The sequence below is a fragment of the Camarhynchus parvulus genome, chromosome 24, assembly GCF_901933205.1.
Source record: "Camarhynchus parvulus chromosome 24, STF_HiC, whole genome shotgun sequence".
Lineage (NCBI taxonomy): Eukaryota > Metazoa > Chordata > Aves > Passeriformes > Thraupidae > Camarhynchus > Camarhynchus parvulus.
In genome coordinates this window covers 3,213,085-3,355,772 of record NC_044594.1, presented here as the reverse complement: position 1 = coordinate 3,355,772, position 142,688 = coordinate 3,213,085, and the positions used below count along the sequence as shown (strand labels likewise).

At 44.1% G+C, this 142,688-nt stretch overlaps 4 protein-coding genes across 5 annotated transcripts; 1 reads left to right on the top strand and 3 right to left on the bottom strand.

The window, feature by feature from the left end:
* Positions 1-7,369: 7,369 nt before the first annotated feature.
* On the top strand, positions 7,370-9,561 carry BSX (brain specific homeobox). Its single transcript, XM_030965009.1, has 3 exons — positions 7,370-7,706; positions 8,508-8,704; positions 9,315-9,561. The coding sequence occupies exons 1-3, from the start codon at positions 7,436-7,438 to the stop codon at positions 9,552-9,554; spliced, it is 708 nt and encodes a 235-aa protein (XP_030820869.1). The 5' UTR covers positions 7,370-7,435; the 3' UTR covers positions 9,555-9,561.
* A 10,205-nt stretch (positions 9,562-19,766) lies between these two features.
* JHY (junctional cadherin complex regulator) lies at positions 19,767-33,800 on the bottom strand. Its single transcript, XM_030965008.1, is given in 11 exon segments — positions 19,767-19,964; positions 20,692-20,757; positions 20,760-20,795; positions 20,843-20,863; positions 21,462-21,542; positions 23,331-23,565; positions 24,280-24,845; positions 25,867-25,977; positions 29,636-30,113; positions 32,782-33,173; positions 33,760-33,800. Coding segments are annotated over 10 exon segments (2,157 nt in total). The 5' UTR covers positions 33,147-33,173; positions 33,760-33,800.
* Positions 33,801-39,915: 6,115 nt separating this feature from the next.
* CRTAM (cytotoxic and regulatory T cell molecule) lies at positions 39,916-57,407 on the bottom strand. Its single transcript, XM_030964789.1, has 10 exons — positions 57,359-57,407; positions 53,688-53,840; positions 51,874-52,026; positions 49,721-49,852; positions 45,337-45,507; positions 44,668-44,732; positions 44,197-44,622; positions 43,121-43,361; positions 40,674-40,757; positions 39,916-40,088 (listed from the first exon to the last, which is right to left on the bottom strand). Exons 1-10 carry the CDS (start codon positions 57,405-57,407, stop codon positions 39,916-39,918), a joined length of 1,647 nt encoding a protein of 548 aa, XP_030820649.1.
* A 3,215-nt stretch (positions 57,408-60,622) lies between these two features.
* UBASH3B (ubiquitin associated and SH3 domain containing B) lies at positions 60,623-136,221 on the bottom strand. Of its 2 annotated transcripts, none has more exons than XM_030964875.1 (14): positions 135,967-136,221; positions 84,749-84,802; positions 83,162-83,348; positions 82,532-82,730; positions 78,237-78,406; positions 76,917-77,125; positions 74,059-74,194; positions 72,247-72,367; positions 70,518-70,640; positions 69,774-69,866; positions 67,470-67,614; positions 66,007-66,113; positions 64,506-64,615; positions 60,623-64,184 (listed from the first exon to the last, which is right to left on the bottom strand). In XM_030964875.1, the coding sequence occupies exons 1-14, from the start codon at positions 136,107-136,109 to the stop codon at positions 64,047-64,049; spliced, it is 1,935 nt and encodes a 644-aa protein (XP_030820735.1). In that variant the 5' UTR covers positions 136,110-136,221; the 3' UTR covers positions 60,623-64,046. The 2 variants fall into 2 exon arrangements, with proteins under 2 accessions (XP_030820735.1, XP_030820736.1); XM_030964876.1 differs by having other exon boundaries at positions 84,745-84,802; positions 135,967-136,163.
* Between the last annotated feature and the right edge of the window lie 6,467 nt (positions 136,222-142,688).

The following is a 142,688-nucleotide window of genomic DNA, read 5'->3' as shown; positions in this document are numbered from 1 at the left end:
GCTTCCAACAGCTCCCTCTGACCTTGGAGTGCAGATTTTTATTTTTGAGGCTTCAGAATGAGACATTTTAAAGCTGGAAAGCCAAAAAAGTGGAACCCAAAAGGGCTCAAAGTATTGGTGGTTTCATTTTCACAAAAGCCATTCAGGTTTTTGTGCTCTGGTGGCTGAGGTTTGTCCTTATGGGATGACAGGAATTCCTTTCCCAGCCTTTTATCCCACTTTAATGGCAAAGCAGATATGAGGAGAAAAATCTGATTTACAAACAGATCCAGACCCATTCAATACTTCAGGCTCAAATTGTTATCTGCATTAATTAACTGGGGGGTTTTGGGGTTTTTTTTTAGGGATTTTTTGGGGTTTTTTTTTCTGGTGGGTTTTATAGAAGTGAACTCCTCACTTACTCCAGATTGGGATTATTTATTTATTCCAGGGATTTCTCTGAGTGGGAAAGGCACGAGAGGTTTTCCATGGAGCAGCAGAGTAAAAATGAGGAGAAAAATCTGATTTTCAAACAGACCCAGACCCACTCATTACTTCAGGCTCAAATTGTTATCTGCATTAATTAACTGGGGGATTTTTTTGTTGTTGTTTTTTTAGGGATTTTTTGGGGTTTTTTTCTGGTGGGTTTTGTAGAAGTGAATTCCTCACTTACTCCAGATTGGGATTATTTATTTATTCCAGGGGTTTCTCTGAGTGGGAAAGGTTTTCCATGGAGCAGCAGAGTGTGGCAAATAATCAGAGGGAAGCCACAGAGAACAGGAGGAAAACAATGGGAATAAAATCAAGGTTGGATGGAGAAGAAAGGGAAAAGCAGGATTATCCCACCCCAGAGGTTCAAGGCAAGGACAAAATTCGGGAAACAAGGGAGGTGCTGAGCCATTGGTGCCAAAAATGGGAATCAAAAGGTGCAGTTGTGCAGCTGATTGCTCCACAGCTGGAATGAAAGCGAAGCACGCAGCACTAATGGGCTGAAGGCGACCACGGCAGCGGGAATGGATTTTTTCCAGAGCAGAGGATTAGCCCAGATCCCAAAGTACAGATGGGTGAAATAATCGCCTCTGCCCCGAGGGAGCCAGCGGAGCCCAAGGGCTGGGCAAGGAGGAGCTGAGAGGGAACCAAAGGAAGAGGAGAATAACTGAAAACAGGTGCCAGGGAAAGTTCTGAGCCTCCCTCCTGGTTTCTGATTGTTTCTGAAGAGAAAGAAAGAAAGAAAGAAACAGAGAGAGAGAGAGAGAGAAAGAAAGAAAGCGAGAAAGAAAGAGAGAAAGAGAGAAAAGAGAAGAGAAAGAGAGAAAGAGAGAAAGGGAGAAAGAAAGAAAGAAAGAAAAGAAAGAAAAGAAAGAAAGAAAGAAAGAAAGAAAGAAAAGAAAGAAAAGAAAGAAAGAAAGAAAGAAAGAAAGAAAGAAAGAAAGAAAGAAAGAAAGAAAGAAAGAAAGAAAGAAAGAAAAGAAAGAAAGAAAGAAAGAAAGAAAGAAAGGAAGAAAGAAAAGAAGAAGAAAGAAGAAAGAAAGGAAGGAAGGAAGAAAGAAAGAAAGAAAAGGAAGGAAAGAAAGAAAGAAGGAAAAAGAAAAAAAAGAAAGAGAGAGAGGGAAAAGAAAGAAAAGAAAAGAAAAGAAGAAAAGAGAAGAGAAGAGAAGAAAGAAAGAGAAGAGAAGAGAAAGAAGAAAAGAGAAGAAAAGAAAAGAAGAGAAAAGAAAAGAAGAGAAGAGAAGAGAAGAGAAAAGAAAAGAAAAGAAAAGAAAAGAAAAGAAAAGAAAAGAAAAGAAAAGAAAAGAAAAGAAAAGAAAAGAAAAGAAAAGAAAAGAAAAGAAAAGAAAAGAAAAGAAAAGAAAAGAAAAGAAAAGAAAAGAAAAGAAAAGAAAAGAAAAGAATCTGTCTCGCAGGGTTTTGACAATGTCCAGATCACCCTGCTGAAGCTGAAAACAGCTATTAGGGAATGAAGAAGGTCTCAATTAATAAGTGTCACTTTTAAGGGAAGTGTTTGGATCAGACCTGTCAATGTTTCTGCTTTTATTCTCTGCCTTGAAGGGTTGTCAGATAATGAGGCAGAATTTCAGTTCAGAGATAAAATTCTGGATGTGAGAATGAAACTGCAGAGCCCACCCACGGATAGCTGGGTTGGGAGCTGTGTAAGGAAGCTGTAGTCCTTTTACACTTCCAGTTTTTATCCCTTTTTATCGCCAAGATTCCTGCAGTTCTTGGTGGGATAGAGGCCTCAAAAAAGCCTTTCTGTCTCAGAACCTCCTCCCAGCAGCAGCACTTCCATGCCCCTGTGCTTCCCCCTGGCACTTTGGCCTGGAATTATTGTGCTTTTCTGGGGAGGTTCAGTGATTTTCTCAGAATGGCGCAGAGCTGGCTTTTAACCTGAGTGTTTATTGTCTGGGGATAAATCACCAGGCTGATTTCCCCTCTAGTTCCCATTGTGGCTTTTCTTCTCCTCAGCACAGATGAGGGGCAGTGCCAGGCTGGGCAGGGACAGGTCTGAGGCAGCAGGGGCCAAGGGATGAATTCTGAGCCTTGGAAAACTTGGATGGAGTTTTTCACCAACCCTGATTAGGAGGCAAACTCCTCTCTGAAGCTTCATTTCCCCTCTCTCAGCCCTGGGATATCAAACCCATCCTCTGAGCTCTCCTGGAGGGCACAGCAGAGCCTTTCCAGCAGAAATATTCCCAATATCCCAAGCTGGAAGGAATTCAGCTCCTGTTCCTCTGTGGCAATGCTGAAGTGGCAGAAAATTCCCAGTGCAGCCCCAACCTGGTGCTCCAGGATCTCCCATTTTATCTCAGCTGAGCTGGATTGATAAAATCCCTCATCACCAACGTCCACCCCACTCCTGGATTTCCCACAGGGCACCAGCTGAGCCTGAGCCTGTGCAGAAAAGGCAGATTTGGGGATGGGGAGAGGGGCTGGGGCAAACCAGGAGTGGTTTTGTGTCTCCCCAGTGACAGAGGCGCTCGGGAATGGGAAGTGGTTGAACCTGAAGCATCGAGCAAGGAACATTCTCCATTAAGCCAAGCTTTGTGTTCAAAGCCCTGTCTTGCTCAAAATTTGCAGTGCATCCCCAACCTGGTGCTCCAGGATGTCCCACTTTATCTCAGCTGAGCTGGACTGATGAAATCCCTCATCACCAGCGTCCACCCGACATTAAAATCCCTCAGCACCAACGTCCACCCCACTCCTGGATTCCCACAGGGTGCCAGCTGAGCCTGAGCCTGTGCAGAAAAGGCAGATTTGGGGATGGGGAGAGGGGCTCGGGGCAAGCCAGGAGCGTTTTTGTGTCTCCCCAGCGGCAGAGGCACTCGGGAATGGGAAGTGGCTGAGCCTGAAGCATCGGGCAAGGAACATTCTCCATTAAGCCAAGCTTTGTGTTCAAAGCCCTCTCTCGGTGTTACATGTGTGGCTACTCAGCCCCGGGCTCTTCAGCCCTCTCTGCTGCAGCCAGGCTCCCATTTGGAGCCTATCAAGGCTGTCTGTTTTTAATTTAACCCTTCCTTTTGGAGTGGATTGGTCTTGAAAGGCATGAAAAGGCCGGGCTCCCGAGCTGCCTTGCCTCCTCAAGAGGCACGCCAAGGTAAGTGCCTGTAGTTTTAAACCACACCAAATTTATCCCTAATGCAGCACGCTGAAATAAAGCTGGCGGCATCAATGCAGCCAGGCTGACCTTTGAAATGACCCCCGAGGTTTTAAGTCAAATACATTTCTGTTTTCCTGGGTAAAATTCTGCCTGTGATGTCTTCAAATGATCTTAAGTGTGCGAGTGATGATGGTTGGTGTTTATCTAAGCAAAGCACATGTGTTATTAAATCAGAACTGGGGGTGCATCACTTCCAGCAAGTTCATAAACCTCTTTAGCCTGTAAAAATCACTTTTGTTTCATTGAAGGAGCAAGAGACAAGCCCCACAGCAGTGTGGCTGTGATTAGAGAAAAGTCAGGAGGTATGAGCTGTTTGGGGTGCCAGGCTGGGATTTACAGAGTCCCTCAAGGGGTTTAGGGGGGGATGGGAAAAGGGATAATTCTCGTCCTCCCCTCTGGTTCCTGCCAGATGGGGAGGGAAACAGCCAGTGAGTGAAACAGCCCAAGCTGCAGCTTCTGCCTGCCTTATCCTGATCCTGGTCCTGATCCTGGTCCTGAGTCCCAATCCTGATCCCAATCCTGGTTCTGATCGTGATCCTGATCCTGGTCCTGGTCCCAGTCCCAATCCTGATCCTGATCCTGCTCCTGTTCTTGGTCCAGATCCCGATCCTGGTCCTGATCTTGTCCCTGATCCCAATCCTTCTCCTTCTCCTTCTCCTTCTCCTTCTCCTTCTCCTTCTCCTTCTCCTTCTCCTTCTCCTTCTCCTTCTCCTTCTCCTTCTCCTTCTCCTTCTCCTTCTCCTTCTCCTTTCTCCTTCTCCTGCCCCTGCCCCTTCCCCTGCCCCTGCTCCCTCTGTTTTCCCTCCCGATGTGCCTCAGCCCCGCAGGTTTGGGGCAGTTCCTGCTTGGGGACACCCCCACGGGTTCTGTTCTCCCAGAGTTTGGCAGCAGATGGGATGGGGTGTGTAGGGAAAGCCTCTGTTTGTGTCCGTCTGTCTGTCCAGCCTGGCAAAGGGCCAATCCAGGGTCCAGGGGCTGCTCCTGGGCATGTTTGGGGGTCCCACTCTGCTGGGTCCCATCACTCCAGAACTGGGACAAATGGGGAAAAATAGGGACAAACTTCTGGGGCAAAGAGGACCAGGCCTACCTGGCACCCCATTTCTGTCACAAAGAGCTGTGAAATGTTACATTTTAAAAAATCCCTGGATGTGAGCGCTGCAGGGGAGATCTCCCTTCCTGGGGCTGCCATCCTGTCCCTTCCCCACAGATGGGGTCTGTCCCCTCTGCTTCTTGCCCCAAAACAGCAGCAGGGAGAAGCTGTCATGCCTGGAATGTCACTGCCCAATTTGGGGACGAGTTTTGCTGCAAATGAACACCAAGACTCAGCCCCTTGCCTGCTCTGCCTCATTCACCTGCGCCCTAAATCAAGAGCAACTCCAAAAATCAGCCCTGCCACTCCTGGGGCTGTGACCCAGCCTGGCTGCGGTGACACAGCTCCAATCTCTCAGCTCTGCTTTAAATACCCAAATTTGGCCCCCCAGAGGTGGGTGAAGCCCCGGGCCCCCCCCGGGCAGAGCAATCCCAGCTGATGAAATGGCCCCTCAAGCAGCTTAGGCACTCCTCATTAGCAGGGGGGCATTAGCCCCGTTTCATCTCCCTGAATTCATCCACTCAATTGCTCCAGCGCAGAAAGTTGGATTTAAAAATCCTTCAGCCAAAAAGTCCTAATGGTCACTTCAGGAGGGGCCACAGCAACAGGGTTATTGTGTTTATTTATTTAGTTTTTTATCTAGTAATGTGGTTATTTATCTATTTATTTATTTGTCTATTTATTTATTGGAGAGGAGAGGAGAGGAGAGGAGAGGAGAGGAGAGGAGAGGAGAGGAGAGGAGAGGAGAGGAGAGGAGAGGAGAGGAGAGGAGAGGAGGAGAGGAGAGGAGAGGAGAGGAGAGGAGAGGAGAGGAGAGGAGAGGAGAGGAGAGGAGAGGAGAGGAGAGGAGAGGAGAGGAGAGGAGAGGAGAGGAGAGAGGAGAGGAGAGGAGAGGAGAGGAGAGGAGAGGAGAGGAGAGGAGAGGAGAGGAGAGGAGAGGAGAGCTTTTTGGTTTTGGATTTTTTTAAAATTATTTTTCCTGGGGAAAAAGAGGGAGAGGAGTTGAGTTTTTCCCCAGTCCTGGGGGACTCCTCCTGCTTTCCTGCATCAGGGTAGCTGATCCATATTCTGCAGGAAAAGATCTGTGTATAAATATATATATATTAAAATATAAAAAAACCACACATAAGACAATAACACGCGATATAAATACAAATATAACGCATAAAAGAAAGGCAGGACAGCATATCAATTTAATACACATAAACCCACGCGGCTGGGGTGTGTGAGCTGTGCCCGTGCGCGGGCGCTCAGCACCGCACACAGTGCGGGTGCGGCTCCAGCGGGCACAACCCGCTCCCGGGGGGTTCCCTGCTGGCACGGGGGGCTCTCCGGCCGCCCCCTCCCCAATTTTGGCAGCTGCTGAAGGAGCCCCCGCTGTCCCCGGCCCGGGGCCGTGCCCGGCGCTGGCGCCGCTGCACAACTCGCGAGCCGCGCGCTCATTAAAGCCCCGCGCTCGCCGTTTCTATTCTTTCCCGGCTTTTTTTCCTCATCTATTTACCATTTACCAGCTCATCCATATGGAAGGCATGGCTTGCACTTGCCGGAGAACTGTACTTTTAGGACTAATTGATTCGGGTAATTAATTTGTTCTACCTGCTGGATCAGATGGAAACGCTGTCCGTGCGCCCAAGGATTAGCACTTGTCTTTCTAACATCTTTCTTAATTATCTAATAGCATGGGTTGTGCGAATTCTGCCTCTATTAGAACACTTTTACTATTAACGGGAGTGATTGGAATTGTGATGACAACTCGATTTCAACAAATTAGAGCTTAAAATCAGGAGATGAAGGAGAAGCGCCTTCTTTTAATTTCCCTGAGTTTAACATCAATAATTAGAGCAATTTTCCGAGATGCGAACCGAAATTATCTCGGCTATGATGTGGTGTATCACCCTCATTTGAGCAAATTGACTCCGGGGAAATGAATGGTGCAGATTAGAGGGGTGAGGAAAGGCAAAAACAAAAAAAAAAAAAAAGACAAACAGAGGAAAGACCCAAAAAAAAAAAAAAGTGTTGGCGCAACAGAGAGGGGAGAAGGGATGGGAGCAAGGGATGGGAACAAAACCGTGGTGAGATGAGAGCTGAGAGAGACGGCAGAAGCTGCGTGCGCGGGGACAGCTTGGGAGCGGAGCGTGGGAAAGAAGCGCTGCTTTATTTTCCCCCAAGTTTTGTTCTTTCTTTATTTATTTTTTAAAAAGGGAAAAAAAAGAAAAAAAAAGGAGATTGTTTCCCCCCCGTGTTTGGGGGAACGCTGGGAGCGGGGCTGAGCGCGCTGCCGCGGAGCGCTGCGCGGGGGAGGCTGCGGCTCCCGCCGGCTCCTCGCCCCCTCCTCGCCCCCTCCTGGCCCCCGGGGTGCTCTGGGTGGCCCTGCAGGCCCGTCCCCCCCCCGCTCGCCATTGGCTCAGCGCGCATCCCCCTTCCCAGCGCGCCTCAAAGGCGCGCAGCGCCCCGCGCATCCCCGACGCGCCCGCCTCGCCTCCCCCGGCTCCGCCAGCTTATTTCTGCTCGGGGGATTCTTTTTTTTTTTTTTTTTAATTATTATCGTTGTTTATTTTGACTGCGGATTTTTTTTTTAAATCTTTATTTCTTTATTTCCATCATCATTTTCATTTCTTCCCTGCCGGCCCGGGGGTGCAGCCGGCCGCCCCCTGTCTCTGCTCCCGCAGCTCGGCGCGGCTCCGTCCCTTGCCCGCTGCCCGAGGGGGGCCATGAACCTCAACTTCACCTCGCCCGTGCTCCCGGTGTCGACGGGCCGGCCCACCTCCTTCTTCATCGAGGACATCCTGCTGCACAAGCCCAAACCCCTGCGGGAGGTGCCCCCCGAGCCCTTCCCCGGCTCGCTGGCCTCCCGCGTGCCCCTCTTGGACTATGGGTACCCCCTGATGCCCACCCCGACCCTGCTGGCGCCTCACCCGCACCCCGCCCTGCACAAGCCGGAGCATCACCACCACCACCACCCCTATTTCCTCACCGCCTCGGGTAAGTGCGGCTGCACCTGCCGGGTCGGGGCGTCCAGCTGGGGACGAGGGTGGGGACGAGGGTGAAAGAGCCGCTCTGGTGTGGCCAGGAATCTTTTACATCCCTCGCCACTCCCCGGGGCAGGAGCCGCTCGCCCTGGGGCAGCCGCTTCGTTAGCGGATGCCCAAAACCTCGAGGTTTTCCCTCTCTTTCCCTTTAGTTTTAAATTTTTCCTTTTAAAAAACGCTTTTATTTTATAAAACCTCGCTTTTTCCTCTCGTTGTCCAAACGGGCTTGGTTTTCCAGCCCCAGCGGCCCCGCTGTGGCTGCGCCGCTCCTCTCCCGCTCCCGGCTCTGCCCGTGCCCGGGCCCGTTCCTTGCTCTGCAAGGAGAAAAGCCCCGAAGTTTCCCGAGCCGTGTGCCAGCGGGGCTGTCAAGGGTCGCTTCCCCCTCCCCAGTCTTTTCCAGGGCTCCCCGTGTTTTTTCCGTGCCCATTTCGTTGTGGTGTCCCCGCCGGGAGGGTTCAGGTGCCCGCGCCAGCCTCGAGTCCCCTGCGAGGGCAGCGCTGCCCGGGCTCCCTTCACCTTCCCGGGGTGCGCTCTTGGAAAATCCCCCCGTTTTCATCACAACAAAACCCCCAAACCCAAACCGATCAATCGACCTCAAAAACGAAATAAACGAAAAAACCACAAAAAATTTCAAAGAGGCAGAGGGAGAGCCCACCCCGCGCCGCGGCAGGAAAAGTCCGACATTCCTGGGGGTTTTCCCCGGTCCCCTCTCCCTGGCCGACCGCAGCCGGGTCTCTGCCGTGTGTCCCCCCAGGAATGCCGGTGCCGGCGCTTTTCCAGCACCACGCTCACGCCGAGCTGCCCGGGAAGCATTGCCGCCGCCGCAAAGCCCGCACCGTGTTCTCCGACTCGCAGCTCTCCGGCCTGGAGAAGAGGTTTGAGATCCAGCGCTACCTCTCCACGCCCGAGCGGGTGGAGCTGGCCACGGCCCTCAGCCTCTCCGAGACGCAGGTAGGGCAGCGGGGACCGGCTCTGGCACCTGTCCCCAGCCCTCATCCCATGGGTCCAGCATCCCCACATCCCGAAGAGCATCCCCACATCCCGGGGAGCATCCCCACATCCCGGGGAGCATCCCCATATCCCGGGGAGCATCCCCACATCCCGGGGAGCATCCCCACATCCCGGGGAGCATCCCATCCTTTCAGCATTCTCTGAATCACTTCCAGCATCCTGTCCCCAGCCTTCATCCCATGTGTCCAGCATCCCCACATCCCGAGGAGCATCCCCACATCCCATCCTTTCAGCATCCCCGATCACTTCCAGCATCCTGTCCCCGGCACCTGTTCCCAGCCCTCATCCCATGGGTCCAGCGTCCCCACATCCCGAGGAACATCCCCCCATCCAGAGGAGCATCCCCGCATCCCATCCTTTCAGCATCCCCGCATCCCCTCCAGCACCGTCCACATCCCATCCCCTCTGAATCCTCACATCCCACCCACTCAGCACCCCGGGATCACTTCCAGCATCCCCACATCCATCACACCCAGCATCCTTCTCTCTTTAATTTTTCCCCTCTTTTTTCCCCCTCCAATCTTTCCCCCACTTTCCCTCCTCTCCCCAGGTGAAAACCTGGTTCCAGAACCGCCGCATGAAGCACAAAAAGCAGCTGCGGAAGACGCAGGACGACCCCAAGCAGGCGGCCGGGGAGGAGAGCCGGGAGCAGAGCTCCCCCGAGCCCGAGCTGCCCGAACCGGCCGGGACCGAGCCCCGCAAGGGCCCCCCCGGCCCCTTCCTGCTGCAGGACCCCGAGGACGAGGTGGACATCCTGGAGGAGGGGGACATCTGCGCCCACCGCCTCTAGCGGGCTCCCCTGCCTCTCCTTGGCCCCCGAAGGGCTCGGGAAGGGGGGCACGGCTCGGGAAGGGGGTGCGGATGCAGGGGAGCCCCCTCCCCTCCCCAGCGATGTCCCCGAGGGGGCCGGGACCCCGCGGTGCCCCCCAGCATCACCCCCAGGCTGGGCTGTGCTCGGAAATGAAAGGAGCCGAGGTTGTTTTAGGTTCCCCCTTCCCTCCGAAATGTCGGAGTTTTCCTCGTTCCCCGAACTTTTCCTCGGGTGTAAAATAAATGTATACTCGTGGCAGCGTGTTGTGGTTCCTGGGAGCGGCAGGCAGGGCAAATTTCACCCTTTATTCCCCGAATCCCTAAATCCTCGCCGCTCTCCCCACGCTCGCCGCCTCCATCCCCAGCGCGGGAGGTCGGGCAGAGCTTCCAAGACGTGCATAAATAAAAAGAATTGTAAGAAAAAAAACCCTCCGAAGAAACAGGTAAGGCAAAAAATCCGCTTTATTTCATTCCGCTGTGGGGGAGTGAAGGGGGAGCATCACCAAGAACTCGAGCGTGCCTCGGCTGCGCGGAGCAAACGGCGCTCCCAGGCAGAAAAAAAGGGATTTTCTACAGCTTGGAGAAGTGTGGGCAGCGTGATTCCTGCCCGGTTTAAAGGTGTGGATGCCGGATAATTCCATTTTCCTCTGAAACAGCCCCGGAGCGGGTCCCGCGTCCGGCTCCCGTCTCCTCCCGCCTCCCTGCGCTCAGCTGGAGCAGCCCCGCTTTGCCTTTACCTTCCTGCCAGGGAAATGGGGTTCATTTCCAGGTAAATTCTGATTTTTTTATCATTTAGTTTTGGTTTCGGGCTGAGCTGCTGGCTGGGAAATGCTCCGGGAGCGCGGTGGATGTTCAGCATCTCCTGGGAGGAGATGTTGGCATCGGGAATTTTCCTGGGAAAATTTCTGCTGAAAATTCTGGCTCAGCATCCCCTGCTGCAGCAGCACCACGGCGGTGACTCCTTCGCTTATTTAATTTATTCCTTTTTTTGTTTTTTTTGTTTTGTTTTTCTCGGGAATTTCATTTGGTTGTCTGGCGTTCTTAGCACTTTCAGGGCATTTTGGATGATGGGAAATGTCGTTTTGTGAGGGGAAAACGTTTAATTTTCCTGTTTAATATATCAAATATAGATGATTGAAAAGTGTATGTTCGCTTTTTTTTTTTTTTGTGAGTCTGCCTTTCTAGTTTTTTACATGAAAAATAAAGATCACACATTGTGTTTAGAGGAAAACCCCCAATACCCATCCACATATCCAGGAAAAGCTGCATAAATAATTCTTTCAGGATATTTCATAAATTAATCCTTTCAGGACAATTATTTCCATCAGCAAAATGCCACCAATCTCCCTAAAAATTAGGATTTTTAAAGCAACCACGTTTCTCGGCGGGGTTTGAAGCAGAGCTGGGTGGAAATGCCACTCCCGGGTCGGATTTCTCCCTTTCTCCCAAATCCCGTGGGCAGAGAAGCGATGGGAATTTAAAAACCTGGGAATTTCACACTTTTTCTGTGTATTTTGCTCTGGGATTATCGTCAGCCTCCCCCCCGCAGGTTTCATCGGGAATTATTAAAATTGCGATCAGATCCACATGATATTTATGGGATCTATATGATATTTATGGGATCTATATTATATTTATGGGATCCACACGATATTTATGGGATTCAAACGATATTTATGGGATTCACACGATATTTATGGGATCCACATTATATTTATGGGATTCACATGATATTTATGGGATCCACATGATATTTATGGGATCTATATTATATTTATGGGATCCACATGATATTTATGGGATCTATATTATATTTATGGGATCCACATGAAATCTATGGGATCTATATGATATTTATGGGATCTATATTATATTTATGGGATCTATATGATATTTATGGGATCCATATGATATTTATGGGATCCACACGATATTTATGGGATCCACATGATATTTATGGGATCTATATTATATTTATGGGATCCACATGATATTTACAGGATCTATATGATATTTATGGGATCCACACAATATTTATGGGATCCACATGATATTTATGGGATCCACACGATATTTATGGGATCTATATGATATTTACGGGATCCACATGATATTTATGGGATCCACACAATATTTATGGGATCTATATGATATTTACGGGATCCACATGATATTTATGGGATCCACACGATATTTATGAGATCTATATGATATTTATGGGATCTATATGATATTTATGGGATCCACATGATATTTATGGGATTTTTTTTGGACCATGTTTGCTGCTGCAGTTCCAGGCTCGGGGCTGCTCTGGCTCTGCTCTGTGGTGTCAGATCTATGAGAAAAAGGTTAAAACACGACTCAAAAACCCCTCAAATCTCTGCTGTTGCTCCCCTGCCGCTCCAGGAACTCCCATCCCAAAACATTTCTGCCGATCAATAAAACAGACCCAACAACCTCTGGGCGGTTTTGGGCACCTTGGCTAACAATTAAAGCCAAAAATCAGATTAAAAACCGATCCCACACTGGCAGAGTGGGAATATTCCCATTCCCAGGGATCCCAGCTGGACACCAGAGCCTTGCAGGGAACAGGAAGATTTGGGAATTTGCTTATCCCACAAAGTTTGGCACAAAAATTGAGAGAGGTGAAGGAAACACTGGCAGAGAAATCCCCTGTGTCAGCAGGCAGCTCCTGCCAAGCTGGAGATGGAAAAATGTCATTTCCAGAGAGTCTGGGCAACGTTTTGGGAACAAGTTATTGGAGAATGAGATGGTTCTGGGGAAAAGGAAGGGCTGGGCACTCATTTTTCTGTTTCTAGCAAAGATTTTTTCACTTGGAATAAGTGAAATGAGTTTTTATTCAGAGATTTTTTGACTTGGTATAAATGAAATGAGGTTTTATTCAGAGATTTTTCACATGGAATAAATAAAATGAGATTTTACTCAGAGATTTTTTTGACTTGGAATGAATAAAATGAGATTTTACTCAGAGATTTTTTCACTTGGAATAAGGAAATGAGGTTTTATTCAGAGATATTTTTTTTTCACTTGGAATAAGTGAAATGAGGTTTTATTCAGAGATTTTTCACATGGAATAAATAAAATGAGATTTTACTCAGAGATTTTTTCACTTGGAATAAGTGAAATAAGGTTTTATTCAGAGATATTTTTTTTTCACTTGGAATAAGTGAAATGAGATTATTTGACTTGGAATAAATTAAATTAGGTTTTATTTTTTTCACTTGATTTTTTTCACTTGATATAAATAAAATGAGATTTTACTCAGAGATTTTTTCACTTGGTATAAATGAAATGATTTTTTATTCAGAGATTTTTTCACTTGGAATAAATAAAATGAGGTTTTATTTAGAGACTTTTCACTTGGAATAAATGAAATGAGGTTTTATTCTTGGATCCTGACTTATTCCTAGCAGACGATTTTTCCTTGCTCTTCCCAAGAAGTTTGAGGAGTAGGGGAGAGATTTAGAGTTGTCTCTCTTTTTAAAATAAAATAAAATGAACGTGTTCACTTGGGGAATGCTGGAGCGGAAGCGACTCGCAGGAAATCATTGCTGGGAACAGGAAATGTCGGTGGATTTCCTATTTTTCAAGAAGATTGATTTTCATCAAAATTCTTCAGTGAGTCGCTCTGAAATGAAATTGTGTTCTGGTGATTATTTAATTCACAAGTGGTTAATGCTTTTGTTGTTGTTGTTGTTTTGTTACAGAAAATCAAACCCCAATCTATAAAACCCTGCCATGAACCTTTGCTTTCTGTTTTCACTTTGAGCATTTTCCTGCACGCTGCCTTAAACATTTTGAACTTTTTTGGGTTTGGAAAGCAATTCCAACCCCAAATTTTTTCATTTTCTAGCCAGACCTCCATAAAAGCAGCGGAGATATAGATTTTAAGGGCATTTATAGAGTAAATAATTTGAATTTCTTGCTGTTACACACACATGGAGGAAGTGGGGAAGGTGTAAATAACCCATGGCCAAGCCCAGTAGATTTCTTGGTTCTTGGATTTGTTTCTAGATTTCTTGGTTTTTTTAGATTTATCTAGTTTCTAAATGTCTCATTTCTGTGGTTTGTTTCTAGAGTTCATGTTTCTTGTATTTATCTTGTTTCTAGATGTCTTGTTACTTGGGTTTACCTTGTTTTTAGATTTATCTAGTTTCTAAATTTCTTGTTTCTTTGGTTTGTTTCTAGATTTCCTGCTTCTCGTATTTATCTTGTTTCTAGATGTCTTGTTTCTTGGATTTGTTTCTAGATTTCTTGTTTCTTGGATTCATCTTGTTACCAGATTTTTTGTTTCTTGTATTAATCTTGTTCCTAGATTTCTTTTTTCTTGTGTTTATCTCGTTTCTAAATTTCTCGTTTCTTGGATTTATTTCTAGATTTCTTGATTCTTGGGTTGATCTTGTTCCTAAATGTCTTGTTTCTTGGGTTTACCTTGTTTCTAGATTTCTTACTTCTTGGATTTGTTTCTAGGGGTCTTATTTCTTGGATTTTTAAATTTTTTTCCTATATTTCTTGTTTCTTGGACTTTTTTTTTCTAGATTTTTTTATTTCTTGGATTTGTTTCTAGATTTCTTATTTCTTGGTTTTGTTTCTAGATTTCTTGTTTCTTAGACTTATCTTGTTTCTAAATTTCTTGTTTCTTTGGTTTGTTTCCATATTTTTTGTATCTTGTGTTTATCTTGTTACCAGATTTTTTTGTTCCTTGCATTAATCTTGTTTCTAGAATTCTTGTTTCTTGGGTTTTTCTTGTTACTAGAATTCTTGTTGCTTGGATTTATCTTGTCTCTGGATTTCTTGTTTCTTGGGTTGATCTTGTTCCTAAATGTCTTGTTTCTTGGGTTTACCTTGTTTTTGTATTTCTTGTTTCTTGGATTTGTTTCTAGATGTCTTATTTCTTGGTTTTTTTCCTAGATTTCTTGGGTTTGTTTCTAGATTCCTTGTTTCTTGGGTTTATCTTGTTTCTGGAGCTTGGCCGAGCCCCTGGTGCCTCCCTGCAGGGTGGAGCAGCTGCTCCCAGCACGGATCCCTGGGAAGGCAGGAGGGAGCAGACGTGGGATCCTGATCCCACCGGCGGCTTTCCTCCCCGGCAGGGCGCACTTCTTCAAGGAAAAAGTTGGTTTTAAGGGTTTATCACCCGGGTTTGTGGTGGCAGGAGTGAAGGTGAGCTGCTCACATTTCAGCCATTCCTGAAACCACTGCAGGAAACCACTGAAACCACTGAAACCATTCCTGAAACCTCTGAAACCATTCCTGAAACCACTGAAACCATTCCTGGAACCACTGAAACCATTCCTTAAACCACTGAAACCATTCCTGGAACCACTGAAACCATTCCTGGAACCACTGAAACCACTCCTGAAACCTCTGAAACCATTCCTGAAACCATTCCAGAAACCACTGAAACCACTGAAACCATTCCTGAAACCTCTGAAACCATTCCTGAAACCACTGAAACCATTCCTGAAACCACTGAAACCATTCCTGAAACCATCCAGAAACCACTGAAACCACTGAAACCATTCCTGAAACCTCTGAAACCATTCCTGAAACCTCTGAAACCATTCCTGAAACCACTGAAACCATTCCTGGAACCACCGAAATCATTCCTTAAACCACTGAAACCATTCCTGAAACCTCTGAAACCATTCCTGAAACCATTCCAGAAACCACTGAAACCACTGAAACCATTCCTGAAACCACTGAAACCATTCCTGAAACCATTCCAGAAACCACTGAAACCACTGAAACCATTCCTGAAACCACTGAAACCATTCCTGAAACCATTCCAGAAACCACTGAAACCACTGAAACCATTCCAGAAACCACTGAAACCATTCCTGGAACCACTGAAACCATTCCTGGAACCACCGAAATCATTCCTGAAACCACTGAAACCATTGAAATAATTTCTAAAACTACTGACACCATTCCAGGAACCACTGAAACCATTCCTGAATCCACTGAAACCATTCCAGAAACCACTGAAACCATTCCTGAAACCATTCCAGAAACCACTGAAACCATTCCTGAAACCATTCCTAAAACCTCTGAAATCACTCAAGTAATTTCTAAAGCTACTGACACCATTCCAGAAACCACTGAAACCATTCCTGAAACCTCTGAAACCATTGAAATAATTTCTAAAACTACTGACACCATTCCAGGAAGCACTGACACCATTCCTGAATCCACTGAAACCACTCCTTCTCCTCACACCAGAGCTGCTCCTTTCTCCACATTCCTGCTTTTTCTCACATGGAGAATGTTGGTTTTTGTATTAGACATAGGAGCGGTGTGAGAGAAAAAACAAAGCACGGTCTAAATCAGAGGTAAACCTCCCATTTCAATCACCTGGTTGGTTTAATATGAATCAAAATTTAGAAAAAAAAATCGGATTTTTTTTGGCAAACCAGGAAAATACTGACTCCCTGGAAGGAAATAGCAGCGATCAGGTGCTTGGTTTGTGACAGCAGAGCTCCTTGGTGGCTGTTTGAAGCATTCAGGGACTGCAGGACTTGGGCAAAACCTCATCTGGTTTCATTCCTCATTTTATTTTTACAGCTGGAATGATGGCTGTGAAGTTTTGACTTGTTTAATGTATTTAACTGATTAAATTATTAATGTATTTAACTGATTAAATTAATGTTCTTCAGGGTGCCAGCAACCTGCTCATGCCTTTAGTGAGGTGCTGGGAAGCCAACTTTAGTTGTTTTTGGAAGAAACACAATGGGGATTTTATTACAGCAACATTTTTTAGGTAGAACTGAAACCAAGGCTTTGCCCACTGAAGGTGATCTCAGCTGCAACACTTCCAGAACCTCCGATGTTGAGAAATGAAGGCACTGGAAAGGTGCTGCCAAGAAAATGTTGGGAATTTCCATGGGGTGCTGCACACAGACTCCTCCCTCAATAATTAATTCATAATTAATTCAACATTTAAGGCTGATTTTTAATTAAATATTTTGCCTTCCTAATCTGAAATATATTGAATTTTGGCCTTTGACTTTAGGCAGCTGGATGCTCATTGGTCTCTTCTTTTGTGCCACCATATCTGTGAAGTGCAGGGAAAACCTGAATTTTTATTGAGGTAGGTTGAAAGATGTTTTTCCGTGTAAAAATGTCATTTTGTGGGATTTAAAACACCCAAACCACCAGAATTTCTAAATGGTTTGTGAGATGATCATCAGCAGTGTCATAAAAAAATAAGTGGTTGTTAAAATAATAATAAAAAACATTTTTAAAATGTGCTCCTCCAGATGCAACAACATGTCCAACTTTCTCACAGGTTCAATATTTAAATATTTCCTAAAAATTCATTATTTTATTAAAAAAAAAAAAACAACAAATGAATAGATTTCTGCTGTAATTTCTGGGAGGAGGATGCCAGCCGGGGAGGAAGGCGATCAATTAAGACATTAAGCATTTTGCACCACATGGACACATCTGCATGGCAGCCAAATAATGCAGCCATCAGCTCATTTTCAGGGGGCTGTTGCCTACTTCAACTCAGCCCTCAGATCAAAGAGAAAATGTCTGCTTGCATTTGCTCATCAGAAAAGGGATGCTAATTTAGGTTCCTTAATGTGTGCTGATAAGAGACTTCTTCAATTAAATGAATTCTATAGGCCAGAAAAGCAAAAAAAAAAAAAAAAAAAAGAGAAAAAAAAAGAAAAAAAAGGGGATACAAAGGGAGTCAGGCTGGAAAGGCAGAAATTCTCATTAAATCAAAGGTCCAATATTCATTACCTCCAGCATCTGGGGCTAAACACTGAACATGGAGCTCATCAAAGGGGGTTTAATGGGTTAAATTGACAATATAATCTAATTAAAATATTAGATACGAGTAAATAGCTCTTTGATATTCATCTGAAGGTTTCATTAAAACAGGCACTTGAGGTTTGGATTAAGGGGGGATTATCACTTTTAAGCAGGAACAACAAGTTGAGGTGCCCTGAGCAGAAATGCTTCAAAGTGTTACAGTTTGGTTTAAAAATAAAAGTAGGAAAGAAGAGCATGGAACCATTTCCCAGCCTGGCAGTGCCCAAAGGAGAGGGGAAGGAGGCTGAGGAAGAGGAAGATTCTGTTCTGAAGATGGAATTGGATGCTGCAAGTGACAAAAATGCCGTGGAAAACATTTCCCCTGCAGCCTGACCCGTGGTCCCATATTGGATGATGGTTCTTCCACCAAGGCTTCCCAAAATATTCTTAATATTCCTCAATATTCCCCAAAATGTCCTGAACTTCCAGCTGTGAGTCCAAGGGGCTGATTCAACAAGTTCCTGCCCCTCAGGAGGGTTTGAAGCGAGGCCAGGTCAGAATTGGGATTGCTTCGCCGTAAATTAAATGGGAGCCTCCCAAAAAACAGACACCCAAGAAATGGGACAAAGCAATTCCACATCATCACAAGGTGGTTGGGTTTGTCTCAATATTCTCAAAATGTCCTGAAATTCCAGCTGTGAGTCCAAGAGGCTGATTCAACAAGTTCCTGCTCATCAGGAGGGTCTGAAGCAAGGCCATGAGGAAGGGCAGAATTGGAATCACTTTTCTTCATTTTAAATTGGGAGCCCCCATTAAAAAAAGAGATCGGATAAATGGGTTAAAGCAATTCCACATCATCACAAGGTGGTTGTCTCAATATTCCTAAAAATGTCCTCAAATTCCAGCTGTGAGTCCAAGGGGCTGATTCAACAGGAGAGTTTAAAGCAAGGCCAGGTCCCTTCTCCATGAGGAAGGGCAGAATTGGAATCACTTTTCCTCATATTAAATTGGGAGCCCCCATAAAACAGACACCCAAGAAATGGGATAAAGCAATTCTACATCATCATAAGGTGGTTGGGTTTGTCTCAATATTCTCAAAATGTCCTGAAATTCCAGCTGTGAATCCAAGAGGCTGATTCAACAGGTTCCTGCTCATCAGGAGGATTTGAAGCAAGGCCATGAGGAAGGGCAGAATTGGAATCACTTTTCCTCATTTTAAATTGTGAGCCCCCACTAAAAAAAGACAAAATAAAGGGGATAAATCAATTCTACATCATCACAAGGAGGTTGGGTTTGTCTCAATATTCCCCCAAATGTCCTGAACTTCCAGTTGTGAATCCAAGCTCCTGCTCATCAGGAAGGTTTGAAGCAAGGCCATGAGGAACGGCAGAACTGGAATCACTTCTCCCCATATTAAATGGTGAGCCCCCATTAAAAAAAGACCAAATAAATGGGATAAAGCAATTCCACATCATCACAAGGTGGATGGTTTTTTTTTCCTTTATCCAGCCTCTTTTCAGGAGGTTTTAGCCCAAATTCCCTCGCTGTGTGCTCTAATCACATTTCATATGGTGACTTAATTCATAATTTGCTAAGTTAAAGAAACGGCAGCACCCTAAGAAACCCATCTGTTTGTTGTTATTTTTACAGCCTTAATCTGTTAAAAGCTGTTTCCTCTCAAACATGCAGCTCTCAATTATCCTCAGTTACCCAATATATTCTCCAACTGCTCCTGGCTAATCCCAGATTGTCTGCATGCTCAGCCAGGACTTGCTTGGAATTTTCTTGTCCCAAATGAAGCTTCAAAATTTTGTTTTTTTGTAGAAACTCTTCACCAACGGACAACAGAGTAACAATTAAATAATTAGCATCGTGTCATTACCAACTGCTGTGTTTGGAGCTTATTTTTGTTCTCTTTTTTAGCAGCAATGGATTCGTTTTGCTTGTATTTCTGGCTGAAAGTCTCTTCTGCACTTCAGAAAAAGAAATATTTCTGGTGTTAAGATCATCAGATGAAACAGAAGTTTATTTTTAATGTTTTGTAGATATGTCTGTCTGTTTATATATTTAGAAATGATCCAGCTGTGACAAGCCAAGAGCTGATTGGTCTGAAAGATGCAACTGTCAGATCATTTATTTCAAAGAAAAAGAACAGAGGACTAAATTTCTAATAAAACATTTTCTAATAAAAGAACTGAGCACTATATTTAAAATGCTATAAACGCAAATTTGTCAATTTATTAACAAAATAGGTACAAAGTAGTACAATTAAAACCAATTCTAACATTTAAAAATAATTAAACTTAAACCAGTTTAAATCTCAGCAGACTAGGGAATGAAAATGTGATGGTCACAGCTGAAAATAAAAACAATTCACGCATTTTTGCCTTGATCCCCGAGATTCCCCAAATACCTACAAGATGTGAAGGGCTTCAAAAGCAGCCACAACTTCCTTCTCCTTCTCGTGCCTGCTCCACAGAGATTCCAGGGATGGGATTTTGGGTAACCTGGGTCCAGCTGGAGCCTGGGGCAGAACCTCCTTCACCTCCTGCTCCGATTGCTTTGCTACGAAAATCTTTGGTCTCGGAATCTTCTTGGCATATTCCAGAGCCTAAAAGCAGGAAAAACTGGAGGAACTGAGCAAGAGGAAACCTCGCCAAGATTTCCAAAAAAATATTTAGGTGGGTTGAGCAAGATATCTCTGAATTCCTGATCTTGTCTCTGACAGAATTCAATCCCAGATTCTTCAGTGGTGACTGCAACATAACCCAGCCCAAGATTTGCTTCCTGGCACCACTGGAAGCCACCTTAGACACTGAGAAAGTGTTTTTATTTGAAAAAAGAAAGAGCAACATGAAATTATTACATTTATAAACACTTTTTTCCCAGTCTTATTAAGCTCCTGCCCTCAGGCAGGGAGTTTTGCAGGTTAACAGGACAAGCTCAGGTTCTCCTGCACTTAAATATCCAAATTAAAAAGCAAAATGCTGCCTGGAACATGGAATTGGAGAGGGAATGGAAAGAGTTTTACAGGAATGCTGGAGCTGGCAGAGCCCTGGTTTAACCTGGGGTGGTTTTGGTGCCTGTGTGTCGCAGGGATTTGGGAACACCTCACGTCTCCAGTGCACAATCTCATGTTCCTGGTGAAGTCCCCTAAAAGAATCCAAACTCCTTTTGGCCACCCAGACAATAAAGTTTTGTCTCTTAGGGGTTTATTTTTGGGAATAAATGCAAGGAATCAAGGAATTCTGATATTATTGAGTTCACAGCTTTGTCCTGGAGCCTGCAGGTCACCTTGTCACCTTTAGGAACACCCTGGGAAGGGACTCAGCTCTTACCTTCTGCCTGGACACTGAAAACACCTGGGGCTTTGCAGGCAACCTCTGAACCACAGTAAGTTTTCTCTTATGTTTATTCTGTTAAATTGCCTGGAATATTCCTACTGAACACTTCCCCTGAGACCACCAGAAACCGGGCCTGATTACTCACATCCTGCTTTATCTTTTCTTTCTGAGAAAAAGCAGAAAAGGGGCCTGGAATTCAGTGGCTGGGGGGATCCATCAACGAAAGCCTTTTCCCACCAATATTCCATTTCCACCTCTGCTGCTGTTCCACCTGCCTTTGCCATCGATCCCTCCTCAGCACACAACAGGAAGCCCTGATAAATGGCACAGCTTTTTTTTTTTAGTTGCTTTTCCCTTTTAAGAGCTTTTCCCTGGACTGAATGGAGGATGGAGCTCAGCAGAAATGTGCCAGCTCCATCTTTATTCTGTCCTGAACAATCTGTCTCCATTTCACCAGAGTGCAGCCAGATATTTTCTCGTGTTTACACAACTTTGATTTCCACTTGGAACACATCTGGTGGATCTTTACACTGGGAATGACAACTCAGCCACTCGAGTGTGTCATTTCCTGATGTGCAATTAACCCTGATTAATTCCTATTTCTGGATTTTTAAAATGAGAGGGTTAAAACTATCCCCAGGACAGCTTTTATTTGAATTTTCCTGTAGGATCTCCAGCTAGCCAAGGATATAAAGTCCCAGATAACCATAAATTATGATTTCTCTGCCACTCTCCCCGCCTAAATCCCATTTTGGTTTACTCACTTTCTCTTTGATTGTTTCATAGTCAGGTCCAAGGCCTCCAAGCTTCATACTCAGATTCAAGTCGAATTTGGAGCTACCCAGCTGAAAACCAAGCAGCAAACAGATTTTCCTTGACATGATTTCACAGAGAGAATAATTCAAGGAAGTTTTATAGCAGAAACCTCAGGATTTTATTTGCAATCTCAGCCCCACCCCTGGCACGTCTCATTTTAAATAAGTGACCGACAGGACTGAGTTATGGCAAAAGTCAAACGACACAGAATTTCCTTTGGATCCAGGTGGGAAATTGCCAGTTTCCCCAATCACAAAGTGATATTTTCTCAGTCAAAAATGACCTTTTGTGAGCTTTATTTTGGAACAGCTTAAAGCCACTCATTTCACTGTGGTTAGAATGAGACTCCAAAGAAATTTTTGTAAGAGAAGCAGATAAAATTAATTACCTGACTTTGGTGGCAAAAATCAGGCAAATTGTGTTAGTGAGAATAATCTTTCCTTGTTCTGAAAGCTGCCCATGGACAGCTGAAAAATCCATGTTTGCTGCACAGCAAACAATTTACAAGTGCAGGAGAGGAGGGTGATGCCATCCAACACTTCAGGACATCACACAATGACTCCAATGCCCCCATAATATTTTCATTCTCTTTCAAGACCACATTTTTAGAAGGGAATTTTGTTTTAAAAACTTGCGAGTGAAGCTCATTATGATCAGCTCTGTGGTAATTTCAACCACAGAGTAATGCAGGAACAGCAATTTCTACACGCAAATAAAATGGGCATTTCTTCAAAACACAGGTTCAAGTTAAACTCAACTTCAGAGAATTTAATTTTATGCACTAAATTTCCTATTTGAGGTTTCTTTGTGTCAGCTATCCCTGCTCTTACCTGCTGTAACTCACTAATTTTTAATTTGGGCTACAGTGAGGAGTTAATTTCTCCGTGTCCCACAAAATCAGGGGTTCCCCACCTGTTCCAATGAGTGCATTTGTTTATTAGGAAAAGCTGGATTTTGCTGGGAGCACAACCAGTCTGATTCTCTGTGCATTCCTCACATGTGGGGCGTGAGAAAACTGCTGCAAGCACGGGACAAGAAACAAAAGAAAGAGAAGGAGCTCTGCCCTTAAATTCCCATCATAATCCTAATTCTTCTTAGGGGCACTCAGGCAGCAATACCCAAAGTGCACGAAATCATTACTCCAGCTTAGCTTGTCTGCCCTGAGACGTGGAGCAAACTCCTCAAACATTTAATTTGTCATGGGCAGCTTTCTGCTGCGCTAAGTGGTGACACCAGCACAAGTGGGCCTGCAGAGGAGACAGAAATCCGAGTTTTAATAAGGACCATCGGGAGGTTTGGGGTGAGGTTTGTGCTGTTAGCTTTACAAATCCTCCAGATTTGGGCTTGGAATGCCTTGGAAAGCAGGAGATTTGGGCTGCACAAGAAAGCAGCGTGAGCAGGATAATGGATGGCTCAGATCTGAGGCCGCCTGCTGCTCCTCACAAACAGCCCGACCCCGGTAAATTGAAATAATTTTATCTGTGGATAAACGACAGGACAAACCCTGCTCTGTGTGTCCCTGCAGCTAAACCAGACTGATCCCTTTGCTCTAAAATTATTTCAGTGAACCAAACGAACTAAAATGATCTCAGTGAACTCTCTGAACCAGGTGGATCCCTTTGCTCCAAAATGATTTCAGTGTCTATTTCTACCTTTGTTCCCTGATCTTTAATGCTCTGCTCTGTGTCCATGTGCTTTTACAACATTTCTCAGTCCCTATTTATAGGTTTGGTTTTTTTAAACTTTGGATTATTAAGAAGAAACGTTAGAGGGGGAATAGAAATGTTAAACCACCTAACCCACATTTATTTTCTCACCTTCTTGCTGGTTTTGGGTTGGTTTTGTTTTTCCCTTTGTAGGAGAGACCCTTCTGAGCTGCTTCTTCTCATTTTCTTTGGATTTCCTTCAGTTTTTCCTGAATCCCCCTGGGGCAGGGCAGGTGGGAACAAACCCCACAGCCACGTGCCAGCAAAATCATCCTCAAAATCAGAAAATCTTGGCTGCTCCTTCTTTTCTATGAAATGGGAGATTCTACAAGCAGATGTTGGCGAGCTGTGAGCAAAACATGGAAAAGGCCTTAAAAAATGAGGGGGAAAGAGTAAAAACCTGAATTTACACACAGCAAAACAACCTGAACATGGAGTAAGGGAGCAGGGAGATGGGAAGGTGAGGATTTCACAATAAATGACTTTGCTTGCATGGAAGTGTATGGAAATAAAAGGAAAAAAACCACAAATAGGGAAATTTCAGCCTGATGCAAAGGTAATTAAAACAAATGAAAGGCTTTGGATCAGGCCTGCTGAATACTGATATGATTATTTGTTTATGTGAAATAAAACCTTCATTTTTTTTTAAATCAACACTGGTGAAACTCTTCACAATTGAGGATTTTCCTGCTCTCTCCTTTAGGGACAGAACTGACCCTGAATATCCACCCTGCAAAGCCAATTTTGCCACAAACCCTTAATTTATGCACAATGCCCTTTCCTATCGATATTTTAAACTTTTCCACTCAGCCTCCTAAAAGGAAACCTTCAGTTGTGGGAATTTCCATCCCTGGAGGACAGAGCTGTCCTTTTCTGATTCCATATTTAAAAATCAATACCTATAATGAATCTTCAATTAGAAATGAATTATAATGGTAGGTTTGTGGCAAAATAAATTTAGAGTTTAAAGCATTTTTTTTGGTTTTTTTTTTCTGGGCATCACAGGGTTATGATAATATTATTTTATCACTTAAATCCTCACCACAAACTATTCTGATACCTGTGATCCTCATGAATATGATTTTTGAAATCTGGAAGAGGTGCTTGATCCTTCACTCTTTCTTGAAAGATGGCATTAAAATCAGCTGAAATATTCTCCAATTCTGGATGTGCCTGGTCACTGCTGCTGTTATTCTTGGAAAAATCCTGCCCAGGGTTGGCATTGGCTGGGAATTGATGTGGAATTCCAGCTGGAGAGTCCTGCTGGCATTTCTTGTCCTCCTGACTGGGGTATTCAGGATTTAAAACCTCTGCTGGGTAAAAATTCTGAAATACTGGGAGAAAATAGCCAGGCGTGGTAAGGATTGAATTTGGGAAATTATTTAAGCCACTCTGGGGTTTTTCTGCTGGGCCAAGAGAAGAATTTGGGTTGAGGGCTGAGCTGGGATCCTGCCCCAGCGCAGGGGGGGCAGCCTGGAATCCTGGGGTGTGCTGCTGCCTCTGGATCCAGGGATTTGCTTCTCCTGCTGCTCCTGGCGGCTCTTGGCCATCACTCCTGGGGAAACTTCTTCCACTCAGAGGCTGCTGGGGTTCTGCTTTTTGTCTCTGCAAGAACCTGTGCTGCTCCTGAAACGAGTCACCAACAGCTGGGCTGGAGATATTCGGGTAGAGATTCCATCACTCACATCGAAATCCCTCTGCGCTGCTTGGATCTATCCCTGCTCATGGGGGCTCAACCCAAAACTCAGATTTAAAGGAACCCTCTTTATAGTCCTGAAATTCAAATTTAAAGGAACCCAACAATTCAAATTGAAAGGAACCCTCTTTAAGGTACTGAAATTCAAATTTAAAGGAACCCAACAATTCAAATTGAAAGGAACCCTCTTTATAGCCCAGAAATTCAAATTTAAAGGAACTCTCTCGTCCAGAAATTCAAATTTAAAGGAACCCAAAAATTCAAATTTAAAGGAACTCTCTTTATGGTCCTGAATTAACCAACATCGACAAACCAAAAACAAATTGAAGAACTCTCTCGTCCAACAAATTTAAAGGAACCCAAAAATTCAAATTGAAAGGAACTCTCTCGTCCAGAAATTCAAATTTGAAGGAACCCAAAAGTTCAAATTTAAAGGAACCCAAAAATTCAAATTGAAAGGAACCCTCTTTATGGTAGAAATTCAAATTTAAAGGAACCCAAAAATTCAAATTGAAAGGAACCCTCTTTATGGTCCTGAAATTCAAATTTAAAGGAACCCAAAAATTCAAATTGAAAGGAACTCTCTTTATAGTCCAGAAATTCAAATTTAAAGGAACCCAAAAATTCAAATTGAAAGGAACCCTCTTTATAGTCCAGAAATTCAAATTTAAAGGAACTCTCTTTATGGTCCAGAAATTCAAATTTGAAGGAACCCAAAAGTTCAAACTTAAAGGAACCCTCTTTATAGTCCTGAAATTCAAATTTAAAGGAACTCTCTTTATGGTCCAGAAATTCAAATTTAAAGGAACCCTCTTTATAGCCCTGAAATTCAAATTTAAAGGAACCCAAACCATCAAATTTAAAGGAACCCTCAGTCCAGAACAGAGCAGAGATGTTATTCAGGCGCTGCTCAGTGAATAATTCAGTTATTAAATTCTCTAAAAAAGGAACCTTGAGCTGCTGTCCTTTTGGGTACCATCTGTCTTCAGGCTTCATTTTCCCATTTTGGGATGCTGGGACATTCTGGAGTGGTTCTCCATCAGCTGGTGGAGGATCTGCGACCTAAAACCCAGGAATGTTCATGGTCACAGCAATCAGGGGAGCAGATCTTAAAATCTTGGGGAAATAATGAGAAATAATTTGTGGCCTATTAAAATTAAAATGTTAAATTTTCCATGATGGAATGGACGATGAGGAAATGGTTAAAGGAAAAAAAAAAGAAGCAAAACCCAATTAAAGGGAGGGATGATTCCTTCTACTTTTAAGAGGAATAAAAGAAAGGAAAATTGTGCAGCACAGAAACTCTCAAATGTCTGAGCTCCTCCATTTCCATGGGGGAAATGCACCTAATAACAGAAAAGCAGCAAAAACCATCCCTGGCCAGGCAATCACATCCCAGCCTCTGCAAGAGAGGCTTGCAGGAAAAGCTGGAAAAACACAATAATGGGGCTGAAAAGCACAGGAGGAGCTGCAGGAATAAATCTGGAATTCACAGAGCTGGCAAAACAAGGATAGCTCCAATAACCACGGCTGCAAATTTACTTGGAGCAAGTTTTTTTTGAGTTTGTGCAGTTATCACTGCACAAAGATGAGTGATCCCCTCGTAAATATAGCAATAATTAAGTTTTTTTTCTTGAAATAAACTTTTTAAAATCTATAAAACTGCAGGAAATCCAATTTTTAGTCTCTATTATTTGTCCCAAACCATCCTGCTGAGTATTTTAGTGGAAGTGTCACTGTGAGAGGAATCTCTGCTCTACCCCCAGAGTGATCCCACAGGAGAAGTGGCAGTGGGAAGATATTTATGACCAAAAGATAAAAGAGATTTATGAATTATCAACTTGAAAATCATCAGTGGGGAAAAAAAATGTGGGAAGCTGAGCTTCTCACTTTGGGGGTAAGAGATTAGGGCAGAAAGAAAAGGTGGGCAGGGTTTATTGCTGAATTTATGGGTGATCTCATGGCTCCAAATTCAACGTAAATCCCTGGAAAAAAATCACAAGAACAATAAAAAAATACCGCAGAGGTTTTCCTGAGCTGTGGACAGACAGAGCTTTGCAGTGAATAAGATGTTTTTGGTGGAACCAACTGACTCAGTGCACTGATGGAGTGCTGGGCAGGTAAAACATACTTCTACATTATCTCTTTGAAAGAGGAGCAGGACACAACCTCTGCCAGCATTTTTTTTCTTCTTTTTTTCCTTTTTTTTTTTTCTTTTTTTTTGTTGCGAACCATTCTATTAATACCAATCAAATTGAGAAAATGATCAAATGAAATTGCATTTTGAGAATCATAAGCTGTGTAATGCCTATTCTGTTAAATTGAGGCCCATAATTGCTTCTCCACTGAAAAGATACAACAAAGGCAGCAATCATGGCATGTCATTATCCCAGACTGGCAAACCAGCCTTTGCAGGGAGGACTTCAAAGCCTTGTGGTTCTCGAATTGCATTTGGCTGCTATTGTTGAAGCACAGGCAATCTTGATTAGGTGTTTACACCGAGGGAAGGCTCAGTGCACAGAGAGTCTGAGTGCCTTGCTCTAGAGCCATTAAAAAATTGTACATTATGTTCCTGGCTTTGAAGTGAGGGGCTCGGAGGTAGGAAAGCAACCGGGACTGAGCACAGCTGAGCTAGATTGGGCCACTGCTTCTCCTCCTGCCTCGCTCGCTCTCTCTCAAAGAAACTCATCATGGAGTTCTTTAGGAATCAGGCCGTGCTGTAAAAAAACTTGATGCTGTATAAAATGCTGTATGAATGAGTAAATGTACAGATCAGCACGGGTTTGTGCTGTGTTTTGGGAAATCTGTAAATGTAAATCTTGCACGACGAGGCTGGAAGTGTTTTAACTCGGTTGTGCCCTCAAAGCAAACACCATTTCATTGCCACAACCCCAGCAGTGAGCAGATCAATTCAGCTTCAACCCTCTGCAAAGCTCAGAATAATCAGTTTAGGAAGCACAGCTGGATTGCTGACATGTGTTTCTTCACCCACTTGGTGGTTTTGCACTTTTGGACAGAGTTTTCCAGGCGGGGTGACCAAAGTTGGTTCCTGCACTCCAGCAAGATAATCTTATCTCATAACCCTGATTTTAACTGATTCCTTTGCCTATCCCATAATTTTAAACAGTGTCTGCACAATGAAGTCCTGATCTCTGGCTCCAGCACTTAGACAGAAAAGATTTCCAGAATTCCCTGAATAGCAAACATAATCATATCAACATAGCTCTAATCAGCATCCATCCACACTCATTATTTTTACCATCATCCAAATTAGAAGTGAAAAAAAACAAGTGCTCTTAATAGCTCTACTAAAAAAAAAAATCCTGTCCGTCATTCCTGCCACTGGAATGAAGTCAGAAAATTCCCTCTGATGTTGTGTCAACTCTTCATTAGCCTCGGCAGAGGTGTCACTTGGAGCACAACGTCCCTGGAGCTTCCCAAGGCAAGAATTTTCTGTGTGGAGTGATTCAGTGACCCCCTCCTTCCCATTACGCATAATAAGTAGCAAGGAAAAGCAATGAACTCGTTGCTAATGGTTCATTAGGAACTGTAATTACATTTCCTCTCGAACCTCGCCACAAGTTGGCTGAGACTGTGCAAAGTCAGAACTTCCAGACTGTGCATAATCAGAACTTCTTGTCAGTAATAATTACTTTAAAGGCCACAAGATGCCAGCTTTAAACATCCAAATTCAGTGCTTTTATAGACATATTTCATCTGAAAAATTCTAAATGTATAAAATTTAAAATTCTAAAATTCTAAATTCAGTTATTCAATCCTCTAAAAAAGGAAGTCAGAACTTCCAGACTGTGCATAGTCAGAAGTTCTTGTCCGTAATAATTACTTTAAAAGCCACAAGATGCCAACTTTAAACATCCAAATTCAGTGCTTTTATAGATATATTTCATCTGAAAACGTCTAAATGTAAAAATTCTACATTAATAAAATTTAAAATTCTAAAATTCTAAATTCAATTATTAAATTCTCTAAAACAGGAAGTCAGAACTTCCAGATTGTGAACCAGTCAGAATTTCCAGAATGGGCATCAGTCCGAACTTCTTGTCAGTAATAATTACTTTAAAAGCCACAAGATGCCAACTTTAAACATCCAAATTCAGTGCTTTTATAGATATATTTAATCTAAAAACGTCTAAATGTAAAAATTCTACATTAATAAAATTTAAAATTCTAAAATTCTAAATTCAATTATTAAATTCTCTAAAAAAGGAAGTCAGAACTTCCAGAATGCGCATGGTCAGAACGTCTCCTCAGTAATAATTACTTTAAATGCCAAAGATGACAGCTTTAAACATCCAAATTATGTGCTTTTATAGACATATTTCATCTGAAAAATTCTAAATGTATAAAATTTAAAATTCTAAAATTCTAAATTCAATTATTCAATCCTCTAAAAAAGGAAGTCAGAACTTCCAGACTGTGCATCAGTCAGAAGTTCTTGTCCGTAATAATTACTTTAAATGCCAAAGATGACAGCTTTAAACATCCAAATTCAGTGCTTTTATAGATATATTTACTCTGAAAATTTGTGATTATCCCACAAAGGCTGAACAAGAAAAGATTTCTCCCTGGAAATCCAAAGCTGTCACTCACTCCCTTGCATGATGGATTTCAAATCTGCTTCTCCCCTCTGCTAAGCTGAGAGTTCAACACCACACAGACCTAATCTATTAAAAATTAGGGAATTTATACATTTACCCACCTGCCCTTGAAGAACTTGCTGCTTTTTATTGTGCAGCTCAAGATAGGAATTAATCCTCTCTGACTGTAACCCCAAAGTCCGTTTATTTTTTTTCACAAAGTCTTTTTTTGCTCTTTGGGGTGGATCCTGTTGATTCTGAGGAGGAAAAGCGTGGCCAGGATTATTTTTGGAATGAAATCCATCTGCGGGTTCCTCCCTTTTGGCTTGTGGCCCATCAGGTTTGCTGCTGGCCACATTTGCTCCATAAAAGCTGAATAATTCAAACTCGGGGAGTGAATCCTGGCTCTTTGCCTCCTGTTGATTATCTTCTGAGGAGCCACCAGAATGGAGGTAAAATGAATCCACTGAAAAGTCCCCACTGCTCCCTCCAAAAATTTGGGGTGCCTTCTCTGCCTCAAGAAAATCTGCTCCCTTTTTTGCAGTCTTCCAATGAGGATTGTACCTCAGGCTGGAATATTTGTCCACAGGCAGTTTTTTCCTGATTAAAAAAAATAAAACCCAAATTATTTCTGCATGAATTGTACAAAATCTGTATTATTTCAGTGTGCAAACAGATGTCCTGCTGTGGCCAAATGAATTATTTCAGTGAGTTCAGTATGGGATCAGCATCAGAACAGTTTTATCAAAGTTTTTTAGGAGAAAATTTAGGCAGGACTTCCTCTTCCTTTTTAATTTCCATTATCAGTGAATGATAAATTGGTCTAACACTCAGATCACAGTGGAATACAATCATTATCCTAAATTTGGCATAGAAATTTTTAAATCCTAGACGAATCAGCTAAAAGGTGAAATGATCAATTGCATTATTCTGTTGTCTCCTTAAAAATGATACAGTCTACAAAAGGCAATTTGTGTTGTTCCTTCTTCAAAAGCTCTGCTGAGTGAAATAAAAATGAAATTCCTGGTAAAATCAGTTTTCAAGAGTCCTTTTGAGACTGTCCAAACAAGATCAGCCTCCAGCTCTGTGTTCTTATTTTCTCTCCTCATTCCTGTGAAACATCCTGATGCTTTGATTAAAAAACTCCTTCTAGAAAAGATTTTAAATCACTTTTTATTAAAAAACAGGCAGTGATTAGATAAGAGTAGAAAAACATAAATGGAAAGTCTGTGTGTTTGACAATTTTTTGACAAGTGGCCAAATTATTGCCCTGAGTTACATTTGTCATAAAGCAAAGCCAGATGCACTGCCTTAAAAAATCCCAATTGATCCAATTTCTGCTTTAAGATCTGATCCAATGGGAGGAAAAGCAACTGCAGGAGTCAAATCCATCCAAACAGGCTTCCAGGAGATGTGCAGGTGGAAGGAATGGGGGAGGAAAAAAGCTTTTAGCACAACTTTTTCTTCCCTGGACCTGCAGTACAGCCCTGGGGACATTCACAGCCATTGAAACCTGGCTGATTCTTCAGCTCCTGTTCCAGAAATCTGCTGGGTTCCCCAACCTGTCAGCTTATTAATGATATTGAAAAAAATTATGTCATTTATTCATCCTTTCTCAATGAGTTACATGCCTCTGCCTATATTTCTATTTATTTTTAATAACAATTTTTGTTTCCCCTGGACCTGCAGTACAGCCCTGGGGACATTTAGAGCCACTGAAACCTGGCTGATTCTTCAGCTCCTGTTCCAGAAATCTGCTGGGTTCCCCAACCTGTGGCCTTGTTAATGATATTAAAAAAAAATAAATCATTTATTTATCCTTTCTCAACGAGCTACATGCCTCTGCCTATATTTCTATTTATTTTTAATACAATTTTTTTTTCCCTGGATCTGAAGTACAGCCCTGGGGATGCCCCTGAAACCTGGCTGATTCTTCAGCTCCTGTTCCAGAAATCTGCTGGGTTCCCCAACCTATGGCCTTGTTAATGATATTAAAAAAAAATAATAATTTATTCATCCTTTCTCAATGAGCTACATGCCTCTGCCTATATTTCTATTTATTTTTAATACAAATTTTTGTTTCCCCTGGACCTGCAGTACAGCCCTGGGGACATTTAGAGCCATGGAAACCTGGCTGATTCTTCAGCTCCTGTTCCAGAAATCTGCTGGGTTCCCCAACCTATGGCCTTGTTAATGATATTAAAAAAAATTAATAATTTATTCATCCTTTCTCAACGAGCTACATGCCTCTGCCTATATTTCAAGTGGTTCCAAATAACAAGATAATCTGGTTTTCTTTGCTTTCCAGGTGAGCATGGCTGCCATGGTCTCCTGGAGCTGATTTCCACCAGGGAAAACATCATTATTGCCAGCTGGCAAGGGGCTGCAGGTAAACAGCACGAGGTGAGGCTGCCCTGAAGTGAGTACAGAAATATGTGAGCTAATTGCAAGGATTGAAATGGCAGAGGATAATGCTAAAGAGTCCCTTTGTGCTGAAATGTGTGCACAGAACCCAATTGTGGGGCTCAGCCCAGGTCACTGCGCGGGGACAAAATGAGTGTGAAGAGCTCCTTCATCCCTAATCATCCCCAGACAAAAAGGGCACCTTTTATTCCTGCCCCCAGCTCCGTGGGGAGGTTGGATGGACTCTGTGCTCCTCAACAAAAGTGTGGTGAGCAGGCAACAGCTGCAGCATTTCCTCTTCAAATTCCGGGGTTGGTAATGGATGTAGAGAGGGGGTTTCATATGGATGTGCTGTGATATTTGCTCTGCTTAATGGACTGCACTGGAGTACTTACTGGGCTGAGTTCAAACAAAATAAAATCAAATTTCCATTTAATGAAGAGCCTCACATTCAGCACAGTATTCAGTCCAAAAAAATTACTAAAAATTAGAGCATGTTTCTAGTACAATTAACATCATTTGCACTCACAATAAAATATTCAATAACTGGCCATTTTGCTTGTTGAGGAGGTGAATAAAAGCATGCTATTAATCATTTAGCCTTCATTTGTTTGTCATTTTATTTTAAGTAGACTATTAAATTGAAACTGCACGTTGTCATTACTTGGGGTTTAATGTAATCCCTTTAAACTCCAGAATTATTCCCAATTTATCCAGGGTTAAACCTTCCATGCATACGACAGGATATTCAATTTTATTTTATGCACCCAGTTAATGCTTCCTGAAGGATGTTTAAATGTGGCCTTGAGGAACATCAGGTTAAAAGTGTCAGAACTATTCTACTCCACTCAAGTTTTTGCCTTACCTCCCACTGCCATAAATCTTTGGTTTTCTCCTCTTTTTTGTGTCGCACTCAGCTCCTTCCTCTTCAGAACTCATCTCCTCCAAGCTGTCCCCATCCAAGCTGTCCTCCTCCAGGGTGTCCCCAGCCTCCTGCCCTGCCAGCTCCTGATTTTGCAGGATGCTCTGCTGGCGCTGCCTCTGCTTCTCCAGGCTCTCCGAGCCAGAATCCTGGGAATCCTCAGCACTGGAGGCAGAGCTCCTCTCCCTTTCCCAGCTGGCAGCTTGGAAAACGGGTGGCACGAGGGTTTTTGGAGGGACGTGGATGTTGTTGGTGGTGTGAGTGTGTGGGGAAGAGACTGAAATGAATTTCATGTTGGAAGGGTTCATCCCCTGCTTCGCACCGATGGATCAGCCCTGCATTTGGAGAACACAGAAAACATTGTAATAAGATTTAAAAACTGCATTTTGTTTGGAAAACATAGAAAACATTCAATAATATTTAAATACTATTTAAATAATACTTAGACATATTTAATAATATTTAAAAACTGCATTTTGTTTCGAGAACACATAAAACACTTTAATAATACCTAAAAACTGCATTTGGTTTGGAGAACACATAAAACATTCTAATAATATTTAAATAATATTTAGACATATTTAATAATATTTAAAAACTGCATTTTGTTTGGAGAACACATAAAACATTTAATAATATTTAAATAATATTTAGACATATTTAATAATATTTAAAAACTGCATTTTGTTTGGAGAACACATAAAACGATAATATTTAAAAACTGCATTTTGTTTGTAGAACACATAAAACATTTAATAATATTTAAATAATATTTAAATAATATTTAAACATTGTAATAATACTTAAAAGCTGCATTTGGCTGCTACCATTGGCTTAGGATCAGAATTTGACCTTCTCTTGTTCACACCATTCTCTATTCTTATCTGATTTTCCTTTAAGCAATAATGTCAAGATCCCTACATGTCAAACACAGAATTTACTGCTATGAAATCTCCACTATTGGCGGTAACAAATAATGCAAAACCAGCTCGTGGCAAAGAAAATTAAACTGAGGCAAAGCATCTGTTATCTGTTAATTGTGAGAGTTAAAATGAATTTTGTTTGTCCTCTTCATGCAACTTCAGGCCCCCTGGCCATGTAAAATCAGCAGAAGGCGGGACAGGGAGAAGTGGAGCTCTGTCTAAATTAGGGTGAGAATTTCTTTACACTCAGCTGAAGTGTCCAGAAGTCGTTTGCACTTCCAGATATTCCCAAGGTGAGGTGGGAGGAAGGAACAGGAGTGCTCTGTGCTGAGATTTCTGCGCTGAGATTTCTACACTGAGATTTCTGCGCTGAGATTTCTGTGCTGAGATTTCTGCGCTCAGATTTCTGTGCTGAGATTTCTGCGCTGAGATTTCTGCGCTCAGATTTCTGCGCTCAGATTTCTGCGCTGAGATTTCTGCGCTGAGATTTCTGCGCTGAGATTTCTGTGCTGAGATTTCTGCGCTGAGATTTCTGCGCTCAGATTTCTGTGCTGAGATTTCTGCGCTGAGATTTCTGTGCTCAGATTTCTGCGCTGAGATTTCTGTGCTCAGATTTCTGCGCTGAGATTTCTCGCGCTGAGATTTCTGCGCTGAGATTTCTGCGCTGAGATTTCTGCGCTGAGATTTCTGCGCTGAGATTCCTGCGCTCAGATTTCTGCGCTGAGATTTCTGCGCTCAGATTTCTGCGCTGAGATTTCTGTGCTCAGATTTCTGTGCTCAGATTTCTGCGCTCAGATTTCTGCGCTCAGATTTCTGTGCTGAGATTTCTGCGCTGAGATTTCTGTGCTCAGATTTCTGCGCTCAGATTTCTGCGCTCAGATTTCTGCGCTGAGATTTCTGTGCTGAGATTTCTGCGCTGAGATTTCTGTGCTCAGATTTCTGCGCTCAGATTTCTGCGCTCAGATTTCTGCGCTCAGATTTCTGTGCTGAGATTTCTGCGCTGAGATTTCTGCGCTCAGATTTCTGCGCTCAGATTTCTGCACTGAGATTTCTGTGCTCAGATTTCTGCGCTCAGATTTCTGTGCTGAACTGTTCTGCGCTGAGATTTCTGCGCTCAGATTTCTGCGCTCAGATTTCTGCGCTGAGATTTCTGAGCTGAGATTTCTGCGCTGAGATTTCTGCGCTGAGATTTCTGCGCTCAGATTTCTGCGCTCAGATTTCTGTGCTGAGATTTCTGTGCTGAGATTTCTGCGCTGAGATTTCTGCGCTCAGATTTCTGCGCTCAGATTTCTGCGCTCAGATTTCTGTGCTGAACTGTTCTGCACTGAGATTTCTGCGCTGAGATTTCTGCGCTCAGATTTCTGCGCTGAGATTTCTGCACTGAGATTTCTGCGCTCAGATTTCTGCGCTGAGATTTCTGCGCTCAGATTTCTGCGCTGAGATTTCTGCGCTCGGGCAGTGCCAGCACACCCTGGCACCAGACGTGCACAGGCAGTGTCACCTCAGCACCTGGGGATAAAGAATTTGGGATATTTTACCCCGCTGCTCACACCTGAGATCACCCTGCAGCAGCCCTGACACCTGGACTGTCCCCTGTGTCCCCTGCTCCCAGCAGTGACCAGGGCAGCCCTGGGATGGGGAATCTGCTGGCCTGGAGCAGAACCTCAGTCCCCAGAGGAAAGCCACTGTGTCCCCAAGGCCTCCCCTGTCCCCAGCTCCCTGTCCCTGCCCCCCCTCAGCCCCAGTCCCCTCTCCTGTGTCCCTTTTGCCATGTCCCTCACCCAGCCCTGTCCCCTGTCCCCACCCATGCTCAATCCCACGTTCCCTGTCCTTCCACCCGGTCCCCTGTCCCCACTCCCTGTCCCTGTCCCTGATCTCCTGTCCTGGTCCCCCATCCTCATCTCCTCTCTCATGTCCCCTGTCCACTGTCCCAGTTGCCTGTCCCCTTTCCCTCACCCCCTGTCCTTGTCCCCTGTTCCTGTTCCCTCTCCCACGTCCTCTGTCCCAGTGCCCTGGTCCTGTCATCCCCTGTCCCCTCTTCCATGTCCCGTACCTGGTCTGCTGTCCCTGATCCTGTCTCCCTGTCCCCTTATCACTGTCCTCTCTCCCAGTCCCCCATCCCCCGGTGCCCTGTCCTGTGTCCCTGTCCTCCGTCCCCTCTCCTGTGTCCCATATCCCTGTCCCTCTCACCCTCTCTGCTCCCGTGTCTCTCTCCTACTCCGTGTTCCTGTCCCTGTCCCATGTCCCTGTCCCTCTCACCCCCTCCCATGTCCTTGTCCCTGTCCCTGTCCCGGTCCCTGTCCCGTGTCCCTGTCCCTGTCCCTCTCACCGCCGTTCCCGTGTCCCTGTCCCGGTCCCTGTCCCTGTCCCTGTCCCTGTCCCTGTCCCTCTCACCGCCGTTCCCGTGTCCCTGTCCCTGTCCCGGTCCCTGTCCCTGTCCCTGTCCCTGTCCCTGTCCCTCTCACCGCCGTTCCCGTGTCCCTGTCCCTGTCCCTGTCCCTGTCCCTGTCCCTGTCCCTGTCCCTCTCACCGCCGTTCCCGTGTCCCTGTCCCTGTCCCGTGTCCCTGTCCCTGTCCCTGTCCCTCTCACCGCTGTTCCCGTGTCCCTGTCCCGTGTCCCTGTCCCTGTCCCTGTCCCTGTCCCTGTCCCTCTCACCGCCGTTCCCGTGTCCCTGTCCCGGTCCCTGTCCCTGTCCCTGTCCCTGTCCCTGTCCCTGTCCCTCTCACCGCCGTTCCCGTGTCCCTGTCCCGTGTCCCTGTCCCTGTCCCTGTCCCTGTCCCTGTCCCTCTCACCGCCGTTCCCGTGTCCCTGTCCCTGTCCCGGTCCCTGTCCCGTGTCCCTGTCCCTCTCACCGCCGTTCCCGTGTCCCTGTCCCTGTCCCGGTCCCGGTCCCTGTCCCGTGTCCCTGTCCCTCTCACCGCTGTTCCCGTGTCCCTGTCCCTGTCCCCGTCCCTGTCCCGGTCCCTGTCCCTGTCCCTGTCCCTGTCCCGGTCCCTGTCCCGTGTCCCTGTCCCTCTCACCGCCGTTCCCGTGTCCCTGTCCCTGTCCCCGTCCCCGCCGTTCCGGGCCGGGCCCGTTCCGGGCCGTGCCGCGCTGTCCCCGTTGCCACGGCAACCCCGCGGACGCCGGCCGCACCCACCGGGCGCGGGGGGAGCGCGGTTCCCCCCCTCCCGCGGACGCTGTGGTAGCGCCCGGGAGCAGCCGCGTTCCGCTGAAACGTGGAATTATTATTTCCATTGGAAAACGGAATTATTTCCATTGGAAAACGGAATTATTTCCGCTGAAACATGGAATTATTTCCATTGAAAATTTGAATGATTTCCATTGAAACGTGGAATTATTATTTCCACTGAAAAATGGAATTATTTCCGCTGAAAAATGGGATTGTCTCCATTGAAACATGGAATTGTTTCCATTGGAAAACGGATTTTTCTCCATTGGAAAACGGAATTGTTTCTATTGGAAAATGGAATTATTTCCACTGAAAAATGGAATTATTTCCATTGGAAAATGGAATTATTTCCATTGAAACATGGAATTATTTCCATTGGAAAGCGGAATTATTACCATTGGAAAATGGAATTGTTTCTATTGGAAAATGGAATTATTTCCACTGAAAAATGGAATTATTTCCATTGGAAAATGGAATTATTTTCATTGGAAAATGGAATTATTTTCATTGAAACATGGAAATATTTCCATTGAAACATGGAATTATTTCCATTGAAACATGGCCAGGGGGGTGGGCTGGGGACCCTCCAGAGCTCCCTTCCCACCCCAACTATTGTGTGATTCTGTAAATGACAAAAATCATTGTAATTCACATTTAAATAAATAAATAAATCACTATTCCGTGATTCTGCAAATGGCAAAAATTATTGTAATACACATTTCAATGCAAATCGCTATTCTGTGATTGTGCAAATGGCAAAAATCGCTGTAACTCGCATTTAAATAAATAAATCACTGTTCTGTGATTCTGCAAATGGCAAAAATCATTGTAATTCACATTTAAATGTAAATCACTATTCTGTGATTCTGCAAATGAAAAAATCAGCGTAATTCACATTTCAATGTAAATCACTATTCTGTGATTGTGCAAATGGCAAAAATCGCTGTAATTCACATTTAAATAAATAAATAAAATCACTATTCCGTGATTCTGCAAATGGTAAAAATTGTTGTAATACACATTTCAATGTAAATCACTATTCTGTAATTCTGCAAACGACAAAAAATGGTTGTAATTCATATTTTCTTTATTTTAGGGATTGGCTTTTACCCTCCTGGAGCAGGAAGGGCTCCTGTCAAGCCCTGCAGAATTCCCAGCTCTCCTGCTGCCCTCATTCCAGCATTTGGGCAGCCCCATGGGGAACATCCCCTTCACAGCACCATCAAATCATTGAATAATTTGGGTTGGATTTCTGGTTTTATTTATTTTTAACCCTTTAGCCATCAGGCCGCTGCCTGGCTTGGTTAAACCCAGCTGCAAGCCCAGCTTTGGGGTCCCAGGGAGAGAAGAAAAGTCACAGTGGGTTTGTAGCGCCTGTGGTCACAGGGGAGGTGACAAAAATAAATATCTTCATTTGGGTCTGGATGTCCTGTCAGAGCACTGAGCTGCTGAGCTGTTGGTGGCAGAGGTTCCTGACGTGCTCAGAAGGTTCCAGGTGACTCTGGCCGGGTTTCCAGGAGCTCCTGAGGTGCCGAGGTGTTCATGGCAGAGGTTCCTGAAATGCTCTGAAGGTCCCAGGTGACCCAGGCCAGGTTTGCAGGGACACCTGAGGCGCTGAGCTGTTCATGGCAGAGGTTCCTGAAATGCTCTGAAGGTCCCAGGTGACCCAGGCCAGGTTTGCAGGGACACCTGAGGCGCTGAGCTGTTCATGGCAGAGGTTACTGAATTGCTCTGAAGGTTCCAGGTGGCTCAGGCCAGGTTTGCAGGAGCACCTGAGGTGCCGAGGTGTTCATGGCAGAGGTTCCTGAAAGGCTCTGAAGGTCCCAGGTGACTCTGGCCAGGTTTCCTGAGGTGATGAGCTGTTGGTGACAGAGGTTCCTGACGTGTTTTAAAGGTCCCAGGTGACTCTGGCCAGGTTTCCAGGGACACCTGAGGTGCTGAGCTGTTCATGGCAGAGGTTTGTGAAATGCTCTGGAGGTTCCAGGAGACCCAGGCCAGGTTTCAGGGGCACCTGAGGCATTGAGCTGCCCATGGCAGAAGTTCCTGACAATGTTTTGAAGATCCCAGGTGGCTCTGGCCAGGTTTCCTGAGGTGATGAGCTGTTGGTGACAGAGCTTCCTGAAATGCTCAGAAGGTTCCAGGAGACCCAGGCCAGGTCTTCAGGGGCACCTGAGGGGCTGAGCTGTTGGTGGCAGAAGTTTGTGAAATGTTCTGAAGGTTCCAGGTGACTCAGACCAGGTTTCCAGGGACACCTGAGGCATTGAGCTGCTCATGGCAGAAGTTCCTGACATGTTTTGAAGGTCCCAGGTGACCCAGGCCAGGTTTCCAGGGACACCTGAGCTGTTCATGGCAGAAGTTCCTGACGTGCTCTGAAGTTTCCAGGTGACCCAGGTTTGGAGTCCCAGAAGCACCTGAGGTGATGAGCTGCTGGTGGCAGGCATTCCTGATGTGATCGGAAGGTTCCAGGTGGCTCTGGCCAGGTTTCCAGGGACACCTGAGGCATTGAGCTGCTCATGGCAGAAGTTCCTGACATGTTTTGATGGTCCCAGGTGACCCAGGCCAGGTCTCCAGGAGCTCCAGCCCCACGTCCCTGCCCTGCTGGGTGACAGGTTTGGGGTCCCAGGGAGAGAAGAAAAGTCACAGTGGGTTTGTAGCACCTGTGGTCACAGAGGAGGTGACAAAATCAATCATAAAGATCTTAATTTGGGTCTGGATGTCTTGTCGGTTTTTTTTTGTTTTGGGGGTTTTTTGTTTTTTGTTGAGCTTCCTTCAACTGCCAGGGCGCCGCTGAGGGTGATGAGCTGTTGGTGGCAGAGGTTTGTGAAATGCTCTGGAGGTCCCAGGTGACCCAGGCCAGGTTTGCAGGACCAAAGCACCCCCAGGTGGCTTTGGGATGGAGCTCCCCGTCCCTCCTGCTCCTTCAAACCAAGATCCCTGAAAACTTCAATAAAAATGTCAGGAAATTGCAGTTTCCTGCACGGTTACACATCTGTCTCCCTTCCACACGTGAACTTCTCCTCGTTTATTGCCGTGCTTTTGTCACCTGGGTTCTTCTCTGGGCTTTCTGCATTTTTCTCGGGGGTTTCCAGATTCTTCTCTGGGGTTTCCATGTGTCCTTCCGTTACATATTGCATGTTGGGTTTGGGATTTCCAGCTAAAACACAACAGTCATTTATCTTTATTTATTATTTATTAATTATTATTTATTAATTATTATTTATTATTTGTTAATTATTAATAATTTATTATTTATTATTTATATTTAGTATCAAGAAATTATAACATTATTATTATTATTATTATTATTATTATTATTATTATTATTATTATTATTATTATTATTATTATTATTATTTAGTATTTAGTATTTAGTATTATTTAGTATTTATGGTTCCCACCTGCTCTGGCCACAATCAGCAGCAATTAAATAAACCAAGAAATGTTTATTATAATAAAATAAACAAGAATTATTTATTATAATTAAGCATTATAATATTAATTGAATATTATAATTATTATAACATTTATAAAATTGTCATAATTATTTATTATTATAATTAAATAAACTTAAAGACTTACTTATTATAACTAAATATTTTAATATTAATTGAATATTTTAATATTATAACATTTATAATGTTATTAAGATAATTATTTATTATAATTAAATAAACCAAGAATTAGTTGTTATTGAAAACAAGAAGATATTTACAAGAATATGTTAATTAAAGATTTTTACCTTGTCCATTCTTCTCATGGCCTGGACTGTCTTCGTTAGATCTGGATTTATAACTCTCCAGTGTCTGCTCTGAAACATCATTTTCTGCAGGAAAAAACCCACAAAAATGAATTTCAATAACTAAATTATTTCCTTTTAATGAAATAAAATCAGTAAAATGAAATAATTAAAATTACAAATGAATTTAAAATTAATTCATGAAATAAAGAAGATAAGAAAAACCCCACAAAAATGAACGGCGAGGGCGAGATTTTTTTTCCCCTATTATTCCTTCCCACCCTCTGCCTTGAGCAGAAAAATCCTGAGAGAAGAGTTAAAAAATGGGGATTTTATCAGCTTGACAGAGATCATCATCTCATACAGCATCATCTCACAAAAATCCTGAGAGAAGAGTTAAAAAATGGGGATTTATCAGCTTGACAGAGATCACCATCATCTCATAAAAACCCAGAGAGAAGAGTTAGAAATTGGAGATTTCTCAGCCTGACAGAGATCACCATCATCTCACAAAAATCCTGAGAGAAGAGTTAGAAAATCAGGATTTCTCAGACTGACAGAGATCACCATCATCTCACAAAAATCCTGAGAGAAGAGTTAGAAAATCAGGATTTCTCAGCCTGAGAGAGATCACCATCATCTCATACACCATCATCTCAGAAAAATCCTGAGAGGAGAGTCACAAAATGGGGATTTTATCAGCCTGACAGAGATCACCATCATCTCCCAAAAATTGTTAGAGAGGAGTCACAAGATGGGGATTTTATCAGCTTGACGGAGATTACCATCATCTCCCCAAAATCCTGAGAGAAGAGTTAAAAAATGGGGATCTCATCAGCCTGAGAGTGATCACCATCATCTCATAAAAATCCAGAGAGAAGAGTTAGAAAAACAGGATTTCTGAGCCTGACAGAGATCACCATCATCTCATAAAAGTCCTGAAAGAGTCACAAATTGAGGATTTCTCAGCCTGAGAGAGATCACCATCATCTCATATGAACACCATCATCTCAGAAAAATCCTGAGTTACAAATTGTGGATCTCATCAGCCTGAGAGTGATCACCATCATCTCATAAATATCCTGAGAGAAGAGTTAGAAAATGGGGATTTTATCAGCCTGACAGAGATCACCATCATCTCATACACCATCATCTCATACAGCATAATCTCACAAAAATCTAAGAGTTACAAATTGTGGATTTATCAGCCTGAGAGAGCTCACCATCATCTCAAAAAAATCCAGAGAGGAGAGTTAGAAAATGGGGATTTCTCAGCTTGACAGAGATCACCATCATCTCACAAAAATTGTGAGAGGAGTTACAAAATGGGGATTGATCAACCTGACAGAGATCACCATCATCTCACAAAAATCCTGAGAGAAGAGTTAGAAAATCAGGATTTCTCAGCCTGAGAGAGATCACCATCATCTCATACACCATCATCTCAGAAAAATCCTGAGAGAAGAGTTAAAAATGGGGATTTTCTCAGCCTGACAGAGATCACCATCACCTCATACAGCATCATCTCATAAAAATCCTGAGCGAACAGTTAGAAAATGGGGATTTTATCAGCCTGACAGAGATCACCATCATCTCCCAAAAATTGTTAGAGAGGAGTCACAAGATGGGGATTTTATCAGCTTGGTGGAGATCACCATCATCTCACAAAAATCCTGAGAGAAGACTTAAAAAATGGAGATTTTATCAACTTGACAGAGATCACCATCATCTCATACAGCACCATCTCATAAAAATCCTGAGTCACAAATTGTGGATCTCATCAGCCTGACAGAGATCACCATCATCTCATAAAGGTCCTGAAAGAGTCACAAACTGGGGATTTCTCAGCCTGACAGAGATCACCATCATCTCCCAAAAATCCTGAGAGAAGAGTCACAAAATGGGCATTTATCAGCCTGACAGAGATCATCGTCACCTCCCAAAAATCCTGAGAGAAGAGTTAAAAAATGGGGATTTTCTCAGCCTGAGAGAGATCACCATCACCTCATACAGCATCATCTCAGAAAAATCCTAAGAGTTACAAACTGGGGATCTCATCAGCCTGAGAGAGATCACCATCATCTCATAAAAATCCTGAGAGAAGAGTTAGAAAATCGGGATTTCTCAGCCTGAGAGAGATCACCATCATCTCATAAAAATCCTGAGAGAAGAGTCATAATTTGGGGATTTTATCAGTCTGAGAGAGATCACCATCATCTCATACCCCATTACTTCCCAAAAATCATGAGAGAAGAGTTACAAACTGGGAATCTCATCAGCCTGAGATCGCCATCATCACATAAAAATTCTGAGAGTCACATTTTTGGGGATTTCTCAGCTTGACAGAGATCACCATCACCTCCCAAAAATCCCGAAAGAGTCCCAGATTGGGGATTTCTCAGCCTGGGCACCTCAGGGATGGCCTTGAGCCCCCAGTTCCCGTTCCTCACCTCTCTTCCACAGCCCGTGAGCTTTCTTCAGCTTCACCATGAACAGCAGCACAATGATGAGCAGCACCAGGATCAGAGCAGCCACCAGGAAGGGCAGCAGGAGATTCTTCTCCTTCCTCAGGAGTCCTTTGGGTTTGGGATTTTGCTCTGTAACACAGGTTTGTGCTGTTAAATGTGCTGGGAATTCAAACAGGAATGATTTCACCCCAGTGATGCGTTCCTGAAAAATCAAGTTTCTTTCCTGCAGGGGAAATCTGATTGGAGCAGAGACCTTTTTGCAGTTATGTATATTTTTTTCCTTTTATATCTATTATTTATTTATAAATAAAAGGAAATACTTATAGATTTCCTTTTCTATATATTTCCTTTTCCTTTCCTTTAGTTATGTCTACTTTTTCCTTTCAGAAATCTTCCAGTGATCGTTTTCATCAGTTACACTGGTTGCTAGAACAAATTGATTTTTCCACCTGTGCTTCCCAGAATTTCCTCCCTGCTAACCCATTCCATTCTCTGAGATTTTCTAAAATCATCCCCTTTTGCCACTGCTTGAATTTCTCTCTTTCTCCAGGCAGCACTGACAGAACCAGAGCACACAGCCTCGAGCTGCACCGAGGGAAATACGGGTTGGATATTAGGAAAAAGTTTAATAAAGTTTTTTTAGAGAAAGGGTGATTAAGTTTTTCACAGAAAGGGTGATAAAGTTCTGGAATGTTCTGCCCGGGGAGGTGGTGGAGTCCCCATCCCTGCGTGTGTTTAACAAAGCCTGGATGTGGCACTGGTTTGGTTGAGGGGTTTGGCCTGGGCTGGATTTAATGATCTTTAGGGTCTTTTCCAACCTGGTCATTCTGTGATTCTGTAATTCTGTGATTTTGTGAATTCTGTGAACAGTTGTTGCACAGTGCCATCTAGTGCAGCCCATCAGAGCATCCCAGCCTGGCTCCCACCCTGCTCCTGCCCTTTCTCCTCCAAGGAGAGGGATTTTGGCAGGGAAAAGGAGGGAACAAGCAGGAAATGCTGTGCTCTGTGTCCCACACTCCTCTGGGATGTGGCATGGAACGCTGTGCCCGGCAGCATGCCTGGAATTGTGATTTCAGGTTTGATAAACTCAGGTGGCTGAGACCAAACTCACCGTGCAATGTGGCGTCTGTGAGGTTTGGCTGGGCTGGTGCTGAGCTGGGAACAGCTGGATTCCCTGGGGATGCAAGTTTGAAATTTTTTTTTTTTCCTGGGGGGTAAGAGTTTTTTTTGATCTCTGGGGATGCAGAGGAGTTGGAAAATTCTGGATTCCCTGGGGATGCAGAGGGGCTGGAAACTTCTGGATTCCCTGGGGATGCAGAGGGGCTGGAAATTTCTGTTTTCTCTGGGGATGCAGAAGGGTTGGAAAATTCTGGATTCCCTGGGGATGCAGAGGAGTTGGAAAATTCTGGATTCCCTGGGGATGCAGTAGGGCTTGAAACTTCTGGATTCTCTGGGGATGCAGAGGGGCTGGTACCTGCTGGATTCTCTGGAGAACTGGAAACTGCTGGATTCTCTGAAGAACTGGAAACTGCTGGATTCTCTGAAGGGCTGGGAACTTCTGCATCCTCTGAAGGTCTGGTTGCTTGTTTGCAGCCTGAAGAAACCCCTCAAAAAATGACAAAAATCAGAAGAGGCTTTGCCACCGAGCAGATCCTTGATAAACCACCCTGCCCTTCTCCATGCTCTGGATTGTTTGGGTTTTCTGCCCTGCTCCATGTCCTGGATTGTTTTTTGTATTTTCTGCCTTTCTCCATGCTCTGGATTGTTTGGGTTTTCTGCCCTGCTCTATGCTCTGGATTATATGGATTTTCTGCCCTGCTCCATGTCCTGGATTCTTTTTTGGATTTTCTGCCCTGCTCCCTACTCTGGATTTTTTATTGGGTTTTCTGCCCTGCTCCATGCCCAGCATTGTTTTTGGGGTTTTCTGTCAGATCAAGGGTCTCACTTCCAGTCCCACCTCTCAGAATACATTTCCTGCCCTTTCCTGCCCTCGCTGCTCTGAAATGAGGAATCACATGAAACGCTTGGCTGTGGGGAGCTTGGGCAGGAGCTGCTGCTCAGCTCTGCCACCCATGAACAGCCCCAAACCCATTTTTGGCCTCAGATTCCTCATTTTAAAGCAGACCCCACACTTCTGTGTGTATCTATATCATTTTCACCAGCTCGGGCAGTGAAATTGCAGAGCAGAGCTGCAGTACCTGAGCTGGGGAGGTCCTGGAAGGGCAAAGATGCCGCCAGGCTCCGTGCCCCGAGCGCAGGGTGCTGGATGATGCAGCTGGCTGTCACTTTGGGGCTGTAGCTGAGGATCCTCAGGGTGCTCCTGGTGCTCCATTTCTTCCCATCAGCTCCCAGCTGGTGCCTGGTGTCACCTGCAAATCCATTGGGAGAGAAAAAGAATAAAATGGAATGAAATAAAATAGAATGAAATAAAATGGAATGAAATAAAATGGAATGAAATAAAATAGAATGAAATAAAATAGAATGAAATAAAATAAAATAAAATAAAATAGAATAAAATAAAATAAAATAAAATAAAATAAATAAAATAAAATAAAATAAAATAAAATAAAATAAAAATAAAAATAAAATAAAAATAAAATAAAATAAAAATAAAAATAAAAATAAAATAAATAAAATAGAATAAGAATAAGAATAAGAATAAGAATAAGAATAAGAATAAAAATAAAAATAAAAATAAAAATAAATAAAATAGAATAAGAATAAAAATAAAAATAAAAATAAAATAGAATAAAATAAAAAAGAATAAAAATATAAATAAAATAAAATAGAATAAAAAAGAATAAAAAAATTAAAATAGAATAAAATAAAATAGAATAAAATAAAATAAAAAAGAATAAAAAAGAATAAAACAAAAAAGAATAAAATAAAATAAAATAAAATAAAATAAAATAAAATAAAATAAAATAAAAATAAAACAAAAACAGAATAAAATGAAATAAGAATAAAATAAAATAAAATAAAATAAAATAAAATAAAATAAAAATAAAACAAAAACAGAATATAATGAAATAAGAATAAAATAAAAAATAATAAAATAAAATAAAATAAAATAGAATAAAATAAAATAAAACAAAACATTTCTATCCCCCTGAAATCCCATTCTCCTACAGCATTCTTCCCCTTTTCCAGCTGTTGGAATTTACACAGAGGATCCCTTGCTTTGCACAAGGAATCAGGGGGAGTCTGGTGGCTTTCCCAGAATTACTGATTACTCCAGGTAATGCTGATGACATGAAACATAAAGTTGTATTTAAAGTAACCAGAGATGTGTTTGAACAGCCCTGGTGGAGGGGAAGGGGTTTCAGACATTTGCCTGAAGCACACAAATATTTCTGTTTCTCATGCGGAGCTTCTGATGCTCCCCTCGCTCCGTTACCCTGAAATGAAAGAAATTCCCAATTCCCAAATGAACCTTCCCAGATCCGCGTTTCTCAGCCCTCTTTTCCATCCCCGGCAGGGCCAGGTAAGAGCTCCAAAAGGATTTCAGAAATCACCTTTGTCAGCAGCAGCTCAGGAATTACAGCTGCTCTGCCCCTGCTGAGCCCTGGTGTTGTCAGCAATTAAGATTTATTCGCTATTTTCTGATCAGTGTAAATATTTGCAGGAAGCGATTAAAGCTGGGAATGGAAGGGCAAGAAAGGAGAGGCACTCCAAGCCTTCAAAAAATGGAGAAAACCCACAGAAATTGGAGAAATACTGGATTAGAGCAATGATTTCTTATGTTGCACACGATTAAATTTGTGTCTCTCGCATTTTCATGTAAAAGGGGCTGCTCTGAAGGGCAGCCCCAGGCGAACCAAGGCAGCAGCCCCAGCTCTGAGGGGCCGGCTCAGGTGTTCCCCCGGCTCCAAAGGCAAGGGGGAGCTCAAGGCAAGGAGAGGTTTTTGTTAAAAAAATCAGTTAATTTTTGTTAAAATATTTGTTAAATTTTTGTTAAAATACTGGAAAAAAACCAGTTCTGGCTCGCAGGAGGGGTTTGGTGTCTGAAATGCGTGCTGTGATGTCACAAATAATTCGCTTGATCAGGGTGGTTTCAGGCTCGGGGAACCCCCTCAATTTAGAAAAACACTGTGAGAGACAGAGATGAAAAATCAGGGGGATAAAATCCCAGTTTATAAGTATATTGAGGTTCTTATGATTTCCCAGCTGGTATTGGCAGACCCTCACACACAGCCCAGCTCTCCCCAAACTCAGGCAGGATTTAAAAACCTCCTTTTCCACCATGCACTACTCCAGAACACATTTTTTACATTAAAACCCTCCAGATTTTATCTGCCAACCCGATTTATTCTTATGATTAAGATTTATTTTATTTTTTTACTTTATTAAGACCTGATTTATCCCCATTATCAACTCCAATTTCCATCCATATTCAGGCCAGAACGCACAAATTCTCTGCTGTTTTCTAGAGCTCTTATTTAAAAATAAATCTTTTGGGCCAGGAGAGGTTCCAGCTTCAGCTTTAAATCCATTTCTTGATGATGCAAAACACAAGCCAGAGCTTGTTGATGCGTGAAAGAAAAAAAACATTTGCATCCCCTGAGTGTTTTTCTCACATTTTTGTACAGCTGTGCACTGGGGCTGCTAAGGCAGTGATTTGTAGAATAATGTTATTTTTGGCACTGCTAGAATGGCAGTTATTTGTGCAGCAGACAGGTTAAAGGAGAAGAAAAGCTGCTGGGGCTTTGAAAATCAGGGTTCCGGGATTTTGGGTGTCGTTTTATCCCAAATAAAGTGGGAAAAAAGTGGAATTATCCCAAACAAGTGGAGTTCAGCGCTGTTATTCCAGGACTTGGGGTTTATTTTATCTCGGTGGAATATTAATGCTGAAATTGCAAATTTGGTGTTTATTTTATCCCAGTGGAACTTGGTGTTGAAATTACAGAGGTTTGGGTTTATTTTATCCCACTGGAATTTAGAGCTGAGGTTCCAAAATTCTGGGCTCATTTTATCCCTGTGGAATTTAACGCTGAAATTCCAGGGATTTTGGGTTCGATTTATCCCAGTTCCAGGATTCTGGGTTCATTTTATTCCCTGTGGAATTCAGTGCTGAAATTCCAGGGATTTTGGGTTCGATTTATCCCAGTGTAATTTAGTGCTGAGGTTCCAGGGGTTTGGGCTCATTTTATCTCAGTGGAATTCAGAGCTGAGGTTCCAGGATCCTGGGTTTAATTTATCCCAGTGAAATTTAATTTAATATTCAATTTATTCCGGTGGAATTTATTGCTGGAATTCCAGGGGTTTGGGTTTATTTTATCCCACTGGAATTTAGAGCTGAGGTTCCAAAATTCTGGGCTCATTTTATCCCTGTGGAATTTAATGCTGAAATTCTGGGGATTTTGGGTTCGATTTATCCCAGTTCCAGGATTCTGGGTTGATTTTATCCCTGTGGAATTTAATGCTGAAATTCCGGGGATTTTGGCTTTGTTTTATCCCAGTTCCAGAATTCTGGGTTCATTTTATTCCCTGTGGAATTCAGCGCTGAAATTCAGGGGTTTGGTTCATTTTATCCCAGTGCAATTTAGTGCTGAAATTCCAAAGGTTTTGGTTCACTTTATCCCAGTGGAATTCAATGCTAAAATTCCAGGATTTTGGATTTATTTTATCCCACTGGAATTTAGAGCTGAGGTTCCAAAATTCTGGGTTGATTTTATCCCTGTGGAATTTAATGCTGAAATTCCAGGGATTTTGGGTTTGATTTATCCCAGTTCAGGATTCTTGAAATTCGGGGGTTTTGGGTTGATTTTATCCCTGTGGAATTTAATGCTGAAATTCCGGGGGTTTTGGGTTTGATTTATCCCAGTTCCAGGATTCTGGGTTGATTTTATCCCTGTGGAATTTAATGCTGAAATTCCGGGGGTTTTGGGTTGATTTATCCCAGTTCCAGGATTCTGGGTTCATTTTATTCCCTGTGGAATTCAGTGCTGAAATTCAGGGAGTTTGGTTCATTTTATCCCAGTGCAATTTAGTGCTGAAATTCCAAAGGTTTTGGTTCACTTTATCCTAGCGGAATTCAATGCTAAAATTCCAGGATTTTGGATTTATTTTATCCCACTGGAATTTAGAGCTGAGGTTCCAAAATTCTGGGCTCATTTTATCCCTGTGGAATTTAATGCTGAAATTCTGGGGATTTTGGGTTCGATTTATCCCAGTTCCAGGATTCTGGGTTGATTTTATCCCTGTGGAATTTAATGCTGAAATTCCGGGGGTTTTGGGTTTGATTTATCCCAGTTCCAGGATTCTGGGTTAATTTTTATCCCCTGTGGAATTCAGTGCTGAAATTCAGGGGGTTTGGTTCATTTTATCCCAGTGCAATTTAGTGCTGAAATTCCAAAGGTTTTGGTTCACTTTATCCCAGTGGAATTCAATGCTAAAATTCCAGGATTTTGGCTTTATTTTATCCCTGTGGAATTTCATGCTGACTGCTCCCCAGCGCTGCCCCAAGCTGCAGCCATGAATTTCAGACCCAGCTGATATTTCCCCCTCCAGCACCTTCAAACCAGCCCAAAAACGGACATTTTAAACCCAATTTCGGTGCTCCAAGAGAGTTTGAGCTCTTACCTGGCAGCTCAATCCCGTTGTCCAGCAGCCAGGAGATCTGGGGCTGGGGTCTGCCCCCCTGGCTGTGGCAGGACAGTTTGATGCCTCTTTCCTCATCCTGGGAGATTTCCAGCACTGGGTGCGAAGGAGAAGCTGCAGCAGGAAGATTTAGGATCAGTTTAGAGGCATTTTCTACTCCTTTTCCATCAGCATTATTGCATTTTTTCCTTTTTCATCAGCATTATTGGAGGGGCTGGTAGCAGGCGCCCAGCTGGGTAAGAATTAGCATGGACTCCATGATCCAGAAGGCATGAAAGGCACTTTATTATTAGAAATAATTAATATTAAACTATTAATTATGATTGAATTGTTAGAAATCTTTATTATTACAGTTCATTTATTTATTATTATTATTATTTATTTATTATTAGAAATCTACAGTTCTTATAGAAACAATGGAAAATCGAATACTTCATTATTGGAAATTTACAGATCTTATAGAAATGATGGAAAACCTAATACTTTACTATTAGAAATCTACAGCTCTTAGAGAAACAATGGAAAATTGAATACTTTATTATTAGAAATCTACATTTCTTATAGAAAACCTAAGACTTTATTATTGGAAATCTATAGTTCTTCTAGAAACAATGGAAACCTAGGATTTTATTATTAGAAATCTACAGATCTTATAGAAATAATTAAAACCTAAGATTTTATTATTGGAAATTTACAGTTCTTATAGAAACAATGGAAAACCTAAGATTTTATTTTTGGAAATTTACAGTTCTTGTAGAAACAATGGAAAATCTAAAACTTTATTATTAGAAATCTACAGATCTTATAGAAACAATGAAAACCTAATAATTTATTATTGGAAATCTACAGTTCTTACAGAAAACCTAAGACTTTATTATTAGAAATCTATAGTTCTAATGGAAACAATGGAAAACCTAAGATTTTATTATTGGAAATTTACAGTTGTTATAGAAACAATGAAAACCTAAGATTTTATTATTGGAAATTTACAGTTCTTGTAGAAACAATGGAAAATCTAAAACCTTTATTATTAGAAATCTACAGATCTTATAGAAACAATGAAAACCTAATACTTTATTATTGGAAATCTACAGTTCTTACATGAAACCTAAGACTTTATTATTAGAAATTGACAGTTCTTAGAGAAACAATGGAAAACCTAAGACTTTATTATTAGAAATCTACAGTTTTCTCGAAATAATGGAAAATCTAAGACTTTATTATTAGAAAACTACAGGTTCTTATGGAAACAATGGTGGACCTAAGACCTGATTGGTCTTACAGTGAAAATCTCTCCCACACTATTGGTGGCTATCAAAAACACACTCTGGAGAATCATAAATATAAATAATGACTACAGAAAGAGAGATGATAATTGTTTGAATTGTTTGAATTCTTTGAATTCTTTGAATTTTAGAGAACCACATCTATAAGAAATGGTTGCAGAAAGAGAGATAATAATTGTTTGAATTATTTGAATTCTTTGAATTGCCTGAATTCTTTGAATTTTAGAGAACCATATTTATAAATAATGGTTACAGAAAGAGAGATGATAATTGTTTGAATTCTTTGAATTGTTTGAATTCTCTGAATTTTAGAGATCCATATCTATAAGAAATGGTTACAGACAGAGAGATAATAATGGTTTGAATTTTTTGAATTGTTTGAATTTCTTGAATTCTTTGAATTTTAGGGAACCATATCTATAAACAATGGTTACACAAAGAGAGATAATAATTGTTTGAATTGTTTGAATTGTTTGAATTCTTTGAATTTTAGAGAACCATATCTACAAACGATGGTTACAGAGAGATGATAATAGTTTGAATTGTTTGAATTCTTTGAATTTTAGAGAACCATATTTATAAATAATGGTTACAGAAAGAGAGATAATATTTTTTTCCTCAAAGTTTCCCCACAGATTCTACACAGCTTCCCAGGATTTTTCTGGGAAAGTCTGTGCCTCCTCTCTGTTTTAACTCTGAGGGGACTGAGTTAAAAGCAAAATGGAAAAATGGATGGAGAAATGGATGGAGAAATGGATGGAAAAATGGATGGAAAAATTCAGGTTGGATTTGAGGAGCTGGCTCTGTTCTGCTCTAGGTAAAAAACCAAACCCAGGTGAGGGAACTTACCCAAAATCTCAACATTCTGGCTCTTGGTTTTGACGTGCCTGGTGTAGTACAAGCACCTGTAAATTCCTTCGTCCTGCTGGGTCAGGTTGGACAGCTGGATGGATAATTCCTCCTTGGAATAATGGAGCAGTTTGTACCTCTGGTCTTTTAAAACTGCCAGGAACAGAAAACCCAGCACACCACGGGGGTTGGTACAGCTCAGGAAAAAAGCTTGAGGAGAGTTTTTATTTTATGGCATTTTAAAATTTCAGTTTTTTAAATGAAAGCATCTCCTAGGACATCTCTGCTCTCTTTTCTCTCTCTTGACTTTCTAATCTTTAATTCTTTCCTCCTGCTGCACGATTTACAGGAGCCCTCAGGGTCAGCCCAACAAGTCCATGAACTTTTCCCACAATTGCAGCACAGAAAATGCAACTTCTGCCCTTAAATTGAACTGAAACTGGGGCTTTGTACAAACATCAGGGGGAAAGAGACCTCAAAACTTCTCTTTTTATCTCAATTTTTTTTTTAGCTGAGGTTTTGACAGAATACTGAGCTGGAAGGAAATCCCAGCAATTTGGGCGAATCCCGACAATTTTATAATTATAATTAAAATTATTTAATTTTGTAATTAAATTGAATAAATGTAATTTAAATAAATGTATTTTAAAGAAATGTAATTTAACTATTTCTTTAATTTATTTTAATTTTATAATTAAGATTGAATTAATTAATTTAATTCATTTTAATTTTATAATTCATATTTGTCTTCTGCCAGGAAGGGGCTGCAGGTTAACCCCCCAAGGGAAGGAGGTGGTGCCTCAGGATTTCAACTTTTATATTTTTCGTGTATTTGTAACCCTGCAGTTCTTTAGTGTTTAAACTCCACACTCAGTGGGAGCTGCTGCTTCCCCATTCTGGGCAGACACAACAATTCCTCTCCAGGATTTTAGCTTTTCTACTTTCCATCTATTTGACAGAGATGATATTATATTTAATACTAATGCTACTACTACTACTACTACTACCAATAATAAATTATATTTAATAATAGTATATTATTATATTTTTCACGTATTTGTAACCGGCAGTTCTTTAGTCTATACTTTAAACTCCACACACAGTGGGAGCTGCTGCTGTCCCATTTGGGGCAGACACAACAATTCCTCTCCAGGATTTCAGCTTTGCTATTTTCCATCTATTTGAAAGAGATGATATGATATTTAATACTAATGCTACTACTACCACTACTACTACTACCAATAATAAATTATATTTAATAATAGTATATTATTATATTTTCCATCTATTTGTAACCCTGCAGTTCTTTAGTGTAGAACTCCAAACTCCACACCCAGTGGGAGCTGCTGCTTCCCCATTCTGGGCAGACACAACAATTCCTCTCCAGGCCTGGCAATCAAGGACACCTCACTGCCTCAGGCCCCAGAGATGGAAACAAAAGGGAGTTGGGGGCAGCAAACTTGGGGTCAATGACTTCATTAGCTGGAGCTGGAATTGGCAGATTCACCCCCAAAATGCAAATGGACCAAACTTATAAAAGTGTGAATTCCGTGACCATTTTGGGTGGGTTTTGTCTGCCCTAAATGTACCTGGAGGACCTTCAATAAAGAGAAAAAGAGCGTTTTTTTACTCTTTTAATTTTGTCTGGCCTGTGTTTTCAGGTAGCCCCAAAAGGCACCAATTTCTGGTGACCACAAAGGACCCTCTGGACCCACAACCCCCCCGCTGGCACTTTGGGCATCACCCTGGCCAGGGTGGCAGCAGGGCCAGCTCAGTGTCCCCAGTGCCCACCACCACTCTGGGTTCACACTTACCCTGCTGGGCGTTGAGGAAAATGGTGAAATTCCGCGGGTTTAACCACTGCAGGGTGAAGTTGTTGTTGCTGGCGGTGCTGAAGGTGCAGTTAAGGTTCAGATTTTCTCCTTCCTTCAGAGCCACAGAGTCACTGGCAGCCCCTGGAAACGCCCCTGCCACGCACCAGGGGGAAAAACAAGTTGGAAATTGTGACATGAAGCAAAGCAGGGGTATTTTGCACAGAGTAATGTGTTAATTTCCTTTTTTTTTGCAATGGTTTTTTAATATTTCTACATTGCCAGTATGGTTATAGGGATATAAATAAATTATTTTCATTGGACAGCTCGTCTGTGTGGTAAAGGTTTGGGATCTCCACCTGCCAGCACCACCTGATTATTAATTATTAAATAATTATTAAACCAGTTTTAATTTTTAGCCAAGAAAGTATTTCATTATTAGCCAAAACAGAACTGAAGCAGACCCATTTCATGCACTCTCTCCCTGGATTTAAACACAAATATTCAATTTTCACTCATCCCATGATGATAACTAAATAATATTTAAGGTCCCTTCCAACCCAAACCATTCTCTGATTTTGTGTCCCATTTGCTCAGTGTGTGACTGAGCAGCGAATGATTTCCCAGCACCTCTAAAAATGAGGCCTTTAAATTCAGAAATGAAACTTCTTTTGAAAAAAAGCCACCCAAACCTGGCCTGGCAGAGGTTACTAAAATGAAATCTCACTCTCTCTTCTCCCAGCTCGTTTCACAGGCTGGCAGTAAAATGTGCTTTTTCTCTCCAGCCATTCTAAGGCAGATAAAGCACTTTGTGAGAATATTTGGTGACAATTCGAATGAATTGCCTTCTCCAGGCAAAAACTGTGCCCTGGAGAATTCTAACATTGCTGCCTGGCTTGGAGCTGAGTAAATGGGCAGCAGGAGAGTTTTGTTTTCATTCCTGCTTTGTGTGTTTTGATTTGATTTTCCGTGTAACTGTCAGCTGCCAGTTCCCACTGCAGTTTGGGGAAATGAATCTTTCTGGGCTTTGGGGAAGATTTTCATATTCTTAATGCTCAGAAATGAGGTTTTTTGGGGGAATTTTGCTGGAGCTGATTTTTGTACCTCCAGAACCTGCCTTGTGTCCCTGTAGGACAGTTTCCCATGGGGATTGTGGCTGTGAGAGGAGCTGTGGCAGGAGGTGAGAGTTGTTTAGAGGCAGCTGGGGCTCTGTGTGGTTTTTCACAGCCCCCTCGGGTATTTCTGTCCCCGTGATGGTTTCCTGTCACCACCAGCAGCGTGGGGACATCACACCTTTGGGGGTGACAGCAGCGAGGCTGAGCAAGAGGAGCTGGGGGTGTTGTTGCTGTTCCAACCCAGGGCACAAATGGAATTTCCACGGGAGACCACTGGAAAATGAGTTTTATCCACGGCATGACTCACAGGGCAGCTCTTCCCAGCACAGGGGCTCTGCTGCGGTCACCAAATGTGGGAGCTGGCCCCAGGGCAGCTCCAGGGCTGGTGGCTTTTGTCCCACGGGGATCCCACCTGGAAAAAGCCCTCTGCCACCGAGTGACAGATCCTTGGCAAGAAAGGGCAGCAGTCTGGTGCTGGGAATTGCAGGAGGCGCTGAGCAGAGTGGTTCTGCTGTGGCTGCTGCTCTTGGAGCCCCCAGGAAGTGACTGAGAGCTGCTTGCACTGAGAGCATGGGTGCAGAGCTGGCTGCGAGCCTGTAACCCACAGAGCCAGCCCTTTTAATGAGTTTGGTGCAGAGTTATCTGCGAGAGTCTAACCCACAATCACCCCATTTAGCAATTTTGGTGCAGTTATCTGAGAGATTCTAACCCACAATCATTCTATTTAATAATTTTGATGCAGTTATCTGTGAGCTTGTAACACACAATCACCCTATTCAATAATTTTGGTGCGGTTAATTGTGAGATAGTTACAGAGCTACCCCAATTAATGAGTGAGTTTTGGTGCAGTTATCTGTGAGATTCTAACCCACAATCATTCTATTTAATAATTTTGATGCAGTTATCTGTGAGCCTGTAACCCACAGAGCCAACACTTTTAATGAGTTTGGTGCAGAGTTATCTGTGAGATTCTAACCCACAATCACCCCATTTAATAATTTTGGTGCAGTTATTTGTGAGTCTGTAATCTACCATCACCCCAGTTAATGATTTTGGTGCAGTTATCTGTGAGATAGTTACTCACAGAGCCACCCCATCTAATGAGTGAGTTTTGGTGCAGTTATCTGTGAGATTCTAACCCACTATCATCATATTTAATAATTTTGGTGCAGTTATCTGAGATTGTAACCCACAATCACTCCATTTAATAAGTGAGTTTTGGCGCAGATGTCTGTGAGATTCTGACCCACAGCCACCCTGTTTAATGAGTTAATTTTGGCACAGAGTTATCTGTGAGCTTGTAACCCACAGACCCATCCCATTTAATGATTTTGGGGCAGAGTTATCTGTGAGATTGTACCCACAGAGCCACCCCATTTAATGAGTTAGTTTTGGTGCAGTTATCTGCGAGATTCTAACCCACAATCACCCCATTTAATGAGTTTTGGCACAGATATCTGTGAGCCTGTAACCCACAGAGCCACCGCATTTAATGAGTTGGTTTTGTCCTGGCTGCTGACCTGTGGATGGAGCTGAATTAATTCTGGAAGCCAAGGCAGCAGCTGCAAATCCATCCTGCAGGACTCTGGGGCAAAAGGGAGGAGAGGGGGTGGACTGGGAATTAACAGATGATAGGGACAGCCCTGCAGTGGTTTCTGCTCCAGGGTCTGCCAAGGAGGGAGGGGGAACATTGCCCCAGGATCATGGACCCAAAGGTCAGGAGTGAAGCCTGCAGGGATCCTGCCGTGGATTGCTGCCCTGCTCCTTCCCTGGATCCTCTGTTAGACCCTTTCTCCATCCTCTGCCTGGCACAGACATGAACCTGTCACACTCCTGTGTCTGAAAGCCAAAGAAGATCCAAATAAGCTGCCTCCCCTAGCAGGAGTGAGGACATGAGCATCTAAAGAGCTTTTCTTTTCCAAAAGACTTCACAAGTTCTCCCTGAGTTGCTCTGACTTCACACAATGCACCAAAAAGGCCAAATTTGGATTTCTGACCCAGGCAAAGGAAGCATTCATTTTGATCCCCTGCCCAAATTTAAGGCAGAATCTTTGGATACCCCAAAGCTTTGTCACCCAGGAGTAACTCGGTGTCACTGATCCTGGGTTTGGGACTCAGTGAGCTCACTGACCCCTAAATGGGGCGACAGCTCCTAAATGGGGTGACAAAACTGGGAATGGGGTGATGTCCTGGTTCAGGGCAAATTTGGGAGAGACCCCCCAAAAGGGTTCCTCTAGAAAAGCAGATCCGATTGGCCAGGACACTGGAACAGGACAAAATTGGGAAAGGGGTGACAAAATTGGGAATGGGGTGACAAAACTGGGAATGGGGTGATGTCCTGGTTCAGGGCAAATCTGGGAGAGAACCCCCAAAGTGGTTCCTCTGGAAAAGCAGATCCGATTGGCCGGGACACCGGGACAGGACAAAAACTGGGAAAGGGGAGACATTATAATTTTGTCACCCGCACCCAAGAGCCCTGTGCCCTGTGCTGGAGCTCTGGGAAGAGTTTTCCCAGCAGGACAGGGCAGGAGAGCTGGGCTGAGATAAAGCCGGGCTTACCTTGCAGCAGGAGCAGCGGCACGGTGAGCAGCGCCCCGGGCACGCTCATGCTGAGCTGGGCTGGGCTGGGCTGAGCTGAGCTGAGTTTGGCTGGGTTGAGCCGGGCTCGGATGAGCTGAGCTCGGCTGGGCTGAGCTCGGCTGAGCTCGGCTTCCCCCGTGCGCTCCCTTTTCAGCGCATTCCCCGCGCCTTCAGCCGCCCCGGGCTCGCTTGCCCGCTGCCCCCAGCCCGCGTTTCCTCCGCGGTGGCGGCGCTGAGCCCGCGGTGACCTCACGGAACCGGTGGGCGACAGCAGCGGGGACTCGGAATTTCAGCGCTGTCCCCGAGCCCCGGCTCAGCTCGGGCAGAGGGAGAAGGGAAAAGGGCAGGGAAATGGGAAATGTGCGGTGGGGTCACCCTGCAGCCGCTGGGATGCGCCGGGGTTTCACTCCCAAGGCAGCACTTACCTGGTGGATGCGGGAAAACTTTAATGTTTTTAATCCATCCGTTTTAATTTTTTAATCCATCCATTTTAAATGCCTGGGTTATAAAAATGACACTTGTGGATGTGGAAAGGCTGCTTAAAAACCCATTTTAAATGCCCGGATTAAAAAAAAAAAAAAAAGGTCAATCGTGAAAGTGGCAAGGCTGCCTAAAAACCCATTTTAAATCCTTGGATTAAAAAATGTCACTCGTGGATGTGGCAAGGCTGTTTAAAACCCCATTTTAAATGCCTGGATTAAAAAATGTCACTCGTGGATGTGGCAAGGCTGTCTAAACACCCATTTTAAATGCCTGGATTATAAAAATGATGTGGCAAGGCAGCTTAAAACCCATTTTTTAAATCTCTGGATTAAAAAAATTACACTCATGGATGTGGCAAGGCTACTTAAAACACATTTTAAATGCCTGGATTAAAAAAAATGTCACTCGTGGAAGTGTCAAAGCAGCTTAAAACCCATTTTAAATCATTGGATTATAAAAATGACACTTGTGGATGTGGCAAGGCTGCTTAAAACACATTTTAAATCCTTGGATTAAAAAAAAAGTCACTCGTTGAAGGGGCAAAGCAGCTTAAAAACCATCTTAAATCCTTAGATTAAAAAATGTCACTCGTGGAAGTGGCAAGGCTGCTTGAAAACTCATTTTAAATCCTTGGATTATAAAATATCACTCGTGGATGTGGCAAGGCTGCTTAAAACCCATTTTAAATGCCTGGATTAAAAAATGTCACTCGTGGATGTGGCAAGGCTGCCTAAAACCTATTTTAAATGCCTGGATTATAAAAATGACGTTTGTGGAAGTGGCAAGGCAGCTTAAAACGCATTTTAAAAGCCTGGATTATAAAAATAACACTCGTAGATGTAGCGAGGCTGTTTGAAAGCCATTTTAAATCCTTAGATTAAAAAATGTCACTCGTGGATGTAGCAAGGCTGCCTAAAACCCATTCAAAATCTCTGGATTATAAAAATGACACTTCTGGGTGTAGCAAGGCTGCTTAAAACCCATTTTAAATGCTTGGATTAATTAAAAAAAGTCACTTTTGTGCCGCCGCGCTGCTGCCCAGGAGGTTTTTGGCCGGCTGTGCCTGCAGGGATGCTGGAAAAGGGAATTTCTGCCTGTGCTTGTGGCAGGAGGTGCTGGGAGGAGGGATGGGGACACAATTCGGGTTTTTCCTTGCAGGTCTGACGATTCCAGCCTGGTGTCCCCCCCAGGTGTGTGATAACATCGCATTTATCCAAGTTTATCTCGTGGTTTGTGATTTCCCACAAAAGAATTGTTGGCAGATCCTCCTTTGGAACGGCTCGGAATTTGGTGTGAATTATTACAGTCAAAATAAACTGAATTTTATAAGGTAATGATGGTTTAAAAGCTCCGTGTGCTTGAGTGAAGTGGACAAAATTAATTATAAACGCAGGATGTGTTTTAATCCCGGTTTATTAGGATCTGTTTCCATGAAATTTCGGGTGCATCACTCAGTGGGCATTTGGTTGATAAATCTGTGGCTTTTGTGTTCATCATCACGAATCAATTTTACTGGAAAACAGAGCTGCAGGTCACGAATTTAAAACAGAATTGAAAGAAATAAAATTGGGTTGAAAGAAAAAAAAATAAATAAAATTAAAGCCCAGATTAAGATAGATGTGTTGGGAAAACCGAGCTTGGTTTGAAAGTTGTGCTTTCAATTCCACACATCCAGACCCGAGAGTGAAATAATTCCGGGGAAAATCCGAATTCAGAGGGAAAATCCCATCCCCGGGCACGGAGAGGCGGAGTCGGGAGGATTTTGTGCCATCTGCTGTCAAGCGAGGGAATTTCAGCCTCAGGAAAAAAAAGAAAAACGCGGCCCCAAACCCCACCACAGTCCGGAGGGAATCTGAAATGGGAAGGGCGCTTGGCATCTTTATTAAATCACCCACGAGTTGTTGCTGTCTGACTTCGGAGAGTTCCGTTTAATGGGAGAAGCAAATTCAAACGCGGTGGTTGTTTGAGCAGCTGGCAGCGCTCAAAACTGAGATTAAAACCAACCAGCCACCCCCAAAATAAAAACAAAAATACAGATGTCACAGGTAATTACAGCTCTTTTTGGCAATGCAGTTATTGGGTTTTTTTAAACAGCATTTTGTTTTCTCTCAAATAAATACAATCTGCTCACGCGACATAAAATAAAACAAAATCCACGATAAACGGAATGATACAACAAGGTGAAAATGAAACAAAAAAAAAAACACCACAAAAGGAAAAGGAGCTGTTGATAACGTCAAGTCTGAAGAGATGTCATGGAGAGAAAGTTCAGAAAATGCTGAAAGAATGAGAAATAATAAAGGAACTGGCTGAGTATTTTCTGTTGTGGGTCATGAAGAGTCCCTGGGGGATGAATTTGAGGAAGTGGGGAGCAGCAAGAAGTGATTCAGAGCCTTGGCAGCCAAGCTGTTAATTAACAGCCACTGCTAATTGCATTTCTTCTGCTCAGTGACACCATCCCTTCTACCTGCGACTTCAAATCATTTCCTCAGCGTCTCTTTTGAAAGAAATGAACCCAAACCACAAACCAAAGCCAATTTTTGGGGATAAAATTTACCATTCTCTTTAAATTCACCAGAATTTCATAGCAGGAGGCCCCTGGCCCCAGCCAGCTTCTATCTGAAACTGCTCTGTGGCAGCGAAAAGGGAAATACCAAATTTTTACTGAAATTATCACAGTCTGGATCCTCATTTTGCATAAAGAAACAAAGCTCTGCTCATTTGAGTGTAATGTCAATTTAATTCTTGTTTTTTTTTTTCCTAAGCCATACATTGCAAATTATTAAAATTAACTTTATTCCTGGCAGATTTGCAGCTTTTTTTTCCCCCTTAATTGTGGAGAGAAGGAAAAACCTGGGAAGTGCTGTTAGAATAAAAGTTGGGATCTGATGCAGCTCACAGTGAAGGAAAAGATTTTGGAAGGCTCAAGTTTAATGTTCTGGGACAAAGCACTGGAGTGACATTAAATCCACATTAATGAGCATTAAATCCACATTAATGGGGTGAAAAGTGAAGCAGCAATTCTTTTGTCTTCTCAATTATAAATGTAAAAGGAACAACATTTTTTCTCTTTTTTTTTCCACCCAAAAAGCCCTTTCAACAAGAGACTGCTTAACACAAAACCCCCAAGAAAACTCAAAATGCTGAAGAAAATAAGATTTTTTTCTCTCTGTGATTCCTGACACCTAATTCGAGCCAAAACTACAATTGTCAAAATATTTCCCAAACATCCAAAAATATATATATATATTTTTAAAAGAAGAGTATTTTAACATCTCCCTCCTCAACCAGAACACCTTTTTTATTTATTTCTATATCAAAGAGCAGCTGACACCACTGAAATTGTGCATTCAGCTTTTGCTCCCTCTCTGTTTCGTGCTCCTAAAAAATCTCCTTTTAATGTCACTCAACTCCAGCAGGATCTGAGATAAATAAATATGAGAACACAACAATATTTCCTGCCCCAATTTTTACACACAAAAAAAAATCTGGAGAATTCACACGCCTCAGCAACCAAATTTTTTTCTCTTTTTTTTTTTTGTGTGATTGTCAAATATTTAATTTTTTTCTTTTTGCATGGAGGAAAACAAGCCAGAAATGCTCTTCAGAATGTCTGTACACAGCCAAAAAATAATTTAAATGACAATTAAAAATGAACCTGACAGCAATAAAACCACACAGGAGTAGGATTTTTTTTTTCCCCTGCCCTGTCCTGAATTTTCTCCCTGACTTTTCAGCTCCATCCCTGCTGTAATAAAGCACCTATGAGTGGCCTAAGGTGTGTCACACAGTCCTAAAAGTAGAAAGAATGGAATTTTTATCCTATGGATTGCGGGAATAGCTGGGGTTTGGCCAGGCTGGGCTCAGGATGGGCTCCAAACTGAGCTCAGCCTCTCTGGGGTTTGCTCCATCCCAGTTGTTTCTCCTTTTTTGGGGTTTGTTCCATCCCAATTGTTTCTCCATCCCAAGTATTTCTCCTCTTTTGGGGTTTCCTCCATCCCAATTTTCTCCTCCTTTGGGTTTTTTTTCCATCCCAATTGTTTCCTCTTTTGGTTTTTGCTCCATCCCAATTGTTTCTTCTTTTTTTGTTTGTTTGTTTGTTGGTTTTTTCCATCCCAATTGTTTCTCCTCATTTGGGTTTTGCTCCATCCCAATTTACTCCTCTTTTTGGGGTTTGCTCCATCCCAATTGTTTCTCCTCTTTTGGGGTTGGTTCCATCCCAATTGTTTCCTCTTTTGGGGTTTGTTCCATCCCAGTTTTCTCCTCTTTTGGGTTTTGCTCCATCCCAATTTACTCCTCTTTTTGGGGTTTGTTCCATCCCAATTTTCTCCTCTTTTGGGTTTTGCTCCATCCCAATTTTCTCTTTTTTTTTTTTTCCATCCCAATTGTTTCTTCTTCTGGGGTTTGCTCCATCCCAATTTTCTCCTCTTTTGGGTTTTTTTTTCCATCCCATTTTTCTCCTCTTTTGGGGTTTGCTCCATCCCAAATTTCTCCCCTTTTGGGAAGCTGGAATTGCAGTTTGTCACTCCCTGGTTGTTGTGGCAGCTTGGGGGAGGCGACACCAGCCCTGCCCAAGGGGGAAATCCAAACCAAGAGGATCCCCACTGTGATCCCAAATTTCTTGGTTACAGATGCAAATTCTCCTCTTCCACTTTCCCCCAAATCCCAACCTTTCCCTCCTTGGATAAATACATCAAATGCTGTTCCTAAATTGAAATGTGCTGGGGTTTTTTAAGGTGTTTTGTCTTTATGACAGGTGGCACTTGGGAATGAAGGGTGAGGAAGCAAAGCACTCAGAATCCCATAGAATCCCACAGAATTCCAGCAGCTTTTCCACCCCATCATTCCTGGGAATCCCTGCACAATCTCCCCAGGGCTGCCCAAGGGACACGGAGCCACTCCTGGTGAAGGGCCAGCACAAAAATCCCAATATAAAAGGGGAAAAAAAAACCCCTTTTCCAAAGCCTTCTGAAGGGAATTGAAACAGCACAAACCTGTGGACACAGGTGGGTTTCAATAACCAAAATAAAGGACTAAAAACCCAAATCTGAACTTCCCAAATCCCTCAGATTTGGTTGGAAAAGGCTTCTTTTATTCCCACTTCAAAGAGATCCCTCCCAGCTTCTGTTGTGCTGACTTTTGATGCTCAAACCTCACCTGTAAGTGATGTGAAATTCGGAATTTTCCTCTGAGCCAGAATTTTCCTGAATATCAACCAATCTCTTATTTTCCTTAATATCAACCAAAATCTCTTATTTTCTTTAGTATCAACCAAAATCTCTTATTTTCTTTAATCCAACCCATCTCTGCACAACATCCAGCGCATTTTGAGCACTCAGAGGAGAGGAATAACCTGGTGCAGCCTGCAGAGGCAACCCTGGACTCATTTCCAGCCTTGGGGAAGGAAGTAAACTCCTTTGATTTTTCTGGAAGGTGCTGAGGGTTTGGGGGTTGTGCTGACTTTTGATGTTCAAACCTCACCTGTAAGTGATGTGAAATTTGGAATTTTCCTCTGAGCCAGAATTTTCCTTAATATCAACCAACCTTTATTTTCCTTAATACCAACCAATCTCTTATTTTCCTTAATATCAACCAATCTCTTATTTTCCTTAATATCAACCCATCTCTGCACAATACCCAGCACATTTTGAGCACTCAAGAGGAGAGGAATAACCTGGTGCAGCCTGCAGAGCCAACCCTGGACTCATTTCCAGCCTTGGGGAAGGAAATAAATTTTTGATTTTTTTCTGGCAGGTGCTGAGGGTTTGGGGGCTGGGAGTGGAGCAAGCACGAGGTGCTGAACAAGGCTGCAGACACTTTGCAAAAATAGCAGTGAGAAAACAACCCCAGCATCCTGCCTGACACAGTCTCATTGTCCCTACAGCGAAAGTGTCACCAGAGCTCCTTCAAGGCGAGGAAACCAACCCAGAGCTGTGCAAGAGCCTCGAGCTGTGTTTTAATTTATTCCCCCCCCTCAAACCAGCCCGTTTTGTTGTAAACGAGCTGATTTACAGCCCATTTAAATGCAAAAAGATTTTTTGCAGGGCTGTGGCTGTGTGAGATGTGCGGGACAGGTGAGGAGGGGTTTTCCTGCTGGCAATAAAACACAAGGAAGGAGAAGAAGAAGAAGAGGAAGAAGAGACGTTCTCCAGCGCTGGGAAGGGCTGTCCTTGCTGGCTGCTCCCTACTCCTGCAGGAGGGTTTCTCTCCAGTTAAAGCCTCCAGTTGGTCCATGAGTGAGAGGGAGGATGGGAGGGTCTGTGAGCTGCCACACACCAGTGTCCCCCAGCTCTTCACAGGAGCAAAAGCCCAGGTAGGGAATCTGCGAGGAGAGAGGAGGTGATAACGGGACCAGGAAAATGCTAAAGATAGATTCTGAAAATCTATCTAGGGTTTGTGGGTACCAGGGGCTGTGCAGAGAGCCCCAAACCCCTCCAGCACAGCGAGCAGGGCACTTCAGCCCTACAGCGCTTCCCCTGCCCACCTAAAGAGATGTTCACCAGCAAAAGGCTGGAAATTATTGTGGGGTTTTATTTCCTCTCCTTTCCTGCCCTCTGCAGAGGCTCCCTGGGATATTCAGGGCTCATCTGGGAACCTCTGCTCCAGCAGATTCCCACTTGTTTTTGTCCCTGCTGGCCCTCACCTTTCGGACCATCTGTACAAAATCCTTGGAGTTCTGGGGTGACAGCCCCTGGAGCTGGCAGGTGCAGGCCTCCAGGGAGGATGCATGAGCCACGATCAGGATGTTATTTCCTGAAACAGAATGAGAAACACAGCCTGAGGGGGGACCCAAAGCCAGGTTTAGGGGCTGGTGCCCCAGATCAAGCAGCCTTTTAAAACATTTTGTCCTATAACAACACATCAAGCTGTGAATCGTCACATTCACATTTTCTGAAAAATCCCTTTGCCCAGGATTTTTCTCTTGGGAAGCTGAGAAGCCTCAGAGAAAAAGGAAACAATAATTATCTGATTTGCTTCTCCTGTGTTTTGCTGCTGTGGAATGTGTTTGGAGATTGTTTCATGTGAATTGTTTTGACTCATTGGCCAATCAGTGCCAAGCTGTGTCAGGACTCTGGAGAGAGTCACGAGTTTTCATTATTATCTTTTTAGCCTTCTATAATATCCTTTCTGTATTCTTTAGTATAGTTTAGGATTCTTTAATATAATATAGACAATAAAATAATAAATTAGCTTTCTGAGTCAGATTCATCATTCCTCCCTGCCACGGGGCACCCCACAAAAACAAGAGTGAATGAAGGGGAAAATGGGATTTGTTAACATGTTTAGAGCATTTCTCAATTTTCAGGGTAGTGCTTAACTCACTCCTACTTGGTTTGAAAATGCTTTCTGGAGAAAACAAGAATTCCAGTGAGATTTCAGCTGTGCTGGGAAGCAGACGCTTTTTGCCTACGCAAAAATTAATTCCTGTTACAACAAACACTTTAATTTCACTCGCTGGCTTTGCACAGTGGCAGCTTTGCATTTCCATTTCCGAGATCCTTCACAAGCAATGCCCCACTGTGCTTCTGAATTTTGTGTGCAAATCATTAAAATCAAAGCTTAGAATGCAGACACGTCAGTGAGAGGAAATCAGTGAAAACAGCAGATTTAGTGATTCTTAGAATGTCCTGGATCAACAAGAACAGCTAGGGGTTTAAAAAAAATTTTAATTTTGTGTTTGGAGAAATGTTCTAAGGTCTTTATGGGAATATAATGTAGAGGAGGAGCTTGGACAGGGGAGGGAGAATGCCCCATTTAGTGCTGAGAACACACAGCAGAGGGCAAATAATTCATTTATTCCCTTGGGAATAAATTCCTGTCATTCCAATGGGATCCCTAAAATAAAATAATTGTGCTATTTAACTTTATGGACCTCTCTTGTAAAGTGATGTATCTGAAAAATAATTCATTTATTCCCTTGGGAATAAATTCCTATCACTCCAGTGGGTCAGGATCCCTAAAAAATATCGCTATTTAACTTTCTGGCCCTCTCTTGTAGGAGGAGTTTATCTGAAATTATAGCTCAGGACTTCCCAATGCTTCTGGGAGAGAAGATGAGAGATTCAGGGCTGGGAATTCATCCCCTAAGAGGGAAAGATTTCAGGATTATTGGAATTGCCATGCCCACTGCAGCACTCACTCACCTTTGCCTTTACATTCACTGATGATTTCCTTCGTTACTTGGTAGCTCCTGCTTATGTAGGAGTCGTAAGACTCGGAAACCACCAACTTGCTGACAGGAATATGAGGTCTGCAAAGAGAAAAACACACCCAGGGAATTGTAAAAATAAAAGAGTTCTAACTGACTGCAAGGTCTGGGAGGAGAAAAACACACACAGGGAATTATAAAAATAAAGAATTCCAGCTGTAAGGTCTGTGCAACCTCCATGATCAGGAGGAAGTGCCAGTGACGTGGGAAATTTGGTTTATAATAAGCCAAAATTTATTTTATATGTATATTTTATACATAATTATATTTATATAATTTATATATAAATATCTAGAAATAATATCTATTGTATCATATATTTATCTGTATATTTCATATGATATATATTATATAATTTTCAAGTCACATATATATATTCTATATATATTATATAGCATTTTCAGGTCATATATATATTTATAGATAGTATTTAATAAATGTATATGCACATATATATGTACATACATATATATACATATATACACATATACACACACATATATATATACATATAAATATATAAAAATATATATTTATATATAATTTTCAGGTCATATATATAGTATATATATATTTATTGATATTATTTAATAAATGTATATACACATACATATATACATATATATATATACGCAAATATAAAAAATAAAAAATTTAAAAATATATAAATTATATAAAATATATATTTATATATAATTTTCAGGTCATATATATCATATAATATATATTTTTATAGATACTATTTAATATATCTATATACACATACATATATATATATACACACACACATATATATAAAAATAAAAATATATTAAAAATATATAGAAATATATAAAGAATATATAATTTCAGGTCATGTTCAGCACAGCAGCCTGGAGCCTGCTCCCAGTTTCTCTGGGACCCTGAGCAGCTCTCCCAGCCCGTGGCTGATGTTCACCCTAAGCAGAGTTTGGTCCTGTGTCACAGACATCTTTTTCACTAAAAACCCTTTCTTAGGATTTTTCCTGCTGAAGCTGAGAAGTTTCAGCGACAAAATGTAAACAATAATTATCTGCTGCTGTGGAATGCAACAGGTCCATCTGGATTGGCCCATCTTGGATGTTTATAGTTAATGGCCAATCAAGGGCCAAGCTATCTCGGACAGAGTCCGAAAGAGCTGCTTTTGTTATCATTCTTTTCCTTTCTATTCTTAGCTTAGCTCAGCCTTCTGAGGAAACCTTTCCTTTCTATTTTCTTTTTAGTATAGTTGCAATGTAATATATATATATATATATCATAAAATAATAAATCAAGCCTTCTGAAACATGGAGTCAACATTCTCGTCTCTTCCCCAATTCAAGAATCTTTGTGACCACTGGCACAGTCCTGCACGCCCGGAGCAGCCGCAGCCCTTGGTACCTGTAGGTTGTGTCCACGCTGAGCGTGGCTGCAGCCAGGTCTGCGGGGGGGATCCAGGCGGGCAGGGAGCTCCCCGACACCCACTTGGTCCATTCAAACAGGCCGGGCTCCACCCGGATCTTCAGGCTGTTCTCCTGCTGCATGCCTGGGACACACAGACAGGGGGGCAGGCAGCACGGGGGAGGAACACAGCAGCTTTAATCCTTCAGTTATCTGTGAATTTATTGGGTTTTTCTACAGAAAATTAAGTGTTTTTTCAATATATGCCCTACAATTGATTCGTAAATAATGAAAAGTTATTAAAATAAAAAATATTCATTAAGAAAGTTAAAGAGAATTAAATTTATTTCTGGTATATGGTCCATTCAAACAGGTCAGGCCCCACCCGGATCTTCAGGCTGTTCTCCTGCTGCATGCCTGGGAAACAGGGACAGGGGCCAGGCAGCACGGGGCAGGAACAGAAGAGCTTAATGCTTCAGGTATCTGTGAATTTATTGTTTTTTCTACAGAAAATTAAGTGTTTATTCAATATATGCCCTACAATGTATGGCCGACAATTGATTTGTAAATAATGAAAAGTTATTAAAATAAAAAAATATTCATTAAAAAAGTTAAAGAGAATTAAATTTATTTCTGGTATATGGTCCATTCAAACAGGTCAGGCCCCACCCGGATCTTCAGGCTGTTCTCCTGCTGCATGCCTGGGACACACAGACAGGGGGGCAGGCAGCACGGGGGAGGAACACAGCAGCTTTAATCCTTCAGTTATCTGTGAATTTATTGGGTTTTTCTACAGAAAATTAAGTGTTTTTTCAATATATGCCCTACAATTGATTCGTAAATAATGAAAAGTTATTAAAATAAAAAAATATTCATTAAAAAAGTTAAAGAGAATTAAATTTATTTCTGGTATATGGTCCATTCAAACAGGCCAGGCCCCACCCGGATCTTCAGGCTGTTCTCCTGCTGCATGCCTGGGAAACAGGGACAGGGGCCAGGCAGCACGGGGCAGGAACAGAAGAGCTTAATGCTTCAGGTATCTGTGAATTTATTGTTTTTTCTACAGAAAATTAAGTGTTTATTCAATATATGCCCTACAATGTATGGCCGACAATTTGTTCGTAAATAATTAAAAATTATGAAAATAAAAAATATTCATTAAAAAAGTTAAAGAGAATTAAATTTATTTCTGGTATATGGTCCATTCAAACAGGCCAGGCCCCACCCGGATCTTCAGGCTGTTCTCCTGCTGCATGCCTGGGACACACAGACAGGGGGCAGGTGGCACAGGGGAGGAACAGAGCAGCTTTAATGCTTCAGGTATTTGCCAATTTATTATTTTTCTATAGGAAATGAAGTGTTTATTTCACGTACGCCCTAGAATTGATTTGTAAATAAATTTAAAAATATGAAAATCAAAAACTGTTCATTAAAAATTAAATTAAATTAAACAATTCATTTAAAAAATAAATTTAGATTTAATTTTTTGATTAAAAATTAAAAATAATTAAATTTATGTGATGTATATGGTCCACTCGAACAGGCCGGGCTCCACCTGGATCTTCAGGCTGTTCTCCTGCTGCATGCCTGGGACACAGGGACAGGGGCCAGGCAGCACAGGGGAGCAATCAATTAATTGATTTTCTATAGAAAATTAAGTGTTTAATGTATTTATTTGATGTTTTAATAATTAAATAATTATCAAAATAAAAATATATTATAAAAATCAAAAATAATTAAATTTATTTAATGAATTCCCTACAATACATACGTTGTATATAATGTATTGTAGGGAATGTCAAGCTCTGGCTGGCAGCTGGTGCAATTACAAAAGGGCTCCTTATATATTGTGCTGATAAAAAATATATTGCTATGGAAATAATGATTGCCATTCACTTATTATATAATAATAATAATTTAATTGTAAGAATATAATATAAAATTATAATAATATAACAATATATTAATATAATAATATAATAATAAATATTACATATATATAATATTATTCCTATGGAAATAATTATTACCATTACTTTAATATATAATAAAAATTAATTAAATTATAATAATATAACATAAAATTATGATATAATAATATCATAAGAGAAAAAAATGAAAATGAAATAGAATAATAAGGAATATAATAACATATACTGTAATAATACAATATAATAATTAATTCAATAATAAAATTAATACTAATTACCATTCCCCATGGACTTAGGTCCATGTTTTGTCTCTCTTTGTCAGAGTTTTCTGCAGCACATGAGGAGACTCCAGCCTGTCCCCTGTGGCTCTTACCTTTCAGGATGTTGTGGGCTGTCTGCACGCAGCGCAGCGATGGCGAGCTGTAGATGTAGTCTACAATGGTGTTGGTTTCTAGCAAGGCTTCACCTGCAAGAAAGTGTCCCCTCAGAGCCTCAAATGCCACCAGCAAAGTGTCCTTGGACCCATTCATTGCCACCAGGAAAGTGTGCCCTCAAACCCCTTTAATTCTCCACAAAATGTGTCCTGGGACCCCTTTACTGCCACCAGCAAAGTGTGTCCTCAAACCCTGTTAATGCCACCAGCAAAGAGTCCTTGGACCCCTTTAATGTCACAAATTGTGTGTCCTTGGACCCCATTAGCAAAGTGTGTCCTTGAACCCTTTTAATGCCACCAGCACTGTGTCCTCAAACCCTCTTAATGCCACCAACAAAGTGTCCTCAGACCCTGTTAATGCCACCAGCAAAGCGTGTCCTCAAACCCCTTTAGTTCCCCACAAAATGTGTCCTTGGACCCCCTTAATGCCACCAGGAAAGTGTGTCCTCAAACCCTTTTAATGCCACCAGAAAAGTGTCCTCAGACCCTGTTGATGCCACAAGCAAAGTGTCTTTGGAGCTGTTAATGCCACCCAAAGTGTTCTTGTCCCCTGAGTGCCACCAGCAAAGTGTCCTTGGAGCTGTTAATGCCACCCAAAGTGTCCTTGTCCCCTGAGTGCCACCAGCAAAGTGTCCTTGGAGCTGTTAATGCCACCCAAAGTGTGTCCTTGTCCCCAGCACTTACCCACGAGCCTGGCCTGGGTGCAGCCCAGGACGGTGATGGGAGCATCCTTTTCATAATCCCTGAAACCACCACTCCTCTGAGGTAAGTTGTGAGGCATGTTCAGGTTGCTGCGCATGTACCTGCCTGCAGGGAGAGGTGCCAAGCTGCAATTATCCCCCCAGGCAGAGGCAGCACCATCACACCTGATTTTCCCCTCTCCCACCACCTCAGCTCGGCTGTGCAGGTCCTGCCTAAGCCTGGCTCATGAGCAGGTTTTTTTTCCCCATGTAAATCCATCAGAAATTTCACAAAATTAAATTGAACACCTCTCACCAGCTCAAAATCAGCCCAGAATGTTGCTAAGGTTTTAATTTATTTTTTTTTAAAGGACTGATTTCCCCAAAGGAATATCATTTCTATCCCACAACAAATATTACACTTTTACAGGAGGTTGGAATATCAGAACTCTTAAGTCATAGGGAGTTGTGAAATCATCCTTTCACCACAAGGTTTTGAATAGAGCAATGATTTTAGGACAGATTTCTGATCACTCTAAGGCCAACACAGCCTGAAGTTATAATTTGTTCACTAGTCTGAAACCCGAGCATAACACTGGGTTGAAAATACCAATTTAAGCCCCAAAAAACCACTCTGAGCAGAGTTATTTTCATTTAACAAGTGAATGGCTCCATTTCATGAGAGCCAGCAGTGCACAATTTTTCTTTGATGGCAGCAAATGTTTTCATTGAACACATTGAACACAACACCATGACTGCATTTTCTCTTTGGTGATGTAACTGTAATCACTCCTGTGATGTTTTCCCAAATATTGCCAAATGGAGTATTTCCTCCCTGCATGGCTTGCTGCTGCTGGCTGCACAAAAATCATCATTTTGTGTTAAAACCCAAAGCTTCCAGCAGGCAGTGGCCACTTCTCCTTCCTCCATGAAATCCTGGGATACCCCCAGATAACAATAAAGGTGAATAACAAAAATAAAAGTGAATAACAAAGGGCAGAACACTTCAAAGTTCCAGCAGCAAAGGCTCCACTTTAATATTAGAGCCTACTTTTGATCCAATTTTCCAAGTTATTATGTTTTATTCTAATTGGCTAGAATAAAACTAACTAAATTATTAGAAGAAATTCTAACTTTCTTGCCACTCAGTTCATTGGTTGGAAGGTGCTGGTGTGTGTATGTGCTAAGACTCTCTCTTTACACAGGCGTTTACACTTTTTCTTTGTGGATTTCTTCATTTTCACAGATACAAACTGCCTTTTGACAAGAACCGATTGTTGTGTAAACCCATTCTCATGGTTCTTTTCCATGGGAACTTAACAGGCTACCTGTTCATTGAGCTGAAATAGCAAGGCCTGACTTTATAACGTGGAAAATGTTTTGCAGTGGCTTCTGTGAGCCAGAGAGGGGTTTGATAAGAGGATCTCTGAAAGAATTTTCTACATTTTTCTTTCATACAGAAAGAATTTTCTGTCATTGGCACAGAAACCAAGAAAGAAAGAAGGATAAATAAGAGAAACCTGCAACTGCCTTGTCCACTGAGCACTTTGTTTGTTTTTCCTGACCAATGAGTAAACTGAAGAGTTTTTTAAGAATGTATAAAAAGCCTCCATGCTGTAATAAAAACAGGTTTGAAACCTTGTGAAAATGGAGTGTTGTGACCATCTCAAATACGACACTACAAGGCATTTTTTAAATAAGTTTTTACCCTACATGCAACACCCTGGGCTCACCTTTGGCATCGAAGCACTGGGACAGCCAGTACTTCCCAAAAACCACATCCATCCTCTCTCCATGCCTGCACACGAACAGGCAGCGCTTCTGAGGGCCCGGCTGGCTGCTTATCCTCAGGGGCTGATGTTGGGGAAGATGAAACAGGAAAGCCTTATCAATATGATTGTCTGGCAAAAGATTTTGAGAATATGGAAACTATAAGCGAGATTGAAATGAAAGCAAGCTTTGAGATCCCTCAGTTACTGAACAACTGGGAAAACAATGGTGTGGCTGGCTGAAGGTGATCCCCTTCTGATGGAACAACACCCTCTGCTTGCAGACAGCTCCAAGGGTCAGAGCAGACCCTGCAGCTTGGCAGAAGGGGGCCCAAAGAGGAGTTTTTAGGGTTTAAAATGTAACACAAGATGGTAATGTAATGATTCTTATAGGCTGTATGTAAATGCTGTAGGATTTGTATCTTGTACTAGATTGGTTAGCGAGAATTAGAATATTCAACACAGAAGAAGATTTATTGTGTTGTAACGGGAACCTCGCTCTCTTACCCTTTTGCTCTCTCACCCTCTCATCCTTTCTCCCTCTCTCTTCTCTCAGGCCTGCTCCAGCTGTGGCTGGCAGCTCCCAGCAGGGCCCTGCACCCAGGCCCTTTGCAATAAACCACAAGTTCCAAAAGGCTCTGGCACCCAGGCCTTTTGCAATAACCCACAAGTTCCAAGACCAGAATAAGATTTATTGTATTTTAACGGGAACCTCGCTCTCTCATCCTCTTTACCTCTCTTTACCTCTCTCTCTTCTCTCAGCCTGCTCTGAGCTGTGGCTGGCAGCTCCCAGCAGGGCCCTGCACCCAGGCCCTTTGCAATAAACCCCAAATTCCCAGCCCTGGCTGCAGAGATCTCTCGTCTCTGTCCATCCCGACTGTCCCACCCCTGACACTCCTACAGGCTGCATGGGAATTGATGCCTTCAGTTGGAGCTTTTATATTCTCCACATTCTGCACTGCATTGGTGTGTGACTCTGAGCTCCATACAAAGTGTCAGCAGCTCTCCTCACAGCTCAGTCCCACAGAACAATCCTTGTCCAGACCCAGAACCAAGGACACCACTGCAGCTTCAGCCCAAAAAGTGCAAACAACAGGGACTTGAGCAACAAACAACAGAAAATTGAACAACACAGAGCAAACTGGGACAGCATAACCTGAGCTGGAATTGGATAATTAACCCAATATGGAAATGGACCAAAACTTATAAAAGTGTGAAAACTCATGACCTGCCATCCATCTTGGGTGTAGCCCAAGGGCTGGGCTCTTGTACAGCCCAAGGCGTGTCCTTTAAAAAATAAATTAATAAATAATCCTTTTAATAAATCCCCACTTTATTCCTTTATCTCTGTCCAGCCTCTGTCCCAGGCATCAAAGTGCCAGCAGGTTTGACCTTCAGCAGAGTGCACACACACCTGAGCAGGCCACAGGAGCCAGCAGCAGGCTCCTCCTGCTTTGCCCTTGTGCAAACATCCCAGGGAAGGCTGCAGGATTTATTGCTTCGATGGGTTTGTGGGGCTCTTTGGGAGTTTATAATCCTGCTATATTTATCTATACATATAATCCTGGTACATTTACATTTATTATAGGTGCTGTAAAGCTGCTGAGGGGGCAGAGGATGGGGTCCTGCCACCCCAGCTGAAGAGGCAGTTTGGGGATGCGGTTGTGTCATTAAAAACTCTGTAACTTGTGCTGTAGGGAGTGAAAAGATAAACTTTTGGGGAAAATCCATTCAGTGGAAGGTTGTCCCTAATGATTTCTGGCTGTGGGTCCCTACCTGCACGTTCTGGCAGATGATGGTGAGAGGCCCAGCGTCCCCTGGCCCTTGGTCTTCCTGCTGCCTTCTCTCCAGAGCTCCATCAGCAAAGGCTTGGAGGGATGGGCAAGATGTGGTGTTCAGGATGGAGTAGGACCTGCCAAAAATAGAAAAGCATTGTCTTTGGGAATGGTTTTTGTGCTCTCAGGACGTTTCTGTAGCCTCCAGGAGCCGGTGGTAATTACTGTTGTAATTATTTCATTATTATTTGGGGTTTAATGCTGCCCTGAGAGCACCTTGCCAGGTGATGCACACATGTGAGGAGACGATTCCATCTCCATGGGCCGTTTCCTTAGGAACAATTCACAGAACAATTCCCAAAGTTTGCCCTGGGAGGCTCTCTCCACCCTGGAATGGAAAATGCCAGGACCCTCCTGATGACCACAGGATGCTCACTAACATCACCTGGGGACCTGCCCATGTCACTGACCGTGGATTTGTGGTCCCAAGTTTGGGAATTAATGGCTGCAGGGAGTTTGCACTCATTTCTAGCACAAGCTGTGGCTTCAGCAGGAAGCTGGGGCCTCTCCCTGGGCAGGTTTCAGGGTTTCTGGGCCCAAAAGAGCTTCTCCCCCTGCTGCTCCTGCAGTTTTAAGTGCTGCCTATTCCCCTTCCCACCTGCTTGGGAATTTATTCCCCCCAGTGCCTCCTGTTATGTGCAGCCAAAGGGATTTAACAGAGCCCACTCTCCCTGCAGGGCCGTGCCTAATGATGGCCCCTCTGAATAAAGCTCTTATTCCCACATATTCAAGGACTTTGGCCAAAACCCTGGGGACTAAAATGTGACAGGCAATTACAGAAGCTGCCTCGACCCTCTGCTGACTCAGTTACCTCTGCTTAGTCATTAAAAAAAAAAAGAACATTATCAGGTAATGGATGTGGTCATTTACTCTGACAAAAAGAGTTGCCAGAGCTGGCACTTTTCAGTGCCTTAAATACAGCAGGAGCTGCTTCCTGATAGCAGCAGTTAGGATAAAATCTCACAGGGGTTTCACAGCTGGTAAAACAGCCCCGAGTGACTCTGCCAGTGGGACAAAAATAGGTCACCTGCGTGAGTTATTTGATTTAAAGGAGGAAAAAACCCACTATGATGTTGGTCCTGATCTATTATCTGCTGAATCAGGGTGCAAGGATGACACTGAGCTGCTGGATTGTTCCTGAGTTCCCAACAGGGGCTGGCACTGCCCTGAGGAATTGTTCCCCCCGTTGGCCAAATGCAGGTGGAGCATTGGAGTCAGCACTGATCCATCCTCAGTGACCCCAGGACTCGAATGTCCCAGTGTGAGCAGAATCTCAGTGTGAACAGAATCTCAGTTCTCACTTAGGACCCATCCCTATTCTGTCCAAAGGGAATTTCTCCCAGCTGTCAGTCCTTCCTCCCATTCAATCCCTTTCCTGCCTTGTCCATATGACATTTTTTAAGGACACTGGTCTGGAGAATACCACGGATTTTTTGGTTTCCCCACTTCCCTTTGCCCCCAGGAGCTGCCACACAATTTCGGAGCCTTTCTTTCTCTCTGAGCCTTTTAATAAAGGCCACAAAGGCTTCACCATCTGTTTATAGATGCAGGATTTGCTGGGAATGGTGATGAGGCAGAGGCAAACTCTGTGTGCTGGAGAAGAGCCACCAGCCTGTCTCCAGTGCTGCTGGAAATCACAAACTGCTGAGGCTGCTCCAGCTTAGTCATCTCCTAAGGACAGGTCATTGTTTGGAGGCTTTTCCCCAAAAACTCTGGTTCCATCTCCTGCCTTCCAGATGGTGCCTTGTCTCCCCTGCTCTGGCAGGGATAAATGAGGGGTGAATGATTTCAGGAGTTCTGTTTAATGAATTCTGTTTAATGAATTCTCACCAAAATCAAGAGGCATAACCCTATTCAAAAGGTGAGGGCTGCATTCTCACTGAAGCCAACAACAAGCTCCTAAAAGTCTTGCTAAATATCCTAAAGAATTTTCCTGATCCAAAGTCCTTCCCAGCAGGGAATTATGCAGGGAAGATGTCTCTTCCCAAATTAACTCTCAAATTTACACCTTGCTGATGGCAGGCCCACCCCAGAGGTGCCTGCACAGCAGTGTCTCCAGCAGCCATCTGCTGCAGCTCCATCAGCCTGCGAGGCACAAAGAGCTGCTGCAACATCTCAGCTGCAAAAATCACCTTGTCCTCTAACCCCATGCTAAGGGAGAGCATCTGCTGCTCCTTGGCTGATGAGATGAGGCTCTGTGTGCCAGCTCCTTCCCCTCAGTGCCCTTCTCAGCGTCCCTCCTCGCTGCCCCAGGTGAAATCCCAGCTGCTGCTCCTGCCTTAAGTTGGAGCTTTTATATTTTCCAGATTCTGGAAAATATAAAACCCACGTATTTTCTGGATTCTGCCTTAGTGTGTGACTCTGAACTTTATATAAAGTGGCAGCAAGTTCTCCTCACAGCTCACAGAACAATCCTTGAACAATCCTTGAACAATCCTTGTCCAGCCCCAGAACCAAGGACGCCGCTGCAGCTTCAGCCCAAAAAATGCAAACAACAGGGAATGGAGGAGAGCAAACTGGGAAGGTGGGACTGCATCACCTGGAGCTGGAATTGGACAATTAACCCAATATGGAAATGGACCAAAACTTATAAAAATGTGAAAACTCATGACCTGGGGTCCATCTTGGGTGTAGCCTTGGTCAGGCTCCTGTACAGCCCAAGGTGTGCCCTTTAAAACCCTTTTAATAAATCCTTCCTTTATGTCTTTAACTGTGCCCAGCTTCTGTTCCAGGCAGCCTCCCAAGGCATCCCCGAGCCCATTTTGCAGCTGTGGAAAGGGGAGGAGCAGCCTGACCTACCCATGGAACACCCAGGTGCCACATTCATCCGCCTTGGTGATGTAGTTCTCAGGCAGCAGCCCCGAGCAGCCAGTGGCAAGGGAAATGCCATAAATCCAGCCCTCACTCGTGCTGCTTTGCTCCACTGGGGACATGAAAATGAAATCCCCTGGCACCAGCTCCAGCTCGTCGTCGTTCTGGGGGGTGTAGGGGTAGATCACTTGCAGAGTCTGGGGGAGAAAAAGCACAAAATGTTGTTAATGTCACATCAAACGGGCCCCCAGCTGGGTAATAATTAGCATCGACTCCAATGAATAATAATCTTTATTAAGAAACCCATTGCTCTTTTTTATATTCTAGTTTGCTACAGTGGATTTGATTGGTGCTTTAGTTAAAACACCTATAACCCCTGGCTAATTAAGGAACCACCCTTTGGTAAGCAAATCCCCATAACACATTCCACGTGTGCACAACACCAGCAATAGTCAGCAAGCGAAGATAAGAATTGTTTCTCATTCTTTTCTCTGATCTTCTCACAGCCTTTCCCAGAATGATACCTGGGAAAGTTGTGTTTTTCTCTGTGGCCAGAGAGCTGCTGCAATGCCACCCTGCAGCAGGGCAGTGGTTTTTTGGGGTGATGATTTATTAAAATATGGATATTGATCCAGTACCAATATCCAAAAACTCTCTAACTAAAAGTTTGAAGTTAGAAAGTGAATGTTTATTGTGGGATAGCTCCCAAATACAGACTGCCATTTACAGGTGACTACAGAGCCCTTTTATCTGTACAGGTATTGAATACCCAAAACACAAATGCATATTCATAACTTTGGTACATCCCATTCCCTGCTCCGTATGGTAATTAGTTCAAAAGCCATTAAGCATGGTAATTAGTTCAAAAGTTATAAAGCATGCGTAGTTTGTTCCTTGAAATGGGTCAGTGGTCCCTTTCATGGGGAGGGGTCCCAAAATGAGGAAGTAAATGAAGTCTTCCTCATTCTGACCTTTCTACCTTTTCAATGCAAATGTGACAAATGAACCCTTGGTAGAACTCCCATTCCCCCTCTTCAGTTGGCTTCAGAACAGAAGAGGCCACAATTGTCTTATGTTCCTAAAAGCTCTTTATCAATTTCTATATTCTTCATTATAAACCCAGCTAACCCAACATTGTGTTGACAAGCAATCAATTATTAGTTAACTACTAACTCTGAACTTCATCAAGGCCTACCCATTGATTTTTAATTAACTCCAATAAAGCTTATCTCTAACTAAAACCTCAGCTCCTCTAAAACCCCTAAATTCCTCAAAGTTGATGTCTCAGTGAGAGGAGCTGCAGTTTACCTCGTGGTTGACGAAGCGAATGTCGCGGGAGAAGATCGCGGCCACCCAGTCGCAGCCCAGCTTGACGTCGATGCTCTGGGCCAGCTTCTCCAGCGTGGGCAGGTGGCTGCTCTGGAAGTGATAGGCCAGGGTCACGTGGAGCTGCTTCTTGTGGGGCTCCACGTGGACATCTGCAGTGGGGAGAGGCATTGGGAAGGATGAAAGTTTGACAAGAAAGTCTTGTCAAGCTTTGTGTGCTTGGCAGGAGGATTTTTGAATGTAGAATTTGAAGAAGGAATAGATATGGAAGCAAGTTTTGACTTAGAATAAAAGAATTGCTGAGCCAGTCTCACTGGATAACCAAGGAGGCAAAGGGTGTGTTAGTTAGAAGGGGTTTTATGGCTTAGAGCGAAGGAAAAACCCACCCCAAACAAGAAGATGTTTTTACCAAGCAGAAAGAAGCACAGGCAAACAAGGCAGCAAATGTTGCAAATAGAAAAAAGGTCTCAGAATTTTCCACTGCAAGAAAACTGAAAAACACTTCTAGCTTAAACTGCAACATACTAACTTTTAGTGATTGGAGAACAGTAACATGAATATGGTAATTATAGGAGTTATGATAGGCTATAGATAAACATTAAGGTATAGACTGGTTCTACTGTATGAAGATGCTCAGCAAAGAAAAGTATAGAATGCATTTGTAACCAAAATAAATGTATTTAATGCATTGTAACCAAGAGAAAAGTCTATAATGCATTGTGACCAAAACCAAATGGTCTCCAGGCCTGCCTGCAGCTGGAGCTGACAGCTGTGGGCTCAGCTCTGTCACCCACCACCCTGGACTGCTGTAACATCTTGGATGTAATAAACTGCATTTTGGAGAGCCCCTGGAGTCCTGCAGAGAGGAGAGTTGAAACCCCTTTGTGCCAGGTGAGTGACTGTGGCCTCTAACAGAGCTGGATGTGCAAAGATGCTCAAGTGGGACAAGATGGAGCTCAGCTGGAAATCTGGGAGTGTGAGGATGTTGCTGTTCTATTAGGGACAGCTGAATAAAGCAACACAGACTCCAAGATCTTCTCAGAAGGCAACAGCAAAGGTTATTAGATCTCACATTCTTTTATAGACTGTTCTGAGAAAGGCGGACCTGGTGGGTCTTCAATCAACACCCCTCACCTCACTGGCTAATTAGGAACAACACCCCTCTTGTAAACATCTTATGAGTAAACAACAAGCTCAAAATATCAGCTGAACAGATTAAAGATTATTTTAATTATTTCTATGAGCTTTCTCAAAGCTCCCCCCGAAAAATGCCTGGGAAAGTTTATCTGACTTTCTCTCTGAAAATTTATCTTTCTCTCTGAAAGTTTATCTGACTTTCTCTCTGACCAGACTGCCAGCACCCACAGGAGGTCTCTAATATTGAAAATGATCAGAGATTTGGGGTCTGATTCAGCCAGGGTGCCAGACAAGGCATCCCTGCTAACTGCCAAACAACAGGGGGTGTGACAATCCTTACTGCAGCTCTGGACATGCAGGATCTCCTGCCAAAAAAAAAAAAAAAAAAGAGATTTTTTTCCAGGTTGGAAAATCCTGGCTTTAATGAGCAGCTGAGGATCCTTCCAAAATAAGCAGGTTCAAAAGCATAATTTTCACTCTCCCTCCATTGTTCTCTCTGCTGCACTAAATTACAAATCCATGGAATTTGCAGGTTTGTGCAAGTTGATGAAATCTTTTCCCTGGACATTAGTTGGATTATCAGTTTAGTCACTGAGGGTGAGGTATTCCCAAATTGTGGAAATGTAATAATGATTCAAAACGATCCTGCAGAAAAAAAAAGAATCTGCATCAGGAGATCATTCCAGGTGAAAAGATGTGAAATATTTGGGCTCCTCCAGCAGACGTGGAAATCACAGGATACATTGTTTGCACGTAATTTATTCATGCTTATTCAACCAAAAATTGCAATTAGATTTGACTGATTATTCAGTCACAATTGCAGCTATTCAGAGACTTGGCTCCAAGTGCCAGCCAGGGTAGCTTTGCAAGCTCATCCATCTTTTTTGTTGTTGTTGTTTTTCATCAGCAATAAAAATATGTTCAAAAAAAACCCCAGAGACTTTAATGTGATAACCTGACCAAGCTGTGGCTGCAATGCACCAATTGCCTTGCCCTAAAAAACCCCAATTTGGCCTGAATTGGAGCAGTCTTGGGACAGAAGATTGTTGGAAGCCACCAGTGCTTCTTTATTCTGGGTCAGTGGGGGTTTTTTTGGATAAAAATTGCATTTTTGGCTGTGCTGGAGGGAAACACCGATCCCACTCTCACTGGCTGCAGTGCCCTTGGACCCACCCAATGTCTGCCTTCCAAAATCACCTTTTTCAAGATAGAATTCCCTCCCTCTTCTAAAGGGAAGGGAAGTTCTAGGGCAGGTGAAAACAACACATTCCTGAGGTTCTGGACCCTTCTGGCTCCCTGCTGTGGGGCAGGGACAGACTCACAGCATCCCTGCATGGCTCTGGCTGCCTGCCCAGCATGGGAACAGCCCAGAAATGCAGAATTTGCCGCATTTTGATGCATTTAAATTCCAGGATAAACCTGGGATTAAATGGGGAAGGACTAAACCAGTTATGAGTTTAAACTCCAGGATAAACCTGGGATTAAATCGGGAAGGACTAAACCAGTTATGTATTTAAACTCCAGGATAAACCTGGAATTAAATCGGGAAGGACTAAACCACTTGTGCATTTAAACTCCAGGATAAACCTGGAATTAAATGGGGAAGGACTAAACCAGCTGTGCATTTAAACTCCAGGATAAACCTGGGATTAAACGGGGAAGGACTAAACCAGCTGTGCATTTAAACTCCATGATAAACCTGGGATTAAATCGGGAAGGACTAAACCAGTTGTGCATTAAACTCCATGATAAACCTGGGATTAAATGGGGAAGGACTAAACCAGTTGTGCATTAAACTCCAGGATAAACCTGGGATTAAATGGGGAAGGACTAAACCAGGCCAAGCAGTGATGGAGGGTGGGAGGATTATCCAGGGAGATGTCCCAGTGCTCCCAGGGTGTTGTGACTTCCCAGTTTGGAGGTGGCTGGAGGACACTCAATGAGGTTGTTCAGCAGAGGAGAGGACGAGGTTCTGGTTATTCCTCCTCCAGAAACAGGAGAGGATCATGGAGCTCTGAGCTTGGAAAGAGCAACCAACCAACCAACTTGGGGTCTTCTCCCAGAGCCCTCCTCACACCTCAGAAATGCAGCAAAAAACAGCCACGGCCTTGAAATGGCCGAGGAAAGTTCTGTGGTGGTGGCCGGAGGTGGTGAGGGACAGGAAACAGCTCAGAGCAGCTCTGTGAAAGGGTAAAGAACCACCAAATGTCAGCTTCCCCTCCAGAAACAGCACTGCAAACTCAGGGTGAGACATCTCCCAGCTGAAAAGGCAAAGCACCCGCTGGGGTGATTGAGTTTTCATTCAAAAATCGGGGATTTGCTTTTGAGCTTTGCTTCTTGGTGGCAGCAGAGCTTTGGGATTCTGAAAAGGCCCAAAAATGTGAGCTTTGGCAGCTGCTTTGCTTCTTCATGACACCAAAGTTCTGGTTTTTCTGACAATGCCCAGGCTGGGCTCCTTCATAGCATCAAAGTTTTGGTTTTCTGACAATGACCAAGCTGGGCTCTCATGGCATCAAAGTTTTAGTTTTCTATCAGTGCCCAAGCTGAGCTCTTTTGGCATCCAAATTTTGTTTTGTCTGACAATGCCCAGGGTGAGATACTTCATGACACCAAAGTTTTGGTTTTCTATCAATGCTCTTCATGGCTTCAAAGTTTTGGTTTTTCTGACAATGCCCAAACTGAGCTCCTTCATGGCATTCAAGCTTTGGTAATTCTGACAATGCCCAAACTGGGCTCTCATGGCTTCAAAGTTTTGGTTTTTCTATCAGTGCCCAGGCTGGGCTCTCATGGCTTCAAAGTTTCGGTTTTCTATCAATGCCCAAGCTGAGCTCTTTTGGCATCCAAATTTTGTTTCTCTGACAATGCCCAGGTTGAGCTACTTCATGACACCAAAGTTTTGGTTTTCTATCAATGCCCAGGCTGAGCTCCTTCATGGCTTCAAAGTTTTGGTTTTTCTGACAATGCCCAGGCTGAGCTCTTTTGGCATCCAAACTTCGTTTTTTATTACAATTCCCAAACTTCGGCTCTCATGGCATCAAAGTTTTGGTTTCCTGACAGTGCCCAGGCTGGGCTCTCATGGCATCTAAACTTTACTTTTTCTGACAATGCCCAAGCTGGCAGCTGCCAGAGCAGTCACTCACCTGCTTTGGAAGCCGCCTCTGCAGCGAAGTCTGCAGCAAACTTCTTGAGCACCTCAGCACTCTCCTCCTTGACGAAGAGCCCGATGAAGTTGGAGGATGTGTAGAGCTCCAGGGGCAGGGGCGCAGGGAATTTGCATTTCCAGCGCATCACCGTGGCCTGCAGGGCTTCCGTGAGAGCGTCCACCTTGCTGTCCTCACACTGCCAAGGAAGCAGGACAGGCAAGGCTCAGGAAAGGAGAGGATGTGGGTGGGCGTCAGTGGCCTACCCTTCCCCTCATGCAGTGAGAAAAAGCACAGGGGCATGGAAAACAAAACAAAAAACCAAAAAAATCCATGTTTAGAAATCCTCGGCCCCTCCCTTGTCCTCAAAGCAGGATCAGCTATCCTCAAGTAACCTCCCCAAGCTCCCCCCACCCATTCTCACACTGAGGATCACTGGAGAGGATGAGACTTCTGTCTTCTGCTGCTGCTCTTCCCTGAAAACAACAGCTTAAAAAAACCAATCACCTCCTCCAGCAGCCCAGGCATCGACAAAATCCCCGCAGCACCCCCCTAAGCCGGGATGAAATCTCCAGGCTGAGCCTGGCAAGGAACGGCTGAAGGAGAGAGGGGAGAGGAGCTGTGCTTTACCATGAAGAACTGGCACAGGGTGATGTGGGGGAAGATGTTGTGGGCTTTGTTCTTGCCACAGATCTGCTTGGACTGCTGCCAGAACTCAGAGAGCTTCTGCGCCAGGGGCCCGGTGGGGCGCAGGTACAGCACGTACTCGCGGGGCAGGCTGTCATCCAGGAACGGGTCACCCACGTGGGAGAAGAGCCTGGCAGGCACAAAGAGCTCCTAAATCAATAGATAATTATTGGAACCCAGGAAATCCCTCTGGCTGCCCTGGAGGGCTCGAGACCCTGCCCAGGGGGCTCAGAGACCTTGGCGCAGAGCCCAACATCCCCTTTGGTTTTGACCCATGGAAAAAATTACCAACCTTCATATGAAGAATTACAAGTCAAGAGAGTTTAAGAAGAATAATAGTTTGTCATGGGGTGAAAAATAGATTTTTTTTTTTTTTTTTTTTTTTCAGGGTTCCAAGATGGAGGAATTTGGGTGTGCCTTGTCCTTCTTCCTTCTTCTTCTTGGCCTCCACCTTCTGCTGTGATGGTGGCACTTTCGGATTGGTTTAGAGTAGAAGCTCACTGTCTAACACAGGTGATAGGTATTGGGAAGTTATGGTAAATAATGTACACGTAGTTTTTAGTATAAAAGATAACACCAGTGTGCCTCAACCCAACCTGCCAGACAGACCTTGGTGGGTCAGAGAAGGAATTTTATAGATAAGAAACAATAAACAACCTTGAGAACAAGAACAGAAAAATCCTGATTCCTTCTTTGACTGCCGGGCTGGGCAAAAGAAGCTTGTACGTATCTCAGAGTCACTCTGACCAGCAGAGATTCTGAGAGATAATCACAGGTTTTCTTCCCCCAACAAAACCAGCTCCCCCTGTGCTGCCATTCATTGTCCCTCCACAGGAAAATGTGGCTCTGGCGGGTCAGGCAGAGCTGCTCTGCCTCACTTGCAGCCCATTAGCACTGCTCAGTAATACAGAAAATTGGGTTTTACTTTCAGGCTGATGCTCTGAAGATCTAAGCCAGGTCACTGCTTCTGCCTTTTCTGCCTTTCAGGGTGCAAAGCACAGGGAGGAGAGCACCAGGAATCAGCTGCAGAGGGTGGGGGGCTCCTTCTCTCACCTATTCCCCTTCCCACCTGCTTGGGAATTTATTCCCCCCAGTGCCTCCTGTTATGTGCAGCCAGAGGGATTTAACAGAGCCCACTCTCCCTGCAGGGCCGTGCCTAATGATGGCCCCTCTGAATAAAGCTCTTATTCCCACATATTCAAGGACTTTGGCCAAAACCCTGGGGACTAAAATGTGACAGGCAATTACAGAAGCTGCCTCGACCCTCTGCTGACTCAGTTACCTCTGCTTAGTCATTAAAAAAGAAAAAAAAAGAACATTATTATAACACATTTGCTGCAGATCACAAACCCTCTCAGACCAGGCTCATTTCCAGCACTTAAACAGCACCTCAGTAACCCATAAGAAGGATGTTTTTATTTGCAGGTGCTTTTCAGACAACACCCCTGCTTAAACATTCCACATTCTAATGGCTGAAACCCTACATTCACCATTTCTGCTACTTTTTAACATTTATTACTTCATACCAACCAGTCGCATGCTGCTTGAACACTCCTTCCTCCTGTCGATGCCAGCGCTTTTTGTCTGCAGAGAGAGCAAAATAAAAAGAAAATTTCAGTGCTGCTGGGTCCATTTCTGTGTGTTGGAACACTTTTGGGATGCCCTTTCCAATTCTCCAACCCTTGGAGCTTTTTTTTGGATGTGCCACCTGTCAAATCCCCATAAACTGAAGGGCAAAGTCATGCAACCAGCACAAAATATGAATTATGGACCTCTGGGTTTTCCTACTTCCCCACTTTTTCTTCCATGCACAGAAGCATGGAGGAATTGGGGTTTCTTTTAAGGGACGGTGTTTTATTTATCTAAATATAAATCTAGATATAAATCTAAATATATAGATTTATATATAGATTTATATTTAGATAAATAAAATATTTTATTTATCTAAATATAAATCTATATATAAATCTATAATAAATCTATCTGCATTGTAATAATATGCCATTCTGGGGACATGCAATGCCTTCCCCACAAGCTCACTCACAAAAATGAAGCTCAGGGCTCTTGCAGCCCGTCACTGACAACTGTAAATCAAATTAGAAACGTTCCTAAAAATTAGCAATTAGTTGAGAAACACCAGCATTTAATGGTCTCTTTGCTGGCAATTTCTGCATGAAACCCTAAAAGTTTGGGTCTGAGAGTGCAGGAGTTGCACTGAGGAGAAGAAAAATTCAGCAGCCACGAGAGGGCACAAACAGAGATTTTTCCAGCTTAGAAAAGTTCCCTTTAGTCCTTGCTGTAGTCAGAGAGCTCTTCTGCTTCTTTCCCTTCAGGATGCCTCTAAATCCCTTCTCCCTCCAGCTGGGAACACCCAGCTCTTCTGTTCAGCGAGTTTTCTGAGCAGACCAGCACAAATAACAGATTTAAACATGGAATTGTGTTTTCCGAGTGCTCAACACCAGCAGGGAGAGGAGCTGTGGCTCAGCTCAGCCCTGCGGCACCACAGACAGCCAAAGGGAGGGACTCACCCAAACCCAAATGGAGCAAGGATTACGAGTGGAGAAGGCAGAAAATGACAGAAATTTTAGGGTGATGAGGCAGAGAGAGGAGCTCAGCTGGGGAGGGTGCAGAATTCCCCATTTCCCCAAAGGAAAGGGAGCAGATCCAGGCTCCAGCCCGTGGCTCTGGGGTCAGGGACCCTCCAGGACTCGTGGCTGTGCTTGTGCCCCCCTTCTGTGTGCAGTGCTGCCCTTCCAAATGCTTGTGGGGGGTATGTGAGGGAGAAACCATGTGAGGGGCAATAATACACCATCCACGTGACCTGACATTCCCATTAACATTTTTCCCATCACCCAATACAAAGGCAGCCACTAAACAAACTATTTAGTGCAATACAACAGGTCTGGGGTCAGGGACCCTCCAGGACTCGTGGCTGTGCTTGTGTCCCCCCTTCTGTGTGCGGCGCTGCCTTTCCAAATGCTCTGACACCCCCAGGACATCCCTGAACGTCACCCCCGGCCCCCAGGCATGTGCTGTTGACTCAGCTGTGCTCAGCCCTCCCCACCCCTTGAACACACACATCTTGGTTCCTTTGGAGGGCAGGAGGAAGGCAGAGAGATAATGCTGATAATGATAAAACAACAACAACAACAAAAAAAAAAGAAATAAAGGGCTGTTTTGCAAATGTGTGATGATGAAAATACTTCCTCCCCAAGCTGCCCTTATTTGTCAGCATTCCCTGGAGATCAGCAGTGCTGGGCCCGGCGCCTGCCCTCTGGGAGGATGGATTTGGTGGATTTGGGGTGGTGAATGCTGTGGGTCGGGGCTCCTGCCTTGCTGACCTTGCTCTGCTCTGCAAAATGTTCTATGCAAAGCAGAAACTGCTTTGGTTTGGAAAGCAGCTCAGGCAAAGGAGCTGAAAGTGGGGGGGGCTCTAAAAGATAAGGGGGGACTTTCTAAAAGATAAGGGGGAAGTCTCTAAAGGATAAGGGGAGACCCCTCTAAAAGACTGAGGGGGGAACTCTCTAAAAGATAGGGGGGGCCTCTCTAAAGGATAAGGGGGGAATTCTCTAAAAAATAGGGGGGAACTCTTGAAAAGATAAGGGAGAACTCTCTAAAAGATTATGGGCACCTCTCTGAAAGATAGGGGGCACCTCTCTAACAGATAAGGGGGGAACCTAACAGATAAGGGGCACCTCTCTAAAAGATAAGGGGCACTTCTCTAACAGATAAGGGCCACCTCTCTGGGAGCAATGCCCGGGGATCCTTCCTGCCCTGCTTCCAGCATTTATTGTGCTGTCCTTGCTGAGTTCGCCTCCCCTCCTGTCCGGGCTGTTTCTGCTCTCTCAAAGAGAGATGTGACCGTGCAGAGCTGTCCCCTGAGTGGTGGCAGTGAGTCCTGCCCTCCCAGAGCAGCTCTGGCCCTGCAATGAGCAGTTTCTGGGATTTCCTGTGCCCAGATCCCAGCCCAGAGCTCTGGAGGATCTGGCCAGGTTCCATCACCACCCTCAGGGACACTTCTCCTTCATGACCTGATGATTCCTTGGAATAAACCACACAGAGGAGCCCTGCTGGGATTAACTGGGATTGAAACAAAGGGAGGCAGAGAACACCAGGCTGGAGCCACACCTTTGTTCACCTGTGATTTCCAGAGCTGCCTCCATCATCCACAGGGACAACCAACTCCCTTTCCAATTTAATTTTCAGTGTGAGAAGCAAACGCTGCATCAAGCAAACAAAGCCAGAGGATATTTTTATCCCAGAACCTGCAACTGAGAGATTTCTTTGGTGGTTTTTTTCCCCCCTTATTTTTTAATTTAGTGCAAGGAATGGTGCTGATGATTGATAAATCTCTGAAAATCCCACCCTGCAGAGGACCCATCCTCCAGCTCCCAGCCCAAAATCAGCTTTTTAGAAGCTGAGCACTCAAAACTGGTCCCAGCCACGCAAAAGTGGCCTGATTTTCACAACTGCTGAGTGCAGTGGGAGCTGGAAAACACATCCTGCTCCTGAGGAAATCAGGTCACTTAATTAGGTGACAAATTATGGCTTAGGTGCTCACATTTCCTCACGCTGGGCAGCAAATGTCGGCTGGAGCATTGTAGAAAAAAATAATTGTGACTCAGATGAACCAGAAAAGAGGAAAAAGTAAGAAAATGACTTGTTTTTCAGAATTTACTGGATGGTATCACTGAGTAACCGTTTCTGGGGATGCAAAATGGGTTCAGGAGCTTCGTGCAGCATTGCTGGTCCCCTGGGACACCCAGTTCCTCTTGGCTTCTGAGATGAAGTGCAGGGAAATCACTTAAAAGCACCCAGCAACATGGAATAATCATTTAGAACAGAGGTTCTGTGCAACTGCAGATCTGGAAAATTTGGGGAAGGGGAAGGAAAATCACCAGGAAGAATTAAATGGGTTTGATTCTTCCACCTCAAAGCCCACCCCACAACACTCTTGAGTCTCAAGGCCCAAGGAAAACCTTTCCCCACTCAATCTTTGGTTAAACAGGGTGAAATATGGCCAGAAAACATCCCAGCTAAACAGCTGACCCCAAAATATTCCAGCAGAATTGGGATGAAGTGCAGGGAAATAATTTAAAAGCACCCAGCAACATGGAATAATTATTTAGAACAGAGGTTCTGTGCAACTGCAGATCTGGAGAATTCAGGGGGAAGAGGAAAAAAATTCCTCCTCTGGGGAAGGGGAAAGAAAATCCTAACAGCAATGACTTCCAAATGCACAGCAGGTATTTTATTCACCAGGAAGAATTAAATGGGTTTGATTCTTCCACCTCAAAGTCCTTCCCATGACACTTAATGTCAAGGCCCAAGGAAAACCTTTCCCCACTCAATCTTTGGTTAAACAGGGTGAAATATGGCCAGGAAACATCCCAGCTAAAGAGCTGACCCCAAAATATTCCAAAATATTGGTGTTGCTGCCCTGGCCCCCACACTGATGTGTAAATTGTGCCCATTTTAACCCCAATTTTAGGCAGAGCACAGAGCTCTGAGGGCTGCAGGACTTCACTCCTCACTGCTGAGGGAATTTTGGCTTCCTGTCACTGCTGGCTGGGGAAAAAAGAAAAAAGGGGGAATGTCAATTGAGCTCGGAAATATTCATCAATAAACATAAAATATAATGGCCAAATCCCATTTGCTTCAGAGGAAATGACTGTAATGGGGAATGAGGCATTGACCATAACGAGAACCTTCAGCCTCAGAAGCACCACATGAAAATTCTCCCTCTGCTGAGAGCTCAGCCTTCTGCTTCTAGTCCAGGTTAAAAAGTGCTGGGCTTTATCTAATATATAAAATATATATATTATATATATAATTATATTAAATATAATATAATATAACATAACCTAATATAACATAACCTAATATAATATAATATAATATAATATAATATAATATAATATAATATAATATAATATAATATAATATAATATAATATAATATAATATAATATAATATAATATAATATAATATAATATAATATAATATATATTTTTATATATTTACATATAAAATATATTTATATTTATATAATACATATTTATATAATATATATTTATATACGATATATTACAACAATATAATATAAAATATATATTCTATTACTATGATATATATGATATATTATAATAATATAATACATGGAGTTAAAATATAATACAGATAAAAATACATCACTGAAAAAGCGTGCAAACTTCAGGGGGTTGATGCCCCAGCAGGGATTTCCATTGGCTCCTCTTTAATTTCACTACTTGTGCCATCAGCAGAGCTCTGCCTGCCAGAGGCACCTGGTTTTATTGGGAATTTCTGCTCTGAGGCTGCAGAAAAGTCCAGCAGCAGCCTCTGCCTCAGCCCCAGCTGCACAGGCACTGAGGGGTTTGGGAATGAGCCCTGCAGGGATGGAGGAAAGAGAGGGAATGACCAACTCTGCCCCTTCATCCCACCCCTCAAACCCCACAAACTCCTTCCCACTCAAAAACCCCTCTGAGGGGTGAATTCCTCACCTGAGTCTTTGCCCCATCAAATATCCCGCTGTGTAAATAAATATTTGTTAAAAAATACGATAGAAATACTTTTCTTTCCTCATCAGGTCCCACTCACAGGCCTGCCTGTGAGGGTAAAATAGGAATTACAGCCCATAATCGAAGCCAAATCAGTTGGAAAGAAGGATGCTGTCAAACAGAGTGTTTTTCCTTAGCAATACAAAATAAGCACCTCCGTTTTTGCTTGTTTGTGCCTACAAAACATATTTATACAAACATATATTCAACTAGCTCTGTGTGTCTATTTAAAGCTTGGCTTCTTCCATCTCTTGTTGGTTTCTGGTAAAAGAATAGAAAGCAAAATATTGGCTGGCTCCAAGGAATGGGGAAAAAAATAGGAATTTTCTGTCTGCAGTTGCTGTTTGGAGTAGATCTGTCAGTGCAGGTGCAGGTCAGGAGCCCAATATTTAAATTTCTTTTAAATATTTAAATTTCTTTTAAATATTTAAATTTCTCCTTGCCTTATGTGTCAAAGTTGTGGGGTGGGAGGTCCTGAATTCAAACTCTGCTCTATAACCTACAGTAAAACTGATAAAAGTTCTCCACAAACACGAAAACTCCCAGTAATTTTTGTGTGTTTTTTTCCCAAATTGCCCATCTAGTGACCTTTTACAGATCCCTGAATTTTTGCAGTTTTCTTCAATTCTTTATTAACAGTCCAACAAGGGGAATGAGCCTGTTTTAGGCTTTTACTAAACAAGTGCACCTCGAGGAATGATTTTGCAAGGAAAATTTCTGTGCATTTAATGCCTTGGTTATGTGAAGTAGGAAAAAAAAAAACCCACCCAAATTCCTGGGTGCCACAAATTTCTTAATTATTCTGCACACAGAAATGGCCACAGTGAAGTAGAAAAAAAAAAAAACACCCAAATTCATGGGTGCCACGAATTTCTTGATTATTCTGCACACAAAACCAGCCACAGTGAGGTGTTCCAAAATGTGCTGTGCTCCTCTGAATCCTCAACGTGCACAATTCACTCAGCCACCCCCCCACCAAAAAAAAAAAATCATCTGATGCTGCTTCTGTTCTTATTTGGGTGACCTTGCTGCTATAAATAGGGCCGGGACAGGAAGATATCACCAGGGATGCAGTTCCTGTTTGGGCCAGGGGGTTGGGGATGTTCCTTTTCTGCATCTGTGAAGGAAAAAAAACAACAAAACCCCCGTGGTGTTTTTTTGTGAGGGGAACGGCTCTGATATGAGAGCGCGGCAGGGTAATTAATTAATGAATTAATTAATTAATTTCTCTCCCTTCGCTGAGTTTTAAGCAAAAGAGAATCGAGTAAGTGCAAAAAAGTCTGCGATTTCCATTCTTCAAAACGCAGTCTACAGCACAGTTGAACGTTTCCAGGAAGTCTGATCACCTTCAAAAGTTAAAACTTGGCAAAAGACAAATTTCACTCGCAAAAAGATTGTACTTAAAATTTCAATGATTTCTTAAATTCTCCGTTTTCCTGCCTGGCGGCAGAGAGAGATTCCCTGCTGACGCTGAATTCACGGAGTTTAATTGCAGCAGCAGCTGCTTTTACACCCCAAGATCCCCTTGGGGAACGCGCTGTTCCCAACCTCTGAGGTCAGCAGGGGCCAGCAGCAGATCCCAGCTGTGGAAAACACCCAGCTCCTGCCTGGAATGCAGCAAATTCCAGAGGGGAAGCTCCTGGGAACGTGGGGACAGCGAGCTCCCCGTGCTGCATCCTGCAGGTCACGGCAATGCTTATGGAAGGTGCCTGGTGGGGCTGGAAATTCCCTTTTTTCCCTCTTCCCAAGGGCTGGAAATTCCCTTTTTTCCCTCTTCCCAAGGGCTGCCTGCTTATCCCCAGCTCTGGAATAGTGAGTAAATAATAAATTATTATATATATTTCCCTTTCCCCTCTCTTCCCCTCTGCTAGCAGGGAAGAGAGGGAAAAAGGGAAATATATATAATAATGTGTGTTTGTATATCCACAGTTTCAAATATTCCTTTTTTTTTTTTCAGAGGACAAGAGAACTGCAGCCAGGCCACAGGAGGAGGATGAAGTGATGATTTTTATGTGCAAAGGAGGATGAAGTGATGATTTTTATGTGCAAAGAATGAAGGCCTGGGCACGTATCTGTTGCTGGAATTTCCCTTTTTCTCTCTTCCCAAGGGCTGCCTGCTTATCCCAAGCTCTGGAATAGTGAGCTCTGCTAGCAGGGAAGAGAGGGGAAAAGGAAATATATATAATAATTTGTGTTTGTATCTCCACAGTTCCAAATATTCCTTTTTTTCAGAGGACACGCAAACTTCAGCCTGGCCACAGGAGGAGGAGAAGGAGGATGAAATGATGATTTTTATGCGCAAAGGAGGATGAAGTGATGATTTTTATGTGCAAAGAATGAAGGCCTGGGCACGTGTCTGTTGCTTTTTGGAGTTATGTAAGGGTTTGAAGGCGGATTTCTCTCCCCACATGTGCACCAAGTCATTCCCTAATCCCCTGCTCAGCCAGCTTGTTAAAGCACGAGGAGAGGGAAGCACGGGCTTGTAAAAGTGGCCGGGATAAAGGCAGGAATGTGGCAGCCATTCACCGTTTTCCAAGAGGCACAGGGTTTAAAGAGGAAGCAGGATATTCCCTTCCTGAGAACAACAACAGAGCAGCTTTTTCTGAGGCGTGGGCTTGGCTGCCCAGCCCCTGCCAGCCACTCCAGGTCCCTGCAGGGTGCAGGAGGAACAAGGCTCAGGTTTTTGGGCTGCTTTGAATCTGTCACAGCCCATTAAAATTCCCCCTGTCCTTTCATTCTCCCCTTCAGCTGCAAGGCTCTGCTGTTAGGTTCGCTCATAATCCTGATATTGGTTTTCTTTTTAATTTCTGTTTTGGATGATATTTGCTGTCTGGCTTCCCGGTTCACTTCCTTCAGCTCCTCTCCCCATGTGCTAATCTAAAAGTGCTGCTCAAACAAGCTCTGAAAATAGCAGGAGGCCTGAAGCTGGAGGAATTTAAGAAAATGATGTCCTACAATTCCCTAATAAACCCACAACAATTGGCAGCACCTCAGCTGCCTGGTTCAGCCTCAAACCTGTGACTGCAGGGCAGTGGGGGCTCGGGGAAGGAAGGTGAGAACTAACTAAATAAAGCTTCTGCAGCACTGTGGCCATTAGCAAAGCAGCCAGCTAGGGTTAATGATACAAATAAATTCACACACAACTGGAGCTCATTCAGCAGGGGCTCATCCCCTCCAAAACCTGATTTCAACAGCGGCCAGAACTGACCACGAGCTCAGCACTCACAGGGAGCAGCTGGCCTCCCAAAGCCATGAATCCATTTTTAGCTAACCAGGAAGACAATGTCTTTGCAAGGAGCCAAGCTGGAGGTTTAAGGATGCTCCAAGGCACCATCTGGAGGCTCGGTGATAGCCAGGAAAGGAAGCAGTTGGCAGCTGATTGGGAAGAAATGAAATCCCACATTTGAGGCAAATACAGTACTTTCCTCTCCTTAATTGCTCCTCTCCCTACCTAGAATGAGATTTGCCACAGCTCTGCTTTTTGTTCCTTATTCCCACAGCCTCTCTTTCCCACCAGGAGAGGGGTTTGGGCTGGAGGAACAGGGCCAGGTGCTGCTGCAATGTCACCAATGTCCCACTGCCACCTCCTGCCTGTCCATCGAGGCAAACACGGCACTTTCTTCTCCCAAATTGTTCCTCTCCCTATCCAGAATGAGATTTGCCACAGCTCTGGTTTGTTTTCTTTTTTGCCACAGTCCCTTTCTCCTACCAGGAGTGAGTTTGGGCTGGAGGAACAGGGCCAGGTGGCTGCTGCAATGTCACCAGAGTCCCACTGCCACCTCCTGCCTGTCCATCGAGACAAACACAGCACTTTCTTCTCCCAAATTGCTCTCCTCCCTATCCAGAATGAGATTTGCCACAGCTCTGCTGTTTTTCCTTATTCCCACAGCCTCTCTTTCCTACCAGGGGTGAGTTTGGGCTGGTGGAGCTGTTGGGGGAATAGAAAGAGGGCCAGGTGGCTGCTGCAATGTCACCAGTGTCCCACTGCCACCTCCTGCCTGTCCATCAAGGCAAACACGGCACTTTCTTCTCCCAAATTGTTCCTCTCCCTATCCAGAATGAGATTTGCCACAGCTCTGCTGTTTATTTTTTCCTTTTTGCCACAGCCCCTTTCTCCTACCAGGACTGGTTTTGGGAATGGCAGGAATGGGAGCAGAGCCAGGTGGCTGCTGCAATGTCACCAATGTCCCACTGCCACCTCCTGCCTGTCCATCTGTCACAACCCCCTGCACTGTCCCCAGTGCCCAGCACAGCCCCACACACCCTAATTTGGGGAGGGGGATCAGCCCCCTGTGCCCCCTTTGTGCCCCCAGTGCTCCAGCAGCCCCACTTTACCCCTTTGTACATTAAATTTTTTTTTTTAAGTAGATCTTTAGGAAGAAAAAAGAAAAAAAAAAAGCCACAAGTAGCACTTTAAAGTGCCAGTGTTAACATTTTCCAGCTTCTTGGGGTTTCAAAACAGGAAGTTTGGGGGCGGTGCAGTTGCACAATTTGCCAGAAGCTGCTGTTCTGTGAAGCTGGTGACACGGGGCTGTACCAGGAACCCGAGCCCTGGTGGCCACCAAGGATGTGACCTCCTGGGACTGGTTCCCAGCAGGTTTGGATGTGCTGGACGAGCCCTGTGTGAGCTCCTTGGCTGGAGTGCAGAGCTGGTCTGTCCTGCACAGAGCTGTGCTCAGGGCGGCTTTTCCCAGGCTGAGAGAGGGAGTGAGCAGAGATAACACAGCCCAAAGCCCAAACACAGCACTGAGCTGCTTGGTTTGGATCTGCTGAGGAAACCTGGGGTGCAAAAACCCCTCCTGGGTGAGACTCCAGGGCTTTGTGTGCTGCACACCCCCACAGGGGCGGGCAGAGTTGTTCTGAACTTGCTCTGCTTGAGATGGGAACAGGGGACAGGCACATCCTGGCCTGTCCTCCTCCTCCTTGGCCAAAATTTCCATGGGTGTTCTGTGGGACTGAGGTGCAAACAACAGGTTTTGGTCAAAATTTTGTCAGCTTGGGTCCTGCACAAGCAAATCGTGGAATCCTGGCATGGTTTGGGTTGGAGGGGGGCTTGGAGATCATCTGGTTCCACCAGGGACACCTTCTACTATCCCAGTGTGCTCCAAGCCCCATCCAGCCTGGCCTTGGGCACCTCCAGGGATCCAAGGGCACCAACAGCTTCTGGAAAGTTCTCCCAGAGCCTCACCACCCTGATGGGGAAGGATTTCTCCCATAAATCCATTCATCCAGTGAAGAAGGGAATATCCCGTGCCTGCCAAAACTGGGGGAGCTCAGCCACTCCCATCCCAGCATCTGCACTAGGCCTAATTTGATGTTCTTTGCTAGGGCTTAATTCTCGTGTTTGTGGGGGAAAATCTTCACCTCCCCGTGCCCCAAATGTCTGTTTAACACCAAAATAATCTGATTTAATAACACACACAAAATCCATTGCATTTTAATTTGTGGGAACTCACTCCCCGTGCATTTTTTTTTACCAAAATAATTCTGCAGCTGTGTCAGAGACCTCACCAGGACACAGCCACGGTGGGGATCATAAAATACCAGCTCAGCAGGTCTCTCCTCCATCATTTCAGTCTCTGCTGAGAATTTCTCCCATAAATCCATTCACTGTTTCACTCCCTCTCTACCCAGTGAAGAAGGGAATATCCTGTGCTTGCCAAAACTGGGTGAGCTCAGCCACTCCCATCCCAGCATCTGCACTCGGCCTAATTTGATGTTCATCATTTTTTTCTTCATTCTGAGCCCTTCTTTTCCCCTCAAATGCTGATTTTTCCCTTCTCTGGGGGCAGTGTGTGCCCATCTCAGAGCTTCTGCGTGCTTGTGGGCTCCCAGCTCTGCTGAAAAGGCAAAGCCCAGGGAGGGAAAATGGGAAGTGGACGCCTGGCATGGAGCTCAGCCTGCTCTCACACCCAAAATAGACTCAGGCAAAGCAGCAAGAAGGAAGTCTAAGAAATTAAGGAAGGTGGAAGGAAGAAGAAGGGTGGGGTGCTGAAATAGTTGGGTCAAAGGCAAAAAGAGAGACTCAAAATAGCCTCGTGCTCTAGACAGCTCTGTTCAGGAAATTTTGGAAGCCTTGTTGTTTTCAGTAATACACGAAATTCACAATATTTCAAATTAGTATTCCTCACTCTTTTTTTTTTGGTGCCATCTAGAGAAGACCAATATTCATTATGTCAATATTATGTCAATATTCATCATGTCAATATTCATCGTGTCAATATTCATCATGTCAATATTAATTATTGCAATAATAATTATGGCAATATTAATGATGGCAATATTCATCATATCAATATTATGTCAATATTAATGATATCAATATTATGCCAGTATTAATTATATCAGTATTCTGTCAATATTCATTATGTCAATATTCATTATAACAATATTCACATGGGAGATCTGGCCAAAGAAGCCCAAAATGCTGCAGGAAAAGGGGAAAAGGGGTTAATGCAGCAGATGATGAGGGACATTTGCCACTGACTAAAACAGCCCCAGAACAGAACTGGGGCTGGGAGTCCCCACGTGGGGGTGAGAAAACACACACAGGGCTCAGGCTCTTGCCTCAGAGGGTTTGAAGTGTGTGGTTACAGCACTGAGCTACAGCTGAAGTCAAAGTTTCCACCAGGGGAAAAAGAAAACAAGCGAGGCAGCAAGCTCTGCTCTGAATTTCACTTTGGGGAGCTGAATTTGGTCTCCTTCAGGTCACTTTGGAGTCCTGAGGTGATAAAAAAGCTATAAAAACGTACAATTATTTTGCTGTTATAATCAGGGTAAGTTGTAAACTTGTGGCCAGACTTTAAACTCTAATACCAGAATAAATATTAAAAATGACCCTGCAGTGTCTGGCTCAGTAATCTGGATTTATTTTACGTGAGGTCTAACCAAGAGACTCCAAAAAGTTTCAGTCCTCACTAGGGAAGGGTTAAAAAAAACCCCACATTAAAAATAAATACGTTTGAAGCCTAAAAGGGAACAGGAAATGAAGAATTGTGATAGAGTGAGAAACAATGAGATAAAGAAGGATCTAAGAATTTAATGAGAAAACTTCACCACAGACTGGGAAGATTTCCCTGCATACTTTCCTGATTTTGTTCTGGCCTGTCAGCTCTAAGTGTGGAGCCTTTTTATTTCCCTATCTGATCCTGCAGAATCTGTCAGTGAATTACAAAAAAAAAGCAATAGGAAGACTTTAATGAGACCTGGATTTAGTAATTATCCCTACACCAAAGAGTACTTATGCATCTCTTTAACTCCAAGCATGTACTTACAGACTCCAGCCCTGCTCTTATGCAAAGCAGGCGCTGCAAGGTTATTAAAAATCATCAAGGCTTTGGGGCTCTTCTTCCTTCCAGCACAATTTCCAAGGATTTTAAACCAAGTGTTTGCTGTGATAAAAGGAACTTTGTTCAGCTGCCTGAAAACCTGGGGATTTGGTGCTGGCACGAACACAGGGGTGTGGTTTTTTTGCTGGTGTGTTTGCTCATAAAAATCCCCTCAAGCAACAAAACTCTGGCAAAATGTGGGAACCCAGGGAATTCCTCTGGCTGCCCTGGAGGATGGGAGACCCTGTCAGGGGTCTCAGAGACCCTGGCACAGAGCTCAAGACCCCTGTGCCTTTGATTTTGACCCATGGAAAAAATTACCAACCTTTATATAAAGAATTAGAAGCCACGAAAGTTTAAGTAGAATGATAGTGAATTTATCACGGGGTGAAAAATAGATTTTTGGGGTTTTTAGAATGGGGGTTCAGGGGGCAAGATGGAGGAATCTGGGCATGTCCAGCCTTTCTCCTTCTTCTTCTCTACCTCCATCTCCTGCTGTGATGGTGGCACTTTGGGATTGATTTAGAGTAGAGGCTCACTGTCTAACATAGGTGATAGGTATTGGGAAGATATGGTAAATATTGTACATGTAGTTTTTAGTATAAAAAGATAACACCAGCCCTGGGGCAGGCAGAGTGCCTGGAACTGTCCTGCTGAACAGACCTCGGCTGGACAGAGAAAGAATTTTATAGATAAGAAACAATAAACAACCCTGAGACAGAGAAATTAAGAGCTCTGAATCCTTCTTCGACCTCTGGGCTGGGAAAAGAGACTTTCTGACACACCTTGGGGTCACTTATTGGGAAGAACTGTGCCTTGCTTTTGTCTGTGAAGAGAAATGTGGGGCTACACACTTGACCCTGACAGGAACACCATCGCTGTGGGTAAACAGTCTCCATTTTGCATTCCACCTTGGCACAAACACAGGCACAGCAAATGATGATAATTGTTTTTTCTTTCTCTGAGGTTCAGAGAATGTGAATCTCAGAAATATTCTTGGGAAGAATTGTGCCTTGATTTTGTCTGTGAAGAGAAATGTGGGGCTACACACCTGGCCTTGACAGGCCAAGGAACCAAAACACCATCACTGTGGGTAAACAATCTGCATATTGCATTCTACTTTTGCACAAACACAGGCACAGCAAATGATAATAATTGTTTTTTCTTTCTCCAAGGTTCAGAGAATGTGAAACCCAGAAATATTCTTGGGAAGAACTGTGCCTTGCTTTTGTCTGTGAAGAGAAATGTGGGGCTACACACTTGACCCTGACAGGAACACCATCGCTGTGGGTAAACAATCTGCATATTGCATTCTACTTTGGCACAAACACAGGAGCAGCAAATAAGAATTGTTTTTCCTTTCTCTGAGGTTCAGAGAATGTGACTCTCAGAAATATTCTTGGGAAGAATTGTGCCTTGATTTTCTCTGTGAAGAGAAATCTGGGGCTACACACTTGGCCCTGACAGGCCAAGGAACCAAAACACCATCGCTGTGGGTGAACAATCTGCATATTGCATTCTACTTTTGCACAAACACAGACACAACAATTGTTTTTCCTTTCTCTGAGGTTCAGAGAATGTGAATCCCAGAAATATTCTTGGGAGGAATTGTGCCTTGCATATGTACATTCAGGCTGGATAAAACCCTCAGTGATCTGATATCATGGCTGTTTTCAGCCAGGGACTTCCTGAAGTCTTTTCTGCCTGAACTTTCAAAGAACGCTATTCAATTCTCATCACAACAATACTCTCTTCATCCTCCCTGCCTAGAATATCTATAGTTCAAAAATACATTTCTGCTTATCTGAACAGTCATGAGATACATATTCTCTGTTCTTCCTCTACAATGTAAACTGTGCCAGAGTATTATACACAGAGTAATCACTGAAATCTATAAATTTACAGATCTACACATTGCTATATTTTCTACCAATCTCTCTGTGAGGAGAAATATGACTACACTACATTCTAATGAAATCTCCTTTTTCCCCCTCCTCTCACCATTATCATTTTAATTTTTGACACCTAAGAGGTGTGAAATGGGGTGGAAATAGATAAGGGTAGAGCCTTAATTCTTTTTTTTCCTGACAAAAACTTGTGTGTGAGCTCAGAGACACAACCTGGCCTGTCCTCCACCTTCTTGGCCAAATTTTCCATGGGTGTTCTGAGATTGCTTGGGTGTGAGCGTGTTCACAGGGGTTCGAGGATGAGGGAAGAGACGAGGATCTGACTCCATGTTTCAGAAGGCTTGATTTATTATTTTATGATATATATTACATTAAAACTATACTAAAAGAATAGAAGAAAGGATTTCATCAGAAGACTAGCTAAGAATAGAAAAAGAAGGAATGATAACAAAGGTTTGTGGCTCGGACTCTCTGTCCGAGCCAGCTGGACTGTGATTGGCCATTAATTAGAAACAACCACATGAGACCAATCACAGATGCACCTGTTGCATTCCACAGCAGCAGATAACCATTGCTTACATTTTGTTCCTGAGGCCTCTCAGCTTCTCAGGAGGAAAAATCCTAAGGAAAGGATTTTTCAGAAAATATCATGGCTACACTTGGGTCCCTAAATAGTGACAGATTTGGGGTTTCCCTTCACTTCAGACCTTTGCCCACGAGGACTCCCAGCTGAGCTGTGCTGCCTGAGCATGAAGTGGTTTTTCCCATGGTGGTTTTTTTTCCCTCCTTTCCCACAGCTCACACCTCATCCCAGCACTGGGGACACATTTCCTGCCACGCCAGGGCTGTGTGGGATGGATGCTCGCCTCGGAGCCCTCGTTATGCAGGCTGAGCTCTGCAGGCAGGTACTGGCAGACAGACAGACAGACAGACAGACAGCAGACAGACAGACACACCCCCCCCATGAGCAGCACCTCATTTCCAGAGCTCAGCTCTCCCCCGCACCTCGGCAGCGCTGCTGCTGCTGTGGGGGTGTGCTGCTAAAATTATTCATGGGGGAAAAAAAAACCAAAAAAAAAAAAAACCTTTTTACAACTGAGAGCTGAGCCCCATCTTCTCTGGGTTCCTGTGTGTGGCTGATATCTAGAAAGCAGCCTGAGAAGTGCAGTTTTTCTTTCCTAAACACACAAGGAGCCTCTTTTTCCATCTGTTGCAGCCTCTCTTTGCATCCTGCTGAGGAGGCAGCCTGCCCTGGGAGGGAATCACTGATCCAGGGACAAGCGCAGGCACTAGCACTCACAGCCCAGTGTTCAGAATAATAAATAAATAAATAAAATAAAATAATAAAAAATAAAATAAAATAAAATAAAATAAAATAAAATAAATCAAACAAAACAAAGTAAAATAAAATAAATTAATAAGTTCAATAAAACAAAATGAAATTAATTAAGTAAAATAAAATAAAACGATAAAGAAATAAGGAAAATAAGTAAAATAAAACAAAATGAAATAAAATAAAATAAAACGATAAAGAAATAAGGAAAATAAGTAAAATAAAACAAAATGAAATAAAATAAAATAAAATCATTAATAAATAAGTAATATGAACCAAAATAAAATAAACCAAAATAAAAATAAAATAAAAATGAGTAAAATAAACCCAAATGAAATAAAATAAAATAAAATACTTTGAAAAATAAATAAATAAAATAAAATAAAATAAAAGTAAAATAAACCAAACCAAACCAAAATAAAATAAAATATAAATAAGTAAAATAAAATGAAACAAAAGAAAATAAACTAATAAATAAAATAAATAATAAAATATCTACTACTTCAAAATAATTTCTCTGCTTCCCTCCCTCCACCTGTCAGAGCGGGCTCCTGGGAGCTGGGACAAGAAAAACGGATAAATAAAATGAGTGGCAGCTGCTTACAAAGGTTGGTTGCAAAGCTGTCTTGGTTTTTAAAGGTCACTTTGCTCTGCAGGCTCCTGTGGTCACGGTGAAGGACCCAGACTCGTGTGAGCTTCCCTTTTGGTAAATGTTTAAGAGCTGCCTCGTGAAAAATAGGCAAGAAAGGAGAATCTGTCAGTTGAGAACAATTCTTTGCAGTAAATCTCAGGGGCTGATACCAGGCTTGCCTGGTAAGTGACAGAGTCACGGAATCACAGAATGGTTTGGGTTGGGAGGGACCTTAAAGATAATTTAATTCATCCCCTGCCCTGAGCACTATCCCAGGGTGCTCCAAACCCCATCCAGCCTGGCCTTGGACACCTTTCAACCTTTTCTGTGCAGCAAGGCCTCTCTTTTCTCAGTGCAATCCTCTTTGCTCTGCAGTTCAATATTTCATGCTTTCAGCAAAGCACCTTGGCAAACAAGGTGTAAATAAATCCCGTGGAGTGAGGCTGAAGTGAACGATCAGGGCAAATTCTCTGGGTGGCACACAGACCTCGGTGCCATTTGGGGGTTTGGTGCCCCCCAAATTCAAAGAGGAATTCTTTGCAGTAAAATTCGGGGGCTGATACAGCAAGGCATGCCTTAGTCATGGAATCACAGAATGGGTTGGGTTGGCAGGGACCTTAAAGATAATTTAATTCATCCCTTGCCCTGAGCACTATCCCAGGGTGCTCCAAACCCCATCCAGCCTGGCCTTGGACACCTTTCAACCTTTTCTGTGCAGCGAGGCCTCTCTTTTCTCAGTGCAATCCTCCTTGTTCTGCAGTTTATTTGCACCTTGGCAAACAAGGTGTAAATAAATCCCGTGGAGTGAGGCTGAAGTGAACGATCAGGGCAAATTCTGTGGGTAGCACACAGACCTCGGTGCCGTTTGGGGATTTTTTGGCTGCTGATTCTGCCTGGATTCCTGTGGAATTGCCTCCACCCAGGCAGGTGAACGTGCTGAGCTGCACAGAGCCTTTCCCAGCAGCTCAGCATCAGCCTAATTTTGCTCCCAGTGGCATTGAATGAGGCAGAATTAGGCTGGAGCTGAGCTGCTGAAAGCTGCATCCTATCTTCCTCTTGCTGGAGTTGCCTAAAAATAAGGAGTCCAATTAAATCTACAGCAGTACAAAGTATGAGGGAATGTATAATTAATTTAAAAAATCAAAGGCTGTCTTACAGCGCTGATCAGCATTTAGCAGTGCTGCCACCAGCTCTTACTCTCTTCATTCTTCCTTTTTAATCAGTGATTATTGTTGGATCTCCTGACAGTGTGATCACATATTCTGGTGCTATTTCAACAACTGGGAGCTGTAAACATACCCCCAGGAGGAGAAGGAGAGAGGGAAAAAATTTATTTCCCTCATCCTGACATTTCACTGGAGCCCTGATATTGGTGAAGGATAAAAATTTGCTCGCTGTGATAGTCAAGGCTTTCATTTCCAGCACAGCCCTGGCGAGAAACTAAAAGCTGAGAGAAGAAATTGCACGTCCAAGGTCATCTCCCAGAGTTATCACTCTCCTTATTGCTGTTCTTCTGTACCCAGCACTCCCCAAAAACAAAAAGGGTTTTATTTTTGGGTCTGCCAGGACAGCTGAGGGGAGCTGCAGAGTTTGAGCTCCTGCATTTCTGCTGGCAGCAATCCCCAGGAGCTCTGCTGGATCCCCAGGAGCTGCACTGGCTCCATCTGGGCCCCCAGAGCAGAATCTGCTTTTTATTTTGGGTGCCAGCTGCTCACAGTGGGACAACAGCGAGGGTGGCTTTGTGTCACCCCTGGTTGGGCCCAGATTTTCCCTTTTTGGTGCCATTTCAGGCTGAATCCCTCCTTTTGTGGCTGGGTTATGCCCAGATTTCCCCACTTTTCCCTTTTTTTGGTGCCATTTCAGGCTGAATCCCTCCTTCTAGCTGGGTTATGCCCAGATTTCCCCATTTCCCCCCTTTTCTGATGCCTTTTCAGGCTGAATCCTTTTCTTTTTATCAGGGTTATGCCCAGATTTCCCCATTTTCCCCTTTCCTCGTGGTATTTCAGGCTGAATCCCTTTCCTTCTATCTGGATTATGCCCAGATTTCCCCCTCTTCTGGTGCCATTTCAGTCTGGATCCCTTCCTTTCTTCTGGTGCCATTTCAGTCTGGATCCCTTCCTTTTATCAGGTTTATGCCCAGATTTTCCCATTTTCCCTTTCCTGGTGCCATTTCAGGCTGGATCCCTCCTTTTATCTGGCTTATGCCCAGATTTCCCCATTTTCTCTTTTTTGGTGCCATTTCAGGCTGAATCCTTTTCTTTCTAGCTGGGTTACACCCAGATTTCCCCACTTTCCCCTTTCCTGGTGCCATTTCAGGCTGAATCCCTCCTTTCCTGGCACAATTCAAAATCCTCCTGCTCCAGCAAGGACAGACTTTTTTCTCCTGGGGGGAAATATATTTATAAGAATTTTATAGTATTTTTATAATAATTTAATAAACCATATTTGTTCTAATATAATAACAATAGTATATTATAATAATTTATAATTTTATAATAATTTAACAAATTTTTTGAATTAAAAATTATTAAGGGAAGATCAGCCACCCCTAAGTGCAGTGAAATTCAGGGGAAGGTCCATCCCTGCTGTAGGCTGGTGTAGAGCAGCTCAAGGAGGACAAAAAAGGGATCTCAGACTTCTCAAGGGACTTTTATTTGTACAAACATCAGCCCTGGGCTGTGTTAGAGTTTTTCTGTCTGATAAACCCAAAAAAGAAACTTTTCTTTTCCGTTTGAAACACAATTTCCTGCATTATTTAATAATGTTCAGTGCATTTCTGAAGGATCACCCCTCCCAGTGGATTCAGGGCTCCAGGATCCAGCTCTGCTGCTGTCAGATTTAAAAATAAAGATCTCCACAAGAGTTTTTTTTTATGTAAGGAAGAGTAATTTTTACTTCTCTGCTGCCTTTGCTGACTGGGCACTGCTATAGGCTGCTCTGAACGACGCATTCGAAGTTATTTTTGCAATGTGTTATTACCCTCAAGTTGCATCTCTCCCTTTTTGATGCATAATTTAGATTTTAGCCTCTCATAAATTACATGCCTGAGGAACTGCTGATGCTTCTGGGAAAGAGAGGGGAAAAAAAAGACTCCAACAACAATAAAAAGCCTGTACAAAGTATTCTTTGTGGAGACTGCTCTGGATATGAACACATTTATGCTTCTCTGAGTTTTCCCCTATTTTTGTCTCTGGGGTGTTGACACAAACACAGAACTTCTATTGTTGGGTGATTCACCAAGACCAGGGTGAATTTTCCCATCATCTGCAGCCTCAAATCCCCAGATGGATGGATGGGGTAAAAAAGAAATCAAACCAATTTGATTTTTCTAATGGAGAAGTTTCTTCCTTGCAGAGCTCTCCAGGAAAAGCAGGATTATTAAAGTCCTGAGGGGGTTGGAGTAACTCAATCTCCTGCTGGATTTGCTCCTATTCTGCTGCTTGATGTTGACAAATCTATTTATTTTTGGGTGCATTTTATCCTCTGCTCAAAATAGAGGTAGGGAGGTCTTTGCCTGTTGCTGCTTTCCTTTAGGTTACCATAGAATTTCTTCCAAAAGCTGCTGAAAACAAAAATAATTCCCAGTGGCTTCCAAATGGCTCTGGCCTGACCATTTCCAATGAAAGGTGTGGGAATTTTGGACAAGTGGGTGAAATTCCACAGCTCCCTGCTGAACCTGGCTTCAAATTAGAAATGCCAGGTGTGAAGTTAATTAAAATCAGAGAAAATAAACTTTCTGTTGCAAAACAAACTGAAGATTTCTGCAGGCTCTGCACTGTACCCCAGTAATTTTAACTCTGTTAATTTGCTGCTCCTGAGGTTAAAAAGAAGGAATTATTGCCTGAAATTATCTGTCCAAGGAAAACTGAGATAAAATGGGGAATGGGGGAAAAAAAGTCAAAAATTTGATGTTTTTGTAAGTTTTGGAGGCAACATCAGCAGGTTTTTAAGTGTTGTAATTTATAAGGGAAGTGCTTCAAATGAAATCAGGCACTTTAAAAAATCAGCAAAGTGTGGAGGACATAATCACCTTTGAAGAATTTTAAAAGCCTTTTCACATTTGTATTATTCGAGCTCCTCACTCCTGTAATTTCACCTTTTTTTTGCTGTTGTTGATGTTTGAATGGCACAGCTCCTAATATCAAGTGATTATTTCAGAATCAATGAGTTTCATTAGGAAAGGCAAAGTCAATCCATGTCCTCCCTGCCTGGCAAGAAAATCTTAAGAAAACAATTTCAGTGTGTCCTAAATCCTTACAGGAATGAAAATAAATCTCAAGTTTTAATGTTCTAATAATTAAACCTCAGTCTTTAAGCCAGGCCTAGGAGTTTCTGTCCTTAGTCAGACCCTGAGTTTTGCAGATTTCTGTTGGAGTAGGTGCAGGATGGAGAGAAAAAAAGCTCAGAAACTCCAGCCCTAAAACTTTGCAGCAGTTCCCCCGAATTATTGCAAATCAATGTCAGATTTTGGGATGGGTTGCTGGGAGGTCACCTGGAGGCAGGTTGGCTTTGTCATCCCCCAGGGAGAGGGAAGGTAACACCGCTGCCCCAAAGGGCTGGAATTGGCTTCAAAAGGCCCTCAAACAATAACCTTTGAATGGATTCCGTCACTTCCTGACCAACAAAACCTGATTTTCTCTGCCTTATCTGGGTGCCAAGCGCTGTGCCGGCGCCACAATGCAGGCATTGTTCCTGCAGCCCCAGGCTGAAATGTATTTTGGTAACTGCTGCTCTTCCCAACACAACGGGCTGCTGACAGCGATTCCAGCCCAGCTTTAACTCCTTCCAGCTGCAGGGACCTCTCCCAAAAAGGGCTGTGGTGTGATTTCAGGGTTTAGCTCAGAACCTCGGGTCCCTCCCCTGGTAATTCCCTGCCAGGTGTGTCAGTCAGCTCTCCTATTCCCTCCCAGCACTGTCTGTCAGTCCTGGACTTACAGAAAGGTGTGGAGTGATTGGGCAGATTCAATCTCTGAGGGGACATGGGGCCATCCAGGTGTTCTTTGTCCCTTGAGACCTCCCCTCCTGTACCTGGTTGGTTGTCACAGACATGTTTTATGAAAAATCCTTTCTCCTGAGAAGCTGAGAGGCCTCAGAAACGAAATGTGAGCAATGGTTATCTGCTGCTGTGGAATGCAACAGGTGCATCTGTGATTGGGCTCATGTGGTTTTTTCTAATTAATGGCCAATCACAGCCCAGCTGTGATTCTCTGCTCAGTCACAAGATTTTATTATCATTCCATTCCATTCCATTCCATTCCATTCCATTCCATTCCATTCCATTCCATTCCATTCCATTCCAGCCTTCTGATGAAACCCTTTCTTCTATTCTTTTAGCATCGTTTTACTACATAATTTTCTTTTAATATAATATATATCATAAAATAACAAATCGGCCTTCTGAAACACGGAGTCAAGGTTCTCATCTCTTCCCTCGCTTGGTGACCCCAAGTGACAAAAAATTCCACAGTTGGTGGCTCCCGACCCCTTCCCTGCCCCTCTCCCCGGGGTTCAAAGGAGCAGCAGCCACGGGCTCAGGGAGTTCTGTTGGAGCTGGTGCTGCATTCAGAGGCCTGTGGGCCAGAATAAAGCTCTGGATCCAAACCCTCCATCAGAACCGACTCCTTTCCTTCACCATCGCCTGAAAGCTTCTCCACAGAGGGAAACCTGAGGAGCAGCCCCTGTTATGGGGGGAAGCTCCATCCCAGCACCACCAGAGCTCCTGCAGACCTGGACTTGTCCCCACGGGCCCAGCTGCAGCACCGCCAGCCCGTTTGGGTGAAAACCACACACCCAGCCAGCCAAAAGAGTCTGTGGGGTGAAATACCACACACCAGCCAGCCCAAAGTGTCTGTGGGGTGAAACACCACACACCCAGCCAGCCAAAAGTGTCTGTGGGGTGAAGTTTTGTGGAGATGAACAAAACTCCACAACTTTTGTGGAAGTTGTAAAGCCGGCATGCTTATTACAGCGCTGGACGCATGTGGAAATCGTTCCCCTAAAATGACATGTGTACTTTTGGGAATTTCAGGTCCCTTTTTATCCCTCTCTCAAATACATATGCATACAATTTCACAATAGGTTCATATATATTCATTTTTACGAATTTCACGTGACATTTGCTCTTTACCAGAAAGAATTCCTAGGTCAGGTTGGCCTGCTCTCACAGCAGTCTCTGTCCCTATCACCTTCTGTCTCTCTCTCCCTTATCTCTGTCCTTCACTGAAGCAGTTTCTCTGAGCCTAGGCTTTTGCAGTCAGACTACACAGCAAGCTACGTACTTAAAGATGTACATTCCACCTAAATCAAAATGGATTTCTACTCTGGAAATTTTCCCCTCTGCCTCAATGAAACACCACACATCCAGCCAGCCAAAAGTCTCTCTGGGGTGAAACACCACAGTTGCCATTATTTAGTTCAGCATCAAGAGCCAGACAAGCTCAGGCATGTCCCATCCAGCTATATTGGTAATTATTCCAATAAAAAAGGGTTTTTTAAAAATTTTTTATGTTTTTTTCTTTCCCCACGAAGAACAGAAAGGAACCTAAACCTGCGACTCTCAGTGTTAGATAACATGTAAATGATGGTGAGTCATAGTGGAAAATCGTAGATAAAAATTGCACAAAGGCTTATTTAAGCAGCATCTCATGATTCCTTCCCTGTGCCTGAGCGTGTGAGATGTACTCACACACACACACACTCCAGAATAATGCTACTATTTGTCCATCCCTCTGCCCTGCAGCTGCCTTGGAAGAGATGAGAATAAAAATCCAGAATAAAAATGCACTTTGGTATCCATATTCATATTTTCATATTCATTTCACATTCCCCACTGAGGCACGAAAACCCTGGACCAGATTTAATCTCTGCTCCATTTGTGACAAACACCCCAATTCCCACACTTTTTCCCATGGGAAGTCCTGTTGGGTTTTTTGCTGGGTCACCAATGGGATATTCCTGATTTACAGTCTGGAAAGGAGGTGATCCTAAGAACCCAAATAGTGGGGATGGTTTCCCAGATTTCCCTCCAAGAACCACACAAGAACTGCCTGGAAAGAAGGTCAGGACAGGCAGAAGATCTGACTTGTGGCAGGAAACACTGAGAACAAGGTGCTGGGTTTTTTTTTTTTCTCCTCTGTGCATGTGGTATTTCTGTAATTCAGCAGCAGCCAAGCTCTGAAAACAAACCCAAAAGAAGAGCCAAATATGTCAGTAGGAGCTGGAGAGCAATCCCAGCAGTGCCTGAGAGTTTAAGGATGGGAGATATTCCTATTTTCTCCTGAATCAGAAACCTGCATGAAATCTGCTAAGGAAACATCCAGAGGGGAGAGAGTAAACAGCTCAGCCAAAACAAAAGAAGATTTTAATTCCTGAGGGACGCAGGTTCACAAGTAAGAGCCAGAAACCGTGGCTGGATTTCTGGAGAAAGGCTGAAAAAGTGCATTATATTGTGGAGAAGGAGTTTCCATCTTACTCATCCTGCCCAGAATTGTTCCCAGTAGGATCCTTTTATTTCCCTCTCCGGCCCAGCTGAAGGAACAGGGCCAGCCGACCTCACAATTAGAAATGTTCTTCCTAATGCTCCCTCCTAATTTGTCTGCTTATTTCCATGCATTAGCCTTTATGAGCTTCACCTTAATTGCATTCCCTTCTGGCTGCTCAGGGAAGGGTTTTTCTTTTTTTCTCTTTAATTTTTGCTTGGATTGAAAGCAGCGTTTGGAGGGAGCAGGGAGCTCCGACAGGGACCATCATCATCATCATCATCATCTCCATCATGTGGGGAGCACCCAGTGCTGGGATCCCAGCCCTGCCACTCAAAATTCCCATTTTATTCCTTTTATTCCCTCAGGGCAGCTCTGCATTTCCCCTCTGGAGCTCCCTCCTGGAGGTGCCTCAGCGAATTCTTGGTGATTCTTTTCTTGCTGGGATTTTCCTCGGCTGGGATTTTCAGAGCGCCCTGAGGTGGGAGCTTCCCAAATCCCACCCACCTGGCTGTGCCAAGCCTTGCTCAGCTCCTTCAGCCTCCTCAGAAAACCCCATCCCCGAAAGAATCCCCGAGCCAGAGCTCATTTGGAACGTCCCTGCTGGAATGGAGCTCAGGAAAAGAGGGAAAGAAAAACACCAGGGTGGCGTGGCCACAAAAAATGGACACAAAAGTGTCCACAAAAAGTCCAGAAAAGACCCCAAAAGCTCCTGTGCACAGGCCACGGATTGTTGCAGCAGAGGGGCTGAAAAGTCCCAAAAAATTTCTGTGCACAGAGGGGCTGAAAAGACCCCAAAAGCTCCCATGCACAGGCAGAGGAAAATAATCCAAAAAGTGCCTGTGCACAGGCAGAGGGGCTGAAAGAAAAATCAAAAAAGTGTCCATGCACAGGCAGAGGGGCTGAAAAGACCCCAAAGTGCAGAGCAGGGGGACATGCAAAGGCTCAAGGCTGCTCCAACCACCAAGTATCAACTTCATCCCCCACCCGCCTCCCACACAGCACCAGAAATAACCTGAAATAATTTCTTTGAGTGTGTCTGTGTTGCAGTTACGTGTTTAATGACTTAAAGGGAAATCATTTCACTTCGGAATAAAGGTGGATTTTCCACGGTTTGAGGGGAAGCAGAGCTCCTGCACCCAATTTCCTGAGTTTTTCTGAATGCTTTGCAGCTCTCAGTGGTTTGAACTCCAGGCTGCTGTCTCAGGTTGTCATTACCCTCATTAAGAGAGAGAAAACCACAGCACAAGTGGGTTCAGCAGCTAAACTTAGCACACAGTAATTCAGTGAGAGAACAAGGAATGAGAGAATTCTCCCATCCTGCTTGCTGAATATTAGAAGAAATAAAAATACATCTTATCTTCCTTCTGCTCCTATTGTTTGCTGCCCCAGGCATTGTCTTTTTGTGGGTGACAATACATTCAGGGCAAAGCAGAAATGTTTGTGGCAGGATGCTGGGGACATCATTCAGAAAGAGGAGTAGGAGGAAGCACACACAGGAAAATTTCATGTTGGAATTATCCAGGCTCACTGGGGATGGAAGCATCTGACTGAGTCACGTTCTGAGTGCTATTAACATGGGGAAGAGTTCACATCCCTGGAATTGTCTCTCCTTTTCTGAATGTTATTAACATGGTGAAGGGTTCAAACCCCTGGAATTGTCTCTCCTTTTCTCAATGTTATTAACATGGTGAAGAGTTCACATCCCTGGAATTGTCTCTCCTTTTCTCCAAAGACATTTGCAGCCACACTCTGGTCCAGCCGCTCCCAGGAAATTCGGATTTTCATGTGTTTAGCATATCAGTACCTCTGTAGCATTAATTTGGGTTTTATCACCAGAGGAAAATTGTGTTTTGTTTTTGTTTGCCCTTTTTTTTTTCCTTCCTACAGAGAAGGAAAAAAAAATAAAATTTTGTTTTTTTTTACCCTTCCCGCGACGAAAACGCTAATGACAAATTTTTGGTGATTTTTTTTTTGCTTTTTTGTTTTAATGGGCTCCACTCATTTTGACCTTGCAAATGGGCAGGAGAGCTGATAAAACCGAGTTTTTGCTGTTTTTACCACCACATCATGCCTGAACTCGGAGAGAAAACGAGCTGAAAGACCCAACAAACTTCTTTGGTGGTTTCTGTGCTCACAGCTTGGACAAAGTACCTTTGTAGCATTAATTCCGTTTTTTTCAGCAGGCGAATATCCTTGAATGTGTTTTGCTTTTTGTTTTAATGGGTTTCACTCATTTTGACCTTGCAAATGGGCAGGAGAGCTGATAAAACCGAGTTTTTGCTGTTTTTACCACCACATCATGCCTGAGCTCTGAGAGAAAACGAGCTGAAAGACCCAACAAACTTCTTTGGTGGTTTCTGTGCTCACAGCTTGGTGGGGACAGGACACCCCAAAAAAAGGAGAGGATTTCAGCTCATACTTCTGGCATCATTTTCCTCATCCCCCTGAATCATTCAGGTTGGAAAGCTGAGATCACTGAGTCCAATCCTTCCCCTGCACTGCCAGGCCACCACTGACCGTGTCCCCAGGTGCCACATCCACATTGACTTTTTGTTGTTTTGATTCATTTTAAAGATTTTCAAAGTTTTTTGATGTTTACATTTTTGTAACAAACTTTTTTACACGCTTTATGTAAATAACTTACTGGTTTGTATCCCCTTATGGAGGAGGAGAAATTCGATAGACTGTTGGTTTGTCTAAGTGTTATTGGAGAGGTGCTACCTTCACCCTCCAATCTACTGTTACTTTTAGAAATTTATAAATATTAGAATTAGAAATGAAACACTCTCTTTTACTTTGAAAAGAGCAGTGTGTCCACGTCGTGTTATTTTGTGTCCTATAGTGACACAGAATATTATGGAATTATGGAATTATCTTTTATCATTCCATCTCCACCAGTGGAAACAAAACCATGATTTAACACTTGCCATCCACCAAGGGCTTGGAATAAATCATTTTTAAGGCTCCTCCCAGCCCAAACAATTCCATGATTCTGTGGTTCTGGGGCAGGCAGGAGTCTGGGATGTGTCCCCCTGTGAACACAATTCCCCTCAGCCCAGTGCTCTGCACCTGAGATGTGACATTTGGGGAGTCCTGCCCTGGGAGTGTTTCCTCCGTGCAGCCGAGTAGGAAACACTCAAAGAACCACTTCCTGTGCTGTCAGTGGGGCACGATGAGAGCTGCTGCGAGTTTTGCATTTCTCTGAGCCCCGAACGCCTCAGCAGAGAGCAAACAGCACGTGGCACTGAGCTGTGCTACCAGAGGGAATCTCCTGATCTTTCCAGCACCACTTCCCCCTGTTTACAGCACAAAAATTGCAATTCCAGCCCCCAGGCTGACAATTCCCAACAAAACCCAGACAAACCCCAGAGCTCCTCATTTCTGAGGAGTCACCAAAATGCTCTTTTGAAGGCACAACACCTGAGCAGGGTGTCAGCTCACACTGCAGCTTGTCTGGAACAAAGCAGGGAGGCAGAGGAGCCCTGGCAGCCTCATTCCCCTCCTGGGTGGCAGATGGAAGCTTGGCAGGGGTGTTAAATCTGCTCACAACTAACGGGGTGGTGTTTCTTCCACTGCTCCATCCTTCTCCACAGGAGCAAACCATCCATCCTCACTAAAAACCCAACAGTCAAGGGACTGAAATGTGACTGGGGCTAAAAAAACCCCAAAAACCATTAAAAATGACACCACCTACGTTACCCAAACCCCTCTCAAATAGTCAGGGTTGTTCACTGTATTTTCTCATGATTTTTGTCAGTTTAAGAGCTGAACTCTGCTGCTCACAGCCAGGAATGCTGAAATGTGCAGGGTGGGAGATGCCCTGATGTTTGTTCAGATGTTTGCTCCATCCTTGTCCACAGAAACAAACCATCCATCCTCACTAAACCATGGCACAACCCAACAGTCAAGGGACTGAAATGTGACTGGGAGTAAAAAAAAAAATTTAAAAAAAAATTAAAATGACACCACCTGCATCACCCAACCCCCTCTCAAATAAACAGGGCTGTTTGCTATATTTTCTCATGGTTTTTGTCAGTTTAAGAGCTGAACTCTGCTGCTCACAGCCAGGAATGCTGAAATGCGCAGGGTGGCAGATGCCCTGACTTTTGTTCAGATGTTTGCAGGAACAAAACCATCCATCCTCACTAAACCGCGGCTCAACCCAACAGCCAAAGGACTGAAATGTGACTGGGAGTAAAAAAAAAATAAATTTAAAATGACACTACCTACATTACCGAACCCCCGTCAAATAATCAGGGTTGTTCACTATATTTTCCCATGTTTTTTGTCAGTTTAAGAGCTGCACTCTGTGCTGCTCACAGCCAGGAATGCTGAAATGTGCAGGGTGGGAGATGCCCTGATGTCCTTCAGCCTCGTCCTTCAGCCTCAAGCTGCTCTTTGTTCAGAGGATGGGGCACAATCCCTGCCCTGAGGTGCTCACATCTCAAACAGAGGAGGGAATACACAGCCCATGGGACAGAGGATGGAATAATCCATCTTTGGGACCACTTAACTCCCAGACCAGGTGGCTCAGGTGTGTTGTGCAGGTCTCAGGTGTTGTTTGGTTGAGTTTTCTGCTCCCAAAGCAGGGTGGTTTCTGCAGCAGCACCATCATTTTGGGATTTCCTCTTTTACAAGCTTGGCTGTGTCTGGGAGGGTCCAGCTGGCTGCCAAGCACCATCATTTGATGCAGAATTTGATGCAAATGTGTGACCGCGTTCACAGGGGTCCGAGGATGAGGGAAGAGACGAGGATCTGACTCCATGTTTCAGAAGGCTTGATTTATTATTTTATGATATATATTACATTAAAACTATGCTAAAAGAATAGAAGAAAGGATTTCATCAGAAGGCTGGCTAAGAATAGAAAAAGAAAGAATGATAACAAAGGTTTGTGGCTCGGACTCTCTGTCCGAGCCAGCTGGGCTGTGATTGGCCATTGATTAGAAACAACCACATGAGCCCAATCACAGATGCACCTGTTGCATTCCACAGCAGCAGATAACCATTGTTTACATTTTGTTCCTGAGGCCTCTCAGCTTCTCAGGAGGAAAAATCCTAAAGAACGGATTTTCCATAAAAGATGTCTGTGACACAAATGGTGCTTGGCCAAGGAGTTAGGATTATTTTGCTTCCCTTCCACTTCCAGTTCACTATCAGCCCTCCAAGGACAAGCTCAGCTCAGAACCCAAGGGATCAGGCACTGGGATTTGTTTGTATCCCAGTGCACCAGGGCTCTGTAGCTGGTTTGGAACTCTGCTGTAACTCAGCAGAGCCACATCCCTGCTCTGCCCGGGGATGGATCCCTCAATGCCGCAGACATCTTTTCATTAAAAATCTGTTCTTTAGGATTTTTCCTCCTGAGAAGCTGAGAGGCCTCAGGAACAAAATGTAACCAATGGTTATCTGCTGCTGTGGAATGCAACAGGTGCATCTGTGATTGGTCTCGTGTGGATGTTTGGAATTAATGGCCAATCACGGCAGAGCTGGCTCTCTCTCTGTCCGAGCCACAAACCTTTGTTATCATTTTTTTTTTCTATTCTTTGCTAGCCTTCTGAGATGAAACTTTTCCTTCTATTATTTTAGTATAGTTTTAATGTAATATATATAATAAAATAATAAATCAAGCCTTCTGAAACATGGAGTCAGATCCTTGTCTCTCCCTCACCCTCAGACCTCTGTGAACACAGTCACACCTCAGCAGAGCCACATCCCTGCTCTGCTCTGCCTGAGAATGGATCCCTCCTGCTCCTCCTGAATAATTTCTGGGCTGTTCCAGCAAGGCTGAGCTCCGAGTGTTTTACAGGGAAGTGTGGCAGGCTGGCAGCCGGGAGAGCAGGGGAATACCAGGCAGATAAGACTCTCACACTGAGATGCTGAGATAATTTTTTTATCTCAAAGGGGGAAGGGGGATTTCCCACTTCTGCTAAATGCCTTTTGGCTTGCCATCGAGAGGGAATTAAGCTCAATAATACCCACCCAGGTCTTGCTTGCAGTAACTTGTGTCCTCAGATCTCTCCTTTCCCTTCAAACATCAGTAAGATTGAACTGTAGATTTTAAACTGTACTTGCTATGATTTAATTGCAACCAGATCTCTGCTGCTATTGATTTCACATGTCTTTGCAATATTATCTTTGAAATCTGCATTACATTCCTACCCTCAACCTGGTGCCTGGGCTCACAGCTAGGAAATGCCCAGCCCAGATGAACCATGGCTTTGTTAATCCCTCCTGAAGGCCAGGGTTTAAATCTATCTGACCCAACTGCCAAAACTTACACAAAGATTAATAACTAAACTCTTCCAAATGCATTTAAGAGAGTTAAGGCCATGCTTTCTCCAAGGTCTCTCAATAAAAATATAAAAGCAGCACCCACATGAGTGTTTGAGGAACAGAGGGCTTGGATATCCTTGGGGAGAGAGGCAAAGAAGAAAGTTTGACTTTATTTTACCAATAAAACTCAGTCCTGTCTGCTGAACCAGAACTCAGGTTTGGATGCTTCTAGACATGGCTTAAGCCACCTAAAATAAAAGCTCAGGGGCTTTGGGCATCCTCTGGAGTTGATGCTCTGATCTTTATTCAGACAGCCTGAGGTCTGTGCTTAAGAGTTTTTGTGCTTAAAACCAGCAGCAAATATTCTGGAGTGCTTTGAAGATGGTCAAGTGTGGCACACATTTTGGTTAAAGCACAAATGCATTAAGAGAGGGAAATTAAAATTAGGATTGGCCAACAGAAACATTAATAAGCGTGCAAAGGTGAGATTTTATTCATCAAGCTCCTACAAGAGTGGTCAGCAAGACCTACAAATGTGTTTTAGGTCTTTATTATTTTACCAATAAAACTCAGTCCTCTCTGCTGAACCAGTACTCAGGTTTAGATATTTCTAGACATGGCTTAAGCCACCTAAAATAAAAGCTCAGGAGCTTTGGGCATCCTCTGGAGTTGATGCAGATCTTTATTTAGACAACCTGAGGTCTGTGCTTAAGAGTTTTTGTGCTTAAAACCAGCAGCAAATACTCTGGAGTTCTTAGAAGATGATGCACTGAGTGGTGGAACTCACTGGCCCACACTGTGGTTAATGCACAAATGCACTAAGAGAGGGAAATTAAAATTAGGGCTGGCCAACAGAAACGTTAATAAACGTGCAAAGGTGAGATTTTATTCATCAAGCTCCTACAAGTGTGGTCAGCAAGACCTACAAATGTGTTGTAGGACAGGTTTGTGTTTCCAGGGGCAGCTTTTTGCGCACAATTTCCTGGTGGCTGAATCATTTCCCCTCACAGACCCTCCACCTCAATTCACTGGGTTTCAGATGAATTTTTCAGTTTTATTGCGTGATGTTTGCTGTCACGCTTCATGTTCTGTTCCAAACCAACAAAGTCTCGTGGTTTCTACTTCTAATTCTGATGGTTTGTGCTGTAGAGAGCGGGGGGAAAAATACAGAAGAAAGCAAACCACACATTGGCTACAAATGGCTGCTTCACTTCAAATATCTCTTGCAGGAACATTGTGTGTGTGGATAAATGTCTGCATATGCCTGGATATAGATAGAAAAAAGGTATTTTCTGTGTATTTTCACAGCTACCAGCCCTAGGGAACCTCAGGGATGTTCAGCATTACAGATCTGTTGTGTTGGGATAGATTTTTAGGATGTTTTGGGGGGGCTGGAGAGTTGCAGAAGTGCTGCAGGGATGGAAGAAGCCTTTTCCTTTCCCTGCCCATGTTCAGAAGTGCAGAGGAGTCAAACTGCCCCTGTGCTGGGTCCTGACAGCTTCCCTGGGACTGGGGGGAGGCAGAGCAGGGAGAAAACCCAAATATCAGTGCTGGGGTGGGAGGAGGGACCTCCACTGCCTTCCACCCCTCTCTTATGGCTTGTACAGATTGTGGAGACACTTAAAAGTCAGAAGTGATCCAAGAAACCAGAAGAACATGACTTATGAAAGGTCAGAGCAGCTCGAAAACTTGCACACTTCAGGAGAAGGAGAATTGTTGTTCCTCTCCTTTGAGTGCGGCACAAAGAGCGGGGGAGAGGAAGACACCAAAAAATCTATAAAAATCCACAAAAATCCTGTATTTCAACAGTGCTTTTCACCCAGGCTGGGCCAGCAGCCAGATCACCTGTCAGCAGAGCATTGCTGTGACAGAGCTGACCCCAGAAATCAGCGCTGCTGGCAGATCTACAGCTCCACTTTTCTGACCTTTGTTTCCTGCCCCAGCAGGAACAGTTTCCTGCTGTGCTCCTGGGAGAGGGGAGGGATGCACAGAAAGCCAGGGAGTGTTCCTGGGGTGTGTTCAGTGCTCTGAGCCACCACTGCATGGGAATACGAGATTCTGCAAAAGCAGAGACCTCGAAAAGGGAAAATATCTGCACAAACCCCCTGGCAAAGCTGAGGAGCAGGGCTGGGAAGTGTTAATGGGGTGGGGGGGAAAGGGGCCACTGAGACATAACCTTAAATAAATAAACAAATAAAAACCTTAAATAAATAAACAAATAAATATTAATTATATAAACTTAATAATAAAAATAATTAATTAATAATTATATAAACTTAAATAAATAAAAATAAATAAAGGAATTTAGGGATTTTAGAGGAGCTAAGATTTTATTTAGAGATAAGCTTTATTGGAATTAATGAAAATCAATGGGTAGGCCTTGATGAAGTTAAGAGTTAGTAGTTAGCTAATAACTGATTGCTTGTCAGCACAATTGATTGCTTGTTAACAATAATTGATTGCTGGGTTAGCTGGGTTTATGATGAAGAATATAGAAATAGATAAATTGCTTTTAGGAACATAAGACAATTGTGGCCTCCTCTGTTCTGAAACCAACTGAAGACAGGAATGGGAGTTCTACCAAGGGTTCATTTGTCACATTTGCATTGAAAAGGTAGAAAGGCCAGAACGAGGAAGACTTCATTTACTTCCTCATTTTGGGACCCCTCCCCATGAAAGGGACCACTGACCCATTTCAAGGAAAAAACTGTGCATGCTTAATAACTTTTGAACTAATTACCATGCTTAATGGCTTTTGAACTAATTACCATACAGAGCAGGGAATGGGATGTACCAAAGTTATGAATATGCATTTGTGTTTTGAGTATTCAATACCTGTACAGATAAAAGGGCTCTGTAATTACCTGTAAATTGTGGTGTGTATTTGGGAGCTATCCCACAATAAACACACACTTTGTAACTCTAAACTGTTCAGGAGTTTTTGTCCGTCACAGTTGGATATCAGTACTAGATCAATATCCATATTTTTTTTAATAAATCACCACGTGTGCCGAATAATAATAAATAAATTATGAATTAATAAATAATAAAGAAAGAAAGAATTAATAAATCCCAGTGTGCTGAACCAGCCCTGGGGAGGGCTGTGCTCTGGCTGGGAGCTCCCAGTGCCCGTGGCCACCTCCACTTCTGCTCTTTGCGCTTGCCCAAAGCTCTGCAGAGGCGTCCCCTGGCACGGGGAGCCTGCTGGGGCGGCAGAGGAGCTCACAGGGACTCAGGAGCCGCCTGAAAGCCAAACCCAAAGTTAATTCAGTGCTCCCTGCAAACTTTGAGCAGTGCCAGCAAAGCACAGCACGCTCTGAGGCCCGGGCTGGCTGGGTGTTTGCTGTGTGCACACGTGCAGAGCGGGGAAATGACTCTGTGCTTAACCAGCTTGCTCAGGGAGGCAGAAACAAAATATTCCTCTACCTCAGTCCGTGCCATTCGCTGAGATCAATGGCATGTAAGTGTATGTTTAGGGCTTTCTCAAATCAGAACCTACAAGCCCCAACAGATCCCATTCAGCCACCAGCACAGGACATTCATTGTCACCAATCACTGCCAACATTTCCACCTTCCCTTCCCAGCCTGGCCTCCTGACCAGCTGCCAATCTCCTGGCCAGCCTTATCGCCTTTCCAGAGCTGCCTGGGATATCAGCAGCACACAAGGCAGGCAGGAAAATCAATGCTTGCAAAGGCTGCTGAGTGCAAGGGAATGATTCCTCTCCAAGGAGGCCAGACAAAGGGAAGCTCTGATGGCCATCGATTTTTGAGGGAGAGGAGCTGCTTCTTTGGCTGGGCTTGAAGATGAGTTGTTTAAAGGTAAAGGCAAAAAAAAAAATCCCTGCTGGCTCAGGGAAGATGATTGTGGCTGTGGATGAGGAGAATTGAGAGGGGCTGTGCTGCAGACACAGAAGTGCTGCCGTGAGAAACGAGACGGGGAGAGCTGATAACGAGAATGAAGAACTTCCTTTGATTATTGCCTCTCATTTCCTATAATGCAATCTGCATCTTGAAAGAAAGCTCTTGTGCTGGTTGTTAGATCCCCCTGCCTCCTCCACGTGGTTAGAAGATCTTAAGCAGCAGCATTGAAAGAGAAAGGTTAACCTGAACCAGGTAGAATATAAACCTCTATTTTTTTTTTTCTGAATTATAAGATGCAATGTAACACCACAGGTACAAGAGGAGCCAGTTCAGATATGCAGCCAAATCTGGCAGGCAGGAAAGTGCAGAACTTGGCTGTGGGAGCAGCCAAGACAGTGCTGAGAGAATCACCAAGGAGGGGATGGAATTGTTGTCTGGATGCCTGAATACTTTTTAAAATCTAGCTCCAAACCACCACTGAAAACAACTCCTGAACTCCTAGATTCTGTCAGGCATCCCATCCCAGGCTGTGTGCTCAAATGGGACTGGGGATTTCGCTTTGGACAAGGCACAGGCTCACGAGCCAGGAGCAGGTGCAGGTTTTGGATGCTCCCATTTCAGCCGTGGAAAGGTTCTGGAGGAGGGCAGGGTGCACCTGGCAGAGCTCACACACGCCTGCTTTGCCACGTGGAAACCCGAAAAATTGACAGCCAGTCTGGAAAACAGAAGCTTCATCCTTCTGTCCTTGCACTCCCCTCGCTGTGGAGGGGGATGGAGATAACACTTATCACCCTGCTGATGGCAGAAAAGCTGCTGGAAATTTCTGTGCCTTCCTCACCCTGCAGTGAAGGCAGAACAGGCACAGCTCCTCCAGGGCAATACCTGTGCTCAAAACCCTGCTCCTCCACCAGGAGATGAGGGCACAGCAGTGAGCAGAGCCAGGGCGTGGAATTGCACATTTCAGCCCAAACAGGATGCACCAACACAGCAGAGAAAAACCCTCCCTGATCAACACCCAGGAAATGAAATGAGAGCTGATCCAGATAAGAGAATTGAGCAGCTCTGCTCACAGTCACTCCAGCAGCAAAGGGCTCCCAGCAGAGTCCACCCGGCACTGGATTGAAAACCAAAATTGTTCCAAGGCTGTGCTGAGTGACTCCGGAGCTGCTCGTGTGCTTGAGCTTGAGCAGCACCTCTGGATCCTTTGTCACCAAAATCCATCCTGGGTTCCTCCCCCGAGGTGGGATCCATATGTGGGGACATGGGAGCATTCCCTCTGCCCAACTTTGCCTTGAACTCCAAAAATGACAGAAATTTTTATCCCTTAAATATCCCTCATTAGCTCAACACCTTGATCAACACCCAGGAGGAAATGAAATGAGAGCCTCTGATCCAGATAAGGGAATCGAGCAGCTCTGCTGTGGGATGGCCCTTAGCTCATGGTAACACCAGCACCAGAGTCCTCCCTGCACTGGATTGAAAACCAAATTGTTCCAAGGCTGTGCTGAGTGACCCCGGAGCTGCTCGTGTGCTTGAGCTTGAGCAGCACCTCTGGATCCTTTGTCACCAAAATCCATCCTGGGTTCCTCCCCCGAGGTGGGATCCATATGTGGGGACATGGGAGCATTCCCTCTGCCCAACTTTGCCCTAAATTCCAAAAATGACAGGAATATTTATCCCTTAACCATCCCTCAGCAGCTCCCAAACCCAGCTGGGATGCTGCTGATATTCTCTGCTTGTTTTACCACCACCACCACCACCACAAAAGCCACAGTTTTCAGGAATTTTCATTGCAACCAAAAACTTGTCCCTGCTGTGACTCACACCTTGAAAACTTTGCCCCAAACTCCAAAAATCACAAAACATCCCTCAGCAGCTCCCAAACCTGGCTGGGATGCTGCTGATATTCTCTGCTTGTTTTACCACCACCACCACCACAAAAGCCACAGTTTTCAGGAATTTTCATTGCAACCAAAAACTTGTCTCTGCTTTGACTCACACTTTGAAGCAAAGGGACAATTATCTAATCACAACACTCAATCCCGCTTTCGTAAGCTCATCTAAATTGTTCAGCTGCTTCAGATCCTTCAGTGATTAGAGAGATATTCCACAAATAAACTCTCTGCGTGCTCCTGACACTCAGAGCTACTGTGCTGCAAGCAAGGGGAAGATAAAGCAGCATGGGAAAAGGATTGCTTCCTCACCATCACTTACATCCAGCCTGAAAAACCACAAAATGTCATGTTTATTACCGAAATGAAAGTCACATCAAAAGTCCTGCAAGGTTTGGGGATGTGCTGCAGCAGAACTGAAATAATATCCAGTGGGTGGAAGGTTGAGGTGGATGCCTGGAACAGCAGCTAATTTCCACCTAAGAGCACATTTTGGGGTTATTTATGGCCTGATGGCAAATCCAAACCACCCAGTTCTGCCAGAGCCTCTCTTTGTGTCCTCAGGCAAAAACCTTAAAATGCTTTCATGCTCAGGGAGGTGCTTAATTTGCAGAGACACTGAGCATCCCTCAGCCAAGACTTCCCAGAGTGGCTGCTGGCTTCAGCTCATCCCTCCTGGACTTGCACAAAGGCCTTGGCTTCCAGACACAGCAAAGCCCTCAGATTTCAGAATTTTTTAGTTCCTTTCAGTGAATAAACCCAAACCCCAGCAACACAACTTCCTCCCATGTGCTGCTGAGTTAGATTTTTAGGGGATTTTTTTTTTTGGCTTTTGGTGATCCAAGGAGGAATCCTGCTCTTTTTGTGGAACCCTGCCCTTTTTGTGGTCCAGACACAACTCCTGTGCCCCATCCCTGTCACAGCTCACACCTTTGATGGATTTATCCTCCAGAACACCTGTGAGTCAGGGAGTTACTGCCCTCCTGAAGCCAAGAGAAGGCAGCACCCTGCACTTGGAGCTGGCTGTGGCTCCAGGAACCAGAGAAGATGTTTTTTTCTGCACTGGTGGCTCAGTTGTGTTGCTCATTTAAGCTTCCTGTGAGATCTGAGAAGGTTTTCAAGTGACTTTTTGCTGTCAGAAAGGATAAAACAGCCCTGTGAGTGTCCTCCACACTCCTTCAAAGGTATGAGAGGGTTTTGGGTGCTGGGTTTGGGTTGGGTGCCCTGGCACTCCCTGCTCTCATCCCTCCCCACGCCTGCTGTTCCAGATTGCAAGGCAAGATGTTTTCCATTACCATTGTATGGCAGATTAGCTTTTGTCAAGTGGGCAGTTTGCCTTATCTCTCTCTCTGAGTGACCACAATCACTCCTCCCTCGGGAGGGGACACCTGCTGATAACAGCTATGGAATATCACTGCATGGCTGATAAGAACTACAGCATCCCATTGGGAGATGTGAGCCCAGAGGGAGGAGCCAAGCATTCCTACCCGGATATAATCTGGAGATTCTGGAACACCAGCCCAGCATTCCTGCCTGGATATAATCTGAGATTCTGGAACACCAGCCAAGCATTCCTGCCTGGATATAATCTGGAGATTCTGGAACACCAGCACGGCTTCTCCACTGGATTTCCCAGAGGAACAGCAGCTGCCTCTGTCCCTGGATCTTCAGAGGCAGAGACTGCACCTTTCTCCAGGATCCCTGCTCCAGCAGAACCACTCCTGACACTGCAGGAGGGCTGAGCCACAATTCCAATGGGGCTGCTGCCAGCACCCTGACCCACAGGGTGTCAGGCTGTGTTCTGACTCTGTCAGTGTTGGTTTAGTTACTGCATTGTTTATTTTATCCTTTTATTTTCTTCCCTATTAAAGAACTGTTATTCCTGCTCCCATATTTGTTGCCTGAGAGCCCCTTAATTTAAAATTTACAGCAATTTGGAGGGGTGGGGAGGTTCACATTCTCCACTTCAGGGGAGGCTCCTGCCTGCCTTAGCAGACACCTGGCTTTCCAAACCAAGACACCTGCAGAGCCCCCCTGGCTGTGAGGAGGGGCTGAGGTGACATCTCTGCCACCCTTCTCCCCCAGAACAAGCTGCTGACAGCAATTCTGTGAAATTCCTGAGCTGTCATGCAGGGAAATCCCATGGCACCTCAGCTCCCGCTCCTCTGCCTGGAGAAGCAGCAGTGGCAGCAGCTCCGGGAAGATCTGATCTGCATTTGTCATGGAGATTGGTGGGGGTGAGCAGAGGGAGGAAATATTAAGACATGGCAATCCTGTCCCCGTGCTTTGTGATCCCAGAATTTACTGCCAAACCCAGCCCTGCCAGCCTCCCTCAGGCTCTTTGGTGCTTTCTGTGAAAGATTCCTCATTTCCCCCCTTCCTGCTGTCACATTTTCTCTGGGCAGCCTTGGCCCTGCCCTTGGAATGTTCCCTTTGCAGCAGATGGGGCTCTCTGAACACCCAGAAGGAGCGAAGGAATCAGCAGCTGCTCCCTGGAGCTGCCCAGGAGGAGATGAAAAAGGATCTCAGCAGTCCCTGTGCCCTTCTTGGTCAGGCTGAGTCAGAGCAGAAACCTGGCAGGACACAGCCAGGGTGAGGAGCAAATTCCTCCACGTGGGAGGCACTTCCAGAGGAGCTCCAGGCTGTGCCAGAAACTCCTGTAAATCCAGAAACTGCCAGAAAAGCTGGCAGATTTCAGCAGGAATATGTGAGGCCAGCTGAATCCCAGGCACACTCTGCACTTCCAGCGCCTCATCCTATCCCCTGGAATTCCCAGGGGCTGGAAGTGTTTTGGTCTCAGTAAAGATGAGCAGGTTTGGGGCAGGAAGATGGGGAAAATGCATTGATCCCCAAAATCAGGGTGTTTGTAGGGAGTTAAATCCTCTCTGTGAGCAGCTTTGGGGAAAAAGATGGGGAAGATGCATTGATCCCCAAAATCAGGGAGTTTGTAGGGAGTTAAATTCTCTTTGTGAGCAGGATCATGTGCCTGAAAAAGCAGGATTATGTGCCTGAAAAGCAGGAATATGTTCCTGGAAAAGCAGGATCATGTGTCTGGAAAAGCAGAATTATGTCCTTGGAAAAGCAAGATTATGTGCCTGGAAAAGCAGGATTATGAGCCTGGAAAAGCAGGATTCTGTCCTTGGGAAAGCAGATTATGGCTTGGAAAAGCAGGATTATGAGCCTGGAAAAGCAGGAATATGTGCCTGGAAAAGCAGGATCATGTGCCTGGAAAAGCAGGATTCTGTCCTTGGAAAAGCAGGATTATGAGCCTGGAAAAGCAGGATTCTGTGCCCCAGCTCCAAGCAGGAAGCTGGAGTCATCATTTATAAAATCCTCCACTTCCCCAACACACAAATGTGCTGTGAAACACCTGAGGTTTATATCTTCCCTCCCAGAGGCTTTGGTGCTGATTCTTTTCATGCTCAGATATTTTTTTGCATTCCCTGAGAGGTACAAAATACCCATTTCTCAAAGGAAGCTTTGCCAGCAACGAAAGTTGGGTTATTTCTGGGCAAGATGCTGTGTGTTATTATTGCTCCAACAAAGGCAATGCTGCTGGGCTGATTTACACTCCTGCAAGGCTTTGCCCCTCAGAACCTGAATGCATTTATGATACAGCTATGAAGGCACTGTAAAAGGAGCAGAAATGGGATTTAGAAGGTGCAGCTGTAAACTCCATTCGCTGCCAGGCTTGCTCCTGCTGCCCATGTGAGTAAGAACCAGCTCCAAATCTGGGTTAGCTGGAGGTTTCTCTGAATGGAGCCTGGGAGAAGTGGCTTAGCCCTGGCTGATATATTGTGAGCTGACACTTCCCGGGGCTTGGCAGGCTCCTCTCAGGAGGAACCATCGATTGTGAGGCAGAAATCCAATATAATGGTGGGAGAAGGGAGCAGGACATCACTGACACCACTCAGAGCTGCAGTTCTGGAGAGCCCTTTGTCCCCAGTGGGTGGCAAATGTTAATTAAAGTGCTCTCTCTGGCATCAGGAGATTGTCTCAAGCTGCATTTTTTTCTCTCTGGAAAATGGGAGTGGTGCTTATCTGGGAATGGCTGTGGATTTGCCCAGCAATGGAACTCACTGGGGAAAAAAGAGATTTTGGAGACAGTGCTGGGACTTCTCCCTTCCTTCTCCTCATCCTCCCCTCCAGAGGCTCTTTCTGGCTCCTTTTAGTGGCAGCTCCTGGAGCAGGGAGGATGTTTACCTTTCCTCCTTATGCCACATAAAAATCAGATTTCTGCTCACAGTGGGGAAATGATCACGGGGGTTTCACCTCAGCTTGAAATTTGCATCACGAAAGTGCAAAAATGGGGTGAAATGGGGAACAGCTCAGGAGGAAAACAGCACCACCTCATCCGTTTCAGGTCTACCCAGTGCCACTTAATGCCTGGAAATGTTTGGGGCATCTTGGTCTCAGCCATTCCAGCGTGTGCTCATCCCATTGATGGGCTGAGTCGTGGAAGAACTTGCTGGGTTTCATTGAGCACAGGGGGAGGAAAATTGTCATTTTTTACACATCAGGGGATGAGAAATGTCCCTCAAACACCCCCAGCTCTACACTGGCAAGTGATGTCACAGTCAGCAGCCCCAGGTGATTAATTCTGCACAGTCATGGGGAGCAGAGCATCACCAGAACTCCATGCAAGGGTGAAGAGTGGCACTTGCCCTGTGTTTGAACGTGATGGGGGGAGTGGAGCACAGTTAAAACCTCTTTCCCTGCCAGCCTGTGGGCGTCTGTCAGAGCTCCCAGCCTCTGGGTTTAGCACACATCCCAAGGTTTGCTCAGCCCCAGCCTTCCAGCAGCATCCCCTGGGGAGCTGCCAGTGCCAGAACTCAGCCCCAAGGGCACAATTGGGTGTCTGGGGAATGCACAGACACCAAACACATCTCCCCTCCCTCATTCCAGGCTCAATTTATAATTGCTGGTTTAAATTTTATTCCAGTCCTGACCACACCTGGCAGATGATTGTCATACCTGCACATGCAACTCTGTTTTTTGGGAATCTCTGTGGGAAATGGGAATTCGGGGGCTTCCCAGGGAATGGAGGAGCACTCCTGCTCCCCAGGTGTGTGAGGTTGGTGTCTCTTAGCTCTGCACCATGAGTTGTGGGTTCAGGAGCACCTCAAGCCCCACCTTTGGCTGCTGGGACTTGCTAAACTTCAGGAGAAATTGTAAGAGTGGCTATGAAGGGACAGCAGTCTATGAACATGGACAGGAGGCCCAAGGGGTCTCAAACACAGTTTCTGCAGCCTGTCAGCTGCTCTGTTACAGCAATTCCAGCAATTCCCTCAATTTCTCACTGTTTTTTTCCCCCCTCCACTTTTCTGCTGTCCAGCTTCAGCCTTTGTGCACCACCAGGCAGCACAGAACGTGGTGGGGACAGAAAAACACCCAGGACTTTTTCTTTTTATTCCTTTTCCTTTTCTTCCCTTTTTCTTTTCCTGTGTTTCTAGAGGGGCTTGATGCCTTGTGCAGGCTGCCCTAGAGCAGAGGCTGTGCAGAGTTACAGAATGAAGCAGGGATTTATTAAAAGGCCTCCATGGATGCACCTTGGGCAGCACAAGAGCCCAGCCAGGGCTGCACCCAAGATGAACCAAAATTGTCCCAAAATGAACCCAAGGTGAACCAAAATGGTCCCAAAATGAACCCAAGATGAACCCAAATGGTCACAAAATGAGCCCAAGGTGAACCCAAAATGGTCCCAAAATGAACCCAAGATGAACCCAAATGGTCACAAAATGAGCCCAAGGTGAACCCAAAATGGTCCCAAAATGAACCCAAGATGAACCAAAATGGTCCCGAAATCCCCGACTGCTCCCGGGGTCTGTCCCTTGGATCAGTTCTGCTCCATTTGCACCTTGCAGTTCATTGTCCCATTCCAGCTTTAGCCCCTGCAGTCCCACCCTGCTTGTTTTTCTCTCTCCAGCCCACGGTGTTTGTGCTCCTGGGCTGAGATTTGGATCATTTGTCCTTGGTGCCCAGCTGGAGCAGGAATTGGTTTGTCTCCCTGCTCTGTGCACAGAGCTCAGCATCCCCATAATGTGAATCCAGACCCACAGACTAAAGCAGCACAGAACCTGAAAAACAGAAAATCCCAAACCTGAGGCAGCAGGCTGAGGGAGCCCTGGCGGGGCAGTGCAGCCCATTGTGGAGCACAAAGGCTGCAGAGAGCCTTGGAGCTGGAATCCAAATCTCTGTCAGCTGCTGAGGCACAGCTCCTTTGATGACTCTGCTTGTTGAGGATAATTAGGCTGGTGCACACAGACACACACACGGATGTCTCTATTCTTCCTGCAGTTGCACTGCACATGCTGTGCATCCACGATGAGCTCTTAGTTAAAACCCAGGGCAGTGTTTTCAACTCTGAGAGCCCAAATTCACTTTCAAAAGTGACTTAAAAACACAAAAGTGTCCTCAGGAGCCAGCAGGGTTAGCAGTTGATACAGCTGATATTTAAAAGCACCGTGGTTTTTGAAATTCTTCTTTTTCCTTTCCTTTCCTTTCCTTTCCTTTCCTTTCCTTTCCTTTCCTTTCCTTTCCTTTCCTTTCCTTTCCTTTCCTTTCCTTTCCTTTCCTTTCCTTTCCTTTCCTTTCCTTTCCTTTCCTTTCCTTTCCTTTCCTTTCCTTTCCTTTCCTTTCCTTTCCTTTCCTTTCCTTTCCTTTCCTTTCCTTTCCTTTCCTTTTTTCAAAGAATGGAATTCCCCCCTGACTTCTGCCAGTCTCAGGGGCTTGCAGCATCCTCTGAGCCCAGGCTGCTCCATAGGAAAGTGGCAGCAATAATCCAGGGATGAACTTCCAGAGGCCTTTACAAGAGGCAGAATTCTGCAGGACACCCAACACCCTGCCACTGCCCAAGGGGGAAGGAAAATCAGCATTTAATGCCAACAAGGCTCCATTCAAACACGCTGGATATCTGAAATCCCTGACCTGAAATCCAGGACTTTTCCCTGCCACTTTTTGTCTTGAGAATCTCACCAGTACATTTGAGCTGGGTCCTGACAGAGCTATCAGGTCCGGAGATAGGTGAAGAGAAAGAAAAAGCGATAAAAAAAGGTAACGCTGATATCTGCATGCCTCCAAGCTGATAGGGAGCTTGAAAGGGAATTGCATGCTAAGGATCAAGTTTTTAACTGCCCGGGGCCTTGGCACAGCAGGCTCACAGCAATTTTTCAGGCTCCCTCAGTGACATGTGAGGTCTGGGTTGCACTTTGTGAGCTCCTTCCTGGAGCAGAGGGCAGGATCAAGTTCAGGACCTTGGCTCCGAGACAAGGAAATCATCAGAGGGACGGAAGCCCAAGGAAATGTTTTCTTGTCACCATGTAATTTTAATACCAAAACAAACCAAGTGCTCAGGGAGCAGGAAACTCTCTGACATCTCTGTCAGCGTTTGCCAAAGTCAGAGAGCCTTGAAAAGCACATCTCAGCAATGCAGGGAATGCTGCCTGAGCCAGGACCTCTCTGCACATGGTGATGCTGCTCCAACACCCAGACTCCAGGTCCCAGCGCAGTGTGGGGTGTGCAGGCACTACAGAGGAGTTTGCTTTTTGTTTTCCTCCCTGAACAAACACATAAACTCGTTCTCTGGGCCAGCAAGTCCTGCAGGGACTCCCTGACCTTGGCTGAGCAATATTTGTGCCGGGGTGCCACAGACATGTTTTATGAAAAATCCTTTCCTTGGGATTTTTCCTCCTGAGAAGCTGAGAGGCCTCAGGAACAAAATGTAAACATTGATTATCTGCTGCTGTGGAATGCAACAGGTGGATCTGTGATTGGTCTCGTGTGGTTGTTTCTAATTAATGGCCAATCACAGCCCAGCTGGCTCGGACAGAGAGTCCGAGCCACAAACCTTTGTTATTCATTCTTTCTTTTTCTATTCTTAGCTAGCCTTCTGAGGAAATCCTTTCTTCTATTCTTTTAGTATAGTTTTAATATAATATATATCATAAAATAATAAATCAAGCCTTCTGAAACATGGAGCCAGATCCTCGTCTCTCCCCTCATCCTGGGACCCCTGTGAACACGGTCACACAGGGGTTCTTTGTCCTTAAACTCTTTCCTCAGAAACTCTTTCCCTGTGGATATCAGCCCCGAATATCTGATTGTTCCAGGGCTCCCAGCCATCAGGTTTGATTAATGGCACTTCTGTGTCCCTTTGATTAATGGCACTTCTGTGTCCAGCATCCTGAAGCACTGAGGAGGTCACACCAAGCCCTGCTGCCGCCGTTATCATTTTACAGTGAGATCTTATCACAGAAGTGTCTCTGACTCTGATAAGAGGTTTCCCTTCCTCTGAAAACGTTGTACCATGTCATGGAAAGAGTTGCTGTACTAAGTCTTGTCATGAATGGACTGAAACTCCACAGATTCAGGTGCAGGTCTCACCCCAACTGTAGGTTTGATATCTGAGCTTCTCTGTGCCTCAGTTTTCAGAACATAGCATGGAAATAAAGAGCCCTCTGTGGTTTATCACTTTAGATCTTCAAAGTGAGGAACTGTCTCATGGAGGTCCCCCCCACCCCACACACACTGGAGCCACTGGCCCAGAACAACCTGAATCCTGCAGGAATCATCTCAGTCCCGCAGCAGAAATCTGCAGTAAAGCCAGTGGAAAAAAAAAATTGAAATCCATGTGCAGAGCAGCCACGGACTGAGTCCCAAATAGATGTGCCTGCAGCTCCCCCAGAGCACCTCGCTGGCAGCTGCTGCCCTATCTCCTGTCCCAGCCCTGCAGTCCTGCTGGATTGCTGGATCCCCTCCAGCACAGATGGACAGAACAGTTCTGGGGCCTCAGGGCTGAGCCAGGAACTGCAAAACACAAACCAGAGCAGCTCAGTGCTCAGACTGGCTAATCCTTCTGGGCCTAGTATTTTCTATCAGGAGAGGTCAGTTAGGTGGGAGGCAATGTTTTGTCCTCTGTTGAGGAAGTTGGTCATGCTTAGGCGGTGGATTAGAGGGTTAAAGTATCCTAGGGATGGGGAGAAGTTTGAGAGAGGAGTTTGTTTTGTGAGCCCCATCCCCTAAACCCTGATGTGGGCACCGAGCTGAGTGCAGGAACCAGGGGCTTGTGCAAGTGCAGCACCTCCAGAACTTCTCCCTGTCACTGTCATATTTCCTGAAAAATCCCTTTGCCCACGATTTTCTCCTGGGAAGCTGAGAAGCCTCAGAGAAAAATGAAAACAATAATTATCTGATTTGCTTCTCCTGTGTTTTGCTGCTTTGGAATGTGTTTGGACATTGTTTACCAACAGGTGGTTATTTGATTGGTTTCATGTGAATTGTTTTGACTTATTGGCCAATCAGGGCCAAGCTGTGCCAGACTCTGAAGAGAGTCACGAGTTTTCATTATTATCTTTTAACCTTCTGTAAGTATCCTTTCTGTATTCTTTAGTACAGTTTGGTATAGTATTCTTTAATATAATGTAGATAATAAAACAATAAATAAATAAATAACAAATCCTTCACATTTGTTTCCCAGGAAAAAAAATCCTGGGAATCAAGAAAATCCTTCCAATTTTGTTTCCCAGAAAAATCCTGGGAATCAGGAAAATCCTTCCAATTTTGTTTCCCAGAAAATCCTGGGAATTGGGAAAATCCTTCACATTTGTTTCCCGGGAAAATCCTTCACATTTATTTCCAAGAAAAATCCTGGGAATCGGGAAAATCCTTCACATTTGTTTCCAAGAAAAATCCTGGGAATCAGGAAAATCCTTCAAATGCTTGGGCTCAAGTGGGGCTTGGGGCTGGTTTTGGGCTGGGTCTTTGCACAGGATGAATTTCAGCCAGGAATATTTACAGAAAACAAACACCCTGAAGGCAAAGCTGGGAAGGGAAGGAAAGGAAACCACTTGAAAAATGAAAATTATGAGCAGCACTTCGCTTCCACACAGTCATTTCCCAAATCCAGCTCCAGCCTTGCTGTGCTGAAATCCTGTGATGTTGCTAAGTCTGTTACTAAGCAAAACAAGTCTTAGCAGGCTAAAATCCCTTCCAAAACACCAGAGAACTGAGCTTCATTTCTTCAACAATAATGAAACCTTTAATGCTTGGAAATTCTCCTCTTCCTGAGAAGGCAAATCCTGGTTTTACCCAGGTCCAGGGGAATTCACTCCTCCTCGTGGACACAGGGTTAAAGCCTTTCCCAGGCGCACATGAGGGGAAGGAAGATCCATTTAGTTTTGGAAAGCTTCGCCACCTGTGTCATCTCTTCTGCTTATCAGAGGCAGCAGAGTGACAGAAAAAGCAAAATATCTCTAATTTGAGTGTTCTGGTTGTGGGCAGTGATTTACTCAGCTTGACTAATGGCAGGGACCAGGGAATTATCCTCATTTTCTTAGGCCTGGATCTCTTCTGAAACAGAATCTCAGAGTTGTGCGCAGCGGCTGAAACATCTTGAATTTTATCCATTTATATACCCATGCATTATATCCATTTCTATGTCCATTCTGTGAGCCCAGAATTAAAACAAAAAAGGCAGGATTAATTCTTTTTCCTCATGCTAGAACTTTAACTGGTTTTGAGGATGTTTTGGAGGAGTTTAAAGGCTGACATGGAACTTTAAAAACTTGCAGATTCTGCAGCCACATTGATTTCTGCACCATGCACGATAAATAAGTTTCAATAATTCAAGCTTGGTCAAAGGTCTTCTTCCATCCTGAATGAAACTGCAGTCCATCACTAATATTTTTTTTTTTTCAATTTTAGCCTTTTATGGACACATTATGGATTTTCTTTTAATCGGTTCTACAGGCATAGGGGTTGTAAGTGATCCCCTGTGGTTTTGATGGCCTGTAAATTACTTTGTGCTTTTCTTCTCTCTGCTCTCAGGGTTATACAGGGATTATGAACAGTAGTGAGAGGCGCTGGCAGGCAGATTGGATGACAATTAGGTGGAACCACTGATGGGAAATTCATAACAAGATGATAAATAATATTTTAGGGCGACTGGGAAATAATATTTGTATGAAATCTCTTTCTGGAAGAACCCTCCTGTTGTGTTTAGGCCATTGGAGCACTGGGAGTTTGATTAGGCCTTCGTGTGGACAAGGGTAAAATGTTTTTCCTGGTGGCCAAATTGCAAAATGGGAATTTTAACCTCACCTTTGCCTTCCTTGCCTGCTTCAATCAGAAACTCCTGGGGACAGGGACACCAGACAGTACGTAATCTAATGGGCTAATTGCAAAATAAAATAATTATAATCATGGCTGTGTGCTGGCAGGAGCCAGCAGGGCAGAGCAGCAGCTCCTGGTGATGGCTCAAAGGGATGACACACTGCAGGTGCCACGCTCAGGTAGAACCTTCCAGAAGTGCTTTGAACTTCACCCTGTGATTCAGAGGAGCCCTGAACTGCAGCTGGTGCTGGGAGGAAGGAAAACAGACGGAGCTGTGCCAAAAAATTCCTCGGAGAGGGGAACAGGGAAAACCTCAAGGGTCTCAGTGTGAGCTGTGGGACACTGGATCAGCGCAGATCCATGAACTGCACCCATAGCTCGGCTCAGAGAGGAAGGACACGTCCTCTGAGGGGCCTTCACCCCAGTGCCCCATGAACCACCTGTGGGATGGACAAATAAAGGCTTTTTTAGGAGCCCCTTGCTGTGAACCCAAGATCCACGGCAGTTTGGCATTGCTACCTGACATCCCCTCTTGGTTCCTGCCTGCCCCAGCCAATTTCTACCTAACTGAGCCACCAGCAACACCTGGAAATCACACTGAGCCTTTCACCTTCCATTGTTTTAATTTCTGCCTTAACTGAGCCACCAGCAACACCTGGAAATCACACTGAGCCTTTCACCTTCCATTATTTTAATTTCTGCCTTAACTGAGCCACCAGCAACACTTGGAAATCACATTTAACCTTTCACCTTTGATTATTGTAACACCTACAGGGTAAAGCCAGGCACTGTGAGCTCTGCCCAGCACCTCACTCCTCAGTGCCCCCCTGGAAATGCAGATTGCAGCTCAGCCCTGAGCTGCCCCCGTCTGTCCCTGCTGTCCCCTCTCAGTGCCCCCAGCTGCACCAGAGAGCCAGGAGGCAGGGATGGTGTTCTGTGACATGCCTGACAGACTTGTCTGACAACTTGGAGGTTTGTTTTGCATAAGCCACTCAAACAGATGGTCACCACTTTTAAGTACCAGCCTGGCTCGTGTTTGTGTGCACAGAGCTGAAATCCCAATTTCACTGAATTTCTATTTCACTGAAACCCCAATTCACTGAAATCCCATTTCACTGAAATCCCATTTCATTGAATCCCCATCTCACTGAATTCCCATCTCACAGAATCCCCATCTCACTGAATTCCTGGTGGAGCTGTGGCTTTGGGGCAGCAAACACAGGTGGGAGATTTTTGGGGGAAAACTCACGAGGGCTTTAAGGTTAATTCTCCTTCCCATATCTGGAGGGAGATGATGATTTTATGTCCCTGGCGCCTTGGCATTCTCATTCCCACATCCAGAGAAGTGCTGAGAGTTAAAAATCATTCTCTGGGCCTTTAGGAAATGTCCTTTTGCCATGCCCTCCTGCCTCTCAAGCTCCCAAACCTCTGCTCCATCCTCATCCTACCCTTGGGGGCACGACTTTGGATTTTAATGGGTTTATTTCTGTTTTGCTTTAATGATGAATTATTTGTAGCATTTCCAGCAGGGTGGCACAGGGACATTCGCTGCTCCTTCAGATGGGGAGAGTGGTGCCTGTCCCAGCAGAGAGCTGAGCTGTCACACAGGGTTATCCTGAGCTCAAGGCAGCTTTACCCACCTGCCTGGCTGCAGGTTTTTTGCATTTAGGGATTTTGCCCATTTTTGTGGCTTTTTCCCTGTGTTTAACCTTCTCTGCTCTGCTGAGCTGTCACACAGGGTTATCCTGAGCTCAAGGCAGCTTTCCCCATCAGCCTGATTGTATTTCCAATAGGTACTTTTTGCATTTAGGGATATTTTGCCCATTTTTTTTGCTTGCTCCTTGTGTTTAACCCTCTCTGCTCTGCTGAGTTGTCACACAGGGTTATCCTGAACTCAAGGCAGCTTTACCCACCTGCCTGGCTGCTTTTCCTATAGACACTTTTTGCATTTAGGGATATTTTTCCCATTTTTCTGGCTTTTTCCCTGTGTTTAACCTTCTCTGCTCTGCTGAGCTGTCACACAGGGTTACCTTGAACTCAAGACAGCTTTCCCCACCTGTCTGGCTGCAGTTTTTTTTGTATTTAGGGATATTTTACTCCTTTTTCTGGCTTGTTCCCTATGTTTAACGTTCTCTGCCCTGCTGAGCTGCCACACAGGGTTATCCTGAGCTCAATACAGCTTTCCCCATCAGCCTGATTGTATTTCCAATAGGTCCTTTTTGCATTTAGGGATATTTTACTCCTTTTTCTGGCTTGCTCTCTGTGTTTAACCTCCTCTGCTCTGCTGAATTGTCACTCAGGGTTATCCTAAACTCAAGACAGCTTTCTCCACCTGCCTGGCTGCAGTTTTTTGCATTTAGGGATATTTTGTCCGTTTTCTGGCTTGCTGCCTGTGTTTAACCCTCTCTGCTTTGCATGATGAAACAATGAGTGTATTTTAACAAATGCCAGAGCTTTTTGGGCAGGAATGTGGTCCATAGACACAGCTCCTGAGTCAGGTAAGAGCAGAGCTGCCTGGCAGCCTTGATGGCACTGTTGTGCAGGTAAGAACCGCTTTCATTCATAGGATCAAGCTGGTTTTTTTTTTTTAAATTCCAGCTCCACTGAAAGATACGCATTTTTTTTTTTCCCCCAACCATCTTTTCTTCCAAGCGAGCTCAGCGTGAAGTCACCGCTCTGCCCTGCTCTTCATTTGCATTCACTGTGTCTAAAAGCTGTGTGCTGATCTCAGGAGATTAACTGACAGCCAGAAGGAGCGCAAAGCAGCACCGTGGAAAACAAAAATACGATTTCCTGCATGTGCTGGTGGATCCATGCAATCCCACGAATCCACAAGGAACATATGCCCTTAAACTGCATGTGCCTGTCTATATTTATATATATTAATAAAAAAAAAAAAACCAAACTGTGACAAGAGAAGCTGCAAAAGCCCGGAGTTCTGATGGGTATCAACAACAAACTGAAAACTTAGGGAGCTCAAGGAGCCATCCCGATCCCCACCGGTTTCATTTGCATCCCAAAGCGAGCAGTCCCACCTCAGGAGCCGCTGTTCCCTCATTAAGTTGTCATTAGCTTGCTGCCTGATTAATTTAAAGCCTAAGCACACACAGGGCGCGAATTGGGCAAGAAAAACCGAACCGCTTCGGGCTAGGGATGGAAATCTGCTTCTGTCGCTCCGCTGCTTTTAGGGCGATTTGTACCCCTTAAAGCGAATCCCCCGGGTGTCCGAGCTACAGCAATTTCAGTTTGGGCGGCAAAAACTTCTGGTGCCTCCCCGGAGATCCCAAACTTCGGGACAGGGACCCGGAGTGCCCGGGGCTCCTGCCTGGCCGGAGGAGGCGAGCAGAGCATCCCGAGGGTCCTACAGCCCTACAGCATCGCCAGGCCACTCCGGGAGAGCATCCCCTGCTCGGGGACAACATTCTCTGTCCCAGGAGAGCATCCCCTGCTCCAGAAGAGCATCCCCTGCTTCAGGAGAGCATCCCCTGCTTCAGGAGAGCATCCCTTGCTCCAGGAGAGCATCCCCTGCTCCAGGAGATCATCCCCTGCTCTGGGAGCGCATCCCCTGCTCTGGGACAACATCCTCTGTCCCGGGAGAGCATCCCCTGCTCCGGGAGAGCATCCCCTGTCCCGGGAGAGCATCCCTTGCTCCAGAAGAGCATTCCCTGCTCCGGGAGAGCATTCCCAGCTGTCCGGGCCGTTCCGAGAGGGCATCCCCAGGCCGTAACCCCCTCAGCCCGGGACAGCATCGCGCTGCTGCCCCGGCAGCGCATCCCCCCGGCTCTGGGAGAGCGTTCCCCGCTTCCCTCCGAGAAGGCATCTCCGGGCCGCTTGGGGAGCGCATCCCCTCGCAGCCGGGAGAGCACTGCCTGCTGCCGGCAGAGCATTTCCCACTGCCGGGAGAGCATGCCCCGCTCCGGCAGAGCATCCTCCTGCTCCGGGAGAGCAATCCCCGCTGTCCGGGCCGCTCCGGCACATACCCCCCTGCTCCAGGAGCGCATCCTCCCTCTCCAGGAGCGCATCCCCCCTCTCCGGCACACATCCCCCTGCTCCAGCAGCGCATCCCCCCTCTCCGAGAGCTCATCCCCTCGCTCCGGGAGCTCAATTCCCTCTCGAGAGAGCATCCCCCTGCTCCGGCAGCGCATCCTCCCTCTCCGGGAGCTCATCCCCCCCTCCGGCCGAGCATCCCCGCCTCTTCCCGGGCTCGATCTCCGTTTCCCCGGCGCTCCCTCCCCGCGTCCGGCCCCGCTCCGCTCCGGAGCAGCGCAGCCGAGCGGCTCCCGCCGCTTCTCCGCCTCTCCCCGCTGGGTAAAACGCGAGAAAAGAGGAGCAAAGCCCCGCGGGGCAGCGACTCACGCCCGTGCTTTGGGGAAGCCCATGGAGAGCAGGATCTCGAGCGAAGAGCCATGTTTGATGGTCCCGGCGCGGTGCTGGCGGCTCCGCCGGGGGATGACTTTGCTGTAGAGCTCCTCCCGGGCAGCCATGGCGAGCTGGGCCATCAGCGCGCTGCCATCGCCGCCCGCGCTCGGCCATGCACGCCAAGGGCCGGGGACAGCGGCGGGGACAGGCACACACGGCCCGGGAGCCGCGGCGACACCGCCCACGGCCGGCCGGGGGAGGGAGGGAGGGAGGGAGGGAGGGATGCGGGGAGCGCGGCCGGGATGCCCCCGCCCCGCCGAGGGTGGGTGGGGGATGCGCGGAGCGGGCGGGAGAAATGAAGGTTTCCTTTCATTAAAAAAAAAATAAAAAATAATTTTTTTTTTTTTTAAAAGAAGGAAAATGAAAGCACGTGCACGCGCGGTTTTCTCTTTTTTAATTTTCTTTTTTTTTCCTTTGATTTTTATTTTTGTTTCTTTTGCCTTTACTATGGTCGTTATGTTTATTTACTTATTTATTTATTTAGGGTCTATTTTTTTTTGTTTCATTTTGCCTTTATTAGAAATCTATTATTTAGCTAGTTATTTATTTGTTTGTTTGCTTTTGTTCGCTTTGCCTTTATTGTAATATGCTTTGCATTTGTTTGCTCGTTCATTCATTTATTTAACATATTTATTTATATGGAAATATTATTTAATTATATTTATTTATATAGAAATTTATTTATATAGAAATATATATAGAAATGCATTTATTTATATAGAAATGTATTTATTTATATAGAATTTCTTTCTTTCTTTCTTTCTTTCTTTCTTTCTTTCTTTTCTTTCTTTCTTCCTTCCTTCCTTCCTTCCTTCCTTCCTTCCCTTCCTTCCTTCCTTCCTTCCTTCCTTCCTTCCTTCCTTCCTTCCTTCCTTCCTTCCTTCCTTCCTTCCTTCCTTCCTTCCTTCCTTCCTTCCTTCCTTCCTTCCTTCCTTCCTTCCTTCCTTCCTTCCTTCCTTCCTCCCTTCCTCCCTTCCTCCCTTCCTCCCTTCCTCCCTTCCTCCCTTCCTCCCTTCCTCCCTTCCTCCCTTTTTCTTTCTCTCTTCCTTTTCTTCTTTCATCTTTTAGGAAATCCTCTCTGTGACCCCAACCAAACTCCACAAAGAGCGAAAAAGGGGGGTCAGGACTCTCCAGCTCCACTCAAGGATCTTTGTGCTCACCTGGACGTGGCTCAAGGCAAAAGAAAGAGCTGTGCTCCAAAATTTTTACCTCATCCCTGTGCTCCCAGCAGCTCTGCTCCCCTCCCTGCAGTTCCTGTGGGCTGGGTGGGACAGATATTCCTGCTTTTCTTCTCATCCTCCTCCTTTTTTCTTTTTTTTTTTTTTCCCTGACTTTCCCTTTTTTCCACTTTTCCTTTCACTTTTAAGGCCAGGCAGATCCTGCTCCTGCGGGCCCAGTGGAGATCAGCCTGAAATCCCAACCCTGCCGGCAAATAAAAACCCATGAAGAGGCATTTGTAAAAATAGTTTATGTTGGGGAAGGAAATCAATACTGGCAATGACGAATCTATCAGTGCAGTTGTTATTATTCCCATCAGGGAAAATCAACAGCCCATTTCCATTTTGTTGTATCAATGAAGGGGGAAAAATAATTCCCCTCCCAGCTCCCTGCTTGTTCTCCCCCTGTGCCAGGAGATTTTCTGCTCTTTACCCACTGGGAAAAACCATCCCTGAACTGAGGATTCCATGGAAATTCCAGCTCCAGAAAGACAAAGCACAAAAAACCCAAAACCAAGCTAAAAATGCTTCTTGTTCCTCTCTTAAAATCACTTTTAACTCCTCTGATGTTGCTGAGGTTCTTTAATTTGCCCCCACTATTAATTGGTGAGGACTTCATTAGAGCCAGAGGGAGAAATGAATTTAGTTGTGGATTTCAGCTGTGAAATCAGAATCAGGCACCCAATCCACACCAATTTAAATCAGGGGGAGAATTAATGGCATAAATAACAATATTTGTGCTCAACTTTGGGTTGCTGGAGCCCCCAGAAGGGTTTGGCACCCATGAACTCATCCAGCCACGCTGGGAGCACCACAAAGACCCTGGAAATTGCAGCTCCAGAAAGACACAGCACAAAAAACCCAAAACCAAGCTAAAAATGCTTCTTGTTCCTCTCTTAAAATCACTTTTTAACTCCTCTGATGTTGCTGAGGTTCTTTAATTTGCCCCCACTATTAATTGGTGAGGACTTCATTAGAGCCAGAGGGAGAAATGAATTTAGTTGTGGATTTCAGCTGTGAAGTCAGAATCAGACACCCAATCCACACCAATTTAAATCAGGGGGAGAATTAATGGCATAAATAACAATATTTGTGCTCAACTTTGGGTTGCTGGAGCCCCCAGAAGGGTTTGGCACCCATGAACTCATCCAGCCACGCTGGGAGCACCACAAAGACCCTGGAAATTGCAGCTCCAGAAAGACACAGCACAAAAAACCCAAAACCAAGCTAAAAATGCTTCTTGTTCCTCTCTTAAAATCACTTTTAACTCCTCTGATGTTGCTGAGGTTCTTTAATTTGCCCCCACTATTAATTGGTGAGGACTTCATTAGAGCCAGAGGGAGAAATGAATTTAGTTGTGGATTTCAGCTGTGAAATCAGGATCAGGCACCCAATCCACACCAATTTAAATCAGGAGGAGAATTAAGAGCAATGGCATAACTTTTTTTTTTCCTTTTAAAGGGGGGGATTAGGGGGGTTATAACAATATTTGTGCTCAACTTTGGGTTGCTGGAGCCCCCAGAAGGGTTTGGCACCCATGAACTCATCCCAGCCACGCTGGGAGCACCACAAAGACCCTGGAGGAGAAATAAAAATCCCAAATTAATCCTGATCCCACCTTCCCATCTCCCAGGGGAGCGCAGGGATCTGCAGCCAGCAGAAAATGTTTGGATTTCTCTCCCTGGGCCTCCCTCCTGTGCTCCAGCTGAACTACTCAAGCAGGAAATAACAATAAAAATGAAATTTGCTATGGAAGCAGCTCGCAGGGACTTTGCCCAGATGGGAATCTCTTTCCTCTGCCTGCAACAGATTCACACAATAAATTCAAACAGAAATAAATCCACATTAGGGAAGTTGCAATATTGAAGTTGGTTTGGTTGGATGAGCTGCTGCATCAAACAAGAAGGAACAGAAATTGGATTTCTTTTTTTTTTTTAGGTGAGACTGGCTGGAAATTATTTTCCAAGCCTGCCAAGATCATGTCCTTGGAACTTTAATGTCCCTGCATTGGATCTGGCTGGGCTTTTTTACATGGAAACTTTATTTTTTAGGGAAAAAAGTGTTTTTTCTGCCCCCAGCTATCAAATGTGTGCCTGGAAATAAAGCTGCCACCCACCTTATTTTTTCTTTTTTTGATTGTAAGCTGAAAATGAAAGCTGTCACAGTGATCAAATGGGGAAAGGGAAGAAAGTAAAAGTAGAAAGCCAAATTTTTAAAAAAGGAGAACACCCAGAAAAATGTGTTGCAGCCTCTAAAATCAACAATAATTTCAGCAAAATAATCAAAATATACAAAATGATTTGGCTTTGTATGAAAGCTGTGATATTCAGTTTATTTAAAATGCTGTCAGATTTTCACAGAGAACATTTCTGGTTTGGTTTTTAATTTATTTTTGTTTGCACATGGCCTTGTGTTGCTGGCCTGATCCCAGATATTTCTATTTGTGTTCACTTATTGCTGCTCACCATTTTTGTGTTTAGGGCAACAATTTTGGGTGCCCAAAGCCAGAAAAGGAACACAAATTCCTGCCCCAAGAGCCTTGTCTGTGTCCTCTGAGAAATCCTAAATTTTCCTGGGTGAACTCCAATTCTAATCCCTTTACCTACAGGAAAATGAAGTTTTAGGGGATTATTCTTATTATTATTTTAATATAATTATATTTATTGATTTCGTTATTTATATTTCTATCTGTATATAATATATAATATATAATATATAATATATAATATATAATATATAATATATAATATATAATATATAATATAATATAGAATATAGAATATAGAATATAGAATATAGTATTTATATTTATATTTCTATTTTAATTGCTAATTTTATTATTTTAGGGGATTTTTATTAGTATTATTATTTTTATTTCTCTTCCTGGAGTGAAGGCAGAATTGAGGGGGGAGTTCCATAGGAAGAGCTCAGGTTTCTGAGGAATTTAAGCCAAATTTAGGGGGTTTTTGAGCCAAATTTAGCTATTTTTCCCAGCCTGATGCTCCCTCCTGGTGCTGCCATGGGAGTGCTTCGCTCCCTAACAATGGGAATATTCTGAAATAAAGAACTCAGCCCCAGGAAATGGAGCAGGGGCTTTGCTTTTCCCCTTATCCCAAATCCATCCTTGGCAAGTCCACCCTCATTTTTTGATTTCCCTGCCCCAACCAGCTAAAGAATCCAAAAGAAATTGAAATTAAACATCAAACTCAGCCCCCCCTCAGCAGTTCCCCTCACCTCTCACCTCCTTTTATTTTTTAATTTTTAAATTGGTTTTTTTTCCCCAGTCTCCTGAGATGCCAAGTGCCAAGGAACGTTGATTTATGGCTGAGGAAAATCAACCGCTGCCTCAACAGCACCAAAACAGAGGGGAAATGATGATTTCATTGTTATTTCGGGGTTTTTTGTGAAGCTGAGGGCAGAAAAAACCTGCAAACTCCAGCTCATTTTCTGTGCTGTGGGCGCTGAGCTTTGGTGGAAGTGGCAGAACAACATTCCTGAGAGCAGCCTTGAGGAATAAACCCCCTTTGTCCAGCTTTGGTACCTGTTGGGGCTGGAATTTATTAATTCCCACAGGGAAAATTCCCTTCCTTCCCTCCCATGTGCCAAGGTGCTCTCTCCTCTCAGAACTGCAAGGTTTGGGTCCCCAAAGTGTTTAAAAACAGCTGCTTAAACATCTGAAGGACATTTTGCCTCTCGACTTATTCCTGCTCAGCTCCATAACTCTAAAAGCCCAAATGAAGGAATTATGATGAAATTAAAGTGGATTTTTTTTTTATTTTAACGAGGAAAACACACTCCAAAACTGAAGGAAACCTGAGCTAGAAAAGCAAATCCTCAGTGCTCTTCTAATGGAGCTCGTGGTGCTTTTTTCACCCCACAAAATTCCACATCAGCAGCTGAATTTGGAGTCCCAGGTCCAAAATAAAATAAAATAAAAGCTGGAGATGGATAAAAAATGCCCAGTCCTGAAGCCCTGATAACTCTCCCAGAGCCCAAATCTCATGGCAGAGGTTTGAGGTGAGGCACTCCAAATTCAGCTGCTGATGTGGAATTTTGTGGGGTGAAAAAAGCACCACGAGCTCCATTAGAAGGGCACTGAGGATTTGCTTTTCTAGCTCAGGTTTCCTTCAGTTTTGGAGTGTGTTTTCCTCGTTAAAATAAAAAAAAAAATCCACTTTAATTTCCTCATAATTCCTTCATTTGGGCTTTTAGAGTTATGGAGCTGAGCAGGAATAAGTCGAGAGGCAAAATGTCCTTCAGATGTTTCAGGGCAGGACAGGACAGGTGTAGCCTGAAAGCAAAAGAGAAATAAAAGAGAAATAAAAGAATATATTCATTTTAAAAGATTTTCAGCTATTTTTGGCTCTGCTGGGAGAGGAAGGGTTTTGTTGCTGGGTTCTGAGGGCGGCCAGGGCAGGATTTGCCTTTATTGGTCATTAAAAACCAAGGAAGCCGTGGAGAGTGGCTGAGGCTTTGCTAAGCGAGGCTTTCCCCTCTCCTAACCAGGCAGGGCTGGGTTTTTTCACCTAGAAAAGAGTTTAATTCAGCAAATCTTTATTGGAATTTCTCCTGCTTGGCCCAGCAGCTGGGGGAGCTCTGGGCAGTGAGCTGGGACAAGGTGGGATTCAGCTAAAACCACAGGCAAATTAAAACTTTGGTGTAAAAACCACTTTTATTGGTGTAAAAACCACTTTTATTGGTATTAAAAACCACTTTTATTGGTATAAAACCCACTTTTATTGATATAAAAACCGCTTTTATTGATATAAAATCCACTTTTATTGATATAAAATCCATTTTTTTTCTGAGCTGGGCTGCTCCCTCTTCTAGCAGGAGAAGAGTTGAGTAAATTAAATATTTAAAAAGGCCCAAACTTGCAGCCCTTGTGCAAGAAACATCCTGGTCCTTGGCTGTGTTATCTCGTGGATCCCCTGGCTGTCCCTGGTGTGAACCCAGTTTATTTCCACCCTCATTTATTTGCTGGGGACTGAGCCAAGAAATAACGTGGTACAATAGAAAGCTGCTGGGATTTCCCCAACTCCCCCACGCAGAGAAATGTGCTGAGCTGCAGGAGGTTGTACAAAGTCTGCAAATCTCTTTCTTTTGGGGCTTTTGCTTTGCTTGGAATTATTTATTTTATTTTATTTTATTTTATTTTATTTTATTTTATTTTATTTTATTTTATTTTATTTTATTTTATTTTATTTTATTTTATTTTATGTGTGGCTTGTTTTTTTTTTTTTTAAGCTGCATTCCTGGGCCCTCATTGGATTCCCTGGAGGAAAAAAGAAAATTGCTTTTTAAAAAAAGGAATCTTGGAAAGGAAGGGGATGGGGTGTTTGTGTTTGTGGTCATTTGAAATCATCCTAATTCTTTGGTACAGTTGGTTGAAATTGTAGAATTGGAATTGAAATTGTAGAATTGTTTGGAATAATATGAGAA

Bases quoted from the DNA above. Each gene is read 5' to 3' on its own strand.
- BSX (XM_030965009.1), top strand. From the start codon at position 7,436: ATGAACCTCAACTTCACCTCGCCCGTGCTCCCGGTGTCGACGGGCCGG. The intron at 7,707-8,507 runs GTAAGTGCGGCT...GTGTCCCCCCAG, and splicing joins CTATTTCCTCACCGCCTCGG to GAATGCCGGTGCCGGCGCTT. The intron at 8,705-9,314 runs GTAGGGCAGCGG...TCCTCTCCCCAG, and splicing joins TCAGCCTCTCCGAGACGCAG to GTGAAAACCTGGTTCCAGAA.
- CRTAM (XM_030964789.1), bottom strand. From the start codon at position 57,407: ATGAGCGTGCCCGGGGCGCTGCTCACCGTGCCGCTGCTCCTGCTGCAA. The intron at 43,362-44,196 runs GCATGCTGCCGG...TTTCCCCTGCAG, and splicing joins ACCTGAAATCACAATTCCAG to GAAAGAAACTTGATTTTTCA. The intron at 40,089-40,673 runs GTAAAAATCTTT...GTTGTGTTTTAG, and splicing joins CCATGAGAAGAATGGACAAG to CTGGAAATCCCAAACCCAAC.
- UBASH3B (XM_030964875.1), bottom strand. From the start codon at position 136,109: ATGGCCCAGCTCGCCATGGCTGCCCGGGAGGAGCTCTACAGCAAAGTC. The intron at 69,867-70,517 runs GTAAGTGCTGGG...ACTTTCTTGCAG, and splicing joins CACCCAGGCCAGGCTCGTGG to GTGAAGCCTTGCTAGAAACC. The intron at 64,616-66,006 runs GTGAGTGAGTGC...ATTCTGTTTCAG, and splicing joins CAGTGAATGTAAAGGCAAAG to GAAATAACATCCTGATCGTG.